This window comes from Enoplosus armatus, chromosome 2 (assembly GCF_043641665.1).
Source record: "Enoplosus armatus isolate fEnoArm2 chromosome 2, fEnoArm2.hap1, whole genome shotgun sequence".
Taxonomy (NCBI): domain Eukaryota; kingdom Metazoa; phylum Chordata; class Actinopteri; order Centrarchiformes; family Enoplosidae; genus Enoplosus; species Enoplosus armatus.
The window spans coordinates 24,766,107-24,888,002 of NC_092181.1; the positions used below are offsets into that span (position 1 = coordinate 24,766,107).

Here is a 121,896-nt window from a genome sequence, read left to right on the forward strand (position 1 = left end):
TACATTGCCTGACTAGCTAACAGTTACATCTTTTATCAAAATTAAAAATAAACAAATAAACAGATACATCCCCCATATATATATATTTATGTACGCATTAGAAAACAAAAACAAAACCACATCCCTCCAATAAGGTGCAATTCATAGTTTTACAGGCAGACGTACTATCTGCATTTCAGCATGCAACTCAAATAAAAAGCTTTTTTCCAAAAGAGATAATCATCTCTTTCTTTTTTTCATTTTTTTGACATCTTTGTCTATTTGGAGGAAAAAATACAGAGGATATCAGTGATAAAATGGGGGGGGGGGGGGTCAAAACACAAAAAAAGCATCAAACCAGCACCACTTTGCTGTCAGACAGACACAGAACATTAAACAAAAGATGAGGGCAAAAACGCCAGGCTTTTTTTCTGTATGCTGGGTTCCTCTCAGGTCGGGGCTCCGGCCCAAACCGGTTCTGAGTGGCTGAGCGACGACAAAAATGTTTTTTGGTCACACAATGGCGAGCCTTCATAGTGATCACATAACAGCGAGGGCACAAACAGAGCGGCTACAGTAGTCTGACTGTTTGACCAGCAAAGGACACGGCCACAACCAGACCACAGTAAAAAAAAAAAACAGAGGCTGTACTGTGTGTGTGTATCTTGTGAGTGCATTTATGTATGTGTGAGCTGTAGTTATCTGTGAGTGTTATGTGCATTTGTGCTGCCATGTGTGAACGTCTGAATAAAACCCTCAAAGAAAAACAACATAAAAAAACAAAAAATCAATTCACAAATCAAGTGGTTATGTGATGCTGTTTAGGTCACAAAGAAAAGATGATGTCATCAAAACAACAAAACAGTTAAGGTGAGCAAACAAGATGGCCGCCACAGTATGAAGTCCCCTTTACGGCATCAAAGGAGGTAAAAGATCTGTGAGGTGGAGTGGAAGTTTATTCTAGCAGTAGGCTGAGTCAGTGCTTATGAGCTTACACACACACACACACACACACACACACACACACACACACACACACACACACACACACACACACACACACACACACACACACACACACACACACACACACACACACACACACACACACACACACACACACACCGCCTTCAAAAGACATTAAATATCAAGCTGCCAAGTGGATGAAGTTACAAAAAAAGTACAAAAACAAAGTTAAACAGAAAAACAGAGGGCCAAAAAAGAAAAAAAAAACATCACCCCCTCCCTCTCCATTTCTTAGACTTCACCAAAAACGATATTAAAACTAAAACAGAAGGAACAGAAAGACATGTCGATTGACTTCACACGAAAGCATAAGTGCAAAACAAAACCAAAAAAAAAGAAAAAAGGGTTGAGACTACAAATGTGGAAAGTCTGTGATTGTAAGGATCAGTCACCCCCTCTTTCCATCTCTGTCTCCGTCTCTGATTGCAGGGAATTCAAACCCCTCTGGAGGCTCGCTCTCGCCCTCTTTCCCTCACTCTCCCCTCCCCTTCATTTGCCTTTGTCTAACCTCGTCACCCCTTTCTCTGCCTCTGTCTCAGTTCAGGTCGGGCCGCTAAGGGACAGCAAAGTTTCTGAGCATTGCAGGTAGGCTCAAGTTACAAAGATCACACACACACACATGCATCCAAAAAGGAATAAACACACTGCATGGAGAGAGTATGTGGACACCTTAAACTTAATTGTTGAACATCTTATTCCAAAACCATGGGCATTAATCTGCTGCTTTAACAGCCTCCACTCTGCTGGGAAGGCTTTCCACAAGATTTTGGAACCTGGCTGTGGAGATTTTCTCCCGTTCAGCCACAAGAGCATTAATGAATTCACCCCAAAGGTGTTGGGTGGGGTTGACATCAGAGCTCTGTGCATGCCTGTTCTTCCACACCAAACTAGGAAAACCATTTCTTTATGGATCTGACTTTGGCCACAGGGGCATGGCCATGTTGAAACAGGAAAGGGCCTTCCCTTAACCGTTACCTCAAAGTTAGAAGCAGTCTAAAATATCACTGTGCTGAAAACACATGTTCGCAATCAGCTTCTTACCGTGAGTGATGCGTTCCTACATGAACATTTTCCGCCAAAGTGTGAAAAGTTTTGGTAATTTCACATATGAGATATCTGTTTTTCTTTTTTTCTCTGTGCTCCTCCACTGGTGTGAAGTGGGCCGGGACTTAATTAGAAAAAGGTGATGCCCCCTATGTCCCTGCACCTATATATAATACTAATTTGATTCCGAATCTGACAACAGACACAGTCCTGATAAATTTGGGAAATGCGCTTATTCCCTCTTTTGCTGAGAGTTATATGAGAAAATTGATACCACTCACATGTCTGTATGTTAAGTATGAAGCACATTGTATCTCGCTTGTTTAACCTGTAGAAACATTGAAGTGTAAAAAAGAGGGGGTTATGTACCGGACAATTTCCAGGCCGGTACCAGTAACGTCCTGGAGTTTTCCCATAATGTTGAACTATTCCTTTGTGTGTTGTTACAGAGAAATACTTAAGATTTGAAGCTAAGTTTTCATCTTTCTCACAGTTGGAACCAATGGGCCTAGCCTTAATCATGAAAAACAACCCGACACCAAAACTACACAAAATACTGTTGACAGTGTCCACATACTTTTGGCTCTGTAGTGTACTCTACACACAAAGAGAGACACACGTTCAACACTCATCCCTTCCCTCCAGTTTCTGATGGCATTTGATCTGCAGCCAGGTGTCGGCTTGTCTGTACGCCCGACATTTCGCGCACATATGTGTCACTGCGTCCATCTGTCTCTGCAGCGCCACACTGACTTTCATCTTTTTGATCTGCGGTGTCACAACATATGGACTCCTGGACTGCATGCACCCCGAAGCCAACAATCTGTCCTGGAACACATTCAGATGTGTTATGAGTCCTGACTCACTCATACACACCTCTCCTATTTTGCGGTTAGAAATGCCAGACACATTCATCAGACGAAACGTGACGTGTTTACAGAGGAAGAGTTTTCCTGTCATCACTACAAACGTTCCCACTGTTTCATATTCAACACTGCTTCTAAACTGCTGCTTAATTTGATGGGTTTCTTTGCTGAACTGGAGCCCACTTCAATGTGTGATAGGGCAAATTATTTTCCATGCAACTATTACACGAGTTGGCTGCTTTGCTGAACAGAACTGGACCGCGCCCAATTGATTTACTCATTAAAAAGACCCATAAACAAAAGGAAGGTTTCAGTTCTCACTGGAGGAATCCAACATTGTGTGGCTCACCAACACTGTTTTAGGGGTTAGTTCACCCAAATGTTCTCACTTACTTCTAGTGGTATCTAGCCATGCAGATAGTTTTGGTTTTATTTGGCCAGGTTTGGAGTTATTTGCCTCAACCCCAGCACAATGGAAATGAACAGAATATCTCTTGTGGTTTTCACAACCTCGAACAATTACCTACAAAAATTCAACAGCAACAACTCTTTCCAGGACCAGTGTCTCTGTTACTGTGGATAATCCACAGAATATGCAGTCAACAGTTTTCATAGGAACTAGTTCTTTGGTAGAAAGTAGTTCCAAGGAAAGCTGGAAACCCATTAAATGTCATTTTTCAATGCTGTAAGCACCATAAATGAAATTCCATTCACCTCCTGGATACTGTAGCACTGGAGGGAAGTGTTGTGTAATTTGGGTGAACTGACCCCTATAATACTATCTGTAGGTTTCAGTCTAATACTAACAAGTCCAGCCCTGAAGTCCAACTAAGCACAGAAAAGTAGGTTAAAGACTTGCACTTGTTTTGGGCAATGCTTGTGGTTAGTAACACCAAGTATTTTCCAATCAGTGGTGACACATCGTTGCAGCTGTCGGAGTTAATGTGATCGCTCAGCTTGTGGAATGTGAATGCTTTCAGTTGCTTACATGAAGAAAATAAACAGCATCTTTACAGCCAAGATGACGACAGCTTTCTGTTGCTGTGGCCTGACTGGAAGCGTGTGCTGGTTCCTATTTCAAAACCCATTTTACAAGAACTTCATTTCTTGATTTGATTTGAAGCTGATGTTCCATCGATGAAGATTGTTCTTCACAGGTACAAACCTCCAAATATTGCAAGGATGAGGAGTCAACACTAAAAAAAAAGAGTAGTTTGTGTACCCGGATAGTACACTTGGCACTTTTTCATACTTTTCGAAAGGTTTCCACACATCAGATCCATGTATGAGCCACAGAGCGAAAGAAAAAGAAAGAAATTACTGCAACAACACAGTCAAAAAGGGACCCCAGTAAAATGACCCTCTTTTCTCCGCGCCCCCACACCCTCCTCCTTGATTTCCGGCCTGCCTGCCGCTAATGTTTCTTGGAAAAGATCAATCGGTGGAAGCCACAGGGCTGGCGGGAGGCCAGAACCGTGAAGGCATGTAAGTCCTGTAGCTGCTGCACAAGCACAACAACAGATGGGGGGTGATTGTGGTGGTGGGGAAACACAGGCCTGGAGACACACATCTGTACGAGATACACACACGTGCTGAATGCTACAAACATGTGTTGATGGTTAGTGTGTGTGCTGAAACGAGGGTTGGACCAATCATGGAGATTTTGAAGGCCGATAGTGATCGTTTTAGACTGACGTTTCTGATTTTTGTGACGATATTCTATATCTTCAATGCTGTCTAGTCTTGGGATATATTAAAGTGGTTAATCCTACTCAGCCTGTGAAAAACTGTAATCTTTTCTGTGGATCTGGAGGAGCTTTGTCGAGCTTGAGAAAATTATCTTGAAACTACAAATTTAAAATGAAAAGCTTGTTATAAACTGGGGGCATGGAGTTTGAAAGACGTGAACATTTACCAGGTGGGGAAGATGTAGCAAATAGATGATATTGAGTTGCATTATGGGTAATGTAGTATCAGTCTTCTTGGCGGACCTCTGCACCAAATTGTCATCATTCTTTTTTTAATCTGCGAGTCCCTTAACTTTATGTAAGTAGCAAAAGCAAAATTGCTTGATTGGCTGATATCCAGAAGTTAACTAGATACCGACAACAGCCTGATAAACTGAAGCATACAGTGGCAGACAACCTGCACACAGAACAATGTAAACATTTCTTTAGAAAACACTCTCTGACAGCACTTTGATCCTCCGTTTAGATCACTCCAGTTTCAAACATCAACCTTCCGAATGGGTCTAAGTTTGTTTCCTGTTCCTAATATCAACAACTGACAAGAAATGATGACGGCGCCCAACTGTTTCCTAGCAACTCCAAACTCTCTGCCATCTGCAGCCGCATCACTCCGTCTCATTTACAGTTTTGCATTTTACACTTAATTCATTCCCTCTGTTCCAATCACCTGAAGCAAGCAGCAGCCATGTTTATTGCAGATTATTTGTTGCCGGCGAGCCCGAGAAAACCTGATCAAATTAAGAGCTAGCATACAAGCTTTGGTTAAAATGTTTGACACAAATGCTGTAAATAAGCTTCCACATCCTCAAGCTATGTTTGTTTAAGTGCCATAACATCTGCTGAGTGGCCACAAGCTGCTGAAGTGTCCTTGAGCAAGACACAGCGCCTCGCACACTTTGAATCCATTATGAGCCCAGTGAGGTGGAGCAAACAGCGCTCCACATCGCTCAACATCACAACCTCGTTCTCACTTTAACTGTCACAGGTTTATAGATTTCCTTTTACAGGGATGATGAGCTGCTCCCTTCATTTGGACGTTTTTTATTTCATTGCTGCGATGACTTTCCCTCATCAAAGTGAAAAATCAAAGCCGTTCGGTCAAGCTTATTACACCCACCCCCCCTCCCTGTGTCATAATCACGCTTCATCCAATAAGACTGTCACTGGGAACAGCGGTGGAAGGATTATTTCCGAAATGTCTCTTTTTGGATTCAAGTCTCCATTCATCATGCCTTGGCTTTGTTTGAAACACGACTCTCCCCCTTTTTTCTTGTTTTCCTGTCTTTGCTCAGTCCAAAAAAATATTTCTCATTCATGTTTTATTCCTGGCTTATGATTGAACAAAAAAGCGTTTTTCTGTCTGCCTTTTCTGCTCCTGCTTCCTGCAAAGTGTCTGCTTACTGTAATGAGGCCATCAAATCAATGAAAAACAATAATAAACTGTATAAAGAGAGAGGTGTGTGCTGATTAATGTGTACACTGCATGTGTGTGTCACTATTCTCAGCTCTGCAGTGCTGTGACATTTACTGAATGCGACTGAGCAATGAGAGCTTTTGCATTTTTTTACTCAGGTCAGGTTGCGTCGGTAGAATTAAGTAGAAAAGATTTTTGCGATTTCTCCAATAATCCTCTGTCTGCTATCCCTCACCTCTCATCCTATTGGTCTGCTATCTTGGTTGATGACCTCAGGCTGTTAGGGATCTCAGGAATTCATCAAGAGGATTGTTGCCATGGCGATAACGGGGCAACAGGCCCTGAGTGAAGTAACCCCGGCTTGTCTTTCAGCAGGCCAGACACCCTCATCTGGCATGAGTCACTCTGCCTGTTGTACACACACAAATTATTCTAAAAGTGCATAGCATATATACAGATATGCAAGCACACACACACACACACACACACACACACACACACACTGTTCACCAGATGTGCAGCCTGATTGCAGCAGGCTGAGAGTTGGGAGTTAACTCTGGTTAAATGCCTCTTGGCAGAGCTTAAACACAAACATACACCCCCAACCCTTGGTGGGATTGAACAGACACCCCTGTGGTCACATTTCTGAGATGCCGTTTAGCTATAAAGCATAAACTTGTTTGTCTTTTTGCATGTGGCAGCGTGTAAATGAGAGGATGACCTTAGTTTTCAACAGAGAGAGTCTGCACATGGTTGTGGTTTGAGGCCTTGAAGTCAGAGGGAAGGAGGCAAGTTTTGTTTGTTTTTTGTACTATCAAATTAGATACTTTGGTCAGTTTCATGTTAACTGCTGACACCAGAAATCATTCATGAATGGTATTTTTGCTAGAAAAGCTCAAAAAGTATTTCTTAAAACATTCATTCAGGAGGGGATGTACTGTAAACATTGTTTTGAAATTCCACAGCGTGGACATTTGCCACAAAATCGTCAATAAAGACAGCAGAGCGATTTAATCTAAAATGGTCCACAGGCATCCATTTTAGATAACTGCCTGAATTCATGATTTAATCTAAAATACACACTGTTAAAGTGTTAACTCAAGACTCAAGTTGACTACCTCCCTTCAAAATTAATCATCCGTTTCATTTTCGTTTCATCAATCATTATCAATCATCACCTTTTCGAAAGGCAGAAAATCTAATTTAGGAACAAAAAACGTCCCATCCAGCATTGTTGTCGTCTCCTCTTTTGTCTGATGTCAAATCCTATTTAAAGCTTGTTTCTCTGCAGCCCCTCTGGGGTTGGATGGGAGTTTGGCTCTCAACACCAACACCAAACCCCTAACAGCTGCCGCCGCAGACCGCGCTGCCATCGAGGCAGCAGCACAGACCCGACTTGGCTAATCTGCTTTTCCCACTTTGAGCTCACAGCCGTGAAGAGCCAGCGTGGTGATGGACTGATAGACACAAGTTTAGCAAAATCTCAGCTTCATTACAGATTCTGTCATGAACCTGCGGCTTTCATCATACATTTTAGGGTTTAAGCTGACAACGTTGTGAAAAGGGACTAAACGATAAGTCAGGAGGTTGTGATTCAGCGTCTTACTCAAGGACACTTGAAGTGAAGTGAAACAGGTGGAGAAAAAAAGAGCATTCGGGGCATTCTGTATTGAGACGTTCTGTGTCAGTGTCTTGTTTCCAAGTGAAATTTAAGCTACGACATCAAACTTTTGCCTTCAGGTTATAAAATGTCCTCAGTCCTATCCTCACCCCACGGCAACTTATCAAGTTTCCTCCTCAAAACTTTTGATTCCTCTTGTTCGCTTTGAAAGAGCGTCTAGCCTAAAGCTGAAGTAAACAGTATCTGTAAAGTCCAGACAGGCGTTGCAGAAGCAGATGGTGGATGCAGTCAATCTACAATTAAAAGAAAAATCAATGCGTTTACTGTTTATCGGTACTTGTCCGCGACATGTTTAGCTTCCTTCTTTCCTTAACTGCTCACTAGCATTGTTAATATTGCTGCTGTGAGTCCCTTGCCCTTGACAAGAGTGTAACCCAGCCACCCGCTGGCCTCAGCCCACATGACACACACCCACAGAGAAAAGTACGCTCGCCAAATCGTCCACAACCTCACCAACTTCTGCCAAACGATGTGGGGTGGGGATTTAGGCATTTAGCCACATCGACAGCCGTGTACAACGGGGAGAAGGTGTGAGCACTCATGCCTAAATGTTCAGATGAAAGTGATCTGTGGGCACAGGGTAGGCATTGCCATGGCAACGGTTGGCCTGTCCTGTCCTGTAGAGACAGTGGGAGAGAAATGAGGCAGAGAGAAGATAAACACACCCCTATTATTAAAACGGAGCATTCTTGTGAGGATTAAGAGTAAATAGATACACACCCAAAAGGCAGTGTGTGAGCGCGTGGGTGAGGGAAAGTTAGAGGATGAGTTGGAGATGGGAATGTGCGGAGAAAGAGGGAATCATAATTCAATTGAAGAGAGAAAACTTATGCCATGTTAATGAGGATTAAGAGGAAACCAACACCAAACACACTTAAAAAGAGAAAAAAAGAGGACAGTAGACAGACAGAAAAAGCTTGGAAGAGTCATTTTCAGAGAGTGGTTGATTGCCAGCTGAGGAGAAAGAGGGATACTTAACCGAAGGAACTTACAGACGGCGTTGACCTCGTCTGAACACTGCAGCTCCTCGCCTGATATGAACCCACCCACTCATCTTAACAACACCCATCCCATCTCCTCTTTCACATACTTTAGTTTCCAAGGAAACAAAGTCCTCTCAGCTGCTGGATAGACCGAGAGACGAAACTGAAGGGTGATCTTTCCCCAACTGGTCTCGATCGCTCTCATCGGACAAACAATAACGGAGCATGACAGAGCATGATTTATTCAGAGCTGTCTGTAAGATCTGAGGGACACACACACACACACACACATTCTGCACACTCAAGCCTGCAACGCTCGTACATCAGCAGACGCTGTGGGAAAGGGAGCGTCGAGAGAGCCTCCTTTTCTCTCCTTTTCATCACTGCTCTCTTCCTCCCTCATTATTCGCCTTTCTTTCCTGCCTTCTGTCTCTCTTGCGCTGTTTTCCCATCTCCCTGTCTTTCTTCCCCGTCCCCCGATGATTCTTTTCTCGCTTTCTGTTTCCTCTCACTGATCTTGTCCCCCCTTCACAGCCCAAAACCTCACAATATGATACAAAGACAGACCACACACACACACACAAACACACAGACAGGTCTAAGGTGCATGTGAATGAGTGTGAGTATGAGCTGAAACATCTCCGTCGAGTCATTCCGTTTCATTTGGCAGTGGGTACTCCAGCGGGGTTTAAATGGGACAAATCATTTTCTACTGAGACCCAAGAATAACACAATATCTGAACATGTGTCTGTTTCTGGAAGGAGGTCACCAAATATGACAGGAAGACATCTGAAGGTGGAGAGTGTAGCAGGAACATCAGTTGGTCCGTAAACTTTAATAAACACAGACAGAAACAAAAAACAGTCCTTCAATTCCTTCCAAGTTTCTTTCTCCACAGGTTTCAAATTGCTGCGAAATATCCCTCTCGTTACTCCGAAGCGGCGCCTTTCTCTCAGACAGCAAGCGTGTCGTATTGGCTCGGGTGAAGAAAGGGAGGACAGGGGCGGGGTGACAAAAAGAGAGATAGCTTGGCTTCTCCCCCAAAAAGGGAGAAATGAGGAAATCTATGATTTTGTTTATCCAGTGGTTGCATCCTCTTAATGATCTCTCTATAAATCCATGATGGATGTGATTAAGTGTTCCCTTTTTTGACCCCAAAATAATGATTTTTAAGAGATTTTAAATCCCTGCAACATCAGTGCTGCCTGGTGGAGATACATGTAGTATCGCTCCAATGAGAGATGTAGTTCATCAGTACCGTTCTGCCTCCCAAAACTCAGTGCTGAGGCCTCACTCGGGCCCTACTAGTTACTTCACATATCTTTTCCAGGCTGAACTCCTAGCCCTCGCTCAGTCTGGACACTTTGTTGTAAGGGTTCTCCAGGAGGTAGTGGTACCTGTCATAGTGCTCCAGCATGTACTTGGGGGCGTACATGTGCTCTTTGGGGTCCACAGGGGGATATTCCTGTAGGGAGCCATCAAACCAGCCCCCCGTCCGGATCAGATCGCGGATGTAGTTGAGGTCACGCTTGTCCTCGTAGTCGCCCCACCGTGGGAAGTCTCCGTTCTGCGCTGACACCAGCTTGAAGTAGATACCCTCAGGCGTGAAGCACCAGGAGCAGTGCCATCCGGCGAAGTGGAAGGGGCTGCCCACTGACCACTGCACCAGGATATGGCCTGTGTCGTTCTCGTACTTGCGGAAACCTTGCATGGTGTAGTACTCGCGGCGGCGGAGCTTGATACCGTCGCCATCGTAGACGTCATGGAGCATGCCCACCGTGCAACCTGATACCACCTCAAGGGAGCCAAACTGCTTCCAGAAAAATCCATACAGTGACTGGATGTGGGGAGAAAAGAAACCAGAATTATATAAACAGATAGCATGAAATATTTATCTAATTTTTCTTTTCAAAACCTTTTTAAAAAGCTGAGCGAAGAAAGCTGCATATGTAATAAAGAATAGAGACCAACTGCATGACACACCCATCCCACAGTCTTCAAACTTTGAGGGACCATACACACAAGCTGACATATCTCTGCTACCTTGCGCATGTGGATGGCGAAAGGTTCTGTCCAGCCATCAAACAGCTTGAGGAAAAGGAGGCCCTCGTGGGCTGGGATTTCATCTGCGTCATTGATGACAAATACGTCGTCTGGTCTTGCGCCCAACACCCTGGACATGCCATTGTGTGTCAGGAAGGTACGCAAGTAGTCATCAGCGATCCAGCCGTCCTGTCGACCGCCCTCTGGGAAGTGGTCGAGGAACACGTACAGGATCTTGTGACGTATGTAGTCGTACGTACCATTGAGGAGAAGCCGCAGGAAACTGGGGATATTACAGACATTACAAATGCCATTTAGTGGATTCTTTTATCCAAAGACACTTACAGTACCATGCATTTGTGTGTTGTTATATTGCAATATATCACATCACTGCTAACTAGTTTTCAATGCTGTTGTGTTTAGATCTTCTGATGTACTTTATCTACCACTCCAGTTTTGTTTGTTTACTAGCACATGCATGAGGGCGCACATGTTCTTGCATGAGCATGTCTCAAAACATAAAAATAAAAAAATTAACATTATTTGAGGAAGGAAATGGAAACAAACACATTTGTTGGACATCAAGAATCCATACACTGACTTTTGGTGTAAACTCCACAGGGTACCTTTAAACTGCATTACCATGCAACCATAAAGTGACTTTGATAGAAATTAATGGAGACTTGCTAGATTACACAACTCAAGCAAGTTTCAAAAGCCTGCTTATTGATTTTCATGCTGTATAGAACAAAATGGAAACCAATGTTGCCAGGAACAGTAAGAAAATATCATCCAAATTGTGCAGAATGCATTAGGATTGGCAAAAAGTTGCAGCACTGATAAGGACTAACATCCAACAAAAGGTCCTTGTTTGACAAATGATGCCTTTCAGCACAGGAAACCCACCGTCCATACACCAAACTGACTGGAAGAACAACTCAATTAACCTGTTGATATGCATAGCAAAAGAGATTGTTCACTGAATGTAGCTGCTTTCATGCAGTGTCACATCCTATGATTGAACACACCAATCTCTCCCTCCAAGGCTGCACGCAGAGTCAATCATGTCGCTCTTGTCATAATCTGCTGTAAAATTGCTCCCGAGGCATTTCATGTTGTTGCCAAAGGAACTTCACTGTAATTGTTATTCAGCACACTGATACTCAAGAAGCATGAAGGTTGGCTGTAAACAAAGACTGTAAGCTGTAAACAGTCACTACTTAACGCACTGGCAGCGTCACAACTTGGCAAAAACTTGGGATTTTGCGCAACTTTTCAATTTCATACTGATGAATATGAAAGTAGAGCATAAATGGGGCTTCTCCTGTGACCTCAAACCTATTTATCTGTATTAAGACTTGATGACATGACCTTTTATAAATATATATATGTATTACTCTACTTATGACTGTGTTGTGCTGCAAATCCCATCATCGTGTCTCTTAACCTCTTAAAACCAGCTCAAAGTTTGTTGAGCATGCACGTCATTTTACAATGTTATACTGTCAGGCCCAAAGAGTCATCTACTGATGGCCACAGAGCAGCTCAGCTGAGGATTACACATCTTGCTTAAATACACCTTGACCTTAAAGACATGGCTTGTATAATCTCCACACACACCAGTCCAAAAAATGGTGTCTTACCTCAGAGGTCGTTTCTCTCCATAGGCGGTAAAGTTGGATTCACAAACGAGGAACAGATCAACAGCTTGGGCGAGCTCATGAAAGCGTACATGTAGCAGGTCAAACTCGTGGTTAACGTTGATGGCGTTGATCACCCTCCGCGGGGTTTCCCTGGGCGTCAGACGCTCCTTTGTGGGCAGATTGGAGTGATACACCATAGTGGGAACCCCACAATAAGGTCCGTGCCATCCCGGCCGACACACACACTTGACCAACCGCTTCCCGTTGCCTCTGGCCCTGGCCTTGGCTTTTGGAGCTACGGAGGGCTGTTGCTGGACCTCCAGAGGTTTGCGTTGCCCAGCAGCCCCAGCTCCATTGGCCACAGACCCCCCTGATTTCCCAGAGTACTCCTTTGGGGTAGCCACCTCCGTCCCCTGCCTGAAGCAAAGGGCTCCAGCTTTGGTTCGGGCAAAGTAAGGTGTTTTGTCATCTTGAAGCTGGTGTGTGCGGGTGTGGAAGTCTCCCAAAGTTTCTACGGGGTCCTTGAGGAACACCACCCGGTGCTCTTTTGCCACCAATGGGACCTCCGGGAGGTCAGGCCCAGCAGGTTGGGCTGGGTGGCTGGGGTTCCTCGGCTTCAAGTGGTCTTCAGCTCTCTCCTGAAAAGAAAGACATTGAAGAGAGAAGGGGATTAAGGCAACTTCTATTTAAAATGAATGCCTGCAACCCGTACATTTCATTGTAATTGATTAACTGAATTGTACGCCAAGGAATAGCTTGAAATTTAGGGCTGTGAGCTGCACACATGTGAGCCATAATGAGGGGGGGGGGGTTCTGTAATGACTTCCAAAGGTTCACATAAAAGTTTTCTTGTAACAAAAGTTTATATTTTATGATGCTGTTTTGTTTCGTTGCTGTGAAACTGTGAGACATGCTCTTTGCACCTTGAGAGCAATTCAAGTTAATGGTAACTAAGAAAAACACCAGTTCAGCAGATGAAGGTTGGGGACAGCACATAAAATTTGTCCATCCTGACAACTGAAGGAGATTCCAGTTGGTGACTTGTGTCATATGACAGGAGTGATGGCCCGTACCAATACTATTCCATCCCGAGCATCCCACGAGTTTCATTTGTACAATGCAACATGTGTGCACAAGTCTGAAGAACACAGATTTACTGAAATACCAAAAAGGGAACAGAATTTAAAGCGAGGTGAAGTGAAAGACAAATATCATTACATTCAGGACAATAATGCAGACTTGTCCTTATGGTCCATGAAATTGGAAACTTTGGAAACCCATGCCCTACAATCTAAGCATTAGCTAAAATAATATTGTTTTCTGATTATTCCTACTATGCTGTGGCTTCTTCTGCAAATAATTTAGACTTTATTTAATATATCATGGCCTGAGCCAAAGTCTGTGTTTGTGATTGGCTTTTTATACTCCCAACTGTCTAAAAATGTATATGAATGTACAGTTGTCCTCAACATTGGATATTGCACCGTTGAGAAACTGGTAAAATTGTTAGTTATACATTATCTTATCTTAACAAGATCAAATGTCAGTGAATGAAATGAGGGCAAACAGTCTGCAGTTTATGTTTAGAAATACACATCAATAGAAGAGCAGCTACCGCAATCACAGCAGAACAATAATACCTTATCATTACAACTTCAGTATGAAAGCAATTACTTCTTGAGAAACACAGTTTTAGTGCTGATTGGAGACACTTCAACATCATGTGACCTCTGATGAGTGATTACAGAGCTGTTTTCTTTGTCTCAAAGGCTCCATGAACATGGACGTGAAAACTTGCTGGAAGTCGGAGATTATTTGCAAAGTAATAATAACACAAAAGGAGGCAGCGTGATAAAAACACACTGATAAAATAGGATGATAGCAGGAGAAGATGAAAGAAGAAACCTGATCAATAATGTGTGAGATAATATTACATTAGAATTACTTCAAGAGGGTCATGAAAATATTTTGGCTCAAAGCGAACCGTTTATTACTTCCTATTTCTTGTTTCGATTTTCTCCTGTCATTCTAAAATACATACTTATGAAACTATATTTTTGTTGTTTTTACCAACTGTGTTTCCTCAAAACTAATTTGAGGTTTTCTCACCAAACAAAGATTCCTTCAAAGATTTTCTTCCTGCGTGTGGCAAATAAGTGACAGTAAGCAAGCTTAACATGATCACAAAGGACCGCAGTGACTGGAGATTTTCTGTACATTCTGGACACAATATTGTCTGTATGTTGATATTAATGTAAACGCAATCAACGTGTGCACAATTAAATAACTAAAAACAACAATGTCTGACACAAGAAAACTGAACATCATGTTTACTGTAAAGATTTATCTGACTTGTTCTTCATACTTCAGAGATTTCAGGAGCAGTAAAATGGATTATTCTGGCAGGAGGACAATTATCCTTGATATGCACAGTGACCATGCACAAATAGCCACAAGACACAGCGTAATGGAAATGAGATGAACAACTTGCATGATTAGCACAAAACCTAAAAAAAGTATAGTAGATGGTAAATTCATACTGTATAAATATTGTTTTTACCACTTCTCCAATCCTGTAACAGCGTTTCCGCTGATCTCCCAGGGTGTTTATGCAGAATTTACATAGGTTAGTGTGACGTCTCGCTCCACTAAATCATAGTGTTTGTCATAGTGTGACATGAGCACGGAGCAGCTTCTACCCACCGTCCACTTGCGCTCATGGAGATAAAAACAAACTTCATTATTTTATCATAATATTACGTTTTTAGAATCATCCCCACGCAAGAGAAATTTGAATCTGTTTATATTCTGGGTTAAAGGCCTTTATATCATCCTATACAACTGAGACATGGTCTTAAAGAGAGGATGAGGATGCCACTTCTTTAATAGTTTAACACGTTCAACAAGTCAACAGGAGCAATGAACAGGAAGTATAGCTAATGTTAATGACAGTATGTATAGAATGCATTTCCCTGCCTGCATCTCATAGTAAATACTAACTTTGTGAAATGTTTGGTGTAAGATGTAAAATTGCTATTTTATTACATTAGAAAAATCACAATGTGAATGTGATTCCTCTGACAAAAGACCAATTTGGGCTTGAAACTTTGCAATCCTTCTGATGTAACAAAATAAACAGTGTTGCAAGTCTTTGGGAGGGGAAAACCAATACAACAACACCAAAACAAACAGCCTTAAAGGTCCCATATTATGCTCATTTCAGTTCTATATTTATATTCTGGGACTCCACTTGAGTAGCTTTGCATGATTCACAGTTCAAAAAAAGTCATTCATCTTCTACTGGCCCTTTATGCAGCCCCTCAGTTCACCCTCTGACTGAAACAACCTCCAAAAACCTGAAGAGTCGGCCTGAGCAGAGCGGTCCAACAACTTACAGACTGATAGACTGAGCGGGTGGATGAGCGTCCCTGTACTTGTTGGCCGTGCTGTGATTGGAGCAGATTACCTGCAGGGGGCGTGGCTGAGTGCGGTGACTGTATCGTTGTGACATCACAACCTTATGGAAGTCCCGACGGCTCGTTTAAAGGCACAGTTTCTGAAAACGGGCTGTGTGCATTTCTCCGTGGAGCGTTTCACAATATTTATAATAATAATAATAATTATTATAATTATAATACTTAATTCTGTGAAGTTGTAAATTATAGTTGTGTTTTAGTTTTAGTAGCTTCTTTATAACAGTCTTTATTGTTTTTTATTTATTATATCTACTTGTCTCTTGTTATTGCACTATCCTGTATGCTGCTGGAACAATGCAAATTTCCCCACTGAGGGATTAATAAAGGATTATCTTATTTTATATAGCACCCAGACCTGCTTTATAATCAAACAAGACATGGAAATCTCACTTTCTACAATATGGGACCTTTAAAATGAGCTCAGTCTCAACAAAATTGTGTTCGGTAGTATTTCTTGCAGGGCTGCTGTATTGCACTTTTTCTGGTCACTCAGTATACATAATGTTATAGTAAAGGTTGACTCATCTCACCTCATTCGGAGTGTCACCCCGCTGGTTCTCCTCTGGTTTCTCCCAAGGGTGAGGGGGCGCCGGCTCCTCCCTCAACCTCATCTCCAGCCCCGCGCTGCCAACGATTCCAGCACCTCCAACCATTACCCCCCCAATCCCCAGACCCATCCCTCCTGCCCCTCCTCCTCCTCCTCCTCCTCCCACCGCACCTGCCACAGCTCTAGCTTTGGTGTCTGATTGATGTAGAACTGGTAGGGGAGGGGCCTCTTCAGGAGGGGCGGGGCTGATCGGGGTGGTGGCCACACCCTTCTCCCTCCAGAAGAATCCAGTGACCATGATGAAGGACTTGATGTTGGGGTAGGGGGCAGAGAGCTCACGCAGCAGGGAGACGTAGTGGAGGGCCTTGTAGTAGTGGAGGAAGGAGATGACGCACAGGCCCACCGTGCACAGCAAGAACACCCTGTGCCGCCGCATTTTCATCCTGGAGAGGGAGGAGGGGGCGGGTGGGGATGGAGAGGAATGAAGAAACATGAGTCCGACTAATAACATCAGAAAACAATTTCCGTTTTGGAATAATCTCTTTATTCCCATCTGCACCTCTGTGGGCGAACCACAATTAACTTAAAAGTAATGGCCTCGGGGTTCTTAAAAAGGACAAAAAATTAAAAAAATAAAATCAATCACAACCCCTTGGCTGTGGTAACGGCAATACTCCAAATAAAAAGGAGGAAGGTGTTACCCTCAAGTGCATGGAGCCATGAACCAACATTTTACCCTTCAAGATAGCACGAGTCCAACAACATTCACTGTTTTTCCACTCATTCTGTCGTTTTCTCCTGTAATTACAAGAATGTCGCTTAAGAGACGTATAAAAAAAGTTTGGGACTGTGAAGGTTTTAATTGATTTTTAGATGCAAAAGACCTCGGGGATCTAGGGTCTTTTTCTTTGTAAATGAATTCGCCTCAGGTCTAAAGAGCTTTTTAGCATCTTTAATGCCATTGTTTTGGTTTTACAGGCCGCAGTTGGTTCACTCTCGCGACTCTCACCAGCTTGACACAGGTAGGTGTTTTCAGTGAAGGTGTGATAAACTCACTGTATGCTACCTGCCCAGCAACAAATGGCGAATTGGACTTATGTTTATCACGTGGATAAAAACATGCTTTTTGCTCTGTATCTGCTGGATGTATGAATAACGTGCTAATGCGTTTGCCATGTTTAAAGGGTGATTATATGTCAATGTTGTGTTTACAGCTTGTTGCACTGTCCCCCAAGTGGCCAAATCAGTTTTGTTAGGTTTCAACTCAAACCTGTAAAAATGCAGAATTATTTAATCTAAAATGCTGAAAAATGTGTTCCTACAAGCATAATTGGCCACAGTGAGAATCAAAGGCCTGTTTGTGGCAGTGCTGTGGCCTGGCTCTGCCCAGCGAGCTGTATGTAATTTAAGCTGATGATCATGTTGATTAAATGATTTGATTTAATTTCCATCCAGTAGCTTTGTATTAAGGACGACACAGGACAGAAGAAAAGAGTGAAGCATACGTGGAAAAGAGTGAACCGGAAGAAGAGAAAGGTTGACATTGTCATTACATCATTATCCATATTGACATTTAGCCTCTCATGGAGGACATGAGATGAGAGACAGGGAAACAGATGAGAAAAATGTCTGAAAATGTGCTCCTTCTGAAGAGATGATCATAATGTTCAAAAATACAAGGGGACACAGACCAATTACAGATCACTTTAATCTAGTCCTGTTTGTACACATCTGCCTGATCCATTTCACCTTCATTTTCTCTTCTCTACAATAAGAAATGGATTTATATTGAGCATAAAAGTGGACTCAAAGCATCTGAATGTGAGCGTCTGTCTTGGCTTTTGAGTGGGATTTCCTTTTTAGCTGGGCACAGGCAGTACAGTCAAGGAACGGGGACACTCAAGGCTTACACAGCAAGATTTATTCTTGCACCCTAATCCATCTTCAAAAAATGTTGAACATCTGAACACACTAAGCATGCAATGTGCAGGGGAATAAAAAAACAAAACACTGAGGTAAGGGGGGAAAAAAGAGCCAACTCTGCCAGTGACCTCCCAGCTATGCATCGCATAAATCTGAAGTAGCTTGTTCAGCACAGCCCCCCACCCCCCGAGGGTCTCGACTACTGGATATGAAATAAAAGGCGATGGGATGGGTGGTGTTCACCTGAAGATGGGGGGAGGACAAAGAGGTAGAGGAGAAGAGGATGGCGGTATGAAGAGATGTGGTCCACTGGAGGGAGGAGGGGAATGAATGAGACATGAGTGGGAGCCGAGAGGAGCGAATGTGAGGGCAGAGATGAGAAGAGAGGAGGGAGAGAGTCCTCTGTGAGGATGAAGCATTTTACATTCATGTGCTGCATTAACAGAACGCTGTGAGACTAAACCATAGGCTCAAAAAGGTTCATGTTAACAGCTTAACACAAGTACAACAAGATCTTAACCAGATCTGCACATGAATCGTAAGCATTGTCTAAGGCTTATAATCTGAAAAACGAATCAGAGGTTAAGTCCCAAGTCAAGGTCCAAGTCAAGACCAAATCAAGTCCTAAACTTTGTGTTTCAAACAAGTCATCGTTTGTCTGTCTGCTGGTCTGCACCTTTCTGTCAGATTGTTTCAGGGTGTATCGGTTGTCAGTAAAATGAAGAAATGTTTTGCTGCCGATTCTCTTATGGCATCATTTTTAATCTTCGGGAGGATATCAAGTCAGTCCAAGTCAAAGAGTCCAAGTGAAGTCAAGCCCATTTCAGCCCAAAAGTCCAGTTGCAAGTCTTTTTTTTTGATTTTGTCAAGCCCAGGTCAAGCCATGTAACTCAAACTCATCTCTCCTAATTTCCCATTTCCTGAAGTTCATAATTCACAAATCATCTCATCAGTGAAGTTAAACCAGAGTCCAAAGGTTCAGCTAAATGACGAATAGTCACATGAACTGTTTCACAACATGGACATTTACTCTATGAAAGCAAACACGTATACAAACAATTTCAATGACACTACTTTACATTAAACTAACAAAAGTTTGTTACTTTAATAATATGGAATGTTGGGAAATTCCTAACCTGCATCTGTATCCAGATTTGCATCAAAATACATGTTTTGATATGACAATAATGGATTACATGTGCAAGACTTTTACAACTCAAGTAATTAAGTAACAAGTATAAGTCAAAATATGCAAAATTCTGCACCAGGACCCCAAACCTAACCTAACTATAATCTAATCTTTCACCAAGTTTAATTGACATGGTAACAGGTTTAAGCGATATGACATGCTAACTAACAGACACACAAACAGGCCCGAAAACTCACTGATGAAAGTAAAGTGATGAGTTATATCTGCTGTAATAAAATTGCCATCATAAGTAGACCTAAACAAAAACACATATTACTTCATCAACCACGGACCACAGTTACCTTCAATCACTTTAGTTTATTTTTGTTTTCTAAATTTGAAGATGTAAGCAGTCCTAAATGAGATGCTGATGCTCTTTCAGGTCACATTGTGGGAAGGAAATCTGTTTCACGCGTCACGTGTCTTCAGTCAGCGAGCCCCAATAGTGCAGCTCTGGCAGAAACATGCAACCATATACAGATAACGATGTGTTATGTTGTGTAACTACTCCATCTCTTCACTGAGATGCTAGGCCTATACTTCCTTTTGAAAATGTAAATGAAGCATACATAATACCACAGTTGATATGAACACAAACATACATGGACGAGAAGAGAGGAGAGGATAAGAGAGAGGAGGTGGAAGCTGGTGGTGTTTGGTGTATTACTGAAGCACTGCGCCACCTCATCTCCCACTGCCACATCCTCTATGCAACTCTTTCAATTCCCCACTATCATCTGTCATCTTCAATTCCCCTTCACATTCACTCCCTCCTTCTCTCCACTCTTCTCTGTCTCCCACACAGTTTGCCATGAAAGACAAAGAGACGGAAGCGAGGGGTGAATAAAAGACTCATCTTTCCCCACCAATACACAGAGAAACTGAAAGAAACAGACAGAGAGGGAAGCAAAAGGGGGTTTTCTTTCTTCTTCACCAAAATGTTTTGAATACATTTCACTTATGCATGTCCACAGATGCCACATGATGACTTGAAGAGTCACAGATTAGTACACAAAAATATTGTTTCTACAGTGAAAAAAGCAAATGGCACAAAGCTACAATCTTTTAAACACCTCCTCTCGGTTACCATTGTGATGCAAAAATGGCAATATGACAAGACAATAAGCTTATTTATCAAAACATCAAGCTAATATTATTCCTTTAATGAAAATATGAGTCCATCTTGCTCTTGGGTTTACTGTCAAAGTAGCGAGTACAGCGTATATATAGACAAAAACAACAACGTATAAATGTTTAAAGTGCAGATTTGTGTTTTGGAGCAGATATATTGGTCATAAAAATCTGTCAGAACCGTGGGCAGCTTCAGGAAGGCAGGGAGAGGCATTCAGTTTGAAGATGAATGTCTGAGTTAAAGCTTTTGCATTTTGTATGGCTGTATTACTGTTCTATTCAATTCTGATTTTATTAGGTTACTGTTTGGAGTTTGAATGACACTGTGGCTTTGACACTACACTACAGTATGATTATTTCCATATTATATGGTATGGTATGGCATATTGGAGTAGCCATACAAATATTTGGTTTGAACATTTCACTCAGTGTTGACATCATATAGCCTATCTTGAAGAGCTGGAACAAGTTAATACACTATATGAGTGGCTGGATAATAGCTGGAAACTTCCAGGCTGTGGTCGACAGGCAGCACCACACCCTCTGACTGTGACGACTCGACCGTCATAGGCCTGATCACCGGTGACGACGAGAATGGCCTACATAAAAGGTTGGAATTTTTCCATTTTCATTTACTACTGAAAATGTTTTGAATATAAAAATAAAGAAATCACCAAAATGGCAAAATTTTACCACAAAATGTACCAAACTTATTTAGCCCATCACCAATCTATATACAAAAGCACTTACAAACAGAGCAACCGCAGGCATCGTGTGGGGGTTTTCTGCAGATTCAGGGTTGCCCAGGTACCTCTGAGCCAAGGCATGATTGTTGAAATTACTCCAATGTCACCAGTCGTGCAACCTTCCTCTTCCCTGCGATGCTGCCTGTCAGATAATGCACAGGGTTGGGTTTTAAAAATTAAAGCTGACAGTGTCCATATTCCTGTAGCTGTAAAAGATAACACAGGTGGAGGACTGTCTTCTGGTCCTGCTAGTTTCTTCTGAACTCTGCAGGGGTAAGTACCTGCAAAGGCTGGTGTGGCATGGATGCATCTTACCAGACAAGATAAAGGTCTCATGAAACGCAACCAGACCTGTCAGTCTGACAAATAACCTGTAACGTGTTTTACACTCCAGAATACAGGTTCACTCAGTTGTTAAATATGTCTTTTTTTTTTTTACATCACTTTCTGCTGTAAAAAGCAGTTTGGGACAAACTGGTAAAAGCTGTTTCAAATCTGGCCAACTAATGGCCAGGGCAACACCCAGCCTCTGTCTCTACGGCAATAAGCCAGCAAATCAAATCCGGGCATGTGTTCAGGTCTGGAATGCATTGAATTGAAGGAGGGGAAATTTTCAGAAAACGACTTTTTGTGTGTTTTAATTCAGGCCAGCTTGAGTTCCTGTGTTTATACAACTGAAAGCTTTTATTTGAGGTCTGATATCAGAGGAGGCGGAGAGCAGAGAGATAGCTCCTCTCCACAACACGTTTATCTTATCTGTATGGTCTTACTTGTAGATTTCAGAAAAACCCTCCCCCCTCTCTTTCTTTCTCCACTCCCAACTCTGCCTCTGTGGGATTTTTTTTTTTTAAGTTTCGGGACTCCACACACACCCCTGGAGAGTTTAGAAAAGCCCAGACCGCTGGTTGACAAACGCAACCCAAACATTTGGTTTGGAGACACAGAGGCCGATCAGAGCGATAAACAACCACAGAGACAGAGAGTATGTGCCAGGAGGAGGAGTTCTCCCAGTTAACTGCTCCTAATTTCATCAGTCTGACTGTGTGTGTATGTGCGCGCTGCCACTGCTGACCTGTTGAACCAATTTCACATTGAACTTGGTTGGTCTTAGAATTTAGGCTGGCAGACAAACGAAGGGGTCTGTCTGTTGTCATGGCTACAGTGGGGTGGGAGGACTGTTGCTTAATGAGGGGCAAATTGCATCCTTATCTATAGTTTGATTTAAAAAAAAAAAAAACCCATCAGTGCATGTATCTTTTTGATTATCTAAAAATAACAAGCATCTGATTAAAAAAACAAAACAATACAAAAAGATTTGGTGTGCAAACACTCCGTATCCAAATATGTAATTTGCATCTCCTATCCATTTTTCTCATCTCTGTCTGCTACCCAGAGCATGTTTTGAGCTGTCAGTGTCAAATAAGGACCTTGTTTACTGTAAATTATCCCTGCAACAGGAAACTTTAGAGGGCCTGAAATCTGGGTGAACCCACCTTTTAAAATAAATAGGGGTATTTTTAGTCACAATTGGTACAGACACACAAACACACAGATCCGAAAAAGCCTCTGTATCATTACATTTTATAAAAACCTGTTCAAAGTTACGAAACTTTAACCCACATAGATGTAGATTAGGTGTTTTGACTCTGTGTTGTGTCATGTTGGGTGGAGGAATGATGGGCGGGGGAGGCCTGTGTCTATTTCTGTCATCTATTGTCTGGACAGGAACAGTCCGACAAGCTAGCTTTGTTGCCAAGTACACTGTTTCACATTATATGACGAGTTTAGCATTGTAAAGTGTATTATATTCATTTGTTAAGCTTTGTAGAGATAGTTCAATAAGTCACAAAGCTGACATGTTTAATACTGAGAACTTGCGAGGGACTTCTGTCTTGAACTGGCAAATTTACGTCCTGAGAGAGGGCCACTAAACCTTCCCCACTGAATACATGGAAGGTGGAATCACACCCTGTTAAACTAACATACAGTATGCAAACAGGACTGGGATTCAACATTCAGCCCCAGACCGACTACAGTGCACGACCACAACATGTGCAGAAACTAAGTGCTTGTGCACAAGTGTTTACACACACACACACACACACACACACACACACACAGAGGCAGACACACTTAGTTTCACACTTGGTGGTTTGTGGGTTTAACCATTTTGCCACATCAGCTAAACTGTTTCATAGGTGTAATGACAAATGATGCACTGCCTCTCCAAAGGGCTTAAAGGCCTTTGTTTTATAAGAACTCAATGCAGTAAAGCTGTGCTCGGTGTGTGTGTTTGTGTGTTTGTGTGTTTGTGTGTGATGATGCGCTATGAGAAGTGGGCGGTCTCATCTTAATCCCCTTTTCTTCTCTTTCAACACAAAGAAAACTCACAACTATCTTTCCACATTGGAAAGGCTTTGGTATCATCTCATCTGAACTACAAAGCGTCTCTCGGCTTATTCAGCACCACCCACAGTCCCTGACCAGTCTGTTGACCTCACCTAACAAGCACCCGGGGGGGGGGGGGGGGGGGTATCAAAACAAAACAAAGCACCTTGGGTGCAGCAGTTAGTGAGACCAACTTCCAACCAGACAATCACAAGTTTGGCCCAATCACAGTGTCCTTAGTTAAGGCCCTGAAACAAAAGAAACTCCAACTTTGACTCAAACTTAAAATGAACCACAAACTCCTGAATCATGTCCTTGCACTTCCACAGATTGTCTTTACCAGGCGACCTTTTGAGCGAGCCATGAACTCATTTTAAAATACAGAAAGGTAGGGAAATTCCAGCAGATATTTAAAATAAAAATCCATTGAGTTATACTGTCAGCAAAGTATAAGAACAGTATTACCATCACGTTTTTTAAGGATGATGCACGGATGATGCATGGACACAAAAGGGGCATATACATTCACACCCACAGCCCGTAATCTCATATCCCTTTACATGCTGAAGGTCAGAAACGGACTAGCATGCTCTGTAATCGAAAACCGGCAGTATATAAGGTGTCAGGTTGAGGCAAATCAATCCACAATTTAACATGCTTTATTGTCTGTCTCCTCCACCTGATGTCAAGACGAAACACCGTCTAATCAATGGAAAATGTGTTGCCAAGCAATACGTAGATGCATCAAGTAGTGGCCATTGTGGAACCACCTCAGCATGTATCCTATATGCCAGTCATGCAAACAGCAGTATTCCTCAGACTGAGAATTGAAAAGACTGGAAAAAGTCAATTTTTCAAACATGTGGAGTAAATTTGACAGAAAATTAATAATTCTCTTGACCACTGGTCAGTCGAAATAATACAATTGGAGGCATTTGTCATTATTTTTGACTTCTTAAAAGATAAAAAAGAATGTAAAAGTAATAATGGACCAATCAATAGAATCATCGGCTGCAACCATAAGTACAGTATTTCATTTAACACGGGCTAAAACGTAAAATCTCATTAACACAACCACACAGACTTTGTTTTAAATCCATTTCAAAAGTGCAACTCCTAATCTGATAAACAAGCACTAGCATGAAATTGAAACTATCTGAATATGATCATCAGGCAGCAACTTCCTCCCAAGATGGATGACTTTCAGCATGAAATGCTTCAGCCATTAAGTTTAATTGGCCTGAAGAGTAAATCTCTCACTATGTACCGCTGACCGCAGTTCCCCCCTCTTGTTCCTGCTCTTAATATCTGCTTAGCTAACTTTCTCATAGGTGGTTCCTCCATTAGCAAACAAGCGTGTTTCACTGGAAAGATTGTGAGAACATATTAAGCACACTTCCTCTTTCACATTTCACCCATCCTTCCCCAAATTGCCAAACGGGTGTACAAACATACTTTGCTGAGTTATTTAAGAAACTCGTCTGAAGTTTCCAGTCATGTTCTGTGTGTCATTCCACTGTTACATTTACAGTAGTCAACCAAAAATACTCTTCAGCCTGCACTGTACTTGCTGGCTCTTCTGCTGTTCCTCTTGTGGCATTAGCAAGGGGAGTTTTTCCTTATCGAAGGTCTGCGGATAGAGGGCGTCATATACTGTACATATTGTAAAGCCCCTTGAGGCAAATATGTGATTCGTGATATATAAATAAGGTTGACTTGACAAAAACGTCATTCTATCACTGGTGCCCTCCTAATTATTTTGTCCCTTCAGGAGGCAGGACTGTAATAATATTTCCTCTTCTAAACATACTGTATCTAGTAACAGTTTTCCTTTCACTATCAGAAACTTTCAGTAGTTTTTCCTGCCAACCAAAGTTACGTTGGCTAAAGCAAGACAAACCGCACTATGCACTGCAGAAAACAATGAATGAATGTACACTGATAGATGTTAATCAAACCGTTAGTTTGAAAGCAACTGGTAATTCCAAAATTGATGACTTTACAAACAGGTTGCTAAAATATAAGTTATACATTTTTTACTTTTTCGAAACTTTCGAAGCAACTGTAGCTCCCATGGATGTATTTAGCACAGGATAAGTTATCCAAACATGGCCACCCATTCATGCCAATGTAAGCTGTTCATCCAGAGCATACTGCATCCTGTATACAATGCATGTTAATTATTAGTATTTTTCTGAATCTGTGTGGCCGAATGCCATGCTGGATTTGTGGCTTTTGAGTCATATTGAACTTTATTGGTTAAAATTGTGTTATCCTGTCGCTTTGAGCTTTGAGCTGTTGCTTTTGGATGAATGCCACATAGACTTTCTAGGCCTGAGTGCATCACATGACTTAAAGCTTTGGCCACCACACAAACCAGAGGCTTGTTAGCTCATTCTTTTCTGTTGTGATTCATTTGCTGGATAAAAGCATCCATAAATATCACAACCAAAACTTGAAGTTAGTTTGTGTTTTAGCAATTTTGAGCACACTTTATTTTGAAGCTGTGGCTAGCTCCCATGGGTGTATTTACACAGGATAAAGTTTTAATATAGCAGCCCATTCATGCCAATGAAAGCTAATCATTTGGCACTTTCATAGTATATTTCAGAGTATATTCTTCTCTTGTGTCTTTTGCAGCAGAATCAGAGAATTCAGCTCTTCTTGTCTGGACTTATGGGTCACCGGTTTGGTGAGTCAGATGTCAGGAGAAAGCCAGCGTGCTAAGTGGGTTTCAATAATGCAGGTACGGTGAGGGCCTAAGAAAGTGTGTGTGTGCACGTTTGAATGGGAAACTATCTGGATGTTAAGATAGAACCGGGGTTCAGATGTACATGAATTTGGGGAAGTGGAGGGCTGGAGCTGCAGTGTCAATGTGTGCTGCCTCTGAGAGACTTGGTGCATGTGAGGAATATTGTTTGGGGGAAGTAGGTGTGATTTACTGTGTGTGTGTGTGTGCGTGTGTGTGTGTGTGTGTGTGGATTGAGGTGGGAGGATGGGAAAAGCCGGGCGGAGTGCCTCCATTCCTCTGACCTCATCTATAATTCAGCTCTGTAGCGGTCCGTGAGGTCTTTCTCTCGTTCCCCCCCGTTCGCTCTCTGCACCAAAGGTGGAGACAAGTGTTCCACGGTACATTTCACCGTCTCTCCCCATCTATCCATCCCCATCTACCGCTACCTCTCCAGAGGCCCAAGCAGCTGTGAGCAGCAGCCCAGTGAATTTCACTGAATGAAGATGTTCTGAACACACAGAGTGTGTTCAACAGGGTGATATAAGACCGGTCTTAAAACCAGGTTGAAAATGTACATGTTCTCCATTCTCCATCATCATTATCCATCTTGAACTTCTATTGTGAACTACCTCTGCTGTTTATTCCTGTTTTCATGTCTTTTAAAATCATGTCTATCCTTTTATTTGTTTTCAATATCTTACAGTATGTTGTATTCCTAATTTTAATGTTTAACGTGTTATGTAAAGTACTTGTGTTCGTGTACAAAACCTGTTATGTAATTAAGCTCGACTTGCCTTGGCACCATGACTAAGCTTTGATTCTTGCCCATGATCTTTTCATTCATTTATCCCTCTGTCTGTCACAAAAACAACTGATTGGATTCTTATTGAAGGCAAACAATGCACATTTTACACACCTATAAGCGACAAATGTGTTAAAAGGGTACTCATGAGATTTACTTTTGCACTTCCATAAACTTGGGGGAATGACACAGTGAGAGAGAGTTTAAAAAAAAGGCTAAATAGATGCTGCAGATATTTTCAAGCTTTTAGTCCCTCAAATGGGTCAAGCTCCAACAACCGTGAAACCTACATTTCCCACAATGCAACTCCATATCTTCCTGTCCAGGGACTGCAGATGTAAATTAGCTACATAGCTAACTCTGGCTAAACGGTTGTGTTGTGCATGGCCCCTGTTAAATATATAAACTAAACTAAACTAGCATCTTTCATTAAGACTCTGGCTGCCTGTTAAATGCCCACATCTTTTAAAGGCCTTTGCTCTGAGTTTATAACACAGGCGTTTTATTAAAAATGTGTAGTGTGCAAATCTAACCTGAGATACCCAATTGATGTCATTTGAGTAATTTTCCCACATTTGACAAAGCTCCTCATTAGCCACAGAAGTCATTATAAAACTGTTACTAGCCACGACTAGTTAATTTACCTCGACATGTCAAAGATATTGTTCCCACACCAAACACAATATAATCACAACAAATCAAACATAGTCTTATCATTAAAAGGAAATATACCAATACTAGCAGAAGTAATAGCACCAGTAGTAGAATGGCTGGTAGTACACATAGTATTTCAGCAGCAGTAGTAATGATAATTTGATTTTATGTACTTGTACATTCTTTGTCTGTGGCTGTAAAAGCTGCACAGTCATTGCACCTCAGGGATAACAAAGCCTCGCTCAGCTGAACTCTCTCTTTTCCACTACCAAGGCTTATTCAGCCGTTCTCTTTCTTTACTTCCTTCCTTCCTTTCATTCCAACGCTCTCATATATTCTGACACGAGCAGTGAAGACACGTTCAGATCCTGATCCTGCCTCAGCTGCACTATACCATTTCCTCTGTTGTTAGTTTTTTCCTTGCTCTCTCTCCGCAGAGTCTCATTCCAGAAAAAGGTGGCTCTAACTGTAATGGCACACCGTCTTCACACAGTCACTCTGCTTCAATTTATATGTCACATGTTCCTGTGGACTGCTATGATTTCACTTATGTTGATTGAACCTTCACGTGCTGTTCACAAAAGCTCTAAAGCAGCAATAATAGTAGTTGTAAATGTGGGACTAATTGTGCTTCAGGCGGTGTGGGTGTTGTTGGTTGCAGTACGAGAGTGAATTCTGTTCAGTACAGGATTTGGTACTTTGTTAAGGTTAAAAACAATCTCAACTCAGGGTCCACTTACATACTGAAATCATTCTTGCTACTTCAAATGCACAATCATAACATTCATTTTTGCATCAACATTAACCTTAACCTTCAACTTTAACTGAGGAATCTGAGATGACCCTGAGATGGAAAGAAAGCTGGACCTTGTGTTGAGGTTATTTTGTCAAGCTACCAATTCAAAGGTCAAGAATGAAGTTTCACACTCAAAAACATGAATAAATGAAAACTAGTCAATCTGATCTTAATTTAAGTCAAATCAGGCTCAATTCCTGTGTTATGAATTTGAAATGAAGTGTAACATTATACAGCACTCTCTAAGCAACACCCATACTGTAATTCACTTTGTCAGCTAACGTTAGATGTCTTATATAAGATATGTTACATATTTGATGAAGCCGGCCGTGATTGAAAAGCCAATTCCTGAAATGTTATTTTTCAGGGCTAAAGAGCTTCAGCAAAAAGGCCTCGAGAAGACAAAAAAGCAATGAAGCCTGCAAGAGTCTCACTGAAGAATCAAAGTATTATTGTCTTTTAACAGAGAACACCATGCAAAGAAATTTCTAGACTGGTGTCCTCTCATCATCATCATCATCATCATCCTTTCAGTTCTCTCAGACCCTGAGCTGGATTTCATTTCCTCCCCTCACTCTGCAGAACAGTCTCTGTCCTGAAAAGCTAATAAGACTCCCAGCAGCCACCTGATCTCGGTTCAGCTGCCACAGTCTCCAGTCTTGTTGACTGAACACCAAATTAAAAAGGTAAGCCAATTATACATCTGTGGCCTACGGGAAAACTTCCCTCCACTACAAAAGGCCTTAATGTCCATCTTCCCGATTTCCTACAATCCCCTGCACCGTCGTACATCACGGTGCAGCTCCACTAATGAACACAGCTCTCTTAAAAAGCAATCTCCACTGCAGTGATTCACTCCTTTAGTCATTTGCAGCATCCATCCTCCTCTTTTTGCCACGCCCACACACTTCCACTCTATTAGAAGCTAAAAGGCCAACTGCTACATCTCGGCTACTGTTAGCTTGTTACCACTCTGCATTGTGATTGTATGGAGGACTAAGCTGAGTCACGCTTGCATTTGTATAACATCAGTGGTAATGACAGGGCTCTGCAGATCATCTTGACAGTAAACAAAGATGCTCTCCTTGTTGCAATGCTTTCCCCAGGTGTGTCATTATTTTCAAGACAGGATGAAAACACCAATTCTCTCTCTGTTTTTTTCCACTCCTCTCCCACCTTCCCATCCTCCCTCTCTTCCTCTCGGATGCCTGCTGAACTGAGAATTGTTTGCTGCAAGGACTACTGCTTCTATTTGTGCCTGAAAGTCATTAGTTTTGCTTGTGTGTGTGTGTGTGTGTGTGTGTGTGTGTGTGTGTGTGTGTGTGTGTGTGTGTGTGTGTGTGTGTGAGAGAGAGAGAGTCAGTGGGGTGACAATGGTCTCTCTAGTGGGTCTGTGCGGGCATGAGCTCCACCTATTGAACATACAGGCCTCGCTGTGTCTACCTGGCAGCAGACACAAGTGGGTTTACCGCTGATTCTCTGCGTGCGTTTGTTTGCTCATGTCAACACACATCCCAGCGAAAAAAGCCTTTGTGAGAAGCGCACCTGCTTGTACTCGCGGCATCCTTTCATCTGTTTTTGCTGTCCCCTTCAATCCGCTGCATCCTCTCGAGTTGAAAGCAGTCTGCGTTGCATTTCATGAAATCAACCAGCCGGCTAACGATCTGGTCAATCGGCAAGGTCAAGACACCAGTCCGTTTCACGTCATTGACACTCCAATCAAAATAGCTTACTCGTAAATTGAGGCCGATTAAACAACGTAAACACAGGCCTGGGATTAGCTAAAGTAGGTCAACGCCCAAAAAACACTGGGCTGAAGGATTCTCTGACACACTTCTATTGTCTTCTATTGTGTGGATACCATTGTTATTATGGAAACAGGAAGCCATTAGAAAGGGTCCATTTTGGCTCTGGTCGAGCCTTATGGTCTTTGCATTAGTCCACGGTCCAGGCGGTAATTGCTGAGCGCACAAAATCAGGCCCGATGGACCCAGAGAATGGCTCCTTTGTGTCCTGTATTGTTGCTGTGTAAAGCATAACAGGATATTCAATGCTGAGAAGTGGCCACGTTGGTTTAAAGCAACCCACAGTCATGAAATCTACAACCATACATTCACTTCTGGCAGCGGTTAACTCTTCCTTCTCTCATGTGACAAGGCAAATGGGCCTTTTGATGCTGGTGTGCGTTGTGCAGCAGCAGAAACTGAGGACCAAGAGGAGGGCAGGAGTCAAGGGTTACACCTGAACACAGCTCGTTCGGCATTGGCAACCGTATTTAATTACAGGTCGATTGGAGGCACTCGAGGAGAAAGCGTGATCATAGAGAGCAAAGAGAGTGAACAGACAGTGATTAGAGAGAGGAATGTAGAGAGCAAAAATCAAAAAGGAAACAGCTAGAGGGAGAAAAGGGGGCGAAAGGGCAGCCTTAAAGGGGAAGCACGAGCGAGAGAAAAGAAGAGGAAGGTTAGTGCGAGTGGTGGCGGTGCAGCGGGGGGATGTGTGGCTGTGGATGTGAGTGAGAGTAGGAAGGAGGGAGGGAGAGAAAGAAATAGAAACAGAGAGACGTGGAGGAGGGATGCAGTGGAAGTGCTGAATAAAGAAAGAGCCAGAAGCTGCGAGTGTGATCAAGACTGTAGATGAGATCACAGTGTGGAGGAGAGATGGATGGGAGAGGATGTACAACAGCAAGTTGAACAGAAGGAGATGAAACATTTGGGACGTTTACATGCACACAAACAACTTCACTGCTGTGGATTCACAGATTGAGGGTAATAGTTTGATTAAGGAGGCAACAGGGTTTGCAGCAACCCGATGTCCCCAATAATAAAGCCTGGCTGATGCTGCATTTGTCAGGCTGATACCGATACTCATATTTTAGATAAAGAGATATCAGCGATGTTCATTTAACATGAAAAGAAAATTGAAAAGGAATCCTTAAATACTGTTATTTAAGACAAAGATATGTACTTGGCTGGATATTCAACAGCTAATAACAAAAACAAGGCGCGAACAGAAAATATAACTTGTTATTTAAAAAGATATATAACACCTTAGCACAAGCTCAGTTACTTACAGTGTTAGTTCTAACATTAAAGCTGTTTTGCTGTCACCCACCCAAAAAAAATCTGCTATTTCTTTGACATAGCTGCTAGCGATGATATTCTTTTTCATAGAAGGAAATCACTAAGCTGTATTGGTGCCAAGAGGAATTTGAGTAATCCAGCTGGGTTAATCGAGTTCTGCTTCTGCGATTACAACCTTAATGCGAGTAAGATAACTCTAAAGGGGTTTATCTGACAGTTGCAATATTACCCTACTGGCTCTAATCAAATTATTAGAGTTCATGTAAACACAGCGAGTGACGGAGAAAAAGATGGAGGGTGACGGAAGTTTGGAGGCAGAGTGGCGCGTTAGAAAAGAGACGGAGAAACAGACGCCCACAAAGCGAGATGCAAGAAAGAATCAGGTTATTTCTGTCAGGTGTGTGATCTCGAAGAGAGCTGGGGTAAAACTGCATTCAGCCCGGCTCTTCATTTACTGCAAAGACGACCAGTGAAAAGCCTGAAAGCACTTGGCACACACTACTTTTCCTCCCGTCCTCTTGGACGAACTCTCTAGACAAAATGCTGACTAGATCAGTGCTTTCATAAAAGGGGGACACAGGGAGTATGAAAAGGTGAGATAAATGGTGCGACACAGAGGGTAATCTGCAACATTTTCCTGTAAATTAATGATTATTTGTCTTCATAACAGTGCAGTGATTCACTATTTGTTAATTTTAGGGATTTGGTAGATTCCCGTCTTATGTTTTAGAACAAACAGAGGAGGGAATAAACAGAAGCAGCATGGGATCAACCTTCAGCAACAGAAAAGCCAAACATACTGAGTGCTTAGCACCAAAGGATATAACTTTTCATGAAAATGTCAAGAATTAGCTTAAAGCTTAAGGCCCCATTTTTGGAAGTTATGTCATAACATATCACCTCTGGATTTATACAGTGAATTCACTTTTTTCACATTTTGTTATGTTGCAGCTTTATGCTTAAGACCTTTACATTTTTCCTTCATCAATCTACACTCAATACCCCATAATGACAAAGACATTTTTGCAAAAACTGCCTTGAACTTAGGACTCTGAGACTGTGAAAAACGAGATTTATCTGGTCTGACAAAACCAAGATTGAACAGTTTGGCCTCAATTCTAAGCGTCATGTCTGGAGGAAGCCAGGCACTGCCCATCACCTGCGCAATACCATCCCAACAGTAAGATGGTGGCAGCATCGTGCTGTGGGAGTGTTTTTCAGGGACAGGGAGTGAGGGACTGGTCAGGGAGTGAAGAACAGAGATATCCTTTATGAAAACCTCAGGACCTCCGAGTCTGGGCCAAAGGTTCACCTTTCAACAGGACAATGACTCTCAGCACACATCCAAGATACCGAGACATGAACCAACCTGACAGAGCGAGACTCGAGGCTGTAATCGCTGCTAAAGGTACTTCAACTAAGTACTGAGTTAAGGGTCTGAATACTTATGTCAATGTGATATTTCACTTCTTTCAAAGAAATTTGCAAAAAAAAAAAGTCTACAATGCTGTTTCTGTCATTTTGCAGTATTGAGTGTAGATTGATGAGGGAAAAATGTGTTTATACCATTTCAGCACAAGGCTGCAACATAACAAAATGTGAAAAATGTGAAGGAGACTTTCTGAAAGCACTGTATAAACAAAGCCAAATGTCTCATGAACAGAAATGGAGAAGAATCTCTGATTAATTGTTATTAGGAATCTTGAGGACATCAGAAGTACAAAAATCTAAATGAGCCTGGACCAACATGTAGGTTAATATATATATATATATAGAATTATCTACTGTCTCTAGACAACATCACCATATTTTACTTCGCTGTCTTCTTTAAGGCTGATTTCTTTTAATTAGTAATAATTTTACAGATGGCAGGGTCTAAGGAGCCGATAAACACTGAAGCATATTTGATCGTTTCAGCTCTTCAAATGAGGAAGTGAGTAAAAAGTGCAGCTGTGTGTGAACTAAGTGAAACTGAGAAGTTCTGTGAGGAAACCGACAAGTTTTCTGACGAAAGCGAAAGATGACAGGCTGTCAATATGTCACTTGACTTGGTTTGGTTGACTTGTTTGTTTATATGCAAGTGTGTACATGCACAAGTGCACATTTTAGCTATTAGCTCCCTACCTGTCGCAATCTAGAATAACTGCAACAGAGGAAAAGGCTTAAGTGTTTTGTTTTTAATGGGAGCATTATCTTGGTCTTATAAAGCAGCCTTACGTCACTTGATTGTTGATCATGCATGGCAATAACCAATACAGATCTTTCACTGTGTTTAACAGGTGGTGACAGTTTAAGAAATCTTTCCTAAAGCAGATAAAGGAAAAGGGGTGAAATGTTCATCATATTTGACCTTCAGCATTTACCTGTTGTTGTCATTTTGATGCAGTTTGCAGTGTTGAGAAGTGTCCATCTGGCCCACTCCTGCTCATTTTTTGTAGCTGTTTGAAGTTTGAAAATTAAGTCCTTTCAGCCATGTTTTCTTATGATTTTCAACTTATCTTCCCTTTTTGGCTTCCCCCAGGCACCTGTAATTTAGCCACTGATTTCTTTGAAAGCTTTTCAGTTGCTGCATGCAGCTTTGAAAACTCACATAAAAGTACTTATTAAAGAACCCTCTTCAAAAAGTTGACACATGCTGCTAATTAGCATTCATCTACACAATCTTAATGACTTTCCTGTGAAACTGCCTTTGTAATTGTGATTTAATGAAGTTTCTATTAAGCCGTCGACTCATGTACGAGATACAAGTCACTTTAAACTGAAATATGAGTGATCAAATTCAGCTGTAAGCCTGGATTCAAACTGTACCGGCTGCAATGAGCCAGCTGACTCCAAGACCCATCTGTTGACTCATACCACTACCACGTACCTCACCTCACATAACCCCCGAAAAAAACAAAAAAAACGCATTCAGACCTGACTTACTGACACACATTAACACACACACTCTCTCTCTCTCACAAAAACGTCCTCTGTTTCCTGCCCCTCACGCAGCCCAAAGCTCTTTTGCTGTCTGAGGGAGAGTTTTCGAGCAGTGTGACAGATTGATCAGCAGTTGCTGTTGCACGTGTGAGAGCTGCGGTGTCCGATCGGGTTTGGCAGATTTCTGCAACCCCGGCGTTGTCCAGACTTGTAACGAGTCCGGTGCCAACTGCGATCACAAGGCCTGTGTCTGCACTCCGCAGCTCACTTATCTGTTACAGGCACAGTTCAGGAGGCGACGTGCACGCTGGGAATTCAGAGTTGCTGGCTCTGAAGTAGCAAGTGTGTGTGTTTGTGTGTGTGTGTGTGTGTTTGAAAAGACAAAAAAGCAATGCATGTGCTTGAGTGACTACATGTCTGTTAAAAGGAACTGTGGCTCTTTGTGTGCATTACTGTTATCACCATAACACCATAAAGCCTTCACACCACTCCCACTCTCACATTCAGACTTGACATTTAGGAAGTTAATTTTAGCAACAGAACAGAACACGGCAGCAAAGCAAATGGAAAGCAAGTCCGCAAATAAAGTTATACGGCCCCAGAATAAAAATGCCAGGAAATATAACTTCTCAAAACCGAGCTTCACTCCCCTTTTCCATGATCCACAGCTCCTCTGTGGCTTAATATCCTCCTTTAACCTCTCTGTGACCCGTCTGAGAATAAAAAGGATGTGTCATTTTAAAAGACATCTGCTTGGGAACTAGCTTGGGGCAGCATAAGTCTACGTTACTTCCAACAGCAACACAACACACCATGAGGCGTCTGCTCTGTTCTTAATTTTGGAAAATCAACAGTGGTTCTAAAAAGGTTTGGCGGGTTTCTGGATCCACGCTGACCACTGGCCTATTTTGAGTCAAACAAACTTCCTGAGTGTTTTTAATCAGGCTCGGTTCCATGCGGACGTGAACTACAGGATGCCAAGATGTGGAGGTGGAGGAAATACTAATAAGATAAAACCAAAAAACTACCCACTGGTGCTGTATTCCACAACACACTGCTCAGATAAACCAGGGCATTTTGTGAGCTGGTTACAGAAAACAAAAAAGAAACTCAATGAAGAATTTGTGAGTTTGTGAATCAGAGAAAAAGATCTTGCGACATTACCCACAGCGCTGGTGCAATTCAAGTGCCACTTATGATGACGCTTCAGATCTGCTTCCTGCAGTGTTGCCATAGAAGCCTCACATTGGAAGCAGCCAATGACGTACATTAGCTTTCTATTTTAGCGGACTTTGGGCTTCACAGCTTTCATCTGATTTGACCTAGTGCAGAACAGGCAGTCCTGGTCTGGCTGTGCAGCTCTAACTGACCCGGGTACAGTTCAGTATTCTACAGTCACTACTGGATGGGACTACTATGGCTGAAGAGCTAGTTAATTGCAAAATTGCGCTGAAATAAATGAATGCTCCTGTCCTTGACCGGGCGCATAGAGGGGGGGGGCATGTGACAGATAATTACTGTTGCTGAATAGTACATTCATACTAAATAATCAGCTGTATTTACTGTCACAGCATTAAATGGGTACATTTTGTGCACTGTTTTGATAATACTTCTGTTACTGAATGTAGAAAGATAGAAAGATATAACACAGCGTACTGCAGGCAGAGTACTACACATCTCCAGACCAGAGAAACTCTATTATTCTCTTGGCCGACAGAGAGGTCACAGTGGCTGCAGTGAAGTCTGTCGCGTCGGCACCAGTCACTGTCAGAATCAGAGCTCGTTCAATCTGAGATAGTGGCATTACAGCAATAAGACCGCTGAAGGAGAGTGGAAGAGACAGACTGACTGACTTTTTAAAGGTTTTCAGCTGCCAGCTCAGAGACTGCAGTCTGGAAACGCTTCAATTAGAGTATCAGGGAGACTTCCTCTATTACTGACCCATCGCCATTTCTCATGTCCAAGGGCTTGCAAAGAAAGGATTTTCAGCCTGTGTTGGTATTATGTGAGCACCACAAATATATGTATTTTCACCAGATCTTTCCATCTTGAATCAAAACCTGTGCAAATAAAACCCAAACGAATTGTATGGCTGGATGCCATTAGAGGTAGTGAGAATATATACGTTTTCTGTAATATGGGTGAACAGACCTTATAATAGTCAAACAGCGTACAATATGTGTGAATCATTCATGCGTTCGTGTTTGGATGATTTGACAGCAAACATTCATTCAATCACTGCAGCTCTACACCGAGCTCATGTTTCTTTGCCAGTGGACTCCACCTTGACCATTTGGCAGCCCAACTAACCGACTAGCCTCTCAAGTGCCCTTATCTCTGCCGACCCTTCTTCCCTTTCGACAGCACAAGCCCCACCTGCAAGCGGAGAGCTAACTGGAAAGGTCAGGAATGTAGAGGAAAAAGAAATCGAGGGGGGGGGGGGAGGGGGTATGAAAAGGAAAATGTCAGGCGCCCTGAGCTACTTGTGTGTTAGAGAGAAGAGGCGGCGTGCTAGCATGTCCGATCCCTCTGAGAGCTGGGTAAATAACCCTGGGCTGTTTGCTGTGCTCCCTCTCCTGCTAGCGCTCATGCTAATCTTCACACAGACGTGCACACTCAGATGCACACGTACACACCCACAAATGAACACCTATTGTTATCATTTTCAACCTTCCCCTCGCTGACACCTCATTGTCATTCTCTTTCTCTCCTCCTGTCTCTCCCTCAGTCTTTTCCCATCTTCCTCTCTGGGCCTTTAAAAACAGAAAATAAGATTCAACCAGTTTTTTTGCCTCCCTTGTCATCTTTGGGCCTACGAAAGAAAGACAGGCAGCAAGTTTGCTGACATTTTAAAGCTCCCACTGCTCCACGGCTTCAGATTGTACTCAACACGGAGCTACTCCTTTTCTGCATAGCCAGATGCTCAGAGCTCCTTGCAAAGCATTAGAGCACATCAACATGCTGCATCATTCATTATTATTATTATTATGACAAATCACTGGACAATAATAAACTACAAATGGCTTCAGGCCATAAAGCATGATAGGTATTAGGCAGGGTGGAGTAGCTCAAAGGTATGATGGAGCCACTGGAGCACATTGTTTGTATTAACACCGTGACAGAATAATTATCAAATGAGGGAAGACAATTCGATTTGTTTACTTAAGTAATGAACTTGACACTTATTTTGTTATGTCAAATGAGTGAGTAGCTAGAGTCATAAATCAGTCCCTGCAGAGATCCATTTGTTACTTTTCCACTCTTTATATCAAGTCTGTGCATCAGCTGTTCAGAACTCAGCTCATGTGTAAAGAACCAGTCATGCAGCCTCGGGGCACCTGCTATTCGTGGTATGAGTTTACAGTCCAGGCTATAAAAAGTGCCACGACAAACTGAAATAACTTTGCTGTGCTCTTCTTAATCAGTGCCAACTTATCGTGGTAGTTTGGTGTGTGGAGGACTGACATATCAGATGGAGTTTGCCCTGTTGTAATGGAATTGTAGATCTTCAAATTACATTTTATTTTAATAATTTTGAGGATTTCTCAGCCATTTCGGATTAAAAGCTGAGGTTCAAAGTTCAGTTTTGATTTTTGTAACAGGAAGATGTTGAGAAAACAATCCTATCACAAGGTCCATTTAGTAGCTGTTCAGGAGCTTTCGGTCATGTCACATGATAGGTCATTTCTCGAGTCTGACAAAATGTCCGGTACGACTGTTCCAAAGCTACTCACAGGTGTTTCTGATCTGCCATTGCTTTGGTTAAAGTATGGTTAAGGTTAAAGAATCACCTTCATGGTTAAAAGAAACCAAACACTGACCGTTGGTAGGAGAAGGGACATGAACTTCGGTTTGAACTATCAACACTGACAGAGGACAGTCATTCACATGAGAATCGCTGAGAGATTGCTGGTCAGGAACACAGTCAATGTGCTGAGATTCAACCACACGTGGAAACCACTCTTCAAGAATTAACGTTGAAACTCAATTTTTAAGCAAAAATGGAAAAGAAGTCCTTAAAGTGCTCACAAATAAAAGAGGAAATTTTATTTCTACGTTTCCATGACAACTGAGCAAACTCCATCTGGTGATGACAGGACAGTCTGAGGACTGGTATAGCAAAAAACTGATGCTCGATATCACACCTATTACTACAAATCAAAAGTCTTTTTTTGCTTATTTAATGAGCTTTTCCTCATTATGACACACCTTCACCGAGCCTCCCTTTTTGACAACAACCACATGTGCAGAATGATACAGCTACTCTGCTGCAACTTTTTTGTTTATTTTCTCCAAAATTAAACTGCAGCAGATGGGTCACAGCGGTTTGATGAGCCACTTGAGGCTTCTCTTGTGCTTTGGTTGATTGGAGGCAAATGGAACATTTAGAAAAATGTAAATAATGACTTCACTTCCAGTGTATTTTTCTGCTTTAATGGAGTGATTGGAAGATCAGAGAGGGGTAGGGAGGGCTCATCTAAACAAACACAATGCATCTTTGGATGAAACCACAGACACTTACTCTTTTCCCCAAACCTTTCCCCATATGGCAGAACAGAAATATTAATCTCCTCTCAGGGGAAACGTTCATGTTAGTACCGAGGAAAGACAAATTGATATCCACAAATTGGATCTTGCTACTAAGAACATTGAATGAGATTGTTTCCTGTAATACTGAATTTCACGTTATTTGTTTCAATCTTGTGACACTGTGACATGTATATACGGCGACAACGCGCAAATGCTGCTGATACAGCTCCAGCACAGCACGAAAATGCTTCATAGTTAGCCGGTCATTTCATCCACTAATGGTGCAGAAGCACAGCAAACACCCAAATCCATATCCAAATATCCCTGGTCACAACTGGATGCCATAAAGAATATTACACCCCAAAATGCACCCCAAATGAGAGAGGGCAAGTGCAAGTAGAGCTTTGGCCAGCAGTTACTGAACGGCATGTTAATCATCTCCAGGACTACAAAAACATTTAGGAACACAGGTGGCTACATATACAAATATTATGTAAAATTCTGTTGCTTGTTTTGTCGGAAGAGCGGTACAAAGAATATTTAATTTACTACCAAAGAAGGCAAACTAAAACAGGAAATCGTCACATTTGAGAACGTTTGAAAACATTTGCTTAAAACAGAATTTAAACCGTTAATCTATTTGCTGCTCCTGAATTTTCTGTCGGCAATTGAACTAATTGATTAATGGACTGGTTCAATTCTATTTATAACCTTCAATAAGACTAAATGAAAAACCCACATGTTTAAAAAGAACTTTCTCACCATTATGTTCACATAAGGAATCAGTTTTGAAAATAAATTTGTTTATTTTAATTACCATTTCATCTCAATAACAGTATTAGAGGTTATGGATATTGCCTTTCTCAGCATCTGATCTAAACAAATCAAGATTTCCCATTTTCTGTGCACTTGTCATAGAACGGCCCCACAGGCCTCTGCAAACCTGCTAGATGAAATGATGACCTCTCTCTAATGAATGCCTGCCACCTTGTTGTTGAGGTAAATAAAAGCCTCGCCTGATACATGCAGATATTCACACGGTCATCAACCTGACTGACACCTAGACAAATAAGGGATTTTTCTTTCTCTCTACAAAATGGAAAAATTAGAAAATGAGCACCTGTCCCATCAGGCCGCTCTGGGTTTTTCTGTGGGGAACTGTGAGGAGGAGGGAGAGGCGACTGGCAGCTCATTAAACCCTGGAAGACAACCTGTTAACGATGCGAGCGGTGGGCGAGTGCGACACTCAGCTAGCACCTTACCCTTGCTATTAGACGTTACAGAATGACAGAAAGGTGCATGCACAAACACACGCAGGCAAATGAATGGATACAAAAGGCAAACAAATACAAATATAAATATGCACAAACAAGCAGAAGATACACAATTTACTGCTACGGCTTCTAGAAAACTCATATCCTTATACATGCGCCTGTACGTTCAGGCCCGCATATACAACTCTGCATAATTCCCATAAAGCAACGAGGTCTAATTAAATTCCTACCAATTCAGCAACATCTGTCCGCTCCTCCTCATCTCGACTCTTCAGCATTCAATCAGCCGCACATACATGCTAACACACACACACACACCACAATTACAGAGGGCCCATAAGTGATGTTAAGCCTTCCCTCTTGTGATGGCAGGATGAGAGAGTTCATGACTAATGGCTGCTGTAGATTTGAATGTGTTGGCCTGCCTCTGAGGGCTGTTTTGCATACGGGTGTGCAGCTGGGACCGGACCCTAAAGAATCACATCGTCTTCATTGAACTGAGAATTCCTGCACAAGTTTTGGTAAGCCTTAGTTTGGATTTTGGTGGAACTTAAAGACATAGTACTAAATGTTGGCAGAAAACACCCACTATTGGGAACTTCAGTCTACAAAGATCACACACCTACATCTATCTAAAGGTTTCTGTCTGACATGCAGTTTGGACAGAGTGAACAGTAAGGTTCAGTCAGATGCAATCCATAATTTAAAAAGGTGTCAACACACTGCAGGGTAGGGATTTTTCAAACTTTTCCTCTCAGTGCAGACATTTAAAAATCGTATTGCACGGTCTTAATCGATGCCGTGGGTAAACTGTCTCAGCACCAATGCCACCAAAACACTTTTCAACATTTGTTGTACTGTGCAATGAAGGGAATTCTGATTCAAACTTAAAATATAAATGTTTTATGTGAGTGTCGTCCAGGATTAGAGGTTGTTTTTTTTTTTTATTCTGAAAAACCATCCATCAGCTCGAGCTACCCGTTCCCCTCTAACCAAACACCTGCCTCTGACTCTAGAACTATTCTTAGACATTTTAATATTAAGATTTGTTTCTCCCTCTTTTTCTTTTGCCATCTGTATCCCATCTGTTTCAAAGCTACTTTCTATGCCTAGAGGTTATTTGTAGCATCTAAAAGTAGAAAAACCTGAGTATGGAGCACGTAAATCTATTAAAAACTTAAAAACGCCCCAGAAAAGTGAGCTATGACCCAGTAGTTCCCAACCAGGGAAGACTCCCCTAGGAGTCCAAAGATAATCTGAAAGGCTGTGCGATGAAAGGAAATACATCTACGACAGACAATTAATTTTCCTTTTTTAGAAATCATTCAAATTTAACAATCTGAGAGGAGGAAATACCTTCTTTCGTTGATCTGCTCTCAGATCAGTGACCTAACCCTCTGACAAAAGGTCACAAACCAAAAAAGGCTGTGAACCCCAGTGATTCTCCTCCCTGATGCCAAAGTTGCTGAAAAGCTTCACCACTAAGACGCTTCAGCAGCCCTTCACTTCACTGCTTATTCAATTTCCTGCTCTTTGCATTGCTTACATTTTACATTTTTTGGCAGCAGGAGCCGGAATAAGCTTAATTTCCTGGATCACTTCTGTTTCAATCAACCAACTGTTAAAAAAAAGAGCAGGCGGGAAAGCCTCTGCTCCCCAGCAACTGAAAAGAAAAACAAAATTCCTCTGACCTTAAAAGGATCATGGTAGAAAGAGGGACTTAGAAGTGAAGACAAGTGAAAGGAGAGGAAGAGGGTGGATTTCTTTAATGAGAGTAATTAGTGCGAGCAGAGGAGGGCGATGTAGGAGACAGGATGTGATTCAGTGGGGTGACGTGAGGTTATTCTTAACGTGATGAGTTTTTAGCCAACAGCGACTTGTGCTTCTCAAGAGGGTGAGAAGGTCGTCCCACCGCCATTGTTAATTTTAATGTGTCCCATTCATGTATATGTTTTTGTGCAAGTGTGTATTGTATTCTTTGATTTGCAGTAAGTTAAGTTTCCCGTTAAGGACAAAGAAAGTCTGGAACCGAGAGAGAACAACAAATTCCTGAATTAATTGACAATGGTGAAGCAGTCCCTCAGGTTAAACTAAGATACAATTTGGACACAAATGCTGCTGTATGCTCAAACAGATAAACTGGATCATTTTGACGCACAAACAGCCTCTCTATTTTCTGATAAAATGCTGCATTATGGCCCTGAACAGCGAGGGGTAGCAGAACAGTCGGGGCTTTTCTGTGACTCCATGCCTCGTCAATGAGCCTTTAAGAGTAAATTATGGACGTTCAAATGTGCACACACAAACCCACACTTCCTGCTTCACACCAAGTCTTGTTTCTCAACAATAAATGGTCATAGCAAGCACTGTTCAATAGAAAGAGCAGCTTTCCAACTCTCCTCATAGGGTCTCTCTGTATCAACGTGCAGCTCTGTACAAGTGTTCATTTCAAGCCAAAACAAAAAGCTACAAAAACACAGCAAACGTGTCTCTAAATCATTCTACCAAAACAACAGCATCAGTTTTTAACCACACAAAAACAGTCAATCGGTGCATTGTGACATAAAACCAAGAACTACAGGTAGCGTTATAGTAGAAGCTAAATGTCGTTAACAAGGCCCACAATGGCCTAAACATTTGCTGGGTAACAATGACTCTTTTCTCCTGGAGGTTAATTTGTTTCATAAAATTGTAATTTATCATCAGGTTAGCTGAGGTGGTCTTCATTTCAGGCGCGGTGGAGCCCGCTGCAAGCTCTCAAGTTGTGTTTGTGACAGGAGAAAGTGACAGGACAGCTTCTTTTAGCAAAATGATAAAGAGAAACAAAAAGTCAAGTAGTGCAATTGAGCAAATTTGTTGTAGTTAATAGTATAACCAGACTAATAGTCACCACTGGGGCTCGTTGAGGCTGCAGTATTCATTACACCCCACAATATGACAGCGACTGACGCTATGAACAACACATCAATGCCTCTGCTTTTATTTAGTCTTATAAATATTGTCAAGTTGTTCCTGAGGGTGCTGCTATAGCGGGAAAGCCTTATGGATGATTGAAATCAAAAGTGTTTGTCATTAAGAGCATGAATCTGCTCAGTATGTGTCATGGCAGAAAGCTTATTTGATTTATAAGATTATTTTGGGTGAAAAGTCTGCCCTGAGGGTGGTAGCTGAGAAAAGGTGACTGTCCAAGGTGAACAGGATTCTTCCTGAAGGGAGTGAGAATGCATTCTTTACATTTAAAGACAATCTGTCAATTAGATCCGTCATTTCTATGTAGCAGTGGAAATTTTGGTTTAACAAAAAACTCCAGATTTTGGCAGTTTGGCAGCTCACACAAGACAATAAAAGCTGTATAATCTATTCAACTTACTGTACAGGCACCTTTATTATTAAAGTCTTGATGGACCCTGCTTCTCACTTATAATCTTGCAACTACATGATTCGCTCAAATTCATATTACTGCAAAATCCACTTGTCTAATAATAGAACTTTCTTTCAACAGCCTTCCACCACAATCCAACACTGCGATGAAAAAACACTGTGGCAGCAGATTGGCAGTAATGGCAGGAGACCTGCAGAGAGGCAGCGTGACACTGAACCAGAATCAGTCTGAGAGAAGCAGACAAAAATAGGTAAAGAGAGGCAGGTGGTGACATGAAATGAGAAAATAAGAGCTTGTGAGCTTGCACAGCCTTGACAATTTAGGATTAAAATAGTTTACTAACACACTGGAGTCAAGATGCTCCAGAGCAAGCCACTTAACACCATAAGAGTCCCACTGAAGCAGCTCAGAGTCCACCAGCTGATGATTGTGGTCATCCTGGGAAGCTTTCATGTGTAAAACTGCATGACAGACTTTCGCATGTTAGCTGCACCAAATGAGATGGAGGCATTTAAAGTTTTAAGGGCTCGTCTGTGATATCCTTTTAGGGCAACATCTTTGGTGCTAAGGGCCCCGTTGCCGTGATGTTTTTGAAATACAATTCCCAGTTATCGCCTGTCAATCATACTGGGAAACGTTTTTCTTTAGATTTTCTGTGTGTGTTTTTGTTGGCCACAAAAAGCAAAGAAGCTAGACCAGGTTTGAAAATATTTAGTCATGCAAATCTACAGTTGGGAGTTGTAAAACAGATTTTTATATGAAAAAGGACACAAAATGCTGTTTCTTTTACGACCTAAGAGGAGATTTCCCACCAGTGTCTGTAGCCTGACAGCCGAATTAAATGTGGGCAAACTGAGGATCTACATTTTTAATTGCAGCTCCATTTTGTACATTAGCCCAGGAAGACACGTTCATTTGTACATATCAAGACGGTTTAAATTAATAACAATTTAAAGCAAGCTGTTGCTGTTTAAGATTCTACATGCACACCCTGCAAGTGAAGTTCAGGTGGAACAAGGACTTGAACAAAATGCGATTGTGAGAAAGGTGGTGCAAGTGCATTTCAAGAAAAAGCCAAACGGTTGCAAGAAAGGAAGTGAGGCCTTGATTAGATTAAAGTTAAAACACACCTCAGATCTTTTGATTCGGAAACATATCTCTATTCCATGCATCTAATGCCGCATCAACAAGGCATTTCCCACGTGAACTACAGCATGTGCAGGATGATTATGTCTCATTTATTTGTGTTGATACAGTCAGCATGAACACTTCTACCTGTCTGCAGGCTTTCATCTCCTGCTGGCTGATTTAAATTCAAGTGCCGTTTTACTGCGTGTCACATATCCACTGATTGTGCCGTACAGTATGAGGGAGGAACGAGAGGGAGCTTGTGTTTTTGTGTGACAGATATAGAAGTGTCAGAGCATATGTGTGTGTGAGAGAGAAGACAGATCCAACAGCATGTGTGTACACAAGAGACAGCCAACAGAGTGTGTGTGTGTGTGTGTGTGTACCAGACCTCAGTGTGATTTTAATAACATCTCAACTTCCTCTTTTTCCATCAGTGCAGCTCTGAAAAACACAACACGCCCGTCTCTCCTGCTCACAGTTATTAAATGAGAGCTTTAAGTTTGCACTTGTTAAGCGTTAGAACTAAAATCAGCTTTCGTCCGTTGAATTAAACAGAACAAACCGAGCTTTGTGTTGACAATGTGGCTGTGACTGTAAACAAAATTAAGTTTGAGCTCAGTTTTGGGGTCACAGCTTTTCTATGTTTTCAGTGAAGTAAGAAATTTTCCTTTAAAAAATCTGACACAAAACAAAATAAACATAATGTTGTAATCTCAAATTGAACATGGCCAACACAACAACAACAAACCATAATACTCCCAAACAGGAGATTTCAATGATAGAAAAGAGTGTTTAAGTGCTGGCTTGTTGTATTCATTCACTATGATACAGGCTCGGCTGACCAAAATTGCTAGCATGGCAAATAAAGAGATTAAAATCTCTCATAATTTCTTTACAATCAATTTGAATCCCTCCATGTTCATGTCCAAATTGAAGCTGCAATCCGTCATCGCATCAAGACTCATCATCTGTCTCTTTTAGCTCACAGTTGGAAAGCAATTTTATAGCTTGTAGGTCCCAAAGGTGAACTGCAGCACATAAAAAGCTCTACAGAAACTGGTCTGTGATTAACACTGCAATTTTCCTCCACGGTCATGAGAATGTTTAGGCCTCAAAATGAGGTAATGGGGCACAAAAGGCAAAGGAAACCAATGCCATGGTGTTATTGAGTGCTGTTCTGACAGTTGCATCTCTTACAGCTGGATGTTTGTTGGCATATCAAAGACACTAAAGCATATTCTTCTCTCGCAGTGTGTGTGTGTGTGTGTGTGTGTGTGTGTGTGTGTGTGTGTGTGAGAGAGAGAGAGAGAGAGCATTGGGGGGGTCACGCACATGTTACACACTGAATGATGACAATGTCCATCCAGGCGCCAGAGTGCATTATTGTGTAATACAATCAAAAAGACAGTTTGGGATAAGTACTGGCTTCCTTTGCTGTTATGCTGATGGTCCACTGTTACGGCTGGGCTTCCTTATTCCTTACATGGGAACTATACAATTATACAGTTGAATCATTAACGTTATCGTAAAGCTACACAGCTAGCATGCTCGACCTAGATTGGCTACTGAAGCTAGCGTTAGTTAGTCGCGTTATATTCACTTTTAACATTTATAACTAAAACACACAAAGATGGCACCGCAAATGAGGATAAACTTAATATAAATGTATATGGCGCTTGTGCATTTCTCTCACCTGCAAATACAATCAAAAAGACAGTTTTTGGATAAGTAACGCCTTCCTTTGCTGTTATCCTGACCGCCCACTGTTACGACTGGGCATAATCTTAGCCACTAAAATGTCCAGGGTGCCACACATAGGCCTGGGCACAGGCTATTGTATATATATATGTGTGTGTGTGTGTGTGTGTGTGTGTATTGGCTCGCCACTCTGTCTCCAGGATAGTGCTGTTGGAACACAATGAACCCCATTCAACTCTGCAGCCACCTCCTGTTTCTAGGATAGTGCTGTATCACAGCTCCTGATGGGGTGGGAGCATGTATGTGTGTGTGTGTGTGTGTGTGTGTGTGTGTGTGTGTGTGTGTGTGTGTGTGTGTGTGTGTGTGTGTGTGTGTGTGTGTCTATGAGTCTAACACACACACACTCACACTCACATAATCCTCAATAAAGCCATCTTTGAATTGTCATTACGTTGATGTAATACCATCATGAGCAAATGTGGCGACGGGATGGCTTGTCAGCCTGTGAATTATAACAACTACAGACCTTTATCATGTAATGTCAGCACACCGCGACATGCTTTATGAGGGGCGTTCATCATGTTGCATGTTAAACTCACACAGGGCAACCTAATGGCCCTTACGGCTCATCAGTGATGGATAATAACACATAAATACCCATTTTCATATATTAAAAACACAATATAGATATGAAAGCATGTCCAGCCGCAGTGTTATAGCTGTAATCCCCTGTGACAACATGATATATGACTACATTATTTTCCGAGTATAATATTACATGTTGTAAAGGTACAGAATTGCATGAGGAAAAGTCAACACACTGCTCAACACCTGACTGATAAGCATGAGAGAACAGTTTTAGAACAGAGTTTACAAAAAGGTTGCAACCCAAAAAGTCAACATATCCATTTCAAGATTGAGCTGTAGGAAACAATAACAAAAAACTTCCACTGCAGCAGTCATTTTGTCAGAGTAGGCAGTGTTCCTCATATACTGAATTTACTTTGGAGGCCCACTCAAATAGATTTGCTGCCACCCACTTAGATTTCTTGGTATTATTGTGTTTATTTCTGCCTTTCAAAACTGAGAAGTCTGCGGCATTCATGTGCACACAGTCAGCCTGCACTTTGGTCGTATTGGGGGGGACTTCTCTAACCAGGGTTGGGTGGTGAATGTACCAATAGAATAGAATAGAAAGTAGTACATTTACTTGAGCGCCATATGCAAGTACCATTTAGGTAGAAGGTACTTATGCTAGTGATGGCAATGTTGGTCAGTCAGTCGGTTTGGTCCAGACTGTAAATATATTAACTATTGGATGGATTGCCATGAAACGTTGTACAGACATTCATGATCCCCAGAGGATGAATGACGATGGTTTTTGACCAAACACCTGCAAATCTAATTACTTAATGTTACTCTGCAAATCAGATGTTCATCTAACATATGAGCATCTTATATATTGAGATGCTTTTTTTTAAGACTAACCTACCGAACAGTATGTAAAATATGTAGAGTCAGCTCTACCTTGACCATTGCTGCATACACATTAATACAGCTGTACAATAATGCAATAGTATAATATAAAAATTGTAGAATTGTAATGGTAAAGCTTTTACAAGTCCGGTATTTTTCATTTTCCTTCAGAGTCCTTTTATGTTTGGGTCTCACAGGGTCACAGCAATGACCCAGTGACATATATTAACATTCAATACATACAATATACAAGACATACAATAGTCGCCTGCAGCAAGGTCTTTGTTTAAGCACATACAATATATGACCAGTGCACATAGTATAAGTGGGGTTACCGACAATGTATACAAAAGGTGTGTAAGACTGACCTGTTATCTCACACAGCTGTTAAATGTGAGCCGGTTTGAGTGCGTAATGTGTGACCCTGATGCTCCAGAAACTCACAAAGTCCAAAACACACCTGATCTCTCACATGACCTTTCCTTACAATCCGTCCCCCTACCAGATAATAGCCGTGGCTCAATGACACCTGTTCAGCCCTCCATTGTCTTGCAGGTATCTACAACAGAGATACAGAGCCAATTGGAGAGGTGTCTGCTTACACAACCTTTACAGAACAATGATCCGCCAGTGGAAACGTCAAGCAGAAACACTCTGTATTTGACTATGACATCCCACCATCCTCATTAAGATGCATCAGTCATTCACTTCCTCCCTCTTTCTCACACACACACACACACACACACACACACACACACACACACACACACACACACACACACACACACACACACACACACACACACACACACACACACACACACACACACACACACACACACACACACACACACACACACACACACACACCAGCTCCTCCATTCTTGGTTTATAGACTAAATCAAATTCAAGCCTCAGGTGATTACAACAAATGGGAGGAGGGGACTAGAATGTAACGCTTTCACGAGCTTGGGCGATAATCTGAAATAACATACGCAGTAAAATATCACAAAATCAATTCATGGTTTTGGGCAAAACCTGTATGGAACAAGTACTGAATAAAATTCTAAACCTTTCAGATATGTTTCATTTTAATGTGAAGAACAAAGGAGAAAAAGCATCATAATCTTTCATCCACTGCTGGGTTTCACACTCCCTCAGTATGTTTAACACTAATTACGGACCATGTGGTAGAAACCAGCCAGCACTGATCATCATCTACAACATTTAATCACATTACTAATACTGCAAATTAAAAATCTTTAACAGGGCAAGTGTTAATAATGTCTAAATCAATGCCAGTCCTCCAGTTCGATCCTGATCTCGTGCAGCCAAACAGAGAACGCTTGACCCCTTCCCAGCATGCCACACAGGGGAAGTGTTAATGTGTTAACAAAGCTACCACTCTCTCCACACAGTGGAGACAGCTGAATGTGGCATTGAAACCCAAACCTAACAAAAACACACAAAACAGATTTTCAACTTTGGTTCAATGTCAACTGACTCATCTTACACAGAGCGTCATGTCGCCCTTGACGACTCAGACTGCCAGCTGTGAGAAAACCAAAGCCTCAGTTTGTTTTAATCTTTACTGTTGGCTGCATGTACGTCTGCTGATGAAAGAATTTAAGGTTAAAGTACTGTCCTACAGCCATACGTCACTCGAAATAAGAGCATTAATGCGTGGGAAAGAGCGTGAATCCCAACAACAGTGGGTTTCAGCTTAACTCTGCCTACACGACGGCTCCATCTTACTGGTACTAAGCCTTAATCTAAGTATGAAAACTCCTCATGAGTAGTATTGTTAACATTAAATGAAGTACCACAGCTGAAGCATTACTGATTACCAGGGGTGTAAAGAGATACCCCGAGTCCAGGATTTGGCTACATTGATACACAAACACAGATCTGACCCAAATTCTGTATTAAATGTGTAAACAAAAATTAAGAAAATAAACTATTTGGCTGTCAAAAAAAAACGATCTTTCCAAATAACTCCCCCCTCTCTCTCTCTGTCCTGTATCTCCAGTGTGTCTGTTGTTGGTGCATGTAACATTCCCCAATCACAGCCACCCAGCCCTCCACAAAACCTCTGCACGGTGTACAACCCTGCCTGAAATCTTTACATTGCATTAGCAGTATTCCGAACGTGCGATAAAACACACAGCCAACACAAGGCGAGTAACTCTAGCGTTAGCAGCTAATGCTACTTCCTGGCCCCCGACTCCTCCTGGTTACTGACGCCATGTGCCGTTTTATTTAGAGGGACGGCGTTACTGAAAATACTAAATCCAGAGGGATGACACTGACACAGGAACTGAGGTAAACAACACACAGTCAGCAGCGTTTAATTAAAAAGTTCATCCTGCTTAGGGATTAGCCAAAATGATACAGAGTGTATCACTGCCTGTGTTTACTATAGTTTGTGTGGCAGAAGACGGCATTTTTGGAAGTATTTCTGATTCACTATTTGAAATAAAAATTGAGGAAATGAGAGATTAGTCACACCTTTATTAGTTAAAGAGTAAAAATATCAAATCCTAATTGCTGCTGAATCTAAATGTATCGAATAAGCTGTGAATGGAGGTGAGCTGTGAACTAAGAGGAGAGAAACACATCTCTACTAATTACCTTTCTGAGAGAGCTGATAAAGATCGAGATGGTTTACAGCTGCATGTGTCATAAAGTAGTGACACTGCTATAAATATAGTAGCAGCTGTGCATAATGGTAATATGTGAGGACACCGTTGCTTCTCTGCTTTTCTTATCACTACAAAGAATAAAGAAGGTGGTGCTGAGGGAGGTATAGTTCATTTAAAAGGTATGTCTACATACTAAAATGTCAGAAAACAGTGAGAAATTTCCCTGAACAATGTCCCAGAGCCCAAGGGGAAATCTTCAAACTGCTTGTTTTGTCCGACTAACAATCCAGATCCAGATGCATGTTGTCTGATCAATTATCTGATCAGTGCGCAAATCGTTTTGGTACCTACATAATTCTGCCGTTGTCCATGTGCATCATCTTAGTCTTGAACCTTCACAGAGTTTTATGCATCTGGCCTGAAGTCTCCATGTGTAAGTACAGCCCTGGAATACAAAGCACCTCACTGCTATCAAGGCTTTCCTCCTGGCTGCAGCATGCTGGCGGGTGGGCAAGAGTTTGGGGACGCCAGGCGAATAAACAGTGTAATCAAGTGGGAGGGACTCCACTGAGATTCAACAAGGAGAACAGGCCGATGGACCACACGCAAATACACACACAGACATTCACAGAGTTATATATTAAGATCCAGCAGCAGAGTCTTTCTGGAGGGACCACAGTGTAGCCTAAAAGCAGGGCTTTCCTGGGCAAACTGAGGTGAAGCAGAGCTTTTCCAGTTTTTGTAGCCCTCCTGAGGCAGTGTGTGTTTGCGTGTGTGTGTTCGTGTGTGTGTGTTCAGTAAGCACTGGGCCACTTTCCCAGATGAGATTCTCTGCTGCAGGATAATCCTGATGAAAATGTCTTTGCTCTTCCCCCCTCTCTCTCTCTCTCGTTCTCTCCATCCGTCCGCCTGTCCATCCACAGACAAACAGTTGGCTGGACGCCCTCGCTCTTCCTCTCCCACCTTTGTTCACATCTCAACTCCCTCGCACTACGAGTGACAGACTCATTGACGTAGGTCTCAACAGCCAAAAAGAAAAATTAATGACTGCGTCACTGTCATTCTTATGAAACCTGTCGAACAGCAGAGCTGATTGTTTAAAATGAATCATAAGCTCGCTCCCGACCTTCTTCTGCAGTTTCTTGTCTGTAGCTTTCACCTTGGCCTCCATTGAGTCTTCTTCTCTTTTTTATTCTCCTCACCCTTCATTCTCTAGCACATACTCATGTGCATGTTATAAAATGCTGGTAAAATGACAAGAATCCCTCTCACAAACCCTCCCTCTGTCCAGCTCTGACACCATATGCTAATGATTTCTAGAAAAAGCTTCATTGTTCTTCACACCTACTTGGATTTGACAAGTTAAAAACAGTGTCTTCATTTTTGTGCTCAGGGAAACGTTTTTTTTCTCCGAGTCATTTTATGATACACTGCAGGCTCGCAGGAGGCAATGAAAAAGTGAGTGTGTGTTGCATAGAGACAACTTTTTAAAAAAAAAACAACACAAAGGGAAATGACCTTCTGAGTGGTTAGTACCACCTTCTGCAATGTCACACTGACCTCTCGCTCTCCCAGTGCCTCCGATTGTCTGGTTTGGACTATAAATTCACTTAAAAGTTTGCAAATAATGCTCAGTATTTGAAGTATTAGATTTGCAGCATGAGGACAGAGTGTTACCAAGGTTGTCATCACATCCGGTCAGCATTTGATCAAAGTGTCAAGTTTCCACTGATATGTTAGCGAGGCCTGGCAGAAGTCAGGGTAGAAATATCATAATTCGAGTGACACTATGCATGTTCTGAGTGACTTTCATGTAAAAGAGGAGCAATTTGAAGATTTCACAGTAAATATGTCCCTAAATGAATACACAGAAGAGAAGTTAGTGTTGTAGAGTTAGTGTTGATACAAATCATGACTTGAATCTTCCAGCAGATTCCATACAACGGAAAGATGCAAGTGGCCACAAATAGAAGCAAAATTGAGTTGAAAGGTTCAACTTGAGCGAAACATTTGTGCATCTCCCGGAGCTTTATGAACCTGCTTCATAAGATGAGAGGAAAAAGGAGAGAGACTGGAGGGAAATCCTTAGTTGGTACTGACATCAGTCAGGCACACAGTCAGGCACACTCCCACACTTGCTAGCTAGTTACAGCTAACATCTGCACAGTTGGTAAACTTTGGGAATTCATGGGAACAACGGCAGGCATGTATTCCCTCTGTTAGCTGTCTGCACATACTGTCAAAAGATGTTGGTACTGTAAAATAATTTAAAAAAGCTGATTTTCATTGCGAGTGTCCACTTGGTTGTTTCCATTTGTGATGAATGTTTTTTGTTGCTGCTGAAATGTCATGCTGCTAGCTTCATTAGCTACTAGTAAATCCTCTTTGCACTGTAGCAACGCGGGTGCAGATAACAAATCAACAAAATTGTGATACTGAAGAAAAACTTTAAATTTGGATCCTACGAAGCATTATCTGAACTTACACATGCACATTTGTCCAGTGTGTCCAGAAACTGTTATCACTGGAGAGAGTACGATCTGGTGATTCCAATGTGTATGACGTCTGTATATTGATTTGTTTGTTCCGGGTGCATTTTTAACCTAGATGTACAGACGTCTTACTGTACTTAACAGACACTCAATAGTCTACTTTTCTCTTCTTCTTTGTCCCGCATTCCACAAACACAAGCCACCTGGTACTCCACACAGACTACACACACAAAGAAATATCTGCATATTCATCTTTGACCCAGGCATGACTCATGCTTCATATCCAACTGGCACCAGACACCCCCCATAAATTCCGCAGCAGCAGTACGTTCCAGCACTGTGGCTTCGACAAACACATGCTGGGTCGAGCACAGGTCAAGACCATTTTCTCCCGTTGCCAGGTGGGTCTCCTGAGGTCTCCACGGCGGGACACGACTGTAAGGTGACACTGAGGGAACCAAGAGGGGGATGGAAAAAGAGAGTGGGTGAGAGAGAAAGCAGGGCATGGAGAGAAAGGGAAAGAGAGAGAGACATCCTCAAGGACAGACAACTTCTATTTTGGCCTGGTGGTAAACTCAGCTTGGCTGTCTGACAAGAGGACGACACAGTGGCGGTGTGTGAGTAGAGGGGGGGGGGGCGGCCATGGAGGGAGAAACTGCCTTATTTAGAAAAGGGGAGCACCCTCCAAACAGCAAGAGGGGAGGGACAGGACAGAGAGAGAGAACGAGTAAGGGAAGAAAAAGGTTGGCATGCTGGTCCTCCAACAGTCGGTCCTGTTCTTGACAAACAGCAGCAGTGTGTGGAGTGCTCTTCATCCACCTGCACATAAAGCCCAGCCACACTCAGTTTGACCTGCCAGAACAGAAATCCATACTTCATCATCACAACTGCTGCCCCCTCAAGACCCTGCCTGAGAGGCCGAGCGTGTTTGTGTATGTGAGTGAGGGACTATGGAGGGGTTGTTGAGTGGGATTAAATGCATTGTAAGTCTGTGTTTTACGTGGACTACAATAGGGCCAATATCTCCGTATACGACCGCTGGCTGCTGTTTCAACATTGTTGTCCTCAAGCATACACCAAAGTCCATCATTTCTATGTTGGACAGCAGTTATGATGAGGTCTGTGGGCACCTGTAAGAATTCTTTATGAGATCCTTGTTAAACTGTTTGCGTCTGAAATGGCTCTGGTAATAATCTTTATAGGCCGGCAGATGGCACTTAGGCAAGGTCACAGTGAAGACACCGGATGCTAAATGCTGCTGTAAAAGTACGAGCAAATAAAGAGTGAGGAGCACACACTGTGACAAAGTTGACTTAGGCCAAGCTATGATATGCAATTGACAATGTGATTCAGAAACCACACAACCACACCAAATCTCCTCAGCTCAATATAAGAAGTTATAATATTATAATGATGACTGACGCATGCAAATTAAGGCTGTATAAAACTAGGTTTCAATATTGAGCATGAGGGTTCGTTCTTGGCCTGGGAAATACTTTTTTAGAACCAACAGTTTATAAAAGAAAAAGCAAGCAGACCTCTTCTTTTTCTTTTTGATCAAACTACTAAGTTCGCCAAGAAAAAAAAATCTGGCTTTTCTTTTTTTTGTTAATTTAGACATCAATTTATCTCAACAACCTATAAATATCACTACACTGCCCGGCTCTAATGCAGCTGCAGAGGCTCACTGTGTCATTACACATCAAAATCTCGTTCATCAGCTCAGACCGCCGTCATGTCGTCATCCAAAAGAATAATGAATGACTCAAGTTTCTGGCTTCATAATCTGGTCTGTCTAAATAAAACTGTTACTGTTTCGCCCTCTATGACTGCAAAGTCACACTTCTGGCATCTGTCACATTAAATCCCCTTGCTCAAGGGCACACTTTGCATAGATAAATGTTATATGCTCATACACCCGAAATACCAGTTTCCCAATCTGCAGTTACTTGTGAGCTTTCAGAGTCAAAGTAGAGCACCAGAGTGCTACCTTTCTTGTGGTGAACTCCAGGATGATATTTTTATCTCTGTGGTTTGTCAGGTGACAGAAGGTTAGTGGAGGAAAACTTTGAGCCGTTTGTGCATCGAGCCATCAGGCGCACTCCGTCTGACTAATGAGGGCTCTGAACACTGAATCCAAAAGGCGGTGGGGGGGGGGGGGGGGGGGGTTACAAACGCACATCACAGGATCTGCCGCATGCGTGGGCAGAGGTGTGATTGCAATGCAGGTATGTGTACGATGTATGTGCGTATAAGAGGTGTGTAGGCAGAGAGAAAGAGAGATGGTGAACTTTACTGCTGGAAGCCTGATAAGTCAAGTGAACACACACACACACACACACACACACACACACACACACACACACACTGTCTTGTGTATGTCTGTGTGTTTGATTCTCTCTCCAGGAATAGTGTGAGCACTGCCAGGAGCCTAGCAGTGTGTGTGTGTGTGTGTGTGTGTCTACAGATGCCAGATCAGAGGTGGAACACAGCTTAATTCCCCCAGCAGCAGCAGCAGCAGCAGCAGCAGCAGCAGCAGGCTGTGCTCGGTCGTACGTAACCTGTTAGTGGGGTTAGCATAAAGCTGTTTGGACATCCTGGAGCCTGGGACGACCCCGAGATTACACACACAGCCAGTAATGATGCACGCAGAGGTCGGTGTGTGATCCACGGCAAAGGAAAGACAACAAGCAATGAGGCGCACGAGAGCAAGAGGGAGAAATCTGAAGAGAAGACGCTCATGTTGCTGTCGGTTTCTTTTTTCTCTCCTTTCACTCTCCGCTGAGCTATGTCTTGTAATTACTTCAGCGCTCACCAGGGCCTTTGCCTCTGTGTCTCAGCACTGAAAACATCCCTTTGTCCCATTGACTGCCAATGGAATAAAGAGCATATTAATACCAAAGACCGCCCCGGGCAGGAAGTGACACTAGCTGCTGGGACAAACGTGGCCTCCCGCATCATTCGGCTTCTTATTTCGCCACTCAGCACTTTTTAATGTGGAGACACAGGTGATGTAGAATTATAGCAACTGATTCATCACTCCTTTACATTTACTTGAAGATTACTCTGCTGCTGCTTCATTTTAAGACTGCTCAACAGCTACAGCTAAACAAGTGAATTGAACGAGGATGCACTTGTGTTCATCTACAGCTGCTTTCTTGAGGCCATAATCTTTCAACTTCAGAGGGCCCCAGGAAACGAGGCAAGTCAAAAATTTGAATACTGAAAGCAGGCTGGTTTTAGTTTCTGTCAGGAGATATAAAGAAACAACCACTCCTCTGCAGCAGTTTCAACATTTTTACGGTTCAGTTCTTTACAGTTAATTTCAGTTTTTTTTATCTTATTTTCTTAGTTTCTTAAAGATCTTAAACTTGTTTCAAGACATATGAAAATACTTTGCTTTGAATGATAATTCATACAAAAAAGTTCAATTATCAAGTTAAAAAACGTTCATCCACGATTGAAAACTCCAGAAACTTTGAATATGTAAATATCTTTCATTTCAAACAGTTTAACTGCCGGACCAAGATGTTTTCTCCTTCACTGAGCACTGGAGGTTTCAGGTTTCCACACCACACATGTCTAAGTTGCATACTCCACCACGATTGGCTTCGAAACCTGTTCACAAGGGCACACATTAAACTGAGATTTGAAGATTTAGAGTGAGCACAGAGCAACTTCCTTCCTTCAGCAGCTGAATGTGAAAAAGCCTTCTAGTGTCAAACAGTGAAGCGTAAGCATCCAAGTGAAGTAACAATAAGCACAACATATTTTTGAGTGAAAGGGGGCTTTTAAAAACCTTTGCTTTGTTTTCTTTGTGCTCTTTTCTATGTAATACTGTGCAACACAATTCAACCAAGGTTTTCAAACATGTCTGTCCTTCACTGGTGTTCACACTGCAGGATATCAGATGTCTGCATCCATCTGCTTAGAACAACAAGCCTGGTTTGTGGTCATTTCCTGCAGACTTACATTCTCACTTGTTACTAAATGCAATATGTTTGACTTGGAAAAAGACTGAAGCCTCCATTTGGATTCTTAACAGCACTGTCACCTGCCTAAACCAAAGTAAAAGGATTAAACTCTCAGGTCTATGAATTAATGGTTTCAAACAATCTTGATCTGATTGCAGCCTTTGAGTTTGAATCCGTGTGCAATGATTACAAGACGTTTGTTGTTGGGGTGACTCACAGCTAGCATCTGATTTCCTAGAAAAGAAAGGTCTTTTAGAGGGAAAAGCTGGCAAAACAGGATGCTGTTGAAGAGGAAGAGGCTGCTGATCTCTGCGTACCCAGACCACCTCTGGCAATGTTAACTGACAGCCTCTCTGTGTGCCAGAGAAGCCATTTGTTTCGGCCTTACAACTTAAATCTCAGGCAGTGAAAAGAGGGAGCAACATAATGAAATTGCTGTGTGAGAGGAAGCGAGGAAGAAAGAATGGAGGCGCTGTTACGGTGGCGATAAAACAAATAAAAAAGGTGTAACGCTGCATATGACAGTTTGTTAATGAGACAAGAGGGGATGGTATGGAGAAATATATTAGTGTGTTGGTCCATAAGGTATGTGCCGACTCGCTGTGTTTGAAAAGGTGAGACAGAGAGAGAAACTGTAACCACTGCTACCAAGACATCAATTTCCCCTGCACATGTCCAAAATACATAAACAAGCTAAATGAGCTAAATATGATCAAGGTTTTGTGACAGCTTCAGCATTCCAGACATTATGACCATGCCTGATGATGAAAGGCATCCTTTTCTCTTCCTGGGCAAAGACAGAACCACTGCAGGACCAGAAGCTAACTTAGTTTTCTGTGGCCACAGAATAGGACACACAGATGCAACTTGACAGACTATTTGTCATCCTACTGCCTTAAAGGAGTAGTTCAACATTTTAGTTGTGCAAGTATAAAAGAGTGTGGTTGTTCGCTTTCTTGCCGAGAGTCATGTGAGAAGATTGATATATCAGTGCAGTAAACACAAAAACTGAAGTGCAAAAACAACAATTCACCATTTTACGGAGGGTGACCAGACTATTTCTTGGCAGAGACTCCAGGAAGTTACTGGTCCCGGACAGGAAATACTACACATCGTTTAATGGCAAATTGCTGTTTTGACACTTTGGTTTTTGTACAGATTAAACATGTGAAATATAACACGATAATTGGTGAGCTTCAGAGGTGCTAATAGGGGGAATTTGTTATCTTTGAACAGAGCCAGGAGAGTAGCGTGTTTCCAAAAATGTCCAACTATTCCTTTAAAAGAGGTCCCATATGCTCATTTCAGCTCTATATTTTTATTCAGGGACTCCACTAGAGTAGCTTTGCATGATTCACAGTTCAAAAAAGCCCTTATTTATTTTATAATGGCCCTTTACGCAGCCCCTCAGTTCACCGTCTGTCTGAAACAAGCCGTTTTAGACAAACTGAACAACCTCCAAAGACTTGAAGAGTCGTCCTGAGCAGAGCGCTCCAATAAGTCAGACAGACTGAGCGGGCCAATGTGCGTCCCTGTACTTGGTGGGCGTACCTGGAGCAGATGACCTGCTGGGGGCGTGGCCGAGTGCGGTGACTGTATAGTTGTGACATCTGCCACAGTTTGTGAACACGGGCTGTGTGCATTTCTCTGTGGACTGAGCATTTTGATGCTTTCACAGTATTTATATAGCACCTAGTGCTGCTTTATAATCAAAAGATATGGAAATCTCACTTTCTACAATATGGGACCATTAAATGCCATATATATGTAATGAAGAAACGTATATGGAGCTATATGGTATGATTTTTTTTTTTATTATGCTTGTACTCGGCATCTCTTCTTGTTCACCTCCTTAATCCACTACTTTTATTCCCTATATGCTTTTGCAATTCAAATGTGATGATTTACATGTCACGCATTGAGAGCGTGTGAGCGAGAGAGGGAGAAGACGCAGGAGTGTGGTTTTAAATCAAATCTGGCAGAATAAGTGAGGGGCTCAGGTGGACCTCAGGAGTCCAAACCTTCTTTCAGACACACGAACATCCCTCGAGCCCACTCAGTCTCTCTGTTCCATTTTCCTTTTTCATCTTTCAGTCCTTCTATAAATCCATCCATTGTCCATCTTTACATTTCACTCCTTTTATCTCCCTATTCTGATCTCAGTGGCTACACTTCAGCTCTGATGCACACACACACACACAACATAAATATTCAGGTATGACAACTGTGTTCAGTCCCCCGCTGTGGCATCTAAAACCCCAAAGATCCCTTCGAAACATTTTCTTTTTCTTACTCTCCTCTTTCCACAACCCCACACCTTCTCTACACACACACACACACACACATCAGCCCACTGCCCTGTCTCTCAGCATCAGCATCACTGTGAAGTGAAAAGGCCAGCATCCCCATGAGATGTGGTCTTTGTTGATGTTGTTGTTTTGAAACGTGGGGATCTGGGATGTTGGTTGGGGCATTGTCGACCATTTGAAGCCATAGTGAGATAACAACAGAGGACCAGAGGAGTAGTGGTAGTTGCAGGCCTCTGCCTCTGCTGCTGAAAACACAGTGAAAATTAATAGGTTTTTTTGGTTAATAGGTTATGTTTTGCTGTGTTGTTTGTGTGTGTAGCACAAAGGGACTATAGACGTTTCGTTATACAACCTTGTGTTGTAAAATGACCACAAAATGAACGCTTGAACCCTTGAAGTATATACTTCCTGCTTTCCACAAGCTCAGATTCTTTCCTGGTCTGCTCTCTTAAATGCCAGGCAGGTACAGATCCAGGACCAATTTGCTGTCCAAACACTTAAAAAAAAACAAAATCACGCTGCCATTTCATCAATAAACGGCTTCTCCACCAACTGGACCAAACAAAGAGTTGTATGCGTTCTATACAAAACAGACATAGACTCATCTCCCTTGGAGCAACCTTAGATTCTCAAATAATTACCTCTACCCGACATGCATCTTTAAAAACCTGGATTCAGCCTGAGGGAACACACTGAGCATGCTCATCAGCGATGCCCTGTTTCACACATTCACACCTGGGAGCTGCCAGGTACAGCTACAGTCTGCTACTGTTGCACCACTGAGTCGCTCTAATAGAGTTATTGCTGATTAATTGCCTTGCTCAAGGGCAACATGTCAAGGGAAAGAGGAAAAGGCTGATGTTTACACTCCACAGCCAGACCTTTCCAGTGTTTCTCCACAGTCACAATCTCATCTGCTTCTCTATAACCTCCAGGCTGCCACCACCCCCTCATTCATTTGCACCAGATTTACACTTAACTGCCTATCAGGGACCAGCTTACTCAAGCTCTCATATACTCAAACCCATCTGGGACCCTGGATCAATACCTGACCCCTAAGCAGCGACCAGGGAGCTGCGTCTGCTCTCGTGGGAAATTAGAAATGGATTCAGCTGGTGGTGGTGGTGTTGGGTTTTGGTTCGGGTATGACTAGATGGGAGAGGAAAATGTTTCCCGTCAGCGAGGCTTGCAGTCGCTGCATACAGAAGACAACCGCCCGGGGGAAGGGTGATTCAGATGTGGTGGGGTGACGTGTAGCAGGGCTTTCCCCTGGGCTGTCAGATGTAGCAGTGACAAGGCTGAATGCTGCCATCAGTCCAGGTGTTTGGGGGGGGCATGGCTGCGGTCCAGGTCATGTTGAATTATGTCCCGGGCACAGGCATGAAAAGGACCCCCCAATCCTCCATATGAGCAAGACACCCACACTGAAAGTGTTGTGTTGTTGTTTGCGTCTTTCAGGAGAGGTTTTGTGCGTCTTTGGTCATGTTCTGACTTTCTGTGGACGTATGTCAACTCTTTTTATCGTTGTTTTGTGTCTCTTTGTGGTCTAGCGTCTCTTTCATTTTGCCCCCCTGACCCCCTTGCGCCCCTGGGCCTATACCTGGTAGGCCCATTCAGTAATCCATCCATGGTCCTGGTATACATTACAAAAGAAACACAACAGAATATTATCATATGAGATGACATAAGCTATAGTCTTGACCAGTAGCAAAAGGCCATCTGTTCATTTCCACCCATCTACGTCCTAATTTCATGACAAGCAACTTCATCAACCTCACACACACACACACACACACCTTCCACTACACTGCAGTCTTATACTGTACGTGCAATGGCAGGGGTCTTCACGTCACAAGCCTTCCTGCCCCTCCACCCTCCCTCCCTCCCTCCCCCCAGCGCAACCTCCATCGCCTGGCATAAAACAAAAGCATTTTAAAAAGCAGAGCATCTCCTCTTACCCATCTGTGCCTGTGTCGGATGTCTTTCAGAGGTTCATGGTGGATGAGAGCCCTGCTGATCCGAGTCTCGTCTGGTAGTTTACTGCAGAACCCGCTATGCCATCATATGGGTGATGCTGGAGTCTCTGTGATAACGGGGACCGGGGTCTCTCTCTCTCGCTCTCTCTCGGTGCTTCAGCCGGGTTACTCTACAGTCATCTCGCAGTGTTTACCCCCCCCCTCCTCCTCCGGTTTTATCTACCGGATCGGTTGCGCCGTTGATCGTCCCGAGCAGGACTTACAGTGGATCCTGTCGGTCGTAGAGATGGTACAGCCTCCTCTCTTGCCTCTGACCGAGCAGAGGTTTGTCCACAAAATGTTAAAACAAAGAGAGAAAACAGAAAACTCCGAGCTGCTTTGGTGCGCAAAGGGATGAGGCAAACGGTGGTGGAAGGGATGGAGATGGAGAGATGAGGAGGGACACGGGGTTGGCGGTGGGGGGTGATCGCCGCTGTCTGTCGTCCTATTCGCCGTTTTCTGTCGTGTTTACGACCCGCTGTCGCCTCCTCCCTCCGTCTTTTCTATCCCTCTCCGTGATGCGTCTCCCTCTCTTCCGTCCACCGTGCTGCGCTCTGCTCCCGGTGTGACGCCTTTTCCGCTCGTAAGAAAATAAGACCCCCCCCCCAGCTCTCTTCTCTTTTACCTCTTTTTCATCATCTTCCCTCAGGCAGGCTGCAAGATGCAGGAGGAGGTGGAGACGAGTGTGTGTTGGGGCAAGTGAAAGAAAACGAAGGCAATGGAAGGAGGAGCTCCGCGTGAAGAGAGCTCCTCCCCGTTATGCTGGATATCAGCGGAGGACGAGGGGGGGGCGACCATCATGTAGGAGGGAGATAAGAGGAGGGAATATGAGAGAGGGGGGGAGAGGAGGGGACGAGGGGTGCTAGTGAACTTCTGCAGGGGCTTAAGCGGAGGAGCCTGCCATCATTATTACTGCTACTCATCCTGAGATACTTTGAGAAGTCTCATATACCCTAAATATGTCCAACTCTACACAAGTTCTGCAGAACTGAAAAACATAACTAAAAGTCTGTGACCCCACCAGAGCCCCCCCGAGGTTGTTATGCACATTACAAACCAGGAAGAAATGTTTCATGGATAAAATATGAGGACACAACAGTGCTTTATAAAGACACACCAGCAGTGGGTCTAATAATGTTTGTCTGAAGTTTGGTCTGATGGTGGCGCCAGAAGAACACCCATGTTGTAACTTAAAGGAAGAGATTTTGGGGAAATAACATAGTCTACTGTATATCACAGGTCACACATTTTCCCGAGAGTTAGATGAGATGATCAGTAGCCTGGCTCATATATCTGTGCGATATGAAGCTGGAGCCAGAGGCCGCTTAGCTTTATTAGCTTAGTTTATCAAGATGATATATAAGGCGGCTTGGTGGTGCAGTTAGTTAGCAATGCTTTGCAAGGGGTGGTAGAGCAGGGAGCGGGTTGGGGGATCGATCCCTGGTTCCCCCCCATCAACGTGTCGAAGTGTCTTTGGGCAAGACACTGAACCCTAGTTGACCCCGATGGAGGGGTGAATGTGTGAATGAGACCCAACTGTAAAGCACATTGGGAACCGTTAAGGCAAAGGAGATGTAAAGTGTTAATTAGTTAGCTAGGGGCTGGTAGGTGGATTTTGCCACCTGCTTCATATTTACACAGACATCGATGTTCTCATCTAACTCCACAAGAAAGCAAATAGGTGTTTTTCATTAAACCTCAAAACCATTCCTTTAAATCAAAAGGATTTATACTGCGTGTCAGTTCAAGTTGTCACCATGGTGATGCATAAAACAACTGCATTAGCAATAACGTTTAAAGACTGACTTAGTTCTGTTCAACAAGGAGGAATTACCAGACAATCAGGGGCCAAGCAGAACCAACAAACACGCCCTGACCCAGAAAGCAAAAACCAACGCACCATCGTCTTATTACAACTAGGATCTAGCAAAACAGACATGCAGCGACAGCGTTGACACATTTGAAAGCCGACATGTGCTGGATGTATGCGTGTGGACAAGCATGGTTTCACACACACACACACACACACACACACACACCCTTATATTTGCTTGATCACATAATGTTTGCATATGTGTTGACAGTCTTGTTTTTCTTTCCATCCACTTCAGTTCTTTCTTTTTTTTAAGGCTGACAAAACGAGGGCACCTGATTTCCATCACATTTGAATGCATGTGTATCAATGAAGGCATGGTGTTGCACCTTCATACTTAGTACCATGTTAGTTTTAGCATGCTCAGCCACGTTAGTTCACTCAACCATTGCATGAGTGTGTTCAGTTTTAGCTTCCGGCCTCGTCTGTGAGCTGGATCGTTTCAGGAAGACACTCAGATGCACACGTCTGGGAAGTTTTCCAGCTTTTGACAGTTTGTGGATACATACTTGTGTTTGCTAATGTTTTCCACTGTGTGTTTGTTATAATTTGTGCCGTATTGATGCTATAGCTATAATAGCTACAGCTCATTTGTTTCACAATGTGGCCCTTGCGAGGCTCTGTTACGCTGAATAAGCACTCTACAAATAAACTTGACCTTTTTTCATATTTACCAACTCTTTTCCTCTTTCAGTGGAAATATAGGTGATGGATCATGCGAGGAGTGACCTATTGACTTTTTGTGGCACACAATTCTGTTGTCTAATTGTCACATTTATGTCTGACAAAATAAGCTCTAAAACAAATTATCATAGGATTGTGTTTTTTTTGGCACATATGGCTCTAATGTCTTGTGACTCGCTGTTTCAGGCTTAATATCAGGTTACAGTTTGGGTCACTTTTTCTCAGACTCAGGCCTGGAGGGAGCTGTTCGCTCATGTGAACAAGAGGTCCAGGTGCTCGTTATTTGGCAGCAGTGATACAGTTCAGATTTACAATGGCACATGACCTATTTACTTTTTAAAGGAGTGTCTGTGTTCGTGCAGTAAGTCAGTGACGTTCCCACAGTAAATACGGCTGGATGTTAGGCCTCGAGTGGTGTAACATCCCTCATGGCAACCTGAGATCTTCAACCTCACAGCTTCCATTCATCTCCCCCCTGAGCAGGCAGCAGCCGTTGGGGGGTGGTGGCACATAGACCCACATATGAGGCTGCTTCTGCCTTTTTATCAAATATTGATATCAGCCTGTCAGCACATCCACATTTATAGAGGTTTTCGTCCTTGACACCAGGGGGCTGTTTCGTGAAGCAGGGTTATGAAGTCAGAGTGAGTAATACCTGGGGACCCATCAAATCTGGAACATGGTTTGAAGTGAAAAGCCTCTTCCAGGTTGTTCCTTTTTCTGCAAATGTGAGGGCTTGTAGCATGAGATGTTTAGATAGTACAATTTAAAACATAGCCAGAGTGGGTATTTTACAGACTGATTCCAACATATTTGCTATATTTAAATTTGCCTACAAGAAATAAATAAATAAAAGCTAAGGCTGGACATCATTATTGGTTTGACCCTTTTTTCATTTAACAAAATATATAACAAACTGCTCGATGTATACATGTAAAATACAGAACTTTACCGAAATTAAATATAGCCTTTACCTCAGTATTTCTAAAATCATGCCTAGAACAATGTCTGCAGTTACACAGATAACACAATAATCCTGCTTCATGAGACAGCCAAAGGCTTTATAATCTACAGTTCTTTCAACTGTACCCCCGCTCCAACAGGCCCAGGCCCTGAACCTGCTGTGTTAGACGACACAACCGAAGACAACAACCAAATCTGCGTCAGTTTAGTTAATTATGTCACACGGGGGTTATTCATATCAGCGTCATTTACCTAACGGATGTAAAATCAGCTGATTTCCGATGAGCAGAGAGAAACACCAAACTGACCATTTGCCATCTGTAACTCCAACTTTTCAATTATGTCTGTGAGCAAAAAATGTGTAGCGATCAAAAACTACTACTTTATGGACCCATTACAAGAATGTAGCTTTCAAAAACTTCCCGTGCTAGTAAACAAATGAAGGGTTTATTTCTTAATCTTTTTTTTGTGTGGAAACATTGGTGTTAAAATCAGCTAACATAAGAAACACGTTGTTTTGGAAGAATGCCATTTCAATTTCAGTGGGGAATCTGACCATCTCACAGCCTGAATACAAAAACACCACCAGAGCAGTAAATAGTAACTGGAGAGATTTGACACTTGTAACCTTAATGCCACAAAAAGAAATTTCAAATTCAAATTCAAAACAATTATTGAAGACAGTAACAGAACAGCATGGATTTCAACATGGATCTCATTTTCCTGGATGTAAAAGTGTGCACTGCACATGCACACACACACACTGACCTCCAAATACAGAATGTAAAATATTCAGAAAAAGAGCCTTCTCAGATGACACTGGAGATATGGGGGTTATGGAGGACTTTCATCTGAGTCCAGACAAACTGAACCGTTACTGTTGGCTGCAGATTTAACCTCAGCGAGAACTGAGCTCCCCTCAGATAAAATTCCAGAGTGACAAGACAGAAATCTGGAGTTGGAGACTGACGATCTGACTGAACTCAAGGTAAAGTTAGAGAGAAATGGAGATGTGTGTCGGGAAAGGGCACATTATCTATGGTTAACTTCTCTGAGACAAAAGGTCAAAGAGAGCCAATACGTGGCCATATAAATAAATCCATCCACTATAGCACTCCAGGAAATCACTGCTCCTGACCAACAAAAAATTGTCCTGCACGTTAACACCCCTATAAAACTGCAACTTGTCCTTTTAACACTCAGGTTTGTGTACAGATTAAACAAAATGAGATATAAGGTGCAGATCAGTGATCTTCAGAGATGCTGGCTGGTGGATTTTTTTCCATCAGAGCCAGGCTAGCTGCTTGCAGTTTTTGTGCCAGACTAAGCTAAGCTAACCGACTCCAGCTTCATATCAAATGCACAGACATGTGATATATTCTCATGTAACTCTTGGCAAGAAAGCTAAAAAGCGTATTTCCAAATGTCACAACAATTTTCAGACATTTTCTAAGGAATCCCCTGATTTAGAAAATCGTTTTAATGACAAGAGCAGAGATGAACAAAAAGAACAAATAAGTGTGTATGGCATTTTCCTACTTCTGGGACATGTGTTTCTGTCAAATACTGCCTTTAAAACAAGTCACAAATCCCAGGACAGTTCATTACACACAAGATGCATGTGAAATGGTTTAACTTTAGCAGTAGTGTTTACTCAGACAAAGCGTCAGACTTCATTATGCTCACAGCAAGAATTAACAGACACTTGACAGAATAAAGTCCTCAGGATTTCCCCTTCACTACTGGAACAGTGACAGACACGCTGTCAAGCCTGCATTTGTTTACACACAAACAGCTCTCTTCCTCACCCACACTGATACTTCAGTTAGAGAATAAATGATAAAAGTCTTTTGTATTTACCTCTCACATTTTCTTATACCCATTGTATCCTCTGCAGTCCAGCATGCAGTAACACAGCCAGAGTCAACAGTGGAGTTGTGTCCTGCACTCCTGTTTCCAGGTGACACTAACAAGCTCTGCCATTAAAGTTGAGAACAATCAGGTGAATGTGGGCTGACCAAACACGGCAGTCCAAACTCTCCATGGTGACAAAAACTGCAGTGGATATGCTCATTGGTTGTGTTCACACCCTAAACACACCCACAGAGTGGAAGGTCCATCCTGTAGCTGGTAAGTTTTTAACTCCTAGTCGGGAAAATAATATATATATATATATCTAAAGAACAGGCTCAGGAAATCAGTTGGTGTCTTGCACAACACTTAATATTGCTTGGTGTCATGGTGAGCTGCAAGCTTCATGTTACAGTATGACTGGTTATTTCAACATTTAGCCACCCTGTAGCCAAAACAATATAAAAAAAATGAGTCAGAACTGAAGGCACAGGTTGCTACTTGAATGTACTCATGTCAATATGGTCTCAGACAGATCTGGAAATCTAGCTCCACATTGCCATCTGATGGACTGGTTGAAACAAACAGCAAAACAAGCCAGAGTGGCTCAATATGCAGGTTCGTTTGTCAGAATTAAGCAGAGAGGAATAATGTTTAAATGTTTTTGGGGTTTTTTTGGTCTCATTTGAGGGAAAAGCGTTAAGAAGATTTTTCAGTTACTGTGTAAAAACCCGGTCACATGAGGCTCTCGCAGGATAAGACATGATGATAAAGGCTGATGCAAATGAAAGTAATCTAATTTTAAGTATTTCGGTCTTCCAATGTGCAGTGGTGAAAAGTAAACAAATACAATGCTTCAGTTAAATTTTGTATTAATTTAAGCCTGTAAGCCTGTACTCATACTGAAGTTACAAGCATAACACTTTTCTTTCAGTGTTACTTTGCATAATGTCTGTTTCAGACTGAAGTTTTGATATTTAGGTCAAAAAAGTGTTTAATGTCTCAGCCCTGGAACAGAGCCCGGGACTGTCAACATCCTGGGCCACACCGCTTACACTGAGCTCCCTCTGAGACAATCCATCGCAACAACACATGTACACAGTGTGTTTCTAGAATACACTGTACTTCAGCAAGGCACTACTGTGTACGTCCCAGCACGCTGCAGTTGAATATGATACAGCATGATCATCAAACATGACAGAGAATACAGAATGCTAACAGCTAGACAACTAGAGTGCAGTGATGGTGGCAGCTCGGTTCAACCTCTCATCATTCACATGACTTTTTATTTCCCCTCACTTTCTACAAGGAGCAATAAAGTTAACTGAACCCACTTTTCAATAATTAGGTCATAGCCTCTGCAGGAGGAAAACACCAATTATCCCTAAAAATGAGCAATTAGTGATATGCCCTGCTTCTGCTTTGATTCTAAACAAGTCTGCATTACAGTACAGCTCCAACTGGTGATTTAAGGGTTTAATGTGAAATCATTTTTCCACCATTTATTAATTTTTGTGTGTGTGTGTGTGTGTGTGTGCGTGTATCTAATCACTTCCCTGATTAAGTCAATTAGGGTTTCATAACAATGTGAAGTTAATTTAGGGAATGAGATTAACTCCTGACTTCCAAGAGAAGGGGGCTATGGAAATAAAGCTGGACGGCGACTGGTGGTGCGGTTCCTACAATTGTAAGAAGTAATATTAATATACACAATCTTTTTTCTTTTCCCTATATAATCACTAACTTGCCAAAAGCATACAATGCAATTTAATGCTGAGATATTTCCATGTCGAACAGCTGGATTTTTTTCTTTGAATCTTTGAACAGTCATAAAGGAGAGACATCTCTGGTACGTCAGTCCGCCTTTCACGGTAGAGGAGACAAAGATACAGATTTCTTCACAAGAGTTATCTTAATACACCAGAGCGCCATGCAGTCACAGCTTGTACATCTGTCATTGCTAGCATGTGAAATGTGTTCTCTCACAAAATACCCTTCTTCCTTCCTTGAAGTAACGTCGGAAAACAGAAAAATTACTGTTTGCAAGAAGCAATGTTTTTTTTTGGGGGGGGGGGCATTTGGTTATTTCAAAGGTGATTCTGAAATCATGGCGACACATGGGATAGAAAAGAGTGATGACTTTGATGGATGGCTCCATTTGCTCCAACAATCACTCAGCTCCTTCCCGTAGACCCTCCCTTCTCTTACCCATCACATGATGGTCGATTATATTTTTACTTCACTGCGTTGTGAACACAGTCTGCTGGCGCTCACCTCTCCACGCTCGCCATCCATCAACGTCAGGCTGCCGAGGTGTCAGAGAGGTCCTCTTCCATCCCTTCTCATGTTGAAAGAGCAGACCATGAGTCATAGTCAAGGACTCAAACATTGTAACTATGGCATAGTTAGCGCTCTGTTTCAGAGCAGCTACCAGTAAGCCACCACTCCCACATCTCATACTCTTCTCATGCTATAGCTTGTCTTGCATTACACAGCCAATAAATCACTTCATTGTTGATCCCTGAAAACCTCCAGGTTCAGCTTTTTGGTTGTTGCATCAGGGTTGTATAATTCAATCAAAAGTATATGATCACTATGATCATTCTTGACATCAAATTTCATCATCAAAAGTCTCTTTCAAAGACTTTTAGTGTTAATCTGTTACATTTTTATTTAAAATAAATATTTGTGATGCTGTCATTTATGTTGCAGTTGTCATTCAGTGCATTTGTATTCTGTAAGTGCTTCTCTATGTACTAGTTTGTTTCCAACTACAGACATTTCCCCATATACACACACACAGGAAGTTATGCATGCTGGATGTAGAATAGGTGAGTTGGTGGCTCGTTAGCTAGTTGTGGCTAACAAACCGGTGTTCTCATAGTTATTTTAAGAAAAAAGGATTAGATTGTGGCTCATTTTCCTTGTGAGAAAACCACTAATGCTTCCAGTTTGAACCATTCTGGTGTAGCTGTATTACTGGCAGGGTGCTTTGCTGTCCCTCCACAGCAAAGAAGGAAACCCTGGGGTTTGTATTATTAAAATACATCTTATGTGACCACCTGTTACCACAGGTCTTGACATACCCACCAATCTTCAGGTCTTGTATGTTGAATATCAAGCCAAATGACCTGACATGTTTCAGTGTTTTAAGAGTTAATATGAAGAGAAGCCCAGAGAGCCTTGATTCATTTGGAGATATACTTTCATTACAAATAAAAACGTACTTTCAAACGCATCCACTCATTCCATTTTAAGGCCTTACAGTATGTAATCACTCTCAGATCCACAAACTCTGAAGTCTATGAGATTTCTGTTTGCAGATACAATGGCTACACTCTGGATTATATTCACAATCACTCATGACCAGCATCTATTACAGAAGAGCAAGCATCACTGTTGTGGTGCGTAGTGACACCATTTTCTCGCTTTTTCAGGCTTATTCTTTGCCCACTGGCTAGACCTTGAAAACCCCAGTCCTTCCTCCATGCGTCCCCATGCACCTTTTTTTTTACTTTTAAAGCATTTTATCTGTCATCCCAACCACCTCTTAAAATCTTAGTCCCTTCTCAATCCATGTGCCTCCTTGCTGCCAGAAAACCCAGTCCGTCCCTTTCCACCCAGCACCAGGACCTCCTCGTCCTCCTCACTGGGGTCCCAGTCCTCCCTGGGTGCTCTGGCCATCGCTGTGGTCACCTCCCCACAGGAGGTAAAACTGACTGAAGTCCACATAAGGCGGGACCCTGCCCGTCTCGTCGGGCTGAGCCGCCTGGCTGCCTCTCTGGCGGAACAGGCTTCCGTCTCCCGAGCTGGAGCTGGAGCTCTGCGTCTGGGTGTTGGTGGATTGGAGGGTGGCTGTGGGGCTCTGACTGCTGGGGAGAGCGGAGGAATAGAAGAGGGAGGAGAAAGGTGGTTGGTTAGGGAGGGTGGAGGAAGAGGAGGACACAGGTATGAGGGTGGGAATAGAGGAGGAAGAAGTGGGGGCGTAAGAGGAAAGGAAGGGGTCCACATATGGGGTGGAGAGACAAAGGAGAGAGGTGGAAAGCGGGAGAGGACGGGGAGGAGGAGGGGTGGTGGAAAGAGAGAAGAGGGAGGTGGAGAGGGGGAGAAAAGGAAGAGGGGAGAGGGGGGAAAAAGGGAGTTCAATTATGGGCTGCAGGATGTCGACTGAAGTTTGGCAGGTTGCGGGGTGAAACGTGCTAAAGGAGTGGAAAAAGTAGACGCAAGGACAGAGTGCAGGACACAGGAAGGATATTGGCAAGTCGGGGGCCGTGAGGAAGAGAAAAGTAGATGTAAGTCAGACAGTGAGTAACAGGGAGGCGGAGAAGCAATCCTTGTGGGTGAGCTAGAACGGGCAAAAATGGAGAAAGAAAGTGCGCACATGCAGCAAACCAAAAGCAGCAGTCAGATGAGTGCTGCTCATGTTCCCTCACATTACACTACAGGTAGTTTCAGGCAGGTAACCTCACTAACCAACCCGCACATTTCAAGCATGCTGATGGAAGCCAGTGATTTATGTTTGTTATAAATGAGACATAATTAACTTGAAAGAAGACCATTGAATATGACATTTTAAGTGTTGATTCCAAAGTAGCCTATTATGGGCGATTAATTGGTCCAGACAGTACTCTGCTCTGTTTCCCTATCGGAAAACGAGGCAATCATTGAAGCAAAATTAAGGAAATTATAAGGAAATAATCATTACACGTGTGGAAGCATTTTGGATGCCACACTTTAATGGAAAAATAGATAAGGCTGTTTGACTACAACACATCTGAGGTCACCTGTTACGTGAGGAGGCACTGCGGAACCACGTCAAAGCTGCAACTTTGGGGCTACTTGGGCTGCATTTTAATCAACTTGAATGAATCCCATGTTAGTTATCATTTGTTTTAACGTCACTGGCACAAACACAGTGTTCCTCATCAGAAGATGTGTTTGCTGTTCCTGGTATTTGTCCTGTTAAACTCGCTCTCAGTCGCTTTGCATCATTATGACATCATAAAAACAAATGACTCAGGACATGTAGAGAAATTCAATTACCACTTGTGGCCACAGTGACTCCTGTTCAGCAAACGTAACACAAGCCTCACTTTTAAGACCTCCACACTCGTTGTAGGGAGAAAAATAACATGCTGTATCAACACCGGCCCCTAGGGGTTGACAGGCCGTGTTCAGACTGAGTGACCCTGCGTAAAAAACACAGCCCTTTCATTCAGGGGGAATGGGGCCAGTCTGATGGCGCAGCGGGGGTGCCAACGCAGGGTCATCTGGCAAATAAAAGTTGAAGCAGGCTCTACTTTTGCTGCACCAACATCTGACATTTCTACTTTTCACCTCATGTTTGTTATGGTGAAAGATAACTAAACAGAGTTGTAAAATCCTGTCAGAGTATTACAAACCGTTGTGCAGTGTTTTGGTGTCTCATAAGCCTTTAAACACGTTAATCTCATACTCCAACTGGACTTCCTGGACATTACTGTGTTCCTGTGTAATAACAGTAAAAATCATAACCAAGAGCAATACCGATTTAATTACCTTTGTATGCTTACATTACAGTATATGGTGCACACTGTATGCATATGGGTTCATTAATAAAATACTTTTCCAGCTGTACTTGATCAGTCTTTCCTTTCTAGTCTGTGTAGGGGGCACTGGCATGATACACAGAACACACAGCAGCAGAACAATGGGGAAGTGAAAACCATGCTTACACATAAATAAGCATAGCAGTGTAGGGACACAAGGGAGTGAAAATCAAGCTTTCCTAAAATAAATATAGCAAGGGAGGGAAGAGGGAGTTAAACATCTTACTTATCTAAAATAAACATAACAGTAGGGAGGGAAGAGTGGAGTCAGAGTAAAGCTCACCCAGAGTGAACACAACAGCAGTGGGTCAAGGAAGTGAAAATCAAGTGTATGAAGAATACAACAGCAGTGTGACAAAAAGTTAAAAGCAAGCTCATTCAGAGGATGCGCCGTGTAAAAATCAAGCTTACCCAGACCAAACATAGGAATAGGAGGGAACCAGGAGTGAAAAGCGAGTTTACCCAGAGCAAGCAGGGATAAGAGACAAACCAAGCTTACCCTGGTGTTGGGGTGCCTTCCTCCAGGGTGGAGGCAGTGTTGGTTCCGTTGGTGAGGGTACTTTGAGAGGGCATGACCAGTGAGAGGGTGACACTGGTTTTACTGGTGCTCTGGCTGTTGGAGTAGGGCACTGACACAGGGTAGATACGTCCACCTGAAAGAGTGGCAGAAGACAAACATCCTTTTTATCTCAGAGCCATTTATAAGGTTTACCAAGCAATACGTTAAAGGCTGCTGTTCAATTGTTTGCAAAATCAAAATGTCTCAGGTACACCAGTGTTGTTTTCTATACTTTTCCCAAGTACTATTATCAAGAAAAAAAGCCAAACTAGTGTGCAGCCTCAGCATAAAATGGGCACCTTGGCAATGTGGAGTAAATTGGATTTTTTTTCTGCCTGGACTTTGTTATTTTGGCTCTATGTAGTATTCTTGGCTGCACCTCTCAAAATCTTTGATTTCTTTTTGTAAAGGCTGGCTGCTCAGATGTGGATAAACCTAGTATTATTTTAAGATTTCTTTAGAAGTGTAGCTCTCCACTGGTGAAAGTTTTAGGAGTAGGATTAGTTTTAATCCACGTCTGAGAAACCAACCCGAAAGGTTTAATACAATACAAGTCCAACATAATTTTGAATATTTGAATTTTCAATATGATTGAAATGTTTAACAGTCCTAAAATGTTTAACAGTCCTAAAATGTTCTAATTAGGGAAGTCTTTTGGCCCGGAGTCTTTTAACACTGAGTATCCTCAGAGTCCAATCAGATACTTATTTACCTATATGTTGATTGAATATGTATCTGATAAATTGAAATAACAGCTGTGGACTACTCAATTTGGCACACCTTATGTTTCACAAGGTAATTCATCCAAATACTGCAGATCCTGGTTCAAAACTATAAAACTGATCAGCTTGAAGTTTCCATTTGATACCGGTTCCTAGGATCGACTCGGGACATTTCTAGTTCTAATAATTCTTAGATCCTAATGTCTAATATGGTCCTATATGGTACTATAAAGGTTCTGAAGGTTTAAACACAAAAACTTAAACTAATTATACATATAATTATAACATAATTTTAAAATCTATAAAGCAGTGGTTTTCAACTTGGGGGTGAGAGTGTCAGATCATCAACAAGTTAGGGAAGAAGAGCAAAACATTTATTTCTGCTTCATAAAATTATGTTTATTCTTTAGGACATTCACTTTTGCTATTTCCTTATAACATACTGAATAGTTTTACCTCTACAGGCCTCTAAAAAAATCTGAGAAGTTAAGAATTATTTTTAGTTTCAAGTTCTCATAAAAACATGTAACCTTTGACAAGGGGTTGTGAGTTGACTTTGTTTTAAAGGGTTACACGCCAAAAAGGTTGGTAACCACTGACACCATTTCAAGGATTTTTCAACATTCTCTATGAATGTGACTACATTTTCTACATGCCTCTGAAACTTTTAAAGTTTTAAATGAGGAATATTGCAGGTGTGGCTAGAGTGGAGGTCTTTTCCCTGAGCCATCCCACAATGCCCTTTCCTACCCTGTGTGGGCGTGATCGTTCCGTCAGCCAGCGGGTAGTTGAGCGTGCGGATGAGCAGGGTCATGTCTTCGTGCCGAGAACAGTAGGTCGCCCTTTGACGGCCGGACACGTAGACGTCGTGGTGCAGCCGTTTGACGCGGTCCACCACCGACTGAGCCGCTGCCTCCAGACTGGTCTGCTGAGCCAGCTCTGCTGCTACCATGGCAACGATGTCCTACAATGGACAGCAGAGGAGACATGGAGTTAAAGAACTAAAGAATGATGATGAGGATGAAAAGAAAGAACAGAAAGTGAGAAGAGAAGACAGAAGAATAACAAGAAGCCGATAAGAAAGACAAAGGAAATACAATACGTTTGGGAAAGAAAACAGCAATGGACACTTGGACCAAAAGTGGTCAAGCACTTGAAGTGCAAGAAGTGGCAAGGAATACAACAAAATATAACAAAAATAACAAGATGGGTATAAGGAGATGATAGGAGGCACAGGGAGGAAGGACGGAACACGACAGGAAGGGTAAGGAAGCAAATTTAGATTGAAACATGAATGCAGAGATTAAAAAAAGACATCAGAAAAAACAAGTAGAGGGAAAGAAATTGTTAGGATGAATCTGCCAACCTGATTGGCTTGTTCGGGGCCGTGGGCGGACTCAAGGGCATTGATGAGACCTTCTGACATCAGCAACAAGAAGCCTGTCACGCTGTCCAAAGACTGGCTACCATGAATCTCTGGCTCTGCGATGACTGGCCTCGTCTTGGCCGCACTGATGGTGGAGGACGACAGGAGACGATAGATATGTTAGTAGATAAATTAATATCAAAGAGAGAGAAAGAGGAAAACAAGCATGGACAGGGACTGGACGAGAGAGAGAGAAATGGAAGGACAAAAAAAAAAAAGAAGCAGGAACTGAGACAAAAAGAGAGACATAAGTGCACCTGACCTAAATACAATAAACCTAGCTAATCGCATAGATCCAAAGAATCACTTATACTTTGTCCACATCAAATTTCCTGCACTCTTTTTGATGGCAGTAAAGAGGAAATTCTATAAAGATTCTATTGTGTGTTTTATTGAGGATCATAATTGGACTGACTCGTAGATACCTGAGTCAGATTTTCTTGGCCTGAAGTGCAGACAGGAAGAGGAAATGAGAAGTGTGAGAGAGGGGGCCCCAGATCATGGAATTTCAAGAGGCTCAGCTGAGGTAAAGGAGAGGCTGGACCAGAGTCAGATCTGATAATAAAGACCATAATATGGAAACAGAGCTCCACTGTCCAGGTAGTGCTGAGTGCTACACACACACACACACACACACACACACACACTGCTACAAAGTCAGAAACTGACTCTACGCTTTCTTACTGAGAGGAAAATAAGAAGATCACTCTCCTGTTTGTATGCAAAATATTAAGCTCGATCTAGCAGGCGAATAGCTTTGCTTAACTTCACTTACAAGACTGGAAACGGGGAAAACAACTAGTGTGGCTCTGTCCAAAGATGAAAAAATCTGCCTACAGGTACCTCTAAATTTCACTAATTAACACGTCAGATCTCATTTATTTAAACCTTGTTTAAAACTGTATTTAATGCTTAATTGTTGCCAAAATTGATTCGGCTGTCGGATTAGTGCATCTCTAATAAATGGGAAAAAAGTGCAAATAACATAAAACAAGACAGAACAAGCAAAACAAGGTAATACAGAAGGGTGTGGCATGTGTGTCTGCCCAGGTATGTAGAATATGTTGTACATGATGTAGCTAGAGTATTCTGACTTCACCTGAGCAAGTCGATTTCATTGTAGTTGAATTTAACCCGGTAGTCTCCGAGCCTTCTGGTGCTGCTCTGACCAGCAATCTGCCCCGCCTGCCTCACACGAGCTGAGTCCAACCCTGTTTGAAAAGGGGGGAGGAGAGGAAAAACATTAAAGACTGGCAGAGGCGGAAAGTGAGCACAGACTTTGAGGATTGCAGTATAATGATAGATAATATGGGGGAGAGGAGCAGGAGATTTTGTATGGGGACGGAGAGGATAAAGCAATAAGACAAGAGCAATAAGTATAAGCAGGAGATGGGGGTGGGACAAGGGTGTGTGTACGTGGGTGGAGAGGTCACCTTCAGCTGGGTTAATGGAATGACTGCCATTTCTTTTAGATCATTCAGGGGAGGGCTTGAACAACAGGATAATTATGTGACTCTCAGCTGGAGACAGAGAGAAGGGGCGAGGGAACAAAGAGAGAGCTCTGCCTCCTCTTCTAATGGCATGGTGTGAAATGCTGGGAGACAATGCAGCTAATTCACCATTATATTCATTACAGGTGCCAGGCTGCACCAAATGCTTCTTCTGTATCACAATGTATGAATTTCCTGTTACATACACGACCCTCATTACTGGACCATTAGCTTGGCTGTGCACCGTGGATGTAAGGTATGTCTGAATGTACGCATTTTCATATCCATGTGGCCTAGACACATTTATGTCTATTCATCTGTCAGAACCACAGTTATTCATATAAAAACTAAAATTAAAAAAGCTTTTATTCAAAGCTAAAACTAAATTCACACTAAAGAGGGACTTCAAAACTATCTGACAGAATATTCAAATCGACAAACACCAGCTTTTTGTCTTTGCTAGGATTAACTCCTGTTTTGTTAATTATCCGAAAAAGATAACAGTTAAGTCAGAGTACAAGAGCAAGGAGGCAGCACTGCTAATATAATGTTGGTGAAATGGGATGTCAACCAGATTATGTGAAATATCCGTCTCAGTGGGCGACGTGGTTGACTCAAAATTCAAAACGCCCAGTATGGCTCAGTATTGAATGTTTTTTTCCACAGACTGGGCTCTAATTAAAATAGAAGTGAAATCTGTCGATCTGTCGAATCTTGCGGTAAGTCAGAAAAAATTCAACCAAACGAAAAAGTTAAGATTGCAGAGAAATAATCTAAAACTACACTAAAAATAAGAATGATTCCTAAAATAGTGTGGAAAACAAATCTCATCTGAGGAAGTGCACCAAACTTCCATTCTGACTGTCTATCTGTCTGTGCGTCTCACCCAGAGTAGCCAGTCTCTGCAGCTCGTCTTCATTGTCAGTGCTGTGTGGTCGGCCGATCTGGAGAACCTGATTCTGGCCATCGCTGCTGGACTTGCACAGCAGTGCCCGGTTGGTACCTGGAATCCCAGACAAACATACAAGGATTCACAAAACTTGAATGTGCACTGGCAAAATGACATCATGGTGTAAACTGTAGTGAATCCTAATAGGTCGGACGGCAGTCAGCAGGAAGAGAAAATATGAAGTTGGAATTAAGTTAGAATATTTTTCATTTCATGTTAAAAACTTAAATGAGTACCAGTTTTTGTTGACACTACGTCAGAGAGGATTTCATTCAACTCTATTGTCACGTTTGAGGATGAGACATTTTGCCTTCTAATTTTTCCACACATTATTGATGCAGACAAAACTGCACTGACGTTGTTCTGAGGTGACTCACAGGCCCAAACCTACGCCACTGAATCAGTGAAGATACTGTGGTGCTTTTACAAAGCTAAATATTAATCACTGGAGGACACATGAGCTGACCCGGAATAGATCAATTATTAATTCACTTTTATATTAACATTTTGGGGCCACTGACCAGGAGCTTGATGTGGTGCAACACCACCTCCACCCAGATTTTATGTTCTGTGAATGCCTGGAGTAGTGTGTGCTGCTCGTCAAACCTGCAGACAAGGCCATCCAATTAGCCACATTATACTGAAATTGCAGACTGGGGCCCATGTGCCTTTCTCTGTGGGGCCCTGAGCTTCAGCTCCTGTAACCCCGAGTGTTTATCAGGCAGTGCTGACAGGACATTGTTTTTGTACTTTTCCAAACTGATCTACTGGTCACAAAATACTCTATATACCGTCTTGGTAAGACTAGTGATAATCCTCATGTTCATATGGACAAAGCTGCAATTGCGACATATGTGAAAAGAATAGCCAACCATGCATGTGGATGTTCATATACCCTTGGTTGCCCCCTGCACACCCGTACTCCCAGCATATCAAATTATGGGTCATACGACCTTAACTGTCAAATATATTTCACATCAACACACAGCTGGAAGTGCTTTTTAGAGCACACTTACTCTCATGTTTAAACCTCCCTGCGATTCATGTTCTGTCAACTTTGAACTCTTGACCCTCACACAACAGGCCAGTGGGGAGACAGTCCTTCTTTCTACTCGCTACTAATTACTATAACCCCCCCCCCCCTTTCTGCTCCGCACCACGTCCTTGAGGACAAAAGAAAATGAAATCCCAGAGAGAGGGTGAGGGGCTCTTTTCCTCTGCCTTCTACAGAATCTAAGATGTAAGCAAAAAGACAGAAACATCTAAAGTATTTTACTTTACACTCATAACCAGAGTTACTTTAAAGTGTGAGTGCAACCTTAAAATGAAATTCATACCCTTGATTAATGATTAAATCAAGCAGAGGTAAGAATGGCCACAGTGCCCAGTTACATGAAACAGCAGCTGGGGTCTAGTACTTTATGATTAACTTTGGTGATTCTTAAAGAGAAATACTTCTAAGAAATGCCTGTGGATCCTCAGGGTTGGTGAGTGTGTCTGCGTGTGAATGTCTCCCACAGTTTAATTTGAATTTCCTCACATTTAAGGATCTAAAATGGCCTGCTTGTTGGTATGATAAAATATTAATGACAAATGCTTCTTTTCTGTTCTGTGGCTTAAGGAGACAAGTGGGAGTCTGTACACACACACACACACACACACACACACACACACACACACAAACTAAGAACAAGCTATCATGCTACTGCCCCTACAGCTGTAGTCTACTGGAGCCAATGACTGACATTGTAGGTATGTTTTGAGTCAATATGATTCCAACACCTGTCTTAAGACCACAGAAAACCGAAACTGTGGGAACAATTTTCTGGTTTTCTATAGAAATAGACGTTCTTTCAGGTTTGCTGTTGGGGCATTTCATCTTGTCTAGATGAGACCTACTGATTTTGGTTTAGGTATTTCAAAACCATGGCAAATCAGCATGTTATTTCTATCCAAATAATCCAGATTATTGTGTCAGATCATTTTGCAACCCATCCTAATCCTATAATTAATATAAAGGCTGCAGAAAATTGTGAAATAAATAAACAAATAAGATAATATGGTTTAACAGGGCGAATAATACTTGATGCATCAGGATGTGAAATAAGCAAGAGGCATAGCTGCTCAACCCAAACCCAGCCATTACATGCTCTGCCTGTAGCTGATGCTGTGCATCCAGCATTAGCTTCCATGCTACTAAAAATAGCACCTGTGTCGTTTTGGTAGAGAAGCAAAAAGAGCATGGAGATGGAAGAGTTCATAAATGGGTTTTCCTGGCTTAAAATGGGTATTTGGCAGCACCTCTGTTTTGAGAGCCAGATGAGGTCAAGTACCAGTTTGTGGCAAAAGAGGCAACGGTCACACCACTTTCAAGATCAGAGGAAGATCAGAAAATAAAATCCAAGATTTGGTTTTAAGATCTTCAGTGCCAGTTAGAATGAAATATCTTGCTCTGAAGTCCACTACCTTAGTGCCTGTTGAGCCTGTTTCTATTACTTAGTACTTAGTTCAACAATTTCCCTTGGGATAAATAAAGTTCTGTCTTATCTTATCAAACATCTCTTCAGCAGAAATATTTTACTTTTAACGTTAACAAACATCGAGAGATATCTGTCCCTTGTACTAATATCAGTACTAGAGTACTTCCTTAATGAACAGGTACACGGTGTGGTCACTGCATTGTCTGTGTTTGACAAATCAGCTGCAGATGGTCAGCCTGGAAAATTCCACCTGAACCTATGGAAAGTACTACTCCTGCAGCAGGGAGGAACTACATTTTGTCACTGGTTCCTCCAGTTGAAAAAAAGGGTTAGTTCCTGAGTTCCTCAAAGGAAATGTTCCTGTGGTGGAAATAGCCTATATGAATTCATAAACTTCCCCTAACCCTAAACTTGCCCTCCTGCTGTCTGTGAACATCACCCAACCACTCCAACAAAGTAGTCTCTGACTGGGATTTTCAGAGATTGACAAACCCTAAACCAAAACCTGTTTAAGCCTGACATCTACTGGTGTAAAGCAGATTCATAAGTGGCCATCTACTAACCATATTCTCCAGCACTACTACAAAGACGAAAAATAAGGTAAAACTAAATCACAGTATTTCTGTCAAAGGCTATTACTAATGATTCTGTAGCAGTATTAAATATCAACATCTCAGTAATGGTACTTTAAAAGTCAGACTTTGGGTATCAAGATAACTCTAGCCTGTGTAAACGTGTGTGTGTGTGTGTGTGTGTGTGTGTGTGTGTGTGTCCATACCAACATTGGCGATATAGAGCTTGTTGTTGAGGATCAGCGCCACCACGGCCGTAGCTCCTCCTGACACCTCCTGCTCAAGCTCCTTCAGACACTCCTGCACTTTTTGATTCTGAACAGCCGGGAGGAGACGAGGAAGACAGAGGAAGAAGGGGAGGAGGAAGGGAAGGTAGTGAGGAAGACAAGTAAATAAAATACAGTGAATGGGAGGAGGGAAAGAAGGAGAGGGTAAGAAGGGAAAGATGAAAGAATCAGTAGCAGTAGGCAGATTGAACAAGAAAATGAGACAAATGATAAAAGAGGTGAGAAATAAAAGAGCATTGAGACGAGATGAAAGGGAGGAGTGGTGGAGGAGGAAAAAAGAAAACAGGCAGGAGGTGAGATGAAAAAGATAAGAGACGAGTAAGAACACAGGAGATAGACAGCATGAAAGACATAGATAAGCAAACACGACAAATTGGTCTTAATGAACCAACTCAAGCAACATCATCTTACAAAAATGCCCACACCAGCAACAATATCTGAACTGAATATAACACTATGTGAAATAGAGAAAAGCAGAGGTTGAAAATAGAGAATGTATGGCACGAAGGGAAAAAGATGGGGGTGGGCTGGGGATGGGGGGACGCAGAGGAGCTGGATCCAGAGAAGGAAAACTGAGACTGGCTTATCTAATGAAACAGGCTGATGAGCCCAATTAGAACATAACAAGCTCATTCTCCAATGGCTGAGCATTAGTTCACACTAATGCCCAAATCTGCGGTTGCTATGGAAACCAACAGATAACTCCCTTTCTCAATTTTCAGCTTAATCTGTCAATATGCACTGCAGAGTGTGTATATGTATATGTATGTATGTGTGAGTATATACCTCATTGTGTGGTAGGACGTAGTTGGACAGGCGAGCTTTCTCAGCCAGAGCATCATCTATCGTCTCAAAGTAGCTCTTCTCCACCACATCAAAGGCCTGCGACAACAAGAACATTCATCAGCATGACACAATGTTGGCAATTACCCAGGTCAGTTTGTACAGTACATCAATGCCAAATACAGGCTCTAAATATTGTAAAAATGCATGTGGATAAGAGTGTTGCTATTATCAAGTTCATAACCAATGAGCTACAGTGTGTACAATATTGTAATGTCAATTGAATTGGGGGGTATATTAGCCCCTGGACACTTTGTGTTCTGGTACCTTGTCTTTATTAAGGCATAATGATCCATATTGCAGTAAACTACCATCTTCCCTGATCAGGTCATCTGTGACCGCCACTGCACAATTGTTTTATTAAGCTGCATTCAAGACAGTATGTATTTTCTAACCAACTGAAGTGATGAAATGACTTTAAAAGTATCACATGACCATTGAAATTCTTGACAGGCAATTTATAGACTTTGGGAAAAGGTTTTGAAAGCTCTCTCTGGTCTAGAACATGTTTCTTTCTGTGTTTACAGCACTACAGTAACCATGGAACCAGCATGAGAAATCCACTCCTGCCACCTGCCAAATGCAGAAGACTTTGAGCAAAGGCTAGTTCAGCATAAAGGTTGTGTATGCACAAATACAAAGCAGACGATGTGCTTAGTATGATTCATTTTAGAATAACCATGAATCTTTCTTTGCCTTAAAAAGAAGTGATGTCAAAAGTGTGAAAATTAATCAATTTCCCAACCTGGGTGGTAAAAGTGTACTTCACACTCTTCCTAGAATATAAATACATTATACTACTTGCTTTGTAATCATTGACATGTGAAAGGTGTAACATAACACACGCAGACCTGTGTGAGGATTCTGCGGACGTCGTTGTCTGTGTGACTGGAGTTGAGCTGCCCTAGCAGCAGTTCAGCTGTCAGACACTGGGAGGCAAAACTGGCCACTCTGCTGCCATCATAACCATTAAAAACCCCATACAGGAAACAGCCATCCTCGCCTCTGATTGGTGGAGAAAAAAAAACAACAAGCATGTGGCTTTGTTTCACTTCAATAAGGGAAGACAGTGGGAATTCAAAAATCAAAACATCCTTCATCCATAACTCTTTGTAGTGTTTTTTTGGGGACATTGGAAGGTTCAGAGGTGTTTTCTATTTGGGGCTATGTGACATGTCACGTTTGAGAAATCTAAATAGATTATAGTTGAAATTGACAGTAACTAGGCAATTTGTACATATTTTATGAAGTTACCTTAAGTGCTGAATCATTGATTCAAACACAGCACAAAAATGTGGGTACATTTAATGTAGTTCATTTCTGCAGATTGAGTGTTAATAACTACTGCAAAACATGGCCGCATTAAACACCAAACACTATGATGTACTGTATATGTAACAATGTTTGGATAGAAGTGATTTATTTACACATGATTAGGCAAGCAACGCCATGCAGTCACAAGAGAAACCTGCTATAAATTAATTTACACATTTCTCTGTTTGTGCTTGCTGTGCACTTTCACAGCCAAAAATATCAGTAATCAGGAAAACCTGTTTTTGCACTGATGACTGCATGCATTGCCAGAGGTGTAACCACTGATGTTCATAGTTCACTTGAACCCCCTGGTGGAGGATTTACTTTAATAGAGGAATACTATGATGTTGTAAATTATATAATGTTGACAAATTAGAAAGAGACTTACAATTTACATTCATGGTTCCATTTGACTTGGCAAGAATAAGCTTGCAGCTTTTTTAATGCAAGATGAAAATTGTGGTTCAAGAAATTGCCAATGATACCAATGATGACATCTAATTATCCAGTTGCACTTTGGTCATTTATGTAAATTACTTAGATACAATTTTAACATCAGAGATACATGTTATACTATAAATCTGGGTCACTACAGACTCAGTTTTTAAAGTCCTGTGCTGACAAGAGTCTACCCTGCTGTTTACGGAGCAAGACACAGAATCCCTACCAGTTCCTGGGACCTCTTTTGGAAGTGGGCACCGTCAATATCATGGTGCTAGCAGCTGGTTGAACAGCAGGTAGTTTGATAACATTGCATGTATCAGATATTTATTTACTGAATGACATTCACATTGGTGGTCCCAAAAAAAACACTGAAAAAATCTGCATCTGAGATGCAGGTTTTAAGCATGAATCACACCGCTGTTGCCTCCTCAGCAGTTATCACTCTGAGCATGACATTATTCCTTTTTGTCTTGTGTTTTTTTTCTTTGTACTTGATTTTCATTCTGTTCTTATTGAGGACTTTTGAGTCTCCAGTGTCTCACCTGAACCCAAGGTGTCCATCCTCGTTGGTGTGGCTCTGAGTTCCTTTACCATCGGGGCCGTACACACAGTTGGGTGCTGTGCCAACCCCACACATCTGACACAGCGGCAGGTCATCTGTCCAGCTCTGATGCTGTCAAGGTAAAAAAAAAATCAAAACAGTCCTTTCTATAAGAAGGTCTGTTGCAGGTCAACTAGTACATGAAAACAATATTTGTTTAAATCCGCTTGGGGTTCTGACTGCTATATTGTTATGGTTTAGTTCACCCCAGAAATTGAGAGTGATGGAATAACTACTTTAACTACTGAAATACATCGCTAAAACAGTTTAAAACAGTAAGGCAGACATGAAATGTTTTGTCTATGGAAAATCACAATTATCTCCCTCAAAACATCCTAATTATACTAGAAAGTATGAGCAAATACTATTCAACCAGTAGATAAATGGGAAGATAGAATTATTTCTTTTTTCCATTGTCGTGTGTGTTAGTTACATTTAGGCACACTTCACTATGTATTGCTAACTTTCTTCTGTATATGATAATTGTTGCTGTATAGATAGCACATTGAGTTCACTTGTAATGGATAATGTTAATAAATATGACAGGGGAAAGACAGGTGTTCCTCGGCAATATCTTATAGGGTAATAACGTGTATTAATATGTAGCAGTTTTTAATAAATAACAAAATGACCATTCTGATTGCAACTTAAACTCTCCATGTCCACATTAGAGACCGACATCCTCTCCTCATGGGGTCATTGGCACATAGACCCCAGTCAGGCTGTCAACAGCATCAACAAGAGTGACAACAAACACCTAACAGGCCGAATACACTGGGAGCAAAGTTTCTGAGTATTCCTTTCAGCGAAACATACTAAGGCTACCATTGCTAACGTTACAAAATAGCTAACTAGTTGGTGGATTCTGGGTATCAGCTAGAAGATGTGAAAGATACGCCGGGCACTGCAAATTTAGGACCGCTCGCGTAGTAACCTCCTTCTACTTTTTGTAATATCAATTGCCCCAAGTGATTAGACACTAATAAATCACATTATTTTGAGATTAAGGTTGGAGTAGCTCGCTAACTGTTAGCAAACCACTTAAGGAGCTCAACTAAAATAGCTAGCACTAGCATCACTGAACGTCACGAAACAACACTGAACGGAACAAAACAAGCACAGACGACCACCGGGGGAGATAAACGAGACCAAAGCACTCTTCAAGAGCAGTGTAACAATAACAGTATAGGTTAGTGAAAGTGATAAAAAGCTGAGTTTTCACTCACGCTCTGCATCAAATTCCTACGCTGAGCCGCCATGTTGGACGGTACTCGTTGCGTTCACGGATTCATGTCAGGGTCCAAAGTTCAAGCGTCGAGGTGATAAACACAGCTGTAATTGCATTAAGTGGAAAATAATTGATAATAAAATGGGACAATTAATAAAATCTAAAACTACATCGCTTGTCATGGTGTTAACACAGTTTTTATGCTCTCTTCTAGACGCCTTCCCCCTTCATGTCTTGTGGCGTTTTACATTTAGATTTACCAATCAGCAGTGTCGTCTAAATTTCCGACAGCACTTTAAGGCAGCATCCTTATAATTTTGCCGAACTCGTGAATTTTTAGTTTCTATTGCGAGATTTCATAGGATCTCTGCGCAGCTGCGAATTAACACGTTTACACTAAAACTTTTAATTTAGCTAATTTATAAAACGGAGGCGGGGAAACTAACAAGCACCACTTCTGTTTTATTGCTGAGCTGGATTTCATTGACAATAACGCCACCGTATGGATTTATTATAAACTACAATAGAAAACTGTACATGTTGCTGATGACTGTTGGGCCATAATTTTTGACATCATTTTGTCTTTCGTGACATTTCAAGTTTATTCAGGGCTACAAAGAAGAACACTTGGAAGTTCATCGCATCATTAATAGTAACTCTAATATTAACAAATTGATTTCTGGGAGCAAGTGTATGTTCATAGATGATGCACCTAAACACATCTTAGCCTTTGTTAAAGGTCTATTTTTAAAGCTCATGCCATGCTTCGAATTTAGGAAACTAAATGATCAGCCAGTAACAGACTGCTGAGCAGCTTCACTCCAGTGTTTTGATCTGCAGGGTGAGTAAAATCAAGTGTGTGAGGAACACTTGAAAATCATTCATAAGCATTTCTTTCATTAAAAAAATCCATGCCCTTTGAATGTGTAAGGTAGTATGGTGGATGTATTGTATTGTATCCCCCACACTAGACGAGTCCAAGGACCCAAAAGTTAAACTGACTTTTACATGACACTTCTTTAAACACTTTCACTGTATCTTAGCACATTATTAAAACCCTTAAAAATAGAGGATGGCAATGAAAATGCAACTTAAATCCAAAAATCCCAGACCAGTCATTCATATATTTATCAGTATTTTCTTTATTTTTACTGGTTAAAATCAAACACATCAAAAACATACATTTGTACACATCTTTTTTTCTTAAATCTAACCTTTTCTTTTTAAACAAATTTCACAAAGGAACGTCACACATTTCTACGTCTACACGGTTGTACAGTATTAAGTATATATGTGCATATATACTTTGATAATTTGGTCACATTTTTTGTTGCTGTATTTTTTTATAGTTAGTATTATTATCCCAAAATAAAAACATCTCCCTACCCTGAAAGCAACATAAAGCATGAGGCATGGATGACCTCACTATATATCTTATCACAATAACTCTCAGAACATAGGTCTTCTTTCTCTTGTCTTCTCTTTTATTATACAGAACTAGCATAATGCCCTAAAATAAAGCATAATCCTTTTTCAAACACTCTAATATACTGAATTATAGATTTACATATATTTATAGAGAGATAGATATACTTTATTCTTTAAGAAAATGGAGCAATGCATGTTCATAAATACTCAGGATGTTCATGGTTCATCAGTAGATTTGTTGAAATAAAGTGAAAAACACAAAAGATCAATAACCTGCAGTTCTTTAGTGTAGTAAGTTGTCTGTAGGCCTGCTGATATGAATCTGTCATTTTTGTGTCATTTGAGCTGCTCTATAATGAGCTTGTTTTGTTCAGGGTTTTTACGTGCTTAAGGACGAAAACAAGACAAAATTCAATTAGCTATGCTTTCGCTCTAAATATGCTGAAGGAGAACTGTGATGCTGTGCATGTTGGGTAAATGTTGTCCTGTGTTTGTTGGATTTTGCTTGGCAGTCAGCACTAAGGCAACAATCGAGGAAAGAAAAAGTGGGTTCTTCAGGGAAACAGGAAAACACACACTGTCCCACATCCGCACATCATTAAAACCCAAAGGAGACCTTTCAACACACACACAAACACACTCTCGTGTTACAGTTGAGGGGATTAGTTGCCAGATATGCTTGTTTGTCTATGCAGAGATCCTTTAATGCACCTCTCTGCAGACAACACAGGAAACTTGTGTTGTCTGTTCAAAATCAATATGTTGTGAATGTGTGCTTGCATTTGTTTGTTGTGTGTGTGTATGTGTGTGTGTGTGTGTGAGTTTCAATTAACACTGATCGCAGTCCTTTTGCTGACTGACAGCAGACCTCAGAAGATGAAGGCAATGTGGTCACAAGCATTGATCTGCTACAGGGTGACCATTTCTGCAAAAGCCTGACCTTCGAATTCTTCCCACCCTCCTGCTTTTTCCCCCTAAACTATTCCTGATATCTTCAACCACACCCAGTGTCTCTGCATCCCACAGCCCCTTCCTATGGATGTCCTGAACCCCTTGCTGTTGTTCTACTTTAGATTCACACCTAAGTGACATCTTGTCCCACCCCTAGCCGTTACCTATGCCTCCCAAAATCAGGAGAGTTGTCCACAATTTCTGACCTAGAGATAAACTCAGCTTTTTATCCTACATAAACAGATGGAAATCAGCCCAGGTATGAAATCCACCAACTTCTTCCCCCAGCTAAATGCATTAATTGTTGCATGTACGCACTAATAATCAGTCAAAGGTCAATATAGCACCAGCACAATACTGTGTTAACTTTACCCAGTACCCATTTTTATTCTAGTTTGTGTTATTTACTCAGTTTTAAGGTAAAACTTAAGCTTGTTTTGTCTAACACTTGTACTGCTATATTGACCCAAACGTGGTCAGTTTTGACCCAGTGATTTCTTTTGTGATAGAAACTATACAAACCTCACTCTGAATTAGAAACTGTGGGCAACTTCACCTTGACCCCCCTTAATATAATTCCCCCCATTATCTCAGTAGTCCTGACGCTGGTAGCCACCGGTGCCGTCAAAGGCCCCGTCGCTGTTGGCCTGACCCCCTCCTCCTCCTGGGCTCTCCACGTCGTCCCCACCGAAGGAGGTGTAAGGGGCTCCGGCTGCGTCCTGGCTGGGGTCCGTGTATTCCTGGGAGAAGAGGGCTGAGTCGGCCCCCAGCTTGTACCTCTGGAAGGCCAGGAAGGACTGGCCCGCCTTGGGTATGGGGGGGATCGAAGATGGAAGATGACAGAAAGCAGAGAGGATAAATAGATGGATGAAAAGTGTGGAGAAATGGACAGATGAGGAAGCAGAGATGCAGTAATGTTAGAGCAGGGGTTTTGAGAGAAGATAGCGAACAAAGAGAGAGAAGGAAACATTGATTAGTTGGCTTAGAAAGCTTGTGAAGCTTATTAGATAGTTTGAATGAGTCATTTTGTCAGTCAGAGCAAGTTAGTTCTACAGGCAGCAGTGCAAAAAGGCTATTTATCCATTGTTCAGCTCCATAATGAGAAACACCACCTCAGCGCCACTCCAGTCCGCAGTGGGATACGGACCAAGCAATTAAACTGTGTCCGTATGCATTATTAAACAGCTGAGGCCCTGCACTATAAAACACCACAAATGTAATTTTTGTTGATAATTAGAGACGGTTCAAGACAACAGTGGACAAAAGCCAGCGATACCATGAGTACACAGAGCTAACACAGACACTCAGAGAGGAAGCGAAAACCACGGAGAGAGGTGATTCAAGCTCTCAGTGCCGGGAAGTTTTCATGAGAGTTTTATTTACTGGTGTGTCTCGGCTAGATCAGATGTTGCAGACAGTTCGAATCTGTCAGTTTTGACTCTTTCAGTCTGATACACCACAATCAGTGTTGGGTCAATCAAATTGCATAATGTGAAAGCAAGTTAATACATTTTTAGTGTAGTTATTGTGGTCCTTGTTTGATAAAATAACAACACAATTTGCAGATTGAAGCCTGAATATTTCTGATTTCTTGTTAATATGGATGTGGAACATTTTAGTATTCAAGTAATAAAGCTTATTTATGACCCAATAACATGCACAGTTACAAGCCATACGAATCCTATGAATATGCAATAAAACAGGTTTGACACTAAAATTAAATGTTCTTAAAACTGTGAAGTCAATCTCAAAAAGCTATAAAAAACAACTAATGTACCGACTAAACTCAATAAAATAGTCGAAGAGGGGAAAACATGGACGTGCATAGAGAGTTACAGGGAAAAACTTTGATACACTGGAGAAATTAAAGGAATATTTTGACATTTTGGGATATATACTTCTTAAATTTCTGGCCGAGAGGTAGATGAAAAGATTAATACCACTTTAATGTCTGTCTGCTCAATATGAAGCTGGAGCCAGCAGCTGGTTAGCTTAGCTTAGCATAAAGAGTGAAAACAGGGAAACGAGCACACCTGGCTCCGTGTGAAGGTAACAAAATTCACCTAGCAGCACCTCTAAAACCCATTAATTAACACATTATGTCACTGCTCGTGGCCAAGAAAATGTCTGACACATAACCCCCCGCAACACTGCAATGAGTTGTTTTCACACTTGAGACGACAAGCGATATAATGTGTTAACAAGTGAGCTTAGAGGTGCTGGTAGATGGATTTTGTTACCTCAAAACAGAGCCAGGCTAGCTGTGTCCCCTTGTTTTCAGTCTTTGTGCTAAGCTAAGCTAACCAGCTGCTCAAGCTTCATATTTAAATACAGATACAAGAGTGGTATCAATCCTCTCATCTAAGTCTTGGCCCGAAAGCGAATGAGTGTATTTCCCAAGATGTTGAACTATTCCTTTAAGGTATGGAGTCGGGAGACTGAAGAGAAGGTCTTTCATGTAGCTTTATCAAAAACCAAAAGAAATATGTTTTCAGCAATGCACTCAAATGTATAAAAACTCATTACAAACATTTGAGGAAATCACATTTAAAAAAAAAATCGTTTCATATAAAAACCGTCACCTTAATAATTCTGACCCCTACAGCAAGAAGACGAAGAATCAATCACTCTGTAAACCTGCAAGTTAATGATGAGAAGAGCCTGTTCTGTAAATTGAGACTGCACTTGTTTTTGGTCTCCAGGTTTGGTGGTAAAGCCACAGCTGGGAAGAGTGTGTGTATAAATAACCAAATACATTTAAAGTCACATTCAGTTTGCATGCTTTTCTTTTGACGTTTGACTTTCTTTTCTATCAAAATTTTTAAAAAGACATCTACATGAATAGCTTTTGGTCGGGAGCATTTTAAAAATTCCTGTGTGCAGGGAGCTTCCATTCTAAAACGGATTAAAGGTATTTCAGTAGGTGACCAGAAATCTCAGCATTTAGCGATATAATTCTTGAGTCATGATCAACAATCGAATGAACCCACCTGCACATACAGTATCATTATAATATGCTCGGGTCAGGAAATGAGTTATTTATCCACGGTAGGAAAAAACATCTTACTGGCAACAATGATGGCACAACTGTTTTTCTCACTGCTGGATTACAAATACACTCACTTCCAGCATTATTTGGCGTTACCGGGTGACCTTAAACAAATGCAGCCACATTCGAGTAACAGGAGTGTGGAGGGCCAGCTGTGGAAGGTTAAGGCAGCAGGGGGAGAAGACAGAGGAGAGTCAGACAAAAGGTTGATTAGGCTGAGGGGGAAACAGCTTGGTGTATTCCTCTTCAAACGACACATTCTTTAACTTCTCCATAGAGAAGAGAGTCTGAGCGCCCTGTTGGAACAACATCCACACACTTATGAGTTCACATGTACACATATACAAATGAACATGTTCACACGCATCCAAACGCTAATCAAATAAAGAGGAGCAACACTAGTCAAAACCAAGGAGGAACTGAAAGGTGATCCACAATCTTAGGTGTTCAGTCCCTTCTTCACCCTAACCCATCCATAGCACCACCCATCGCCACCTAACCGCAGGTGTTATGTCATGTTGTGTTATACTGTTCACCAATGAGGTGTGGAGGCCCTTACCCAGGTGAAGATGGAGAAGAAGGAGAAGGTGATGGCTGCCCGGGCAGCGTCCCCCCCCTCCCTCAGCGGGTTGTCATCATGCTTGGTCACCTGCCACTGGTTTGCCAAGAAACAGAAACCCACAAACCACATGAAGGACCAGAACGCTGGGAAGAGAGACAGGTACAGACACAGTGTTAATATAATGATATGAATGTAACAAAACACCACCTGAGGTAGAACATTTTGTATTGACCTTCTTTTTGAGTTAAAACTATCTAATGAAGAAGTTATGAAGGCTTGTGTACCTCAGATTATCACTGGATTAAAGCTCTTTAGAGATGTTTCTAACTGAATGGAACTGGTAAAGGAGTACTTTGACTTTTTGAGAAATATTCTTATTTGCTTTTTTGCAAAAGAGTTAGAAGAGAAGGTTAGTACCTCCCTCATGTCTGTATGCTGGAAGCCAGCAGGTGGTTAGCTTAGTTTAGCATTAAGACTGGAAGCAGGGGGAAGCAGCTAGCCCCTCTAAAGCTTGCAAATTATATGTTGTTTGTTTAATCAGTAAAAAAATGCTAATTAGTAACCTTTAGAGTTGCTGGTCAGTAGATTTTTTTCCCTTTTCATTGGACATTGGCTAGTTGTTTCCCCCTGCTTCCAGTCTTAATGCTAAGCTAGGCAAACCGCCTGCTTCATATTTAGAATACACACACCAATGGCATCAATATTCTCACTTACGCCTTGGCAAGAAAGCAAATAAGCATTTTTCCCCAAATGTTAACCGATTCCTTTAAAACAAGGGCCAGAATCGGTTAACAAACCCAGATTTTTAGCCACGAATTTTAGGGACAATCAGCTTAAAGATATTTTTGTGTAGTTTTTCCCTCATCTGAATTGAGGGTTAAAGAATAGAAGGTGTTGTACGCTGTATAGATTGTAAAGTTCTTGAGACTATTTTTGATTTTGGACTGTATACATAAAATACTTTGACTTGACCCTGACATAAGAAGGCAGTCCAAGAAAGCTAAACTGCTACAGTTGGAGGTCTAGAGTGGGAAATTAAATATATCATCAGCATAACAATGAAGAAGACTGTGGAGACGGAAAACAACAAGAGACCAGAAAATGAGAAGACAAACAACAGGAATTACCCCCAAAACCAGATACAGTTCTACCCTGCTGACCAGTTAATGCAACTAGACCAAGATATGGAGGGGATTCAAACATCCCCCCGTCAGATCTACTGCAGTTGGAAGTGTGGCAGTGGCTGAAACCAGCTGTTCCCTTGTGTCAATAAAGTACAAAGCATTTCTTAACATAGATAGACTGAGAATTAGAGAGAGAGAGAGAGAGACAAAAAGTGTATGAGTGATGAAAACAGGGATGGAGAATCTTCTCTGTGACAAGAGCGGCCTCATTAACCGACTCAGCACTTGACTATCTTGCCATCATGTCCGCGTTCACTGCAGTGCAGCAGAGGAGGAGAGGAAGCCACTGTCCGCTGACGCCAAAGCACAATGTCTCAGAGGCTTGTTAGCGCCAGAAGAGCTCTCCTCTCCTCATTATGCCTCTCACACCTCCTCTCCTTTTGTTGTGATGATAACCTAACAACCAATTTTATTATAGACTGAAAAGAGTGCTCGTATTTTCTTTGGGGATCTTCATTATCTGGGAAAATCTGTCTAGGAAAATAGGCATAAAAATGTTCTCTGATACTTCTCCTGATATATGCTACCCACAAGAAAAGCACCATATATTGCAGTCTGGACACACAGCATGTATGCTGAGGCAACTTTCTATAGGTTAAAACCAATAACGGCAGCAACACCAATCAGCTATGGTCACTAGATTGTTTCTTTGGATGGATTCAACACTGGAAAGCATAAACTAAATAAAAATAATTTTCTTTCAGTCTCTTTTGTGTATAAACAACTGTATAAGCTCAAAGTACAGCAGGTCCCAGTCATGTACCTCAACACCGTAGAGAAAACAGATTTGGTTGGTGTGCTAATCTTTGGGGCACATTTGCACGGTCATGAAATGTATTTCTGAAAGTCATGGCAGTAATGTCTCTGGGTGGTACAGCAAGCAAGATAATTGCATTGGTGGCACATGTGGTATCTGATTGCCTTGTAGTAATTTGTTTGTTTTATTAGCTTTTAAGTGTTATTGCCTTACAAGCTGCTCAGCACTTTATGAGTCTGTTTTGAAAGTTGTTATTCAACTTGAAATTATTGCTCCCAGGTTGTTCCCATTTGTATTCATACAGTGTCTTTATATTTATACCCCTGTTTATGCATCTGTCGGTGTTCATGCTATACAGTCAACATTGCTTCTTACACTTTCACTCTTCTGTAGAGTTTATGTGGGTAGTGAATTTAGGAAGAAGACATTATTGCAGTCCTTGGTTGCACTCAATAATTCAGATTTATTCAAAATATGTTAAAAATGGGAGATTTTATTAAAATGGAGATAATCTAATGAATCTTTACGTGACCTAAAAAAAAAAATGAGATGGCTTTTCTTTTATTGTGGTACTTGGCTGAGGTTTGCATGGCTATTATAATGCAGTCCAGTCCGTATTTGTATAGATTAGTTCAGTGATAAATGTGTAAAAGTAATCTGTCTGAAAAAACACATGAGTGTTAAAAACACAAAGGAAAACTATTAAATGATCCACTATGTTGTATCTTTATTGTCAGACATAAGGTAGATGAAGTATGCAGAGAGCAGTGGGTTTACCTGACAGCCCGATATCAGCCAGCACTGCCTTCTTACGGTCTTTGACGCTGGTGATCTGGGGGAAGTAGACGTCCAGAGCCAGGAAGGCCATGCAGCAGAGGAAGGCCATGGAGCCCATAAAGACACCATAATTACAGGCGTTCTGGTTGCGGTTGAAGATGCAGTACTCCTCCACCTCGTTGGGGCGGTTGATGTAGCCCTCGTTGGCGATGCAGCCGAAGATCACGATGGAGAAGAGCTGCAGAGGAGAAGAGAAGAAGGGATGGGACTGTGAGAGAAGAAATAAGGCAGCCCTTGGCACATCAGGATACACCACTGTCCTATTTCCCAGCATCAACACTCCAGAAAAGCAGCACTTTTATCACATTTGCTCCCAAAATCGGCACAAACCGGCATGCTTTGAGTACTTCTGTTCTGTTTAGTATGGCTGCTGTGTGCTATGGACGTCCATTCACACATGTAAAATGACACAACACTACCCATACCCGAGTGTTTTGACACGACATGGCAGCAGTCTATAAAAAGATTCAGGCATTTGTGTGGCGTTTCATAGTGTCTGACAATATATTTGAACAGAGTTAACTCATAATAGAACATCCATTAACTGGAAATAAAATTAAGGCTGCAACTGAAAATGTTTGCATTATCTATTAATCTGCAGATTGTTTTATCTATGAAATATCAGCAAATTGTGAATTGTGACCATCGAAAAAAGTTGCTGATGAATTTTCTGTCACGAAACTAATCGATTTATAATTTCTACTCTAATAAAGAAAATGTTGGAAAAGGTCATAAAACAATAACTACCATTTATTCCTTAAAACAATAGTAATTGTACTGTCTTCTGTTCAAAATAGTTGTAAATGTTATTTCATCATCTGGGAATTCATCCTATTAAAAAGCTTTGTTACAGTTTTATTGGCTTTAATGCAGTAGGTTTTTTAACAGTTTAATTGAGTAAATGTTGGTCTTTTAATTTCTGTCTCTACAAAGGCTGCGTTTGAAGTCTGCTAGCCATGATCCTATTGTCCATCCTGATTATGCTTGTACTTTCATGCTGAGTGTTTGCTCCTGAATATGCGTGTGTGCATAGTAAGAGAATAGACATTCATTAATCTGAACTCCCTGCTCAGTATTGTATTTGTACACCGCCACCTCAAACTGTTCTCAATTTGCATGTTTTGTAATAATTCATAAAAGCCCTTCACAGCCCAAAAGAATACCACCTGCTGTAGTCAGATGGTATATTTAGACTGACCGGGTCATTTATGAATAAGAAAACACTTCAGCGTGACGCGCTCAACCCATAATGTCACGACAACCCTGCAGGGGAGTTTTATGAATAAACCCTCATGTCTCTCAAACACTTTTGGCAATAACCGCATTTATTCAGATTCTTCTTAACTCCAAATGTCATTGCAGCTAAATGCCAATATTACAATTACACACACAAAAGACCTCCCAATCTAAATAAACCACATTCACGGAAAATCAAATGACCTATTTACCGTTTTCAAATTAAATGTTTTAATTAAACATTTGCACTATCAACAGTTCATTACAACCGTCTTCAACCTTTTTTACATGGTGGACCTCCAAGTAGCCCAGGACCACACACTGGTGACCTCCGCCATATTTTTAGCACCATGTGATGTTCTAAACAGTACTACAGGTGCTTTGCATGCGAGCGTCATTATCTCCAAATGCCTCATGAGTGATACGCTTGGATGTCTATGAACTGGTTAGCTAAATCAACAGAGCAAAGAACACACGCAGGCATTTCAAGTCAAATTGCACTTCAGGTGGAAATCAATATATTTGAACAATTTGGAAAGAAAGGTTTGACATTTTTGGGAAATACACTTATTTGCTTTCTTGCCAAGAGTTACATGAAAAGGATGAGTACAACTCTCTGATCTGTCCATTCAATAAAAGGCCAGCAGCAGGTTGGCTGCTGTCTGTAGCCTTTATTTATTTTTAAATATTGTGTTTTGGTGGAAATTACTTCTGTCGTTAATTCAACTGGTGGGTTACACTGCCCTCTAGTGACTCTTGGCCTTATGAAATCCTTTTTTAACCAAGTGTTAAATTTAAAAAATGCATGGCGGCGAGTTGGAATGTAATGCTCATTTTTTTCTTAATTGCAAGAACGTGCTGGAGAGGTTTTATCCTGACAGGGTTGGTTTGTGTAATGTGGTGGGGAGACGAGGACAGCGACAAAATGGAGACAATCGTGCTGTAGGAGGAGGTTACTGTGATAGCATCTGATCCCTCGCTCCTTTACGCTCCCCTGCACTCCCGTCCTTTCATCCTCTCTCCTCCGTCCTTTCTTTTTCTCTCTTCTCCCCTCCTGTCTGCCTTTGCCTCGAGGAGCGGAGACACAAAGGTCTACAAAATGGAGTCAATAACAGGAGCAGGTTACTAAGATACCATGTAATCCCTCTCTCCTCTCCTCTCCTCCAATCAGTACAGCATCACAGAAACACTCTTTTATGCACATAAATATAAGGCCACACACATACAAACACCCACAGTGTTCGTATTCCAACCTGCAGTGCAGTGTAGCAGTCTACTTTGTACTTCACTCGATAACAGTGGCCCAGACAACTCCATCCAACTAAGAAAAGCTCAGACCAAACCTCCAGGGAGCTAGTTCTGTCTGTTTATGTGTGTCTGCAGTCTGTGTGTGGATTTTGCTGTGGTGAGTGATGGATTCTGTATGTGTGTGTGTAGTGTGTGTGTATAGAGAGAGTAAAAGGTTGGTGAGTTGCTTGGATAGTTTACCCAGCTGTTGTGTCTGTGTTTACATGACAAATGACAGCGATACAAAGGGAGAACACACAGCAGACTGTACTTCCACTGACAGCCCAGACCATGAAGGCCAACAGCCAGGTCGGGAGGAAACAGGGATGTCAGTCACGATGGGGATTACAGCACAGTTTTTCTCTTCCACTCTTTCCTTCTTTATCTGCTTCATTCAACCCCTTCTTTCCACTGTCTCGTCCACACCTGGAAAAACACATTTTCACTGCTCACATGAGTACTCAACATCTGAAGTGCCGACCGAGGCTGAACAAAAGTCTGTTCAATTTACTTGACACAGACTTCATTATTTCAAGACTGAGATTTGACTGTGCGAGGGCAAAAAGGCCATGCCTTGCTCTATCCCAATTCACTTCAAGAAATACCTGAAAGACAAATGACATCAGCCTCACCTGTACTTTGTCTTTAGCGCTAAGTAGTAATTGTTAGAGTACAGCCTCACAGAACCGCTCGCGTGGCTGTAGACTCTTAGTTTTGTTTAACGTTTTGTTGATAAAAACAAAAGTATTTGCCAATGAAAATTAGAGGCATCATTTTTTGGAGACTGGATTAAATTATTATTTGAAATGTAATATAAGTCACCAAGTCACATGGACCTCGAGAAGACCTTTGTATTTAAACATACAGTATGAGTGACTGAGGGACCTTCCACATCAAGTCTTTGAGATTATGTATCACAATATATAAAAAGAAAAACTACCTTAGTAGGTTTTGTCATTTACATGTTTGGCCTTCGTTGCTCAAATCTTTTTCTTTTTCTTCTCCAGTCTGACTTTTCTCTCTAAATGTAGGTGGTGAGCATGCATTGTGTGAGTGAGTTTCGACAGCCATACATCTTTCTACATGATGAGGTAATCCCCGAGTCAACACAAGTGAGTCAGTATATCGTGGTATATATGGTAATACACGGTCAATTTGTGCTACTTGGCTGTAAAAGCACTTTAAAGACAAATTCAGCGGCGATCTTAGCTTTCTGCACCATGTAAAGAGGAAACATGAGCTGGCATTTGGAGTCTGTGTCTTGATGTCAAACTGGAACAGTTTGTTAGCAAGCATGCACAACCTTTCTGCTTCCCTCGCCCTCCCTCCGTCCCCCTTCTGCCTCTCTGGTCCGTCCTTAGCCTCAAGTGCTCCTCTCTCTATAGAACGAATGTGTGGAGGCGGATAGTAACACCCCAGTCCCCCCTCCATCTACCTGCAGCCTTTTTCATTACGAGAGAGATGATGAAGACATGGAGGAAGAGATGGGGGATTGCGGAGGGGACGAGCGGAGGGAAGCGTTGGGGGCAGAAGGGGTATGGAGGCGGTGCTATTTTTAGACCGGCTGCATCATCGCTCGCTCCCTCCCCCTCGTCTTCTCCCATCTCCCCTCGTTAGTGGCCCTGCCTCTGCCCACGAGCATTCTTGAGAAAAATGAGTGCGCTCCGACACACACTAACACACACATGATACCATATACAGCTCAAACGCACGCACAGTTTGTCCGCTTACTTTAAGATTCAGGTCAGAAAACACACAGACACACACACAGTTAATCACATGACGTCGGTAGGATTTCAGAACACTATGCTAAAGATACATATAATGAGAAGAAAAGTGTGTATATTTTACTCGTGCCTCTTTACAAAGTACTTCTTTTCCTCTTGTCGTTTTCAGCTTTTTTCCTTGCTTACCACAGACAGGCATTCTAGATTTGAGGCTCTGGGTGGGAAGCATAGAGGATTTGTTTATTACATATTGCACCTGTGGAAATTGCTCAAGATATGCACCATAAGTGTAAAAAAAGCAAAGCACTTTAAGGTGCACTAACCAGGGTTATGTAATTGTAACAGGTGATTAAGTATTATAGATTTAAAAGTTTTTTTTAGGCTTTTTCTCAATTTGTAGATGGATCCCCCAGGTCATTTCCATCGCAAATGTTTTCTAGATGTCACCGAGCAGACAGTAGTACTGCATATAAATGAATGCACAACTGAATGCTGTGTGTTCTAATTTGTATTATTAATAATACATTTCCAGTATGTTTGATGAACAGATTAAAGCAGAGTTTTTCATGCCTGTGAGTCACTGATAAAGATAGGAGGAACTCCAAAACAGGAACTGCTCTTGCTAACTAAAGCTAATGGTTCATTCTTGACTTTGCGAACACGCACGTATCTGTAAATAAAATGTTGTAAATTCAAGGTTCACTTAGTATCTTTTTTTGCAACTTTCGAATGTATCTCACAGCCTTTCTTCAGCGAATGGAACTGATTGAGGTGTTTTCACATGACCTGATTTCTACGCTCAGGTCACAAGATGACACTGAGTACGTTTCATTTGCTGAACGAGGCCATAAGATTCAAAAGCTCTAGAAAAGGGGTGCCCTAGTGGCCTAGGGGTAAAGGTGCTGACCATGAACCACAATGTCTCCGGTTCATGTTTGGTCATTCTCTCTCTCTCTCTCTCTCCTCATTTCCTGGTAAGGAAGGCATAAAATGCCCCAAAAACACAGATATTATGAGTGTTTCGTCTACACAGTGACTATGGTACATCTACAACCCTTGCTGTTTTTTATTTGGATGCAGAAGGGAGTTCGTCAGTTTCTGTAACAAGGACAGCAGGACCTGCAGGGCCACTAGTTTTAGTGGTGTGACACAATTTGGTTTTATGATGCTCCCCTGAGAAACTCCACTGGGAAATAAACTCAAGGCCAGGGATTATCTTTCTCTATGTGCCTCTATTTTCCACACTCTCTCTTTTTCTCTGCCTGTTCCACTGACACAAACACCAAACACACAAATGCCCTCGCTTGAAATACGGATTGGTTTTGGCACAACCTAGTTCGTTGGGTTTGAAAACACACATCGTCTTCTGGGTCACAATTATATTTGCTGTCACATGACAGAGGGCAGATTGAATTACTGAGCTTTTTCTCCGGCTGCCAGCAGAAATCCAGACGGGTTTGTGATGGCTGGAGCTGGAGCATGTCCTTCACATGCACATCGACTGCATATTGCAGTGGGTGATGGTAATTTTTCTACTTTGCGTGTGCCACTAAGATACATGTGTACACTTAAGCATACTTTATAAACAAAACTATTGAATTGAACACAAAAATGCCCAACAAATGAAATGTGGTGAATACTTGAACTCACTGCACCTAAACATTCTTCACTTGCTTAGGAGCCATGAAAAGTGGAGCATGTGATATGGTTTCATATACGGCTCTCCTTCACACCCTCCCCCACTCTTTTTTTACTGTGATTCTGTTGGTATATAACTTCTTTAGGTGTGTGTGTGTGTGTGTTTGGGGGGAGGTTCCCTCGCCCCTCTGATCCGAAGACAGATCACAAGGCTTCTGGTGGTGATGAAAGCAGGCACTGTGAAGGACACCACGTGGGCTTCTGATCTTGTGACCATCAGAGGGTCACCCACAAATTGCACATTAAGGATGCCGATTGCCAGAAGTGCGTGTGTATGTGTGTGTGCATGCTTGTGAAACTGTGTGCATGCATGCGTGAGTGCATGTGCTTCCTCCAGAATCCCTCTTTCTCTTTCTACCTTACTTAGTCTACCTTTCCTTCTGGGTGATTGCTACATGCAGCACACACTGCAAACAGCCATCTCAGCCACTGGGTCTAAATCATATCAGTCCAGTCTGGCTGGTTGTGAATGATTTAAAGCTGCTGTTGTGCTGGCTGAAAGGCCTTTTGGATCCATTGTACAGACCAGACAATTGAGCCGGGCCTCATGTCACCCCAGTATTCACACACTGTACCGCACATAAAATCCTGTATTAGAACTAGCCACACACACACACACACACACACACACACACACACACACAGTGACACATCAGACCATGGCCTAGTACTGCATTCTGTCCAGGTCTTTGTGAATGCCGCCTTCAACATAGTGTGTTCCCAATCGAACAACAATAAATGAAATACCATCCCTGGAAAAAAAAGAGTTATCTCCTTTGTTAAGTAGTAAAATAAATGCCACCTTCAAATTTACACATTTCAAAAACAACAGTCTTAAGAAGGGATTTCATCTCAAATCTTAAAGACTGTTTAAAACTAGAAAACAGGTTCTCTGGGGTGAGATAATTGAATCACCTTTGTTTGGGGGAATTGTCCTCAAGTATCAGTATATAAGAAGTAGACCGAATAAGACCAATATAGAAAAAATACTAAAATTCTTTAAAGAAGTTAATTGGTATTAGCAACAAGTAAAAATCTGCCCCATTGGCAAATTACTTGCTTTAAGAATATATTTTGGAACAAGACACTAAATGAGTGGTTAAAATTCAAATTTTTGGCATGTGTACTTTTAGTTCACATATATAATGTTAAGATTAAGTCCAGAAAAGTATGTTTACGGTCAAGCCTGAGCAACCACAATTATTTGATTGAAGTTAAGTGCAACACACAGCAGCTGTGTCATGGAACGTCGTGCCGATTGATACGCGTCAACTGACATCCTACACGCGGACCCATCATATAGACAGAAGTAGTCAGCCTATAGCAGTCAGGATGTGCTGATCTGTGGAGCGAATGTGACAAATTAGCTGCAGCTTTCTGATGTGTTGACACGTGTCGACGCTGGGAAATAGGACAGTGGTGTATTCTGACGAGAGGACGCACGTCAACGCAATGACACGTGTCAAGATGGCGCCAGTTTGTGGGCTTACAAAGAAAACAGCCACTAGTGTGAGTTGTAGTTATCTTTAAATTATAGGTTTGTATAAAACTTTTTGCTGAATAGAAAGTTTTCGATTGGGGCTGGAAGAAAACAGTGTCAGAGATTAAGGCTTAAGGCATGAGTATGCTCCAAACAAACGACTTCATATGATGTGTCATCTGCCCATGTTAGAGCCCAAAAGTGGCCGGGCACACTCGAAGGCTGGATGAAAAGCCTGCTGTCGAGGGGCAAGACACGATAAATGTTCGGATAACAGCACACACTCTTTTGAACAGTCTTTCCTAGAAGGCCTTTATGGTGTTTGGTCTCATTTGTACCCACGAAAAGTGACAGAAGTAGTTGTGTGAAGAATGAAAAAAAGAGAACTTCAGAGGGAAGTTTAAACTTTGCCTTCTTTCGCGACCCTACACGCCTGGCCAGTCACTGCATAACGTGGGCGTCCAACCATCCAACAAGCCTTCTGACGCATTATGTTTGTAGCATTCAGCCTGCTAACCTCCACAGCATTTCTTTATCCTATTCTTTTCTAATGTCAAGCTATAATACTACAATGGAATAATGCAAAAGAAAAGTATAAGAGCCATGAGAAAAAATGGTCTTCTGAGAAATAAAATCTGAATTCTCAGAACTCTCTTTCACTTGACCACTGATCTTGCACTCCACCATTCCTTGTAGCTTTTGTAATATGTGTATTTGAGACTTTTGTTGCACGCACTATTAGTCACTCCAGATGCAAATGCAAAAATGTTTTCAAAACGACACTGGAGGAAAGAACCAACTCTGCCAGGTGTTATGATACATTCACCACTGAGAGAAGACAAAACTGTAGACGAAAGACAGATGGGAACGGATCCTCTATAGAAACACACTGAGGTTTGTATTTGAGCTGCTGTCAGAAGCAAAACAAAAAAATAACTTGTTTGTAAAATATGATGACAGAACGCAACTGCAGTGGATGAAAATGACTTAAGGAGATAGATGTGACGGAGAGAAGCGATGTTCACTACAAGTCAACAGTTTGCGACCAAAGACTCGCGACGAGTCGATTTGAAACTTGTGACTTCTTACAATGTACTGGCCTGCGACTTTCTGAAACCTGCCAGTTTACACCAATGCGACAAGTTGAGACGGTATATCGTATCCATAGCAAGGATTTCTAGTATTGGTGAAACAGCAAAAACGAGAGAATTTGCCGCCATCCGCGAACGCTTCAACAGAATACCTTATGAGGAGATCTTATTTGAGTACATTTTCAAGCTTATGTCATACAGACACAGCTGTTGGTGATCCTCTCTTTCCTCGACCAGCTGACTTCGCTACGAGCCGATTGGCTTTTGAAACAGGTGACGTGACGGGACAGTTTCCACCACTGCAACTTTTCCTTTCAACCTTCTATAACGGTTTCGTCTCGCCGTGAATCTTTGGAATGAACCGGCCTTTATCTGAACTGCTGAATAATACAGGATCACTGCAGCAAGATATTATATACTGTGTACGTGTGTGTGTGCGTGTGTGTGTGTGTGTGTGTGTGGGGGCTTATTGTCTGCTGCAGCGTGTTGGCCTGGACTGGGCATACCTGATTGCTGCTGTCACCATGGCAGCAGCTGCTCATGTAATGAGATAGACAGAGAGAGAGAGAGAGAGAGAGAGAGAGAGAGACCTTGTCAAAGTACAATTCAAGGAGAGCCACTGCAGCACCAAGGGTACACAATGAGACCGACAGACATAATCACAAGTCCAGGACACGGCGACACTCAAATCCACGCATTTACACTCCGTTCTACCCACTCACTCATTCACACACACACACACACTCTTTGCTCTCCCAGCATGCCTCTCTTTTTCTGCCTTACGATCCCTCGCCATTTTAATTTGGGAGGCAATTAGCGAAAACCTGATCAGATGATTCCAGAAAACAAGGCTGTATCGCTGTAAGGGAGCAGACGGTTCTGGACTGGCGGTCATTCAGTTACTTCCCAATGTATTTTTAAGTATGACGTGTTCATCGAGCTTTAATGGCAATTTCACGAGATGTTATATTAATCCTACAGGAACATACCAGTGTGTTTGCATGTTTTAGCCCATTCACAACAAATGACATGTTCTTTACAGCTGTGTTTTATGCTTCTGGTCCATTCATTTCTGTGTTGTATGAATTAGAATATGTATTGTAACCAATGTAGCAGGGATGTCCCAATCACATTTATTTGGCCTTGGTCTTGATCAAAGTCCTTTAATGGCAGGTACCGAGTCTGATCCAACTTAATTTGGCACACCATCATTTTCACAAGCTACTTGGTCTTTGAACCAAAGATCACTTTGGTCATCTTTGGTCTTTGGACTACAGGCACACAAACCCGACACAGCCAAGTTTCATTTTGGCCTGTTATCCAGTTATAATCCATGTATTTTGCCCATCATTCTCGCACTATAGAGCCTGGCTGTGGTGAGGGAGAGTGGCAACGCTGGCCAGCTGAGGTGGACAAAAAACAGTGGAGTAAATTAAGGTAAGGATCTGCATTTGATCAGCTGCATTTTAGCTGATACCAATCCATTAAAATACGACTAGATCGGCTCCGATACTGATCCTTAGGATCGACTCGGGACATCTCTACAATGTAGACTTGATAGTAAGCACACTATTCTTCGTTATATCCTGCTGGTGATCAAAGGTTTTGAACCTCAGTGTGGCAGTTCTTTACATCGTGATAATGACACATCGTTTGGGAACAGCAACCTGCCTTTTCCTCTATTAACCCCTTGATTTCATCACTCTCTTCCTCATTGTATACTGTCTGTCAGTCCTATTGTCTGAATGCAAAACTGCCTCACCCATTGATTGCGACTGCATTGCATACTGTTTGATCACTACCTCTTGGCCCACAGTTTAAATGATCTACCATACCATTGTTGTGGGTGTAGTTCACCCACTCAGACCCACATCCATCTGTGTCTGTGAGCTAACCATCAGTATACTATTAAACAAACCACTCCAGCAAACATCCGCAAAGGATTTTGAGTGATTTCTTCAACAACATCGATGTATGCCAATGTTTGTCAGAGTTACATTATCATTACAATTATCACAGATGAAGCAATCTCTACTTAAATTGCATTACTGCTCAACAATACTGTGACTTTCACAAAAATGAATGCAGACTTGAAGTTCACTGTGTGGATTGTGGAAGAGCCTGCTAATAGATTTTCATGTTGTACAGAAATTAAACCAATGCTTTAGAGCTGTGACAATTAGTCAATTAATCCATTATTGGATCAACAATAATAATTTTAGTAATTCTTTTAAGCAAAAATGACAAACATTTGCTGGTGCCGCCTTCTCAAATGTGAGGATTTGATGCTTTTCTTACGTGATAGTATACGGAACATCTTTACGTCTTGGACTGTTTGTTGGACAAAACAAGTCATCTGAAGACGTCTCCTTGTGCTGTGAGAAACGACAGCATTTTTCGGCATTTTATAAACCAAACAAACTATCGATTAATCAAGAACAGAATAAGGTCAGATAGTTAAGGAGCTAAAGCTTGTAAACACAGTGGTGTAGTCATTTATATGTTGCCTGTATTCCCTTACCTGTATTTGCAAGAGTGGATATTTAGTGGTGGCAAGCTCAGATTTTGAGGTCTGTAACGTTTCCCTTTTCAATGCTTTAAATGCGTACGTAGGATTTTCGGCTCCCGCAAACGACTGCACACAAAAACCTGTGTGGACCTGCAGGCCTGCTCGCCCAGCGCAGATCTGCTGGGTAGCTGCAGTGGGACATTTCTTTTTCAGATTTGCACATTTATATAACAATGACAGACCCTTTAACTAAAGCTACAGAGTCTGGAATCAGATCCACATCCTTCTAATCAGGCACTGTAAACACAGATAAACAAACAAAATATAGAAGTACAACAAACTTACTTATCCACTGTACTTAAGTTAAAGGAAAACCACAGCAGATGTAATCACAGCTTTTATTTTAATATACACATAAGAGTATTGACTGGGTGAGGTTTACCACAAAAGACAACACAATATATCCCCATTTCAGTATGTTGACCAATCAGTGGAGAGTTTAGAGATTGCTGACACCAACCAGCCAAATACCAAAACGTATTAACAATCCTATTTGACGGACAGTTGGGTGTTACTCTGGGCTCATTTGTAAATGTTCAATACAAGACAACAGGTAGGCTTATTTAGTTCACCACAAATCTGCAGACATATACAACACATGTTCACAAAATGACTACTGCAAGCACATAAAGGCATTTATACAACGCAAACTTGCATATTAAAATAGCTTTCAAGCTGTGTCTGAATTCTGACATGTAGGCACTAACAAAGTGTGAGTGTGTGTGAGTGTGTTCCTGTTTTGCATGGAGCTGACAGAATGTGCTGCACTGCAGAGTGTGCGTTTGTGTTGCTAATATCAAATACTTACTCACCAATTACAAAATCTCCTGACCTCTGAAATGCTAATCATCATCACAGCTAAATCTAAAATGTTAACCCACGTTGCTTATGTAAGAGCATTTCAATGAAAGAGAAAATAAGAGAACAGTAGAGTTCATTGTAAATAATATCATAAGTCTGACACCCATGTACGCAAACCTTTGATGAACTGTAAGATGCATTAGAATGCTATTATCACTATCAATATGCACCAAGGTGGCTGGTGCAGCAAATATCCCTTTCATTTTTGCGTTAAGAGTTAAGTGGTGAACAGAAACTTCGCTTTGGGCATGTCTTCTGAAAGTAAAGATGCTGCTTTAGTACAATAAAGCATAAGGCAGAAACAAACACCACATTTAGGTGCATAATGATTGGATAAATGTTGCCCTGGTGATAACCCAAATCCTTGAACGGCAGCAGAAGAAACGCTCAAAGCCCGAAAAGCAAGCTTAGCAATGATCTAAGCTTCAAAAGTAACGCTCTTTCAAATGCAGATCAAAATAAGAACCACAGGCAAAAAGATGTCACCTCAACTCAACAAACAAGGGGCTCTGCCTGCATCTACGCTCACGCTTCTTCTCTCCTCCATCCATCTTGCTTCATCCCAACTCTGACTCTGACTCTCTCGACTGATTCCCTGAGGCTGAATCACACACACACACACACACACACACACACACACACACACACACACACACAAAAACACTTATTACCACCTCCACATACAGCCCTCGTAAGTTAGAAGAAGCGGGATAAAGAGAACCCTCAGCCACCATTCATAAAGTGCTCTCTCTCTCTTTCCATGTATGACCATGCAAATCTATCCATTCCCGCCTGTCCACCCCTCTCTAACACACACACACACACACACACACACACACACACACGTCCCCCATCACCAAATGTTTAAAATGCTGATCGTTTCCTCCCCCACAATCCACAGCAGACTGAGTTTTAGCACCATCACACAAAACATCACAACCCAGGCTGTGGCTGTTACTATGGAGACATGTTGTTGCTCTGGTGACACCTACGGGGCGAGGCACTCATGGGGGGCAATAAAGTCACTACATACCTGACAATAGCGATGAATTAGTGGATCAATCAATCAGCTGATCAACACAAAATGTATCGACAGCACAGTAAAAGGACTGTTTATGAAGAAAAAACACCAAACATTTGCTGGTTTCAGCTTCTAGAAAGTGAGATTTGCTTCTTTTGTCTGTTTAATGTCATTGTAAATTGAATATTTTTGAGATTTGGACTGTAGGATTGAAGACGTCACCTTGGACTCTGGAAAAAGGGACATTTTAAATGCCCTTTTCACTATTTTCTGAGAGTTTATGGTGCAAATAATTAAGTACTTTTATAGCCTAATAACATGCAGGCAACCCAAATATATTCAATTTTGGATAGTTTGGATAAATGCATCTACTGAGTTATACAATTTACTTTGAAAATCAACCCTTAAACTCTTAAAAAGGCAGTAGTTGTGTCCACTGATTAGAACCATTAGTCACATCTCACTAAATGACTGTCTCTCTTAATGCTAGAAACTATTCATATCCCATAAACAGTACACACCGTATAACATGATATCGACAAAGAATGACAAATGTATCTGTGGCCTTTACTCGGCAGGCCCATGTCAAAATAAAACCGAATGAAACACGAAATGCTTCATCACATTAATATAATATTGAATATGATCTAAGAGACCTGACATCATAACTGTAAGAAAACTAGATCTGAAGCTTACATGAATATGAAGTCTTAGCCACGCATGACACAAGCCATTCAAAGTAAAAGGGTTAACACACTCACAACCTGTTTTCACACTTCTTTCATGTGGTTTAGATTTGAATGTTACAGTTCATGTTCTATGAGAACGTAAAGTTTACTATTAGTCACACTTGTAGCTTTAGTCACAAGGGAAAGAAACAGGACCATAGTGCGACAATACTTGATTGTAAACTGCAACTCTTTTTTTTTGAGTAAAATAAGTTAAACTATAATCCATCAACTTCTTTCGTGTTCCCAACACAGGCTGACATAAAACTACCCAAACCAACACATAATCCCAACTGTGTGACTAAATAAATATAAGATAAAGTGGAGAGACTGTAAAGAATGGCCTTCCTTATATAGAGAATAAACCAGTATGCTAGTCATTGTATTTAGCAGGGTTGCAGGATTGCAAAGGAAAACATACTTTTTGTTTTCTGTGTGCATTTCACGAAAACCAGCCAATTTAAAGAGTAAATTTACACATTCCTTATGAAGAAGTGCAAACAAGGTGATGTACTGGTGGAATCAGACACAGGAAACTCAACTTGCAGTAAGTGATCACTAATCTTGATCTAATCACCACTAAAAAACAACCACGAATGCTTTTTTTTTACAACTATATTTGACAGAAAACGTCACATCATATTTATTTATTTTCATGCCAGTCTAAAAGTGACATGTGACGTCTAAAAATGTTTGTGAACATCATCATAGAGTTCTTCTGCACCCATAAACTCACTTTTATATGAGGAGCACATAAATGAAGGTCGCCTCCGGCCTATATTACATTTTGGCAAATAAATTGGCCTTCAGTGTAATCTATTTAACCAGAAATATAGAACTAAGAGGAGAGAGACAGTGGAGAGGAGTGGCAGTGAATCTGCTTGATGCTCCCTAATAAACAACCCAAGAAATCTTATAATTCTCCATTAGTGGCACAGACTGTAGTGTGTCTGTCTCTCCTACTTGTTGATGTATTTCTGTATTCATTCTCCCAAATGAAGATTACATTAGAAGCAAAAATGCAAATGTAGGTTGAAGAATTCCAGAACAAAGAATGAAGTTCATAATGACCATGTCATACTTAATGGTATTCATTTGGAATTATAGTGTATGTAGTGGTTTTTGGAGACTTCGGGGACTTTTGTTGTCATCTGATTTCCATCCTTCCTAGAAGAGATGCCTACTGTTGCTCTCCCTTTTCATTAGTGCTCTTTCCCCTTGGGGAAGGGAGGGTGGGCAGTTATTATGAAATTATTTGTTATGAAATCCTTTGAGTACATCTGTGTGTTCTGACTGTGCTTATTGGAAAATATTAGCTGCTAATATATTATCAGAGGAAAGGGCAGTAAATGTTATAAACAGTGATCAGGACCCATTCTGGGCCTACATCAGCCTAATATAAACTCCCTACAGAGTACCATAAACATACAGCGGGAATGTCAAAGACATACTATTGGTATATTTGATACACAATAATAAATGAATAAAAGAAGAATAAGAATAAAATTCCATAAAGCAGGATATGATGTTGTCAACTGCATACTGCAATCCTTATAGGAATCTTAATTATTTCTCACTGATATGAAGCCGTTCTGGGCCCTTTTTAGATAAACAAATAAAAAGAAGGTGATTCAAACCCACATTTGACATATGCACGTGTAACCTGTACGTATAATAAGGTTATTTATAAGTATGTAGCCACTCTGTAGCTAAGGACCAAAAAAACTTGTTTTCATTTTTCTGTCTCCTGCTGGTCCTGGAGCGGTCACTCACCCAAGACACTATGCGGAGAATGGTCTGAGGCTGCTGGAAGAAGGTGACGGGGTCGAAGGCTCCTCCGGCTTTCCCGGCTCCGTATGCCTGCATCCCCTCCATGGTCCTCCTCCTCTCTGCACAGCCTCCTCTCTGGTCCTCCCCTCCTCCCCGCTGCTGGTTCAAAGGCACAGGGTGTGTGGAGCACCGGGTAACCGACACGGAAAATCCCCGAATCTGCTCCTGCTGCTACTCTCACTGCTGCTGCCGCTGTAAGGATGGATGCTCGTCTCTCCTCGGCTCCTCGGCGCACGGCCTCCCTGTTCTCCCTTGTTGTTGTTTTTAATTTAACCTCTAAATTCCCTGTTGTCCTCTTTCGATATCCGGGCAGAGGAAGCTGTGTGCCAGTGTTTTGATGATGCTCTCTCCCTCTTTCTCTCAGGAGCCGGTGGCGAACACGTGAACGCGCCTCCGTTGTCACGCCTCGGACGGAGCGCTCCTCGTCTAAAACAGCACGAGTAAAAACACCGGGCGAGCACGCGCACGTGTTTATAGAGGGCTTGTGCTCTCAGGATGGCCACAAGGAGTCACGCGCTTTCCCATTTGAGTGAAGGGCTTTTTTATTTTTCAAACAGACCACAGACAGGATACGGAGAGGAGAACATGATATTCAATAAGGCCAAGTTATATAATTAAGATGGTTATTGACTCTATTGACTCAACACATTGATTTCTGTTTGAATAATGTGAGTATAAATTTGATACAATAACGTTTCAAACACCACATGAACTGCTACTCCGTGTCAAAATAAGTGATTTGTGATGCTGAGGCAAGAAAGTCCGCCCTCTGGTGGTCTTACCGGGCCTTGTTCTGGAATGTATTGTCCTTCCAACCATATATTTGCCTTTTAGACAGTTCGTACTCCCAATTTATGTGCCGTACTACCTTGACCGACCAACAAGCTTTCACTAATCCGGGACTATGGTTGGAGTTTCGATACGCCAATTTTACCATAACTGGCGGTAATTGTACATAATTTGAGGAGGCTTGCCTGACAGACAAATTCAGGGGCAAAAACCTCCCAAAGCCTCGCTTGTTACGTCCTCACAACTAGCCAATAACAGCACAGCCACTCGCTGTACGTGCTCGCTGGCTGGACCAATAAAACACATCTGTGGCTGGTTGCTAAGAGACGCGTTGTGTCCATGTTGCCGAGAAACTAGGAAGAAGATATTTAGATGCATAAACAGCTAAAAACAGATTTAGCAGATATTTAGCATCATTCATGAAACACGAGAATTAACGTACAGTGTCTGGAAGTTATCCACTGTAATGGTGAAGTTGAGGGCGAGATGTCTGCTTATCGGTAAGGTTTTGTAAGTTTAGTCCATCCTTCTGCTACTTAAGCTAAACGGTACCGCTACAAGGGCTAATGCTAACCGATCTGCTACTAAACCCGCCGTATTCAGTTAAACTTAAAGCGTTAAAACACTAACATCAGAGATAAATGAATGGTTTTCTGTCTAATACTTTCGTAAACGTACAAAAACTGTGTATCGTGCGGGTTTATCAGATTCAGTGTGCAAAGCACAGCGATTTGCTAGTTGTCTTTTCTTTAGTGACTTACCACTTATAATACCTCAAATGCTGTCACACTCATTTTCATCACAAACAAATCAGTAGTAGATATTTGACACCAGACAAATGCTGGTAAGTCTGGCTGTGTTTGTATACTCCTTTGGTTAATTTGGCAATACCAAAGACTCAAAGACAAATAAACGAAGGTTAATGGTGAATGTAATTGACAAAGCACTCAGTAAACACACATTTAACACTCACCCATACACTCAGAAAAGCTGAGAAATTATGAACCAAAATACACAGATTATTAGATTCTGCCCCAGTCTATCTTCATCTGTGTGTGTGTGTGTGTGTGTGTGTGTGTAGGAGATGCTGCAGTGGGGAAAAGTGCCCTTTCCCATATGTTCCACAGTGATGGTACTCTCTTCCAGAAGAACTACAGCATGGTGAGAGAACACATAGGAAATAAAAGGATCCCCGGTGTAATACTGTCACATGTCCCACAGCAGGGGCATGCAATTCCAAATGTACTGCTGTGTATTTGGAGCAACCCGCGTACCACTGTAACACTCCTTTTAATAATAAGGATAGACTGTATTATATTCACATCACACAATCATAACAGAGGAATCTGTTCGTAAAACAACTGGTTGAGGGATTTAGGGATTGAGCTGTGCTCTGAGTCAGGGACTAGCCACAGGCTTATATTTTTACATTCAGGTAGGGTAACTGAGGTTTTGAATTGGGTTTGAAGGAGCAACTCATGAGATTTAATTCTGGCTCATTGCCAGCCCAGAATAGACAGCCGTATTTTCTGAATGCCCTGATCCATGTGCTATGAAGTGCTGCAATATTTATTCAGTTGTTCAGTCCTGCAGTCCTACAGCAGCTAATCAGTGAGATAATCAGCAAAACCTAGTCTTTCTTCAGAGTAACTTTACAGGAGACCCGCAGAGTACTCATACCTGTAGAGATCTTAGCAGGCTCCATTAAATGTATAGACAGTGTAGTTGAGCATTAATATGATTATATATATTATATATATTATATTAATATTTTCAAATATACTGGCAGTTATTGAAATATCGAATTTAATATTAGTTCATGTACCTGAGGTCATAGCATTTACTTTACCCAAGATGTAATTATATATCAGTTGCAAATCATCAGACTAATCATTATCACTGATTATCATGATCATATTACATATGTAGTTTATTTAGTGAAACTCCTTGCAAGCTTTTCAAGGACCTGCAGAGGTCTCTTAAATCTACTACAGGAATCACTGAAGTGCAGAACAGCATAATGTACCAATTAATGCTGATGCAGAGAAGGCTAATCTGCATTATTCATGCTAATCTGCACGAGGGAGGGAACTGTGTCATTAACCTGACTCTGTGATATATGGGGTCATGGCTGCTCACTGATTCCCTCAGTCAATGTTTCAAGGGCTCCTTACTGAATGCATGCACTACACATGCGTGAACATGAATATATGCACAACCGCAGCTTGCACACATTCATTTGGGAGTTTACTATTAAGCCTTGTAGCTGGTTAGGGTACAGAACAGGTTGGTGGGTAAAATACTGGACAAGTTCCAAGTGTGTGTGTGTGTGTGTGTGTGTGTGTTTGTTCAGCTCTTGCTGTGTCAGCAGTATTGGGGTTTCTGAGGTGACAGGAACGTCGATAATTAATACAGCAGGATTCTGGAAAGCCACCAGAACAGGTACTTAACAAGTGCAAACACACACACACACACACACACACACACACACACACACACTGTACAACAACAGTGTTGAGCTTCTCCGTACTGCATAGGCCTATACCCACTTGTTTGTGATGCTGTGCGTGTCTGTTCATGTTGGACTAGTAGAGTATTAACAAAGTAGAATGGCGCTCCAATAGTGCTGCATTTTTGATTTGCACTGGCTGAGTATATGTGCTTGCTGAACTCCAGGCACGCCTTAACACTATAACATCAGTACTATTGCTTAATATGAAAATATATTTAAAAAAAATGAAATGCATACAGAAAATACAGATGAGATTGTGTGGAAACAATGTAAAAATCCATGCAATAAAACAAATAGGAAAATGAAAAGGGATGTCACGTTGAAAATAAGAGGAGAAACATGCAGGTTAGTGTGTGTACCCGTAGATCAAGGCCCTGTGTCCACCAGACACCACTTTATTAGCTGGATGCACTGAAACAAATGCTCATGGGAAAGTGCTGGTCACGGTCTCTGCTGTTGCTATGCAACTGTTAAAACACCTATTTGAAGCCAGCCGCTTGCTTGGTATTAGTTGAAATATTTTTAACTTCTTGCTCACTTGGTGGGAAGTGCTTCATGTAAGACAAAGTCCGCCTTACAAAACTCTGAAGCTGGAGTCAGGGGTTACTATATATTTGAAGTATTGTATTTGGATCAGTTTCCATAATGGTAATGATAGTAGCAATAGAGTGAGTGTCCTCTAAATTTCAGTTATTTCTAAATTGCAACCTGAGAAGGTTTTAGGAAGCTTTAGAAATATCTCAACAACTACTGGTCAGATTCACAATGACATTTTGATATGGATCATAGTCCTAAAAGATGAATTTCTAATTCCTTTTTGTCTTTCTTTTGACCCTTTTGTCTGGCACCACTGCCAGGGTGAAACATCCCCCTGCCCTACACTTTTGTTATTGGTGTTTTCTATAAAGTTTTAAAAAGTGGATTTGATGATGGTTCCCAGAGGATGAATCTTGTTTATACTTTTCATGACCTCCGACCTTCCTTCATGTACCACAACCTGCCCACAGTTTCCACAGATGCACAAAAAATATCAAAATCTAATTGGACATATTAAGATGAAATTTACTGAACACTTTAATGCTCCCTAGTAGATAAACCCTTTAATTCAGACTCTATTGCCTTTACTCTACTGTTACCCTGAGGGCAAGTTGTTTATACCATTTTGTGCATACTTACACCACTATAAACACATCACTTAACACTCATGACTTAGAGGTAATGCACCTACAAGTCAATAGAAGTTTTAAGCAGTGTTAAATTTATCAGGTTGGATTTTCTCTTTAAGATTTCACTGCAGATGGAACAGGGAACAGTGTGTCCTTTCCATTGTGACTAATGTGAAAAAGAAAGCAGCACTGTGAAGAGTTATTCCTTGTGCAGACACCTAAGTTATCCCTCATGTTCTTCAACTTTTGATTTTGAAGGGTAGCAGAGGCTGTCAGCCATTCTGCTCACGTCCTCCTTTGAAAATGTCAGACGGCCCGTTAGCAATATTCCAAGCTTATTTATTACTAATAGGCCCTCATTGACATTCCAGCAAGAGGCTTCCTATGCATCACACCAGCTCATTAGACCGCTCCGAAGTGGGACCACCGCATCATCTGTGTGTGTGTGTGTGTGTACCATTGGATCCTTGTTATGAACTGTTTCTGTGTATGAATCAGGTAAATGTTGGTCTGAGGAGTGTGTGTGTGTGTGTGTGTGTGTGTGTGTGTGTGTGTGTGTGTGTGTGTGTGTGTGTGTGTGTGTGTGTGTGTTTGTGTACCAGAGAGGCAGTGAGCGTGAAAAGTGTGTGTGTGTGTGTGTTTTCTGAGTTTTGGTCTCTAGCATTTGACACGCTCAGTTAAGTGTGAGCTCAGGAGATCAGATCAATTTAGAGTTTGGTGCTGATGGGAAGAAACCTCGACTTGTTTCTTCAAGGTCACCACTGATCTCATACCAGCGGATACATAGTGGCGAAAGGCAGCCGGCAACCATCCAGTCCACTTAGGACTTCATTAGATCTCGAAGCTTGTGAACAACGTGCATCTGTGATAAGAGCATATTTATCATATCCTCCTTACCCTCTACTGCCTGCAGTCCATCTCCTCTATTTGCCCTGTATTCATAAAAAAAAACAAAAAACTCAACTACTCCAAAACTCTGCACCAAAGCTCAAACAACTACTCTTTCTTGAAACGGCCATTGGGTGGACTCCAAAACACATCTGCCACCTCCACCATACACAAAAACAGAGGGAAAACAGCATCTCTGGTCAGTTTAGTCTACTAAAAGAGACTTACCAGCTTACAAATTTACTACAAAATCTAATCCAAATTTTGCTAATTTTATTTTTATTTTTATTTAGGTAAAACTGCTGTTGTAGGGCTATAATCAACATTTTTATATAAACAGTGGATCATATGACTACTTGTATGTGAAAGGGGTCCCTCATAGTGCCAAAGCCACAGAGAGTTATCACCAAACTCTGCAGTTCCCCTCAGCTCTACTGACATATAATGGCTCTGTTTTGGTTTATTCTCACCACTCTCACGAGTGTTGTTTTCTGCCATAGCAAGCAGCTGTTTTTCATTGAAAAAGCTGTAAAAACTTGCTGTACGCTACCTGTCCAGCAGCAGACAGACAAGCTTACCGACTAGCTGGCGAACAAACTGGAGCATTTAGTGACTACAGAGCCAGATATTTTCCCTCAGGAGTTGGCGAAGAGCTAAAATAGCTAAAAGGAGAGTGAATATTGATACATGCATCAGAAGGACACAAACAGGACTCCAAATGAATGTTAATGTTGCTCCGTGTCTGCTGGATGTGTAAATAGCCAGCTGTTTGCTAATAAGTTTGCTATATGAACGTAAAAGGTGATGATATGTTAATGTTGTATTTACAGCTTGTTTCTGCCCTACGTGCAATAGAGCAGCTTTGCAGGAAGTGGAGATGATGCAGGACTAGAGCTGCATCATTGCCACCCTCTACTACCTGCTTTCTATCTCTTTCTACGTCACCCTCTTCCAAATGCTCTGCGCTCATTTCTAAAAACTGTCAACCACTGCTGTGTCCAACTTATGCATTTTTTTCCCCATCAGACATTTTGACCAAAGTAAAAACCTTTACTCTTTCTCAGCTGGCCTGCACTGTTTTACCAGTCAAAATTATAGAAGGAAAAACAACTGCTAGACAATGCCAGTGATCTGCCAAAATGACTGGAGACTTACAAACCACAGCCAAACTACCGGCTTGAGGTAACTGTCAACCCAGTATAAATGTAAACCTCCGCTCTAGATTTTCAGTAACCACTAAGACTCTCTCTATGTCTTAATTGTTTCCACTGCTGGGTCCAAAGAAGGCTTCTATCATTCTTATCATTCTTAGACTTAAACAGAGCTGGTAGTCCTCTCCCCGAAGGCCCTTTTCTTTATTGAGACATTAAGAATAATAACATTCAGAGTAATGGAGACACAGAGTCTCCTCTGGTTTGGTCAGGATTTGAATATCAGGATGGTGAAGCTGCTTTCAAGCCAAGCCAAGCTGCTAATTAGTGATACTTAGGTTTAGACATTAACAATAAATCAAACAAGACAGTTTGTTGTGTTGTTAGTGTGTATAGTGTAAACTCTGAGACAGCTAAATATCTCTTCTGTTGAATGTTGGAGCTATAAAATGTATGTTGACAGGGACAGCTACAATCTGAATGAACTAACTGCAGCTTTTGACAAAAACTGGAAATTTACACATTTACACACAAGAAAATGCAGCCGAAAATACACTCCACCCTACAGTGAGGTGCTTCGTATATAAAATACCAAATGGCAGATGTTGTTTTACAATCACATTGACAGAGTTGTTGTTCATAACAAAGAGGAAACATGAGCTGCAGGCTTCATGAAGGTCTATTAGCTTTACATTATATCAACAGCATTATAATTAACATCTTGGTTGTGTTTGTTTGGCAGACAGCCGGAGTGGAGCTGCTAATGAAATGTGTGAACATCCCAGAGACCAATGACAGTGTGGTGAGTCCAGACATTGTCTCTTCTTCATCCTGTTTCCACCACTCTGCTTATACCTTTTTTGGGATTTTTTTTTCTTATTAAAGTCGCTAAATCACAGAAGGTGGTTGGTGAGAATTGAAATCCAACACTCAGTGTGGAAGAAGTTTTCCCAGACATTTGATATTGTTAGTTTCTCATCTGTATTCAATAAGCCATAGGGCAGCATTGTAGGAAGAACATTAATGCACTTGCCAAAGAAAATAGGAAGTTTAAAACCATGTAATTTGACTAAATCTCCATGTATAACACCCCCTCCTTTCCCCGCACTTCTCGCCTTTCCCCTCCAGGAGCTCTACATCATAGACTCTGCAGGGAAGCAGACATTAGTGGAAGCCTGCGAGAAAATGGTGAGACTGCTTCTCTAGAGTTCTTCCATTTGCATCAATCTAGTGAAATTCACCATCCAGGGCTCCACATCCTCACATAGAGTACAAACACAGGGGAGCTACTGAAATATTATTTATTTTGTCACAGAAGTAGAAAGAATGAAGCTGACTCTGTCTGTCTCATTGTCTATCCCCCTCTCCTCATTCCCTACACAACCCACCCCACCTCCTCACCACCCATCACCTTCCCTTCCACAGTGGGGTGAGCTGTCGTTGCTGTGCCTGGTTTTTGACCTGACCAGTGAGCAGTCTTTTGCCAACTGCAGCCACTGGATGGAGAGAGCTCGTGCTCACTGCCAGGGTCTCCACATTCCAGGTCACAACCTCCTAAAAGTCAAAGAATTTGTAACACTGGCAGACTGTCAGACATAGTTCAGTTGTGAACTTTTGAAATTAGTGCAATAGCAATGTTTAAAAGTTTGGCCCTATACTTTGTATAGACAATCATAAAACATTTCAGGTATTGTCATATTTCTTTTTGTATTTGTGTTTGTGTGTGTGTCTCAGGTGTCATGGTGGGCAACAAGTCAGACCTGTCTGCTCGGAGGGAGGTCCAGGCATCTGTGGCCCAAGAATGGGCCCAAAGCCAGGGGTTGGAGTACCACGAGACGTCAGCTGTAAGCCTACTTTAATATGGACGTTACATTGTGTTCTTGTTTGGCTTTGTGGGTAGTGTGCACCACATGTGTTGAACAGTATTTATGTGAGTAGAGAACAACATCACCCATCACTGTATGTTCATGTTTGTCTCTCGCAGAAGGAGATGGAGAACTGCGATGCGCCGCTCCTCAGCTTAGCCCGGGCCTTCCACTCTCTCTACCAAGATCGTCGCGAGACCATGCAGAACCTGAGTCCAGGCTAGACCCCCTCCCCAGTCACACACACACACACACACACACACACACACACACACACACCTTGACTTTTCACTCATAGGATAATAGACACAGGATTTCCATTCACAGACTTTAATAAGCTTTATGGATAATACATGTGAGGATTTGAAAGCCTGTGTTCTCCTGTAGCACCGGCGCTGCAGGCCCGGCAGAGGACAGCTCGTTCAGACTGATATTTTGATGTGACCATGAATAAAGTTGTTTTTCTATGATAATCAGCGGTTAGCTGTGTTGTCTCTTATCTGCTTGTTCCCTCCCTACGCACAGATAGTGGGGTTTACTTTCACAGTGATGGTCGGGTCATTACCAAAACCACAATAAGACTCCAGCTCATTGTGGAGGGAAGAGCAGAGTCTGTACCTCCTCTCCTCTCCTCTGCATAGATGTCTGTTCCTGATTTTAGGCAAGACAAAAGGTTGAAGCTCGTCCTTATTTATTACTCCCCCTTTTTATGTTGTCCTGTATCGCTGTCTCACTTTCTCTGCACCTTTTATCAGTTGTTGTTTTGTTGTGTCCTTCCTGCTTGCTGTCTCTTCTCTTTCCAGGTCTATCTCTTCGTGTCATTCTCTCTCTCTGTCCAGCTTGTGAAAGGACATTGACAGCAACGAAAGACCAGAGTCAAATTCGTTGTATGTGTACACATACTTGGCCAATAAAGCTGATTCTGATTCTCTCTCTCTCTTGTTGTGTTAACTCCCCAGCTGCAGCCCTCTCACATCATTTCAGGCATGTCCCCGGTGCAGCTCTAACAACCAGTAATCACCGTTCTAATTAGCGGTCTCCCATTCAAACCAGGTCAAAGCTGTGTCCTTGTTCTCTCCCTGCCTCTCAGACCAGCTGCCACCATTCAAATGAGGGCGCGCTGGTTCAAGCCAGACACAATGGTTTTTATCTCGTTATGCGCTGCATTGAAAGTGACTGCAGCGTGAAATAATCATGAGACGTCTCTGTCCTCTTTAGGAAATGCAGTCACTGAATTATATTTTTGATTCGTTTTTCTTTCAGTTCTCTGTACCAGCCGTCTGTGGACACTTGTGAGAAGTGTAGGACAGTTTTAAAACCACAACAGTCTTTATCACAAACATATAGGGTTACTAGATGAATAAAAGGAAGTAAAGTAACATATTGGCCAGCGTTTTTCCTGTAAAGTGAAAACTGATTCTTCACAGAACATGTATTTAACAGCTTTTAGTTGTTATTGCAGCACAATGTTTTCGTACTCCTTGAGTGGGTGATCATAATTATAGCAATTAGGATCTTTCTCCTTTTCTGTCCTCATCATTTTTGTGTCTGTAATGTGTGTGTGTGTGTGTGTGTGTGTGTGTGTGTGTGTGTGTGTGTGTGTGTGTGTGTGTGTGTGTGTGTGTGTGTGTGTGTGAGGGTGTCTGCATGTGCTTTCTGGTGTGTCTGGCTGTTTTGTTTCTTTTTGCCCAGGCATATTGGTACGAAAACTAAATACAGTAAGAGCAATACTGTCTGTGCGTATCAGCATGTAGATTATACATCTGTTCCCTTTATTTGTTCCCACCAATGTGCATATTGGTACTATACTATATATATATACTGCAGTAGTTTCCTGGAGCTCTGACTTAGAGGAGATCCATTATTGTGCACACACACGCATACACACATATATAAAGGTGTAACATAAGCTCTTGACCATCTTGGAAAATCACTCTAAGCACTTCAACAGTATCCTAAAGTATCTGTCTTCTATTCATTTTAAATGGAGCATCATGTCTTGGGAATCTAATTTAATAACATCTCAGGATCGAGTGTGGGCTGTTGCTTATTGCTTTGGGAGAGACTTCTTCATTTCCACAGATATTGGAACGGCCGGTCAGCAATCACAAATGTTGAGACAAGCCTGTTTTGGTGGATTTATACACGTCGAGTGTGCTCAGTCATCTGTCCCGACTAAACGGAGTCATTCACTCTCAATAATTAGTATTCAAAACAGGTTTGCTCCCTTGGCGCAGACCTATAGCCCAGCAGGAACAACTGCTGTTCACCTTTTAGCCACAAGAGAGGGCAAAAGTGGTCACCGCCACTCCCATTCAAGGTCTGCAGTTGGTGATAGAGGTCAACTTTGTGATGTTTCTGACAGTGAGATGGTTTGGAACTGGATTCTGTTCCTGTCAGGGTCACCGATGCAGGCCACAACCACTTTTTGGTTAAATTCATATTGGAGATAGATGTGTGTTACCTCTGATTATAACCACGTAGAACTAAAATGATCTTATGATGTGCAGTAATTAATGCAGGGTCTTTTGCATTACTCAGCAGAATTAATATTTTAAAACTGCTCATGCCTTACATATTAATGCTTACATGTGCCATTAGGTGGGTGCTTTTATTTAAAGCATACCATAAGTGCTTGCATTTTATCATGCATGGCCCCAGTGGGCACAGAACTATATTGCTGCCATGCTCTATCAAGTGACATTAATAGGGAATGGCAAAAAGACATATTCACTTTAAAAGTTCACTGGCATGGTTTTTATATCTGAAAACCTGACAAAAAAATGGATTTAACCAACAATGGCAACAACAATTGATTAGCCACAAATCATGACTTTACAACTGGACTTTGACTGTTTCAGCTGTGTATAAAAAGTGCATGCAAAGTTTCAATTGCTTGATGTTGTGTCCCCATTAGTGCAATACATTTTGGGAGTGATGCACCCAAGCATCTGCGAGCTAGGCCAACATCCATAGACACGTAGTGCAGGGCATTAAAACATGAATGATCTTTTATGTCGTATTGACAGGTCAATTCTCATGAGTGTTGAAATTCACATTAAATAAAAACAACCTGAGCTGCTGCATTGAAATCTTCTTGTGTTCTACAAATGGCAAAAGTTGAGTAAACACCTTACGCATGAATTACTATGTTGGGATAAAACCTAATTTATTTACACTTGGATTACCTAGAAATGTCATGCAGCCATATGTTCAGATTTTACAAATGATGGTTGCTTTGCTCTTTTATATCATATTAAAGTACACGTAGAATGTTTGGTGATCAGCCAACATCGACAACTGCTATTGACCCCGGCGTGCCTGTCTGTGCATCTCCACACATCATATCTGTGCAGGGTCTGAGTCTGCTTTGGGACATCAGGGTTTTATTTCAGCTATATTTCACTGCAGTGCTCCTCACCCAAACAAACACAGAGCTTTGTATTCATGACACAACCTGAGCACAGGGCAAAGACTTCCAGCTCATATCTTACACCTACACACGCTCTTTTTCTGTTTCTCACACACTTTTCCTGCAGATTGGCTCTTTGTCTGTCTGCTGACTTTCTCTCTTATTTTGTCTGTTTCCGATCCTTAACACTTAAGTTACACTCGT

General features: G+C 41.8%; 4 protein-coding genes across 8 annotated transcripts; 1 reads left to right on the top strand and 3 right to left on the bottom strand.

Moving 5' to 3' along the window:
* Positions 1-10,081: 10,081 nt before the first annotated feature.
* Positions 10,082-61,818, bottom strand: mgat3b (beta-1,4-mannosyl-glycoprotein 4-beta-N-acetylglucosaminyltransferase b). Its single transcript, XM_070924515.1, has 5 exons — positions 61,683-61,818; positions 16,435-16,894; positions 12,429-13,066; positions 10,786-11,068; positions 10,082-10,579 (listed from the first exon to the last, which is right to left on the bottom strand). The coding sequence occupies exons 2-5, from the start codon at positions 16,891-16,893 to the stop codon at positions 10,082-10,084; spliced, it is 1,878 nt and encodes a 625-aa protein (XP_070780616.1). The 5' UTR covers position 16,894; positions 61,683-61,818.
* An 8,409-nt stretch (positions 61,819-70,227) lies between these two features.
* On the bottom strand, positions 70,228-85,667 carry tab1 (TGF-beta activated kinase 1/MAP3K7 binding protein 1). 3 transcript variants are annotated; one of them, XM_070917885.1, is made up of 11 exons: positions 85,612-85,667; positions 84,327-84,457; positions 82,878-83,031; positions 81,970-82,065; positions 81,103-81,211; positions 77,782-77,898; positions 76,505-76,616; positions 75,346-75,490; positions 74,730-74,943; positions 73,198-73,351; positions 70,228-70,982 (listed from the first exon to the last, which is right to left on the bottom strand). In XM_070917885.1, exons 1-11 carry the CDS (start codon positions 85,642-85,644, stop codon positions 70,757-70,759), a joined length of 1,491 nt encoding a protein of 496 aa, XP_070773986.1. In that variant the 5' UTR covers positions 85,645-85,667; the 3' UTR covers positions 70,228-70,756. The 3 variants fall into 3 exon arrangements, with proteins under 3 accessions (XP_070773986.1, XP_070773968.1, XP_070773978.1); XM_070917867.1 differs by having other exon boundaries at positions 73,198-73,378; positions 81,103-81,237; positions 81,972-82,065; positions 85,612-85,659; XM_070917877.1 differs by having other exon boundaries at positions 70,228-70,979; positions 85,612-85,659.
* Positions 85,668-88,582: 2,915 nt separating this feature from the next.
* On the bottom strand, positions 88,583-109,954 carry LOC139300615 (synaptogyrin-1-like). 2 transcript variants are annotated; one of them, XM_070923780.1, is made up of 5 exons: positions 109,853-109,954; positions 94,322-94,559; positions 91,601-91,746; positions 88,670-88,798; positions 88,583-88,639 (listed from the first exon to the last, which is right to left on the bottom strand). In XM_070923780.1, exons 1-5 carry the CDS (start codon positions 109,952-109,954, stop codon positions 88,583-88,585), a joined length of 672 nt encoding a protein of 223 aa, XP_070779881.1. The 2 variants fall into 2 exon arrangements, with proteins under 2 accessions (XP_070779881.1, XP_070779873.1); XM_070923772.1 differs by having other exon boundaries at positions 88,583-88,798.
* A 1,107-nt stretch (positions 109,955-111,061) lies between these two features.
* Positions 111,062-118,753, top strand: ift27 (intraflagellar transport 27 homolog (Chlamydomonas)). Of its 2 annotated transcripts, none has more exons than XM_070923913.1 (7): positions 111,062-111,198; positions 111,780-111,859; positions 117,158-117,217; positions 117,544-117,603; positions 117,841-117,958; positions 118,150-118,259; positions 118,400-118,753. In XM_070923913.1, the coding sequence occupies exons 1-7, from the start codon at positions 111,165-111,167 to the stop codon at positions 118,502-118,504; spliced, it is 567 nt and encodes a 188-aa protein (XP_070780014.1). In that variant the 5' UTR covers positions 111,062-111,164; the 3' UTR covers positions 118,505-118,753. The 2 variants fall into 2 exon arrangements, with proteins under 2 accessions (XP_070780014.1, XP_070780022.1); XM_070923921.1 differs by having other exon boundaries at positions 111,165-111,198; positions 111,783-111,859.
* The last annotated feature ends 3,143 nt before the right edge of the window (positions 118,754-121,896 follow it).

Excerpts from the sequence above, each read along its gene's own strand:
- ift27 (XM_070923913.1), top strand. The coding sequence starts at position 111,165 with ATGGTGAAGTTGAGGGCGAGATGTCTGCTTATCG. Across the intron at positions 111,199-111,779 it reads GGCGAGATGTCTGCTTATCG|GAGATGCTGCAGTGGGGAAA; the intron begins GTAAGGTTTTGT and ends GTGTGTGTGTAG. Across the intron at positions 117,959-118,149 it reads CCAGGGTCTCCACATTCCAG|GTGTCATGGTGGGCAACAAG; the intron begins GTCACAACCTCC and ends TGTGTGTCTCAG.
- mgat3b (XM_070924515.1), bottom strand. The coding sequence starts at position 16,893 with ATGAAAATGCGGCGGCACAGGGTGTTCTTGCTGTGCACGGTGGGCCTG. Across the intron at positions 11,069-12,428 it reads GGAGAGAAACGACCTCTGAG|TTTCCTGCGGCTTCTCCTCA; the intron begins GTAAGACACCAT and ends TAATATCCCCAG. Across the intron at positions 10,580-10,785 it reads TCGCCATCCACATGCGCAAG|TCACTGTATGGATTTTTCTG; the intron begins GTAGCAGAGATA and ends CCCCACATCCAG.
- LOC139300615 (XM_070923772.1), bottom strand. The coding sequence starts at position 109,954 with ATGGAGGGGATGCAGGCATACGGAGCCGGGAAAGCCGGAGGAGCCTTC. Across the intron at positions 91,747-94,321 it reads GGCTGATATCGGGCTGTCAG|CGTTCTGGTCCTTCATGTGG; the intron begins GTAAACCCACTG and ends CTCTCTTCCCAG. Across the intron at positions 88,799-91,600 it reads TCTTCTCCATCTTCACCTGG|GCGGGCCAGTCCTTCCTGGC; the intron begins GTAAGGGCCTCC and ends CCCATACCCAAG.
- tab1 (XM_070917867.1), bottom strand. The coding sequence starts at position 85,644 with ATGGCGGCTCAGCGTAGGAATTTGATGCAGAGC. Across the intron at positions 84,458-85,611 it reads GTAGGAATTTGATGCAGAGC|CATCAGAGCTGGACAGATGA; the intron begins GTGAGTGAAAAC and ends TTACCTTGACAG. Across the intron at positions 76,617-77,781 it reads GCAGAGACTGGCTACTCTGG|GGTTGGACTCAGCTCGTGTG; the intron begins GTGAGACGCACA and ends CTTTTCAAACAG.